This window comes from Aethalodelphis obliquidens, unplaced genomic scaffold (assembly GCF_003676395.1).
Source record: "Aethalodelphis obliquidens isolate GAN/ISIS:26980383/991018 unplaced genomic scaffold, ASM367639v1 scaffold52, whole genome shotgun sequence".
Classification (NCBI taxonomy): Eukaryota; Metazoa; Chordata; class Mammalia; order Artiodactyla; family Delphinidae; genus Aethalodelphis; species Aethalodelphis obliquidens.
In genome coordinates this window covers 12681832-12826010 of record NW_020837996.1, presented here as the reverse complement: position 1 = coordinate 12826010, position 144179 = coordinate 12681832, and the positions used below count along the sequence as shown (strand labels likewise).

General features: G+C 37.3%; 1 protein-coding gene across 2 annotated transcripts; it reads left to right on the top strand.

The window, feature by feature from the left end:
• Nucleotides 1-39193: 39193 nt before the first annotated feature.
• Nucleotides 39194-99767, top strand: GABRA1 (gamma-aminobutyric acid type A receptor subunit alpha1). Of its 2 annotated transcripts, XM_027084433.1 has the most exons (11): nucleotides 39194-39303; nucleotides 39709-39944; nucleotides 42263-42351; nucleotides 45704-45816; nucleotides 58378-58445; nucleotides 65748-65968; nucleotides 68981-69063; nucleotides 76512-76655; nucleotides 86591-86743; nucleotides 91705-91907; nucleotides 96902-99767. In XM_027084433.1, the coding sequence occupies exons 1-11, from the start codon at nucleotides 39273-39275 to the stop codon at nucleotides 97211-97213; spliced, it is 1653 nt and encodes a 550-aa protein (XP_026940234.1). In that variant the 5' UTR covers nucleotides 39194-39272; the 3' UTR covers nucleotides 97214-99767. The 2 variants fall into 2 exon arrangements, with proteins under 2 accessions (XP_026940234.1, XP_026940235.1); XM_027084434.1 differs by lacking the exons at nucleotides 39194-39303; nucleotides 39709-39944 and adding an exon at nucleotides 40036-40066 and having other exon boundaries at nucleotides 96902-99217.
• The last annotated feature ends 44412 nt before the right edge of the window (nucleotides 99768-144179 follow it).

Below are 144179 nucleotides of genomic sequence, written 5' to 3'. Positions count from 1 at the left end.
GGGCTTCCCTGGTGGCGCAGTGGTTGAGAGTCTGCCTGCTAATGTAGGGGACACGGGTTCGAGCCCTGGTCTGGGAGGATCCCATATGCCACGGAGTGACTAGGCCCGTGAGCCACAACTACTGAGCCTGTGCGTCTGGAGCCTGTGCTCCGCAAAAAGAGCGGCCGCGATAATGAGAGGCCCGCGCACCGCGATGAAGAGTGGCCTCCGCTTGCCACAACTAGAGAAAGCCCTCGCATAGAAACAAAGACACAGCACAACAAAAGTAAATTAATAAATTAATAAACTCCTACCCCCAACATCTTCTGTTAAAAAAAAAAAAAAAGATCTAGCCTCTTCTTGAGTCTGTTGGGCCCTGATTGTCTTCAGCTGGAAATAACTCACTTACCAAAGTGTTACATTCTGGGGCAGCCTCCCCTGAACCCCATCACATCATAATGGTAGGCTTTATTTTTCAAGCAGGGATACTGCCTTTGGGGAAGTTTCAGGAAAAAATATGGGATCAAATATGATTTCTGTGGCTGGTTTCTATGTGGGTTAATATAAAGACACATTATTTTACGCAGTATAGACGGAGGGAAGGAAGATTGAAGCAAAAAACTTGTTGGTCCTTGGTTTACAAGCTTTCTCTCAAACAGGTTCTGTGAGCTTTATCCTAGCTCTATTTCATTAGTGGTGATAATTAGAAAGTAACTGTTCTCTGTTCCTGTGGTATTCTGATATAAAATTTGGGGAGAGACATGTGCTTTGTTGATTTTGTATTAGTGTAATGTATGAGACTTTTAAGAGAAAGGTTTTTTCCTTATTTGTAAATAATCTTTAAAATTATTTTTAAAGTCACTTATTGCTCACAAGCCAGCCTAGCACCTTCAACCTGTGCGGCACTGTGCGTTAGAACTTGGCCCCTGCTGTTCCGTTTGTCCAGAATACGTCTTCAAACCAGCTCAGGTCTTTCTCCCTTTCTTCACAATGTTGTTCAGATATCATCTGCTCAGTGAGGTCTTCCATGGTCACTCTATTCAAAGTGTCACCTCCATATCGATATCTCCTGTTCCCCTTCCTTGCTTTACTTTTCTCTCCAGAACTTAACACCTTATAGGAAAGTATATAATTTTTACGTTGTTTACGTGATCTCCATCCACAAGGATGAAAGCTCCATGTGGGCAGAGGTTTTCAGCTGCTTTTTTACTAATACTAATCAGAACTTAGAACACTGTCTTACATCTAATATACACATATTTGTATATATACAAATATAGCATTAAGTAAAAGTTATTAATACAAGAAACTTTGAACAATATATAAATATAACTACATATATCTTAGATTCATTTTAGTAAACTACATGTAATCAGGGACTCTAATAGAAGCAATAATCAAGGATACTTGTCTAAATACTTATAATACTATGATTCCATATTTAGGGAATTATTTAAAAATTAAGAAGGCTGCATTAATTTTAAAAGGAATAATTTATCATGGATTTAGGCATCAGTTCCTGAAATCTTTCAAAATTTGTTTTGCAAGGTATATTTTAGCCTAAAGGATATTATTGCTTTCAAAATATTTTCCCAGTAACAAAAGAGGAACTTTTCTCCTTACATTTTAAAAGGGTCCATAAGAAATTATAATAGAGTTTTACCTAATTTCAATCATTAACTGAAAACTACTAAAACAAGAAAGACCAAAAGCAAAACAAAACAAAAGTTACATCCTAAGAAAATAACAACATTGCAATCTCACATACTATGGACTTTTTTTTCTCTTAGCACAGTCTCTCCCACCTGTGTTTATCTGCCTGCATTTACTGGCGGTGGGTCCAGCTTCATAAGATCTGTTTTCAAAGAGACATTAGCAATCAAACCTGATGTATGAGTTTGTTTTCCATGTTAAACCTGACTAGGAATTAATTGCCAAATAAAGGATTACATATTAATTCATCCTGTATTTATTCATTATGTATGTATGTGTGTGTGTATTTAGCAAAAGCCCACTATGTACAAAACATTAGGCTTTGTGCTACCTGCAAGAAGAACAAAACACAATCTTGGTCTTCAAGCAACTTACATGCTATGGGAGATAACAACTTGAAAATCCAAGCTGTGTGTGGCGATACCCTAACGACTCCCCTGGGAGCCTTCGTAGTATTGCTCCCTCCGTGGGGATCCCTAGGACTGTGAAGTGCACAAGTGGTCATAAGGTCTGAAAGTGTAGGATGTGATGGAAACAATTTTATCAAATAAGGCAGGAGAGCATAAGTGCTCTTCAGGAGGTGTAATCATTGTGTCATGGGAGTAGTTAATTCTGCCTCAAAGACTGGAGGGTGGGAAGGGGGTGGCAGGAGCTGCAAATGGTGTAATGTGATTTCTTCCAAAGTCAGGAAGATTACTTGACTTAAGTATACTGTTACGAGTAACTGGACATAAGAAATAGAAAACATTTTACAGATCACTTCTAGTTCAATATCTTTGTTTTATTGGTCAGGAAACTGAAGCTCAGAGAGAGGAAGTGACAGGCCCAAAGTTACAGAGCTAGTTAAATGCAGTATGGAATTCTAATCGCATTTATTAACTGTTACTTACTATTAGATATTATTTTCAATTTAGAATTTTCCTTTACTTTTTTTCAATGAAACTCATCTTTCTCTCAATCTCTTGATTATTGAAGTGGTCTTGGATCAAATATTAAGGGAATTGTAAGGTGATATAGCATGGAAGACTTTTTGGATAAGATCATGTGTTAAAAATCTACTTCAGGGAAGAAAACTATTAAAAAACAACTTTGTACAGTTTTCCTTAACTAAATGCACTTAAACTTAAGATTCTATATTCTTTAGTTTCTTCTCATGCTTCAAAAAAACTGTGACCATAGCAGAAATACTATGTCACAGCAATACTGAAGTGGATTTATATGTTATTTGTGAAAAACTCTTTCTAACAAAACTAGGAATTTCTTTAAATCCTTTAAGTCTACTGCGACTAAAAGAATTAGAGTCGGAAAAGTTTCCTCAGCAGAACATAAATTAGAAAGTGTATGGCCTCAGTGTGGGTTCCATTTCTGATTTCACTCCCACCTTCTTCCTGGCATGGTGGCTCTATTGGTAAAAACAATTTCATTTAAATACTCTTTACTTAAAATTGAAAAAATGCTTGTAAAATTAAACACAATTTAAATTATCTTTTAAATTTTTAAAAAAAGATCTGTTCTAAAGCCTTTACATAAATAGCCACTGAATCTTGAATTTACATTTACCTATATTTGTAAAAGTTGAGAGTGCTCATATTCTGTAAGCACAGGAATTTAAGGGTAATGGTACAGTACCCTTATATACCCTTTATATGTGTATATATATATATATATATATATAAATAAATAAAATATACACGTATATAAATATATATATGTGGCTAACATATAAATAATATATTTTAGCCACAATGTGATAAGCATACAAAAAAATGATGCTCTACAAAAAATCTCCCAATTTGTACGGAAACACAAAAGACCCCAAATAGCCAAAGCAATCTTGAGTACGAAAAATGGAGCTGGAGGAATCAGGCTCCCTGACTTCAGACTATACTACAAAGCTACAGTAATCAAGACAGTGTGGTACTGGCACAAAAACAGAAAGATAGATCAATGGAACAGGATAGAAAGCCCAGAGATAGACCCACGCACATATGGTCACCTTATCTTTGATAAAGGAGGCAGGAATGTACAGTGGAGAAAGGACAGCCTCTTCAATAAGTGGTGCTGGGAAAACTGGACAGGTACATGTAAAAGTATGAGATTAGATCACTCCCTACCACCATACACAAAAATAAGCTCAAAATGGATTAAAGGCCTAAATGTAAGGCCAGAAACTATCAAACTCTTAGAGGAAAACATAAGCAGAACACTCTATGACATAAATCACAGCAAGATACTTTTTGACCCACCTCCTAGAGAAATGGAAATAAAAACAAAAATAAACAAATGGGACCTAATGAAACTTCAAAGCTTTTGCACAGCAAAGGAAACCATAAACAAGACCAAAAGACAACCTTCAGAATGGGAGAAAATATTTGCAAATGAAGCAACTGACAAAGGATTAATCTCCAAACTCTATAAGCAGCTCATGCAGCTCAATAACAAAAGAAACAAACAACCCAATCCAAAAATGGGCAGAAGACCTAAATAGACATTTCTCCAAAGAAGATATACAGACTGCCAACAAACACACGAAAGAATGCTCAACATTATTAATTATTAGAGAAATGCAAATCAAAACTACAATGAGATATCATCTCACATCAGTCAGAATGGCCATCATCAAAAAATACTTAATGATTTGTATTTTCCTTGGCAATTAGTTAGAAATTAGTGATTAAACTGAATTGAAAACGCCATTTGAAAAGTATTAAATGGGACAGTTAACTAATCAAATAAATTTACATACTTGAAAAAATGTTATGAATTTGGAATATAAATGATAGTAACTAAATTTTTGGAAGACTCTAGTTCTGGTAAAATGTGCTTAAAATCTAGAGGCATTATGAAAATATTAATTAAATAAAATCTTTAAATTGCTGCCATCCTAAACATAAATCCATCCCGTTTATGGAATTTAGGAAGAGGAAAAGAGACTAATGTTTATGTGTGGGTATTTATTTTTCCATGGACAACAAAAGTTAAAGAGAATGAGAAGTAAAATATTAATGGTAGACATACTTGAACAATGAGATTATCGTCACATTTTTCTGTTTTAAATTTCTAAATTTTTCACTATTTTTGGTTTAGTATGTATTGTACCTATCATTTGGAAAAACAACCACGACTTAAAAACAGACAAAACAACAACAAAACTAAAGCAAGTGATTTCTCATAAGATTCCTTGGTGGGGAAAGTGGTGGGGGGTGGTGGTAGGATGAATTGGGAGACAGGGATTGACATATATACACTAATATGTATAAAATAGATAACTAATAAGAACCTGCTGTATATAAAATACAGTACAAAAAAAAAAAGATTCTTTGGTAGATTTTTTTTTACCTATAGGTAATATAGAACCAGATAGAAAAGGTCTGAGGATAACTTGTAAGAGAAAAACACCACAAAATAATTAAAAATCCATAAGTACTGAAACATTTGGTGAAGATGACTAATTTAGTGGCTTAACTGTACACTCAAAAAACGGCAGTGATCCCCCATGCCTTTGACTTTTATGGAATATGGATGTACCACATGATCTTACTCTAGAGTTCGCTGTCTCCACATTTTATTCTGGGCCAGCTAGAAAACATAGGCAAAAACTCAGCAGATGGCACTCCTATCCTTAGATCTAGACTAAAACCAAATCTAAACATGTTTGTTTCACACTTCAGGATAGAAATGGCACTTAAAAACATGTAAAGACTATTTATCATAATACTAACATGGATCAATGCAATCTGCATCAAAGGCTCAGCAAGTCATTTTGTGGATATCAACAACCTGATTCTAAACTTTATATGGAGTGGCAAACGACCCAGAATAGTCAACACAATACTGAAGGAGAAGAACAAAGTTGGAGGACTGATACTACGTGACCTCAAGTTTTACTATACACCTGTAGTAGGCAGTTCAGATCAGGATGGTGGAGCTAAAGGAGCATGGCGCTCACTTTCCCCCATGAACACAACAAAAATGCATCTACAGGTGGAACAATCCTCACTGAAATCTAACTGGAATCTGTCAGAAGGGCTTCTGTACAACCAAGGCTGTAAGAAAGATACACACCGAATTGAGTAGGAAGGGAAGAAAGGCAATCGGGTCAGGACCTGTGCCCTTGGGAAGGGACACAGAGGAAAAAGGAGATAACAAGGGCAGACTCCCACCCTGGGCAGTGTACAGTTTGAGCCACAGACTGGGCACCCGGATCCTGGGGTCCCATGAGAGGGAGACTATCCCCGTTGGCTGGTTGGAGGACCACTGGACATAACAGAAGGGCTGTGGGAAGCCTGGACGCCACTCATGAGGTGCCTACATGCTAGCTTGCCCCCGAGGCAGGGTGGAGAGAGGTCTATTCTGAAGGCTACTGTATTTCCAGCAACTACTTCTCTGTGTATCCCAGTCTGAGCTGAGCAAACACTTCGGCCCCACTTACTCCACATCACAGAGCAGCACTATATCTGGGGTGGCTATGACAGGGGAAAAGGCTGGACCATGGAACGCAGAGGTGACCCGGTCCTGAGATAGAGCCTGAGTGGGACAGTGGCCATGGTCGGTGCTTATTCAAGCAGTGTCTCAGAAGCAGCCCAGGTCTCTGACGGCGGCCGCACAACCACAGCTCCCCTCCTGAGACATGCTGAGAGTCCACGTGGGCCCTGTCCACACTGAAAAGCAGCTCTACAATGGGGCAGGAGCAGCAGAGGCTGGGGTGAGCGATCAGCTGTGCTGGACAAAGGGGACTTGCATCCAAGGATACATTTGAGAGAAAGCGCCGGTGCCTGCACACTGAACCTCTGTCTGTGTCTGACACAAGCCGAGGACCTGCAGGGGCCCCAGTTACTTCAGCACTACCCTCTCTGGGGCAAAGGTCCCGGTGCTGGGAGAGGGAAAAACACACAGTTCAAGGGAACAGAGCCTGCTTGGGCTTCAGACCGCACCCTGATAGGGTGGTGATTGTCACTGAGCAGAGAGGAAGTCCCACCTCACACCTGGCTCCAGCTCTAACCCCTCCACCTCCAACGTCACCTCCTACCAAGGTGATAGCTCTAGCACACCCTGAGGCAAGATACGACTTGCATCCACATCAAATCCAGCTCTCCCACCAAAGGCACTGGGCACACACGGTCTGTACAGGGACACTCCCACATAGGACACACATTCAAGACCACAGTAAGTAGCTGTTTCACTCAAATTGATAGATGCAGAGAAAGTTAAGCAAAATGAAAAGGCAGAGGAACTACTCTCAATTGAATAAGCATGAGAAAACTCCTGGAAAAAATAATGAAACAGAAATAAACAATTTACCAGATAAATAATTCAAAGCATTGGGAATTAAAATGTTAACTGAATTAGGGGAAATAAGTGATGTAATCAGTGAATACTTTAACAAGAAACTAGAAAATAAAAAAGACCCAATCAGAAATGAAGAATTCAATAGCTGAAATAAAAAACACACTAGAAGGAATGAATAGCAGACCAAATGATACACTCTGCTTGATTTCCAAAACAGCAATGTTGTACAATGGTCTCAGTGACTACACATTTTAATCTGGAAGCACTCCAGTATTGTTTCTGGATTGGTGCTTGCTGACATTCTGTCTGCCCCTAATTTTACTTTACACCTAGTGTAAAGAGAAACATGGCATTGCCACTTTGCTAAAATGCCATTTCTTAAGAAAGACAGAATTTTCTTGATCAAACTGTGGCAAACAGGCTCCACCCAAGTTATATCACTCCCGGAAATTGTAATATATATTTATAAGCTGTAACTCCCATCGTTAATAACGTGGAGGTATTGTCTGTCTCAGGCACTGCTTAAACCCCAGTGTTTAGAACAGTGCCTGAATGAATGAATGAACCTGTGCAAAACAGAATAAAGGAGGCGAAGAGAAACATATTTTTAAGGAATTTATCCAGAGACTCACAACTTCTAAGTTGTACAACCAGAATTTTAACTACAGATTTCAGCCCAAACCCTGTGCGCCTTCCACTGTGCCAACTGTTTCCATCTTGCTTCCAGCAGTTAATGTCACCATGTCCGTGGAGAGCAGCATAATGTAGTAGTAGTTTGAGCATATGGAATTTCCTTTCTGAGTTGAGTGCCATTTAATCTATAACATGAAGTATATAAAGGAGTCACTCTGCTAATAGGTAGGCGGCTAAGTTATGCAGAAGAATCAGTAAGTTCAAGGGCCCATATGTCAGGGAAGAGTACAGATTATTCTAGAAACTGACAAAAGGCCAACATACTTGGAATTTGAGTGCCTGACAAGGAAAGTGTTTGAAATGAGACTAAAGGGTAGGCAAAGTCTAGATCCTACATGGTCCTGTAGGTTATATAAAGGAATTCAGATTTTATTCTAAGCACAGCAGGAAGCCACTGGTTTTAAGTTAAAGAGTGACATGATCTAATGTGAGTTTTTGAACAGTCACTCTGGCTATTGCATGGAGAAAGAACTAAGAATGGGAAAAATCTACATACATACACTACACCTTCACACCCCACATGTCACCTGTGGAAGGGGGTAAAGGATGGGGAAAGACAGTGTTTTGCACAGCATTAGGTACATGGTGACAGTGGAGTTTATGATAGCATTCCACGTCTCTGAACACCAGATATAGGTGTGTCTCCCTCGCTGTCCAAGCTGCCTGCCCTCTGCAGCAGTATGAGAAACCTCACGGGGAATGGGACCCTACCCTACAGATGGCAACTCTGATATGAATGGAACACTAAACTAGACATAATTTCATATGCAAAACATTCAGCGTGTAACATCTTACATGTTTTCTATTGTTAAGGTGCATTTTATTCCTGAATTCTACCCAATTGTTAACAACGGTTTTCTTTAATTTTTTTCTATGGCCAGGTAATTCTTACCTCTAATTTTTTTTTTTTTTTTTTACCAGCTCTCTGTTTTCTTTTATTTTCTAGGATAAAATTCAGGCATTTAAAGTTGCTCATGGAAAAGGCAACCTTCCTACACGGTTGCTGGGAATGTAAATTGGTGCTGCCATTATGGAGAACAGTATGGAGGTTCCTTAAGAAACTAAAAATAGAGCTACCATATGACCCAGCAATCCCACCCCTGAGCATATATCCAGAGAAAACTATAATCCAAAAAGATACATGCATCCCAATGTTCATAGCAGCACTATTCACAACAGCCGAGACATGGAAGCAACCTAAATGTCCATCAACAGATGAATGGATAAAGAAGATGTGGTACATATATACAATGGAATAATATTCAGCCATAAAACATAATGAAATATGCCATCTGCAGCTACATGGATGGACCTAGAGATTATCATACTAAGTGAAGTAATTCAGAGAAAGACAAATACTATATGATATCACTTATATGTAGAATCTAGAATGTGACACTAATGAACTTATCTACAAAACAGAAACAGACTCATAGATGAAGAGAACAGACTTGTGTTTGCCAAGGGGTGGAGTGGGCGGGGAAGGGACAGACTGGGAATTTGGGATTAGCAGATGCAAACTATTATATTTAGAATTGAGAAACAACAAGGTCCTACTGTGTAGCACAGGAAACTATATTCAATATCCTGCCATAAATCATAATGGAAAAGAATATGAACAATAATATATATATGTATAACTAAATCACTTTGCTGTACAGCAGAAATTAACACATTAAAAATCAACTATACTTCGGTAAAATAAATTTTCAAAAAAAGTTCCTCATGATCTGGTCCCTGTATCTTTCTCTATTCTCACCTTTATAAGCAATTCCCGTTCATCCATCACACACATACAAACATGCATACACACACACTTTGTGCTGAAGCAGTAATGAATATAGTCATTGCATTCTATGATTTTCCCCAAGCTTTTGGGATGTTTGCTTTTTGATTCGACAAACTTGTATTCAATCTTAAAAGCTCAGTTGCTGTCATATTCCCAGAAAGCCATCCCTGGTACTCCTTTAACTGGAGGCAGTGATACTTTTCTCTAAATTTTCTCTACACCTTATTTATGGATATATTAATGAATTCACTTATAAAATTGGTATTTATTTATTACCAGAATGAATTTCCTGTTAAGGGATTACTTTTCATTTGTTTTATGCTTCTTGTGTCTAGTAGCATTGGGCTTGAGGCAGTTTGGCCATTCAAGCAATATGTTCTAGATTGAATTCTACTTTTCATCTATACAGATATTCTGAATAACTACTATGCATGTGCAAATAAAGTAAATTCAGATTATGAAGTAAAAGTGGAAACCAGGATAATTATTATTAGTCATTTGTCCAGTCCCCCTTGCAAAAAAGTATTGCAACTTGACAAAAGGAAAAACAACATAAATTCTTAGTGAGATTGCAAACATTCTTAGGCATTTTTTTTCTTTGTGGTGTTGGAAGTCTATATATATGAAAGAGATAATGAAGAATAATGGATAAATTAAAAGTCCAAAACAAGCTTTACTGTTTAAAAAAATTGAACTTGGAAGAAATATGTCAATATACTGTGGATACCACCTTTTTACGGTTTTGATTTAAAGCACTTTAAAAATAATGTTTCCACTGAAGGCCTCTACCACAATTTATAAAGGTTTCTGGTCTTTACTCTTTTGTTCAGAATGCTGCTGACCTTTGAAATTCAAGGAACTGGGAGGGAATCATTATTTATTATTTGAGGTGGCAGTGCATAACCAGGCTGATTTTCACTCTGACAAAAGAGATCAGAGCTTGTGAAGGTACAGGAAAAGTTAAAAAAACAACCAAACCAAACAAACAAACAAAAAACCTCATCCATCGATAATCCTGGTAATAATAATAGAATATAACATACTTTCTAGACTCAAGATCCCAGAAATTAAAAAAGAGAATACATTTGCCATAAAGAAGAGGTTTAGGTGGATATAGTTTTCTGTTGAATGTTATTTCTTCCTCAGATTTCCTCGCCTCCTTTCACAAGGCCACTGGAATGTCTAAAAATAATATAAATAAAAATAATGTTCTAATGAATTAATTACTTCAGAAAAAGAATCACAGACCTCACATGGTTATGTGAATTCCACTAGATTCTAGATATTTGTGGGTGGGATCTTTGTTTATATCTTGTTCCCCCTGCAGATCCTGTACCTAAAATAGTGGAACAAACACAGTGGAATCTCAGTATTTGTTGGACTAATGAATGATATATTGAATACCCAACTTAAATATAAATGGAGATAACTCTATTCTTTCCAATGGTCATGCAAATATATACATATATATGTATACATATATATTTTTTAAAGGTTTTTTTGTTTTGTTTTTTAAATTTATTTTATTGAAGTATAGCTAATTTACAATGTTGTCTTAATTTATACTGTACAGCAAAGTGATTCAGTTATATACATATTTATACATTATTTTTCATATTCTTTTCCATTAAGGTTTATCACAGGATATTGAATAGAACTCCCTGTGCTATACAGTATGACCTTGTTGTTTATCCATGCTATATATTTATAATAGTTTGCATCTGCTAATTCCAAACTCCCAGTCCATCCCCCCCATCAGTTGAATGGTTCTTATCTCATCCCTAACATCTACTTTGTCACCAAATCTTGACTGTGTCTTCCCATTTCCATTGCTACCTTCTTCTTAACTCATCATCTCTCCACTGTAGGTCCTCCAACTGAACATTTTCTTCCTACTGCTGAGAGAGTGTTTTTATTGAAAATAGCTCTGATATTTCTCTTACCCAATCCTCTGATTGTTAAGTTTTGCCACATTTGTTCTATCGCCCAATCTATATATAAATATATAGCCATCATCTTTCATCTTCTCCTAAACTTTTCAAGAGTAAGATGTACGCAGAATGTCCCCACTCCAAACAATGCAGTATTTATGTTCCCCAAACAAGGATACTTTCTCGAATAAAAATCATATAACCCTCCCTCAATTTAAGTTCCTCAATCAGGAACCTAAAATTGGTACAAAATTCAAGCCCACATTCCCATTCAAATTTTGTCAGCCGCCACAATTATGACTCCTTTCCCATTCTGGTTCTCATTCTTATCCAAGACACCATAGTGCACTAAATTGTCAGGTCTCTTCTGATACCTCCATCCTGAATCAGTTCCTCAGTATTTCCATGTCTTTTTGTCTTTCATGGGTTTAAAGGAGGCAGGTCTTAAACTCTATAGCATGACGCTCAACCTGGGTCCATCTGATGATTCTTCTTGTCCTGATGGAGTCATGCATTTTTGGTAGGAATTCCACAGAAATGATGTTACACACTTCTTGGAGCATCACTTGAGGGGACACTTGATGTGAACAATCCTTCCTTTGGTCACTTTAACTTTAACTACCTAGTAATACTGGCCTCTGCCAAGTTCTTCCCCTTTACAGTCATCATTTCCCCAGTTTAATTGATTAATATTATATTGTAGGAAAGTATTTAAAAATAATTCCATAAACCCATTCCTTATCAAACCACCACCAAATAATTTGGTATCCATTAACAGCATCTTCTTAATTAACCCTGATTTCTGATGTTTGCCAAATGGCAATTCTCTATTTCCATTATCCCTACAAAATTTGTTGGCAATCTATTGTAAGGAAGAATTTTATTTCTACATAGGTTTATTTATATAGCTATAACATAATATATAGGCGATCTATAATAGAACCCACAATTCTATTCATTCATTCATTTGTTCATATATTCTATCAGTATAATATCATGAGTTAACATCTTATTCATTGGGGTTGCAATCTATCATTGTTATTTATTTTGATACCAAAATCATCCCAAACTGTCTCCTATGTGCTTTAGGAGTCCCAAAATTCACTGAGCATTACATTAATTTCAGGTACAATATGATGTTCAAGGCTTATCTCTTCCTTTCCCTGCCTAGTCTAGGAATAGTTAGTTCTCCAGGAAGCCCTGGTTCCTTTTAGTGAAGACATCATTTAGATGTCTTGGCACTCACTGTACTCATTGTTCTAAGATTGCTGTTGCCCTATTAATTAATGGGCAGAGCTTGGAAATATATGTATATGACTCCATATACAACTACAATTACTTATATGTATAGTTGTATGTATATGTTACAAAATCATGAGTCCATATTGAAATCTCCAGTTTTAGTCTAACACTTCATGCTTCTTTTCATCCTTTACTTTTCTTTGTTAATATCTTCTTTTGCTTCCAGAGGCTTCATATTATTCTCAATGCATGTATTTATTTGCTCAATGTAACCACACTCTAGCCATGCAGGTCATCTCTTCTGTCATCTCCAACCTTCTCACATCACTCCCATTCTTGGTCATCAAGTCTTCCAGTCTGCTGAGCAATGTGCATCTCTAGCCCTTTTCCAGTGCCCTGCCTTCCTGGTCACCATCAATCCTACAATCCCACAGCTCCATGCAGTTATGCAACTCCCTGTCCCCTCACCACCTCACATGCTAGGTGACATATGTTGTCCTTTTCACAGGGAAGAGAAGGAAAAGAAAAACTACACATGAATTTTTAATAGCATTTTTGTCCACCGATGAGTACTTCACAAAAGATTCATCATAGTTCACACTAGAATGTGTACATTCCTAGAATACCAACAGAAAGAGAAAGGAAAGAAGAGGGAAAAATACATAGCTCTTTCTGTTTGCTTTTGGGATTATATATGTAAATTTGAGTCAACTAAAGAAATAATTCTACAATGGTACCTAAGACTTTGTCCCTTTGCAGCTCTATCCCCAGAGGAAAAAAATTAAATTAAATTAAATTAAAAGGTGTTTATTTTATAATTCAAGAACTCTATCACTTGTAAACCCTGAAATTAGAATAAAAAAGGTTGTGGTGCAACACTAATTATATAAACAATTCTAAGTTTCTTTATAGAGAATACTCACGTAAAATCTTACGATTTTAATTCAATAAAGGCAACTATATATATTATATGCAAAGTACAGCCCTTATATAAGACCATATGTAGGTAGGTCATATTTACTGTCACTATTCAACAATAGTTTTAGAAGTTCTCAGAAGTATCAAATTCTTCCACTTTCACTATACCACGCAACTGACTTTAAGACAACATAAAATTACACTTTGAGTATTCTGCTCCTCTCTTCCAAAAATACACAGTATTGTGATAATATCTTGATGGATGACTTGAGCTATAAACAATAAAATATCCCATGTCTAGAAAACATCCTGACTACAGACCTACAAAATTAGTAAGAATCATGAAATCTCACACATCCTGAGATGAATCAGTTTATGGAATGATGATTCTTAGAGAGCATTTAATCCAATGCCTGAACTTCACAATAAGGGGTAATCATTGGGGGATTATACTACTTCACACAACAGGAAACTTACTGTCAATAACTGTAAGGGTCTGAGATTTTACTCTACCTGTAAAAAAACTGGCCTGTAAGTTTCATGAATGCAAGTGAACACAAGACTCTGGGTCAGAAATAGAAGGCTTTATTAATCACAGCAATAACACGGGCCACAGTATCAGCTTTTGCACCACTCCCATGAGTCCCATTTCCACAGGGAAAATCAAAGGGCTGGGTGATGCCTGTTCATAAAGTTGGTTGCATTACAGGAGAGAAATTCTAAGCTTAGGAAACCAGAATCTTTTTTAACAGGCTGTAATCTTGCCTAAGCTTTATCTTACAGGTAAATATTATCTTCATCATACTGAAAAGTAAACAAACCAGCTCTTTGTTGCAGAAGGAGATGCAATTTCTATATTCCAAGCCTGTTCATTATACAAACATCCTTGAAAAATTAATAACAAAGGCTGTCAGTACCACTGCTTGCAAGATAGGCAGAAATGCAGAAGACCCATGGGAAATTGTCTCTCAAGGCTTAGCTTCAGGTTGATTCCAGGATGGCTTTAGCAAGTCAGCAATAGCATCATGGACCCAGTGGTCCAGAGAACTTTGGTTCTCTGTTATCCTCAGCAAGTTGATGTTTTTACTCATGGTTGTAAGATGTTTACAGCAGTTTCTTGGTATCATATTGATGTCTGGCCTGATCTAGTGAAAAAGAGATGTTTTTACTCTTGCTTCTCTTTTAATGGTGAGGCCACATTGACAGATTTACATGCCTGTTCTTTTGGTCAAGATTGGGTCGCTCATTCATGCCTAATTAATGACTGTCAAGGGGTAGAAGACCTATCAGAATTCTTCCCCTCTATTTTCTTTTCTGAGTCATATGAAGGGGAACATCCAATCAAATGGAGATTCTGCAGCAAAGAAATAGGCAGATGGGGCAACCAACTGAGACTGCCAGGCTCCTGGATTCCAGGAACATTTCTACTTCTCTGCTTTATAAATTTTAAACTTTTTTTTTTCATTGCAAAGGAGGAAAATGGTCTTTCTCTTCCATATCGAATAATAGGATATAAGCAATTGCAAAGTTTTTACATTTTGGGAAAATCATAATGGTGGAGCTAAGTAGAACACACACTTTCATCCTATTATCTGATAGTTTGTGATTCTTACTCAATTTATGAGATTGAAATTTAGAGATTTCCTTTTTTTTACCCTGAGGATTAGAGATAATGAATATCAATGTTACTACACCTTTAAGGAACCCTTCTCAAGCTTCTATTCTGAAGTGTTTCTTCTTATTTACAACTTGAAAAAAATATGAGTAGGATTGCTCTTAAAAATTGAATTTTCTTAAATTCCTTTGAGAGCTTATCATTATTATCTTCATCAAGAAGTCATCTCCTGAATTACCAGAGAGCCAATTAGCATGATTATGAGAGCAATTTATATTTGAATGGTACCTAAATAGGTATTTTATGGAAGGAAAGTGAAAAATATCTATTTGATTAATTTAATTACTAAAGGTGAAATTCAAGAAAAGAGAGTACTTTCCTTCCACTAGATTGGCTTTTCTTTTCCCCTAGGCTAAACTTTTACATCCAAGAGCTCTCAAACATGCACCCTGCTGTGATGTAATGGAATCTTATGAAACTGGATTACCAAGTACTTCTAGAAACCTAGGGAAGACTCTTTAACCTTTTAACTGGTGGAAGCTTAACTGAATATAATAAAGGCCTTTTTTTTGAAGGAATGTGTTCTCATGTCTCCCTTCTTTAAGGGAAGTAATTACATACAGTGTTCTACCTGGTTTTTAAAATCTGATTTGAAATATGTCACATTTAGTTTCTAAACAGAGGACACTTCAGTCTTTGATCTCTGACATTGGTTCAAATGTTGTTTCTTTAGTTGGTTTTTGTTAGTTTTTTTTTTTTTTTTCTTTTTTTAAACCAGGATTGTATCTTCTATCAAAATTTCAGGAAAATAAATGTATCCTAGTTCATACATACACCTGTCTACATGGTAGAAGGGGCAAAACTAGAGTCCTGGACCAGGGCTTTCCCCCTAGAATAAGTTGCCGGGAGCACTTCACATAGTAAGAAATTTGAAGTAAGGTTCAGGAAGCCCCAGTTAGCCTCTGTTACTGTGTGACATTGGAAAATTTGCTTAACTGCCCTGGGATCTTTGTTTCCTTATTGTGAAGTTCAGGCACTGGATTAAATGCTCTCTAAGAATCATCATTGCATAAGCTGATTCATCTCAAGACCTGTGGGATTTCATGATTTTTACTAATTTTATAAGACTGTAGTCAGGATGTTTTCCAGACACAGGGAAATGCTTTTAAGCCTTGAAAATTCTTGTTTTATAAATGTTTTAAAGGTTCAGTTCCATGATTTTTATCTCACTGTTTTCTTTTCCATTTGTGAAAAACAAACACTAAGCTTCCTGGCTCTTTATCTTCCTAATTTCCAAATTATCGAAATATTATTGCCTTTTTTTCTCATTGAATATATTTCTCTTATGGAAATAAACAGATGAATTTAACTGATATAAAAGAGAAGGTTCTACCGTGTGCAATAATGTCCTCTTCTTCTGAATTTGTGCTCTAGGACATCAGTAAAACTTTTAATAGAATAATGATAATAAAACAGAGGTAGTGAATGCCACAAGCCATGCCATATTCTCTTTGAGAACTAGGTGGAGTCCACATAAAAATAAACAAAACATAAGTAGACTATGTTCTTACATTATGTTCAGTAAGTAGGCTACTTTCTTGAAATATATGTCTCATCTACCTAATCATTATTTTGTAGTTAAACTATTTATTTATTTATTAAGTCCACTGGGTATGCAAGAGCATGATGCAATTTTCCACTCACTCAGCCTCTGCCATAATCTGATGGAGGTAGTGTTGCTTTCTGCCAAAAGCTTTGTGAGTAGTGCTTCTTGGATACATTCTCTTGCATAAGGGTATGTATTTCATGAACTCAAAAGGAAAAAGTTTCCTAAGGGAATAATGTCAGAGGTAGAACTCTTTTTAAAGGAAGATAGATGGTAGGCGAAAGCAGCATTGATGAACTGGAGTTCTACTTCTTCATATGCTGACTGATTTCTCCCAGAAATCTAGCTGGCAAGGTGGATGGAGGTGATGAGAGTTGTGGATGGGATATAAATAATTGCAACATCGTTGTTTTAATTTTAGAAAGGCTAAGGGATCCTAAAAATGTTATTGTCTCCCAAGGAAATAATCATTTTCTCTGAAATTGGGACTGTGCAGATTTTTGTTGATGCTGTGGTCACTGGTTCATTAGCTTAAATGGTACTACTTCAGTGAAAAGAACCCTGGCTTCAGTCACAATGCTCAAATGCCACAGTGGCCTGTTTCTCAGCATCTTCTCAATACCAGGAATGGTGAGTCCTGGAAAAATGGAAGTCTCCTTGACTACAGATATGAAGAGATGCGTAGATTCTGTGCTCCTATCCTGGGATCATGGGAGGTCTGCAAAGTGGCAGAGAAATCAAACCCATCTTCAGCATGGAGCAAGCTGAGTGTTAGTGGGAGAACCAGTTTAGATCAAATAAGCATCAGCATTTTGTGCTCTTAAAAAAGTGGTTCTTTAAAAAATTGGAGAATGGATTTTTTTTTTTTTTTTTGCGGTATGCGGGCCTCTCACTGTTGTGGCCTCTCCCGTTGCGGAGCACAGCCTCCTGATGCGCAGGCTCAGTGGCCATGGCTCACAGGCCTAGGCGCTCCATGGCATATGGGATCTTTCCGGACCGGGGCACGGACCCGCGTCCCCTGCATCGGCAGGTGGACTCTCAACCACTGTGCCACCAGGGAAGCCCTGGAAATTTTTTAAAAAAACTTTTATTTCACAGAATCAGTTTCCTCAAACATGGGATTTCTATTGGTAAAATGAGTCAGCATGCCTTTTTCTCCTATGACTGTTGGTTAGGTTCATGGAATTGGCATTGCTCCATGAATAAATACTAGTGGCCTGTTACTAGCCCGTCAAAGCAGTGACTACTGCAGCAGTTTGTCCCCTCTTGATATCTGCTCTGGACCATTCCAGTAGATTCCAACTTGGCTTTCTAATATCTAGTTTCGTGCCCCACCTCACTCACCTCCTCAAATCAGCCTCTCTTATGCATTCTTCACAGTGACGTCAGAGAGGTCTTTGAAGAACACAAATTTGATCATGTTTCTTTTTGCCTAAAATTGCTTAAGAGTGCCACATTGCCTAGAATATAAAGCCTAAGTTCCTTAGATTTGCATTAAAAGTCTTTCACAGCTTTGCCTCTGTCTACCTCTCTAAATGTGTACTTCTGTCCCAGGACCATGTATCTACTCAAAAGCCAACTCACTTTTATTCTCTAGCTATAGCAAAGATGCTGAAGTTCTTGGGAGACACCATACTGCTGTCTCTTTTCATTTACTACATTTTGTACCCATCTTGTATTTCCATTTCTTCTCTACTTGCAAAATGCCTATTCAACCCTCAAAACTTAAGTGAGCTTCTTTTGGAAAAACTTCCACGACATACTCAAACATTCTTTCTTTTCCCACATCCTCAACATTCGCACAGTAGCCAGTACATGGTAATTTCTTAATGGTTGTTTTATTTATGTACGTAATGTTAATGACAGTAATTTTCAGGATCTTTAATGAACAAATGTGCCTGCAATCCTATAAGAGGAGTGTGGAACGTACAGGGTGTATCAGGAATTGCATCCAATTGCTGGTAACAGACCTGGTTGGAATGGCTTAAACACAGTAGGGTTTTATATTCTCACTGAAATCAAGAGGTAGGGCTGATGTGGTAATGCCACAGAGTAAACTGAAGTTTCATTTACAGTGTTTTGTAGAAAAGAAAAAACTCTGACAGTTTTTCTTTTTGTAATGCAAGTGCGTGATTTAAAATCTGCCTAGGCATCCACTTCAATGATGGCTGTCTGGAATAAACACAGTGCCAACCACAGGGCCAGATAAAGAGCCAGGCCATGCCCCCCTACCCGCTTTGTTTTAGAGATCTTGGTTAATTTCAATAACCGACTATTTGGGACATTGTTTTTCTCTTCCTGTGCCTTAAATTTCCACACTTAGGTTTTAAATTCACCAATACAGAATGAGCCTTTGAAACCATAGGCCCTCACCCTAGACCCCAATCGAGCTGAACTCCAAGTGCTCTGGCTCTCTCTCTCTCTCTCTCTCTCTCTCTGAGACCTGCCATGGGGCCCTAAATGTGCCAAGTAATTTCTAGGACTTGTAAGTAACAAACCTTTTTTTTCCCCCTAAAGTTTCCTGATGGTTATTGCTGGGGGTGTCTTGGGTAGGGAAGCAAAATTTGAACCCCAATGTGTGTCTCTTTGACATGAGGATTATTTTAGGTTGACTATTTTTAAGAGAAAGAAGACTCAGGAAGTCTTTCTTTTTACTTCCCCCTAAGCTGCCTACAGAATTAGATAAAAGGGGCTGCAACAGGAATGGAACTATCACCAAAGGTATCTACCAAGAACTGGGCTACGTGGGGAGAAGGAACTTGGCAGGGCCTGGAGAGTCCTTGGTAAAGTCCTGTCTGTGTCCCATTGTCTCTGCGTGGCCCAGCAAACATTTGTTTATCAAACATTTGTTTTTCCATCTCCATGTGAATCGCCTTCCTTCCCTTTGAAGTCCCAATCCAATACCCGCAAAGTTCCCTTTTGTCTTTAGCTGTAAATAGATAGTGCTTAAGGTGAGGGTTTTGGCCATTTTAGTGAGTTACTTGTTTTTCCTGGGTCTCTTGCATGTGAGAGACCCAGGAAATTAAATTAAAATTATTAAATTTTTTGCTCATTTTTCTCCTGTTAATCTGTCTCATGTCAATTTAATTCTTAGAAGGGGCTTCCCTGGTGGCGCAGTGGTTGAGAGTCCTCCTGCTGATGCAGGGGACACGGGTTCGTGCCCCGGTCCGGGAAGATCCCACATGCCGCAGAGCGGCTGGGCCCGTGAGCCATGGCCGCTGAGCCTGTGCGTCTGGAGCCTGTGCTCCACAACGGGAGAGGCCACGACAATGAGAGGCCCGCGTACACCCCCCCAAAAAAAAAAAAATTAAATAAATTCTTAGACCAGCCAGAAGAACCTGGAAGGGCAGAGGAAAGTTTTTTCCTCCCGCACACTTGCAGTCATAATAAGAACCACAAGGGCTGGTCCAGCCACAACCCTGGTTATCAGTAGGCTGAGACTGGCTCAAAACAGTGGTATCATGCTAACTTCTTGGATTTTATCCTAAAAACAACCCAATGTCACAAGAGTGTGAACTACTGGAACTCCAGCCTTCACATATAACTACCAACCAGAAAAGTAAAACAAGAAAATGGCAAAATGGATCCCTTCCAATCTTACTTACAGCCCTCTCTAAAGAACTTTTCTCATAACACAATCCGAAATTAGATTTACATTTCATTGGCCTCCTCAATGAAACAGAGGCTGGGAAATATCGTCACCTGGTTATTTTTTATATATATATATATATATATATATATATATTACCCTAGTTCTACTCCTTCTCCAAATAAAACATAAAAAATGGTGTTCTGTTACTAAGAAGGAAGAGATGTGGATAAATAAATTCTGCTAGAGGTGTTTCAAACTATGAAACCCTAATTTCATAAAACATTAGCATTTCTAGAAACGTGCATTCTTTGCAACACAGTTTTGGAAACAATGGTCTAGATAATCTCTTTTAAACATTTTTCCCAGTGTAAAAACATGTCATTAATTACTAGTTACCCAAGGAGTGAATTTCAGATCCCCTCAGATTTGATATTCTACTCTTCTATTAGATCAAAACCTGCCTTTTTAGTTAAGATACATTTTTGTGTTCCCTTTGGCTCTGTGCATTTGTGAAGCATTTCTCTAGGATGATAATGATCTTTTCTCTTTAGAGATATTTTCCAGAAATGCATCATCTTTCTTCCAAAAGACCATAGTCTAGAAGCACCTGGAATAAAGCATGGGTCAGCTATTTTCTCATGCTAGATGATCAGTTTTGGCACTTCTGCCCATCTTATTATGTAGACAATCTGTTGTCTGCTATGGCATCCACTAGAAGAAAAACTGTTATGTGCTGTATTTCAGCTGCTGTATAGAGCCAGGCTTTTCAAACAATGCAGATAAAAACCACCAATCATCTTGTCCCATGACTGAACCTAACAATCGTTGGGATACTACAATTCTCTATCAACTGATGACAAAGCTGCCTGCTTTATAAGGGAAGAAACATCTGCAGCATAAAAGATGCTGCATGAAAATACAGGCTGCTTATTCTGCAAAGATCCTGGCTCTGGAGCCAAATTGTTCAAAGGTTCAAATCCTGGCTCAGGCATTGGGTAGATGGAAAAATCTCAGTCAAAGAGCTTTACCTCTATGAGCCTGAATTTCCATCTCTGAAAGGAGCATCAAAGCATTTTGCAGAGTAATTTCAAGGTTTCGAAAAAAGCCAGTAAAGTGTTGAGCATGGTTCTTGGCACACGTGTTCCTCCATAATTTGATGTTTTCCTTATCTTCTTATTCCTTCCCTACCCCTCGTCATCCTTTTCCTCATTTTTAGATTGCTATTTTTAGTAGCAGTAGAAGTATTAGTGTTTTAGTAGTAATAGAAAGTTAGTTGCAAATATACTTCATCCTGTTCTACAAACATTTTCAGGTAAAGGCATGTTTTTTCTCATTTTTTTCACAGTCCATACACCTGCATTCCACTGTGCAAATGTATTCCTTATTTTCAGAAAACTCATGGCATCAATAGACTTTGTGTCTTTTTAAAAGTAATGAGGGGGCTTCCCTGGTGGCGCAGTGGTTGAGAGTCTGCCTGCCAATGCAGGGGGCACGGGTTCGTGCCCCGGTCCAGGAAGATCCCACATGCCGCGGAGCGGCTGCGCCCGTGAGCCATGGCCGCTGAGCCTGCGCGTCCGGAGCCTGTGCTCCGCAACGGGAGAGGCCACGACAGTGAGGCCCGCGTACCGCAAAAAAATAATAATAATAATAATGAGGAACGTGAGCCAATTTAACTTCACAAAGGAACAGAGACAGCATCTATCCCACCTGACTGCCTACTGTACTCTATAATTTTCAACAAGATCTGGCTCCTGCACAAATGGCTAAATTCATCCTGTATCCCTTTTCTAATCACTCATTATATTCCAGCCACACTGCCTTTCTTTCTCTTTTTCAAGCTTCAGTGTTTACTCTTGCTGCTTCTCGCTCTCTCCCTCTATCTCTTTTTCCCACCTTCTCACTCTCTCTCCCCCTCCTTCTCCCTGTCCTCCTGGAATGTTCTTTCCCCAAAACTCTACATGGCAGATCTTATCCTAAATGCTATCACTTCAGAAAGGCCTTCCCTGACCTCCCTAATTAAAGAAGCTGTCCTAGTGACATTATCCTTTTCATTTAGCTTCATAACATTTATAACCATCTGGGATTTTAAAATCTATTTATTCACCTATTTATATTTGTCCCTGTTCACTAGTAGGCATGCAGCGAGAGGAGGGAAATTGTTAGTCATGGCTAGTGCTCTATTCCTGGTACCCAGAATAATACCTGTCACCTGCAATGCGCTTGATATACGCTTGAATCAATGAATTAATGCTAAGTAAACATTTATTAAGCATGAAGAAAGGGAATCACAGGGTATTGTTTGCTCTTTTATCCTTGCTCTTTTATCCAGTTCTTTTATATGCCCTATCTCTTTATTTTTCTATGTTCTGTCAAGAACCATGAAGTATCTAATACTTTATCGTACTTGTAAGCTAACACTTTATTCTGCTGCAGTTTCATGGATGCTGGCAGAAGACATAAGACTCCTAAATCAAAGATGAAGGACTTTATTATTCCAGGCACAGCAAGCAGCACGAGCATCACGTTTGCATCAGTGCTTCATGCCTCAATTTCCACAGGGTGACACGCACAGGGCCAGGTAACATCTGCAAATTGAATGGGGTGCATTATAGGAGAAGAACTTTCAACTTAGGGAACCCACATCTCTTACTATGAGAAGCGAGCATGCTTGCCCTCTGTTCCAGATGGGAACAATATCTCTACCTTCCAAGGCTATAAGAAAATATGCTTTTTGCTCTGAAGAGAGACACTCTCTTATAAGGATGTTTACTAAAGAAACATCCAGGAAAAAATAATTTGGAATAAAGCAACGATTGTCCTCTGCTCATAAGATGTGCAGAAATGCTAGAAAACAACAGAGGATTGTCTCCCAACAAGTCCCTCTAACTCTTACTCACATTTCACCCCAATGTCTATTTTGCTCTTCTAGCTTCTACCTTATATATGACTTGTTCAATCCATTTGTCTACTCTGAATGCTTCTGGTTCTCAGAAGCATCTTTGCAGAATAGTCTAATATTAGTGAGTAAGGAAACCCAGGTTTTCCAGCTCCAAAACCAGTATTACCTACCCCACCCCGTGAGTACAGCCCCCTAAATAGTTGAAGTGGCGGCCACTGTTTCTCAGGGCTATCTCCCTAGGTATACTAGACAAAAAGTAGTCATGTAATGCTTTTCAGTGAGAATAGAAGACTGGCTATCTTCTGAAGCACTTAGAAATATTAAACTCGGCAGGAGAAGTTTAAGAATGATTGCACTGAGGGAATTCCCTGGCAGTCCAGTGGTTGGGACTTTGCCTTCCAATGCAGGGGGTGTGGGTTCAATCCCTGGTTGGGGAGCTAAGACCCCACATGCCTTGTGGCCAAAAAACCAAAACAGAAGCAATATTGTAACAAATTAAATAAAGCCTTTAAGAATGGTCCACATCCAAAACAACAACAACGACAAAAAAGAACCGCTTCATTAAAAAAAATAAAAATGACTGCACTGAGAAAAATCCCCTCATGTGAATTGTTGATATTTGTAATAATCAGAATATCCCTAATCAGCATGGCTCCAATACTTTGGAGCTGGAAATATGCCTGTCATAGTTTGCAATGTAATCTGTCTATATTTGTAAGGACAGGATTAGGGGAGGGAAGTTTTTAGTCCAGTAGAAGCCTAGGCACCAATACTGGAGTGTCAAGTTTTTGAAAATGCTCAGTAAGGTCTTTTGCCTTATACATAAGGGATACATGGGCTGATATATAGGAAAACAATCTTCTTGCCTAATAATTGCAATGAGGGACATAGCCTTTAGAATTCAAAAAGTAGAGAAGGGGATGGGGGCATATATAATTTGAAAACTGCAACATTAACATACTTTTACTTACGCACAGATTCATGGAGCCAAGGAGAAGTAATTGTGCATTCTGACTGATCTAACCAGTGTTCGTATGATCTTGATCTTTCTAAATATTTATCACTAGAGTGTAGTCTTTAAAATAGGGTTATCTAAAGCCTATAATGACTGCCCATGCTGATATACATTAGCATCACTTCTTCTAGGAACCTTGAATTCATCAATTAAATCCTAAATTGTACAGTGCATTCAGAGACATGTGTTCATTGATGTGTAGCATTTGCATGCTTATTTTGTAAATTCTCAAGTGATGGTGACACAGCTGTGTTCCCTAAATAAAAATCTTACTAGTGTCACTGTCTCCAGTAATGGTACCTATGGTGAAATTTCCCTCAGATTATTGATTTCTAACCTCACTGTGAGGAACAAATATTAATCTCAGTCTATAGAGAAACTGAGTCTCAGAAAGGTTTCTTATAGTAGTGATAATAATAATATTAATAAGAATAGAAATAATATCAGTTACGTTTTTTAAAATGTTTATTGAGCGTTTATTATGTGCTAGGCACTGTGCTAAGCACTTTATCTATCCAATCTAGGCCTCATAGGAAAAAAATTGAAGTGGCTCTTATTCCTAATTATCAGGCAAATAATCAGAGACACAGAAATGTTAAGTGATTTAGCTCAGTAATTAGCTGAGCCAAGACATGACCCCTGTTTCCCTGAAACTGCTCTGATGTACCTCTACTTGGACATTTATTTCATGCAGTTTGTTTTGAACAAAACCTCTAAGCCACCTTTATGCCCTTCCAAGATTGGACATCTAGCCCCTACCTGAAAACTCTACTCTATCTTCATCTAAGAGCAGAAGGGAAGTCCTCTTTATAACCAGTCTGGAGATTGATGCATGCCTTACTTTCCTGGATCATGCTACGTTGACTATCAAGCTAAGCTTTACTCACTTAAACTCTTTTGAAATGCAAATTTATTTAAATTGGGTGGGAAATAAGAAATGCTAATCTCATCTACCACAATGCAATAGTAAAATGTAACAGAGTTTTGGGTTTTTTTGTTTTTAATTTATTTTTTTAACATTTTTTTAACATCTTTATTGGGGTATAATTGCTTTACAATGGTGTGTTAGTTTCTGCTTTATAACAAAGTGAATCAGTCATACATATACATATGTTCCCATATCTCTTCCCTCTTGCGTCTCCCTCCCTCCCACCCTCCCTATCCCATCCCTCCAGGCGGTCACAAAGCACCGAGCTGATCTCCCTGTGTTATGCGGCTGCTTCCCACTAGCTATCTACCTTACGTTTGGTAGTGTATATATGTCCATGCCTCTCTCTCGCTTTGTCACAGCTCACCCTTCCCGCTCCCCATATCCTCATTAACTTAGAAGTGTTTCAATAAAATCCTGCAGATATATTTATCAATGATTAAGCCTGATCCTTTCATCCTTTAGACAGAAAGCTATGCTTTCAATCCATAGAAAATAGATGCCCAAAATGTAATGTATATTCATTATGGAAGAATTGTTTTCTTTCCTTGTACAAAGATGCAAAGCAGAATTATACTTTTCTCTTGACCATGAGGTTAACTTTTTTTAAATTTCCATAAGAAATGAACTATGATGGTACATATTTTAGGAGTGAAAACAAAGAAACTTGACACATTTAAATTTACTCTCTGTTTTAAAGCTTACTCTCTTTGCTGAGGCTATATGAAAATAAAAACAACAAAAACAAAAATAAAACCTTCCATATGAGAGAAAAGAATATGCTTGATAGGGATTTGGAGTTGTTTACTTACATACCTGTTATGCAAAGCCACAGAACCAAACTTAAACATCTTTCAAAGTAAGGGATAAAAAGGGATTTATTTAACAATAAGCCTATGAGAATTACATACTAGTGAAGAGTTCCAAAGTCTGCAGACAGAGAACTAGGCAAAGAACTCTGGTTCCCATCAATGTGATGCTAACATATTTAAACATAATGCTCTCTAGGGTAGGAGGCAAGCACAAAATAAATTCTGCCTGAAACCCTGAAACAAAAAAAAAAAAAAAAGAAAGAAAGGCTGGGGGGCTGTAAGTCTCCATACTGGTGATACTGTAAACTGATCTGGTATTTATAGCGTGAACCCCAGCATCTTTCCTACTCAACCGTGTCTGTTCAGTTGTTTGACAGCCTCTATCTTTCCATCATTTGTTATGGAGTTTACAGTAAACCTATAAGCACATTATTTGGAGCAGTGCCTAAGATTCTGAACAGGTTATCTTATTTCTGAAGGGAAGTGTTACTCCTGGATAACTAGGTAATTAGGAAAAAGTGAGTTTGAGCTTCTAGCACTAGGCTGCCACTTCCTCCTCCACTTCTAAGAGAAGTGAATGAAACCTCAGCAATTCTGAGAATCCAACTCTTTCTAAGTGACAATTATAATAACAAACCTGTCTCTGTAAACACGTAAGAGTCAGACTTCTGGGGTTTTAAGTGAACTCAGGTGTTGTTGATTTATTTCTTCTGTATCCAGGCATTTGTCTTATCCTTTTTCTTTTGGTTATTGTTTTATTAAAAATTTTACAGAAGATGTACACACTTACTTAAAAATTGTACTATGTGGAAAGGAAAAAATAAAAAGGTGTGATCTCTGTTGATGGTTTTGTGTATCTGAAATGTGTGCCATTTCAGACCTATATTGTATCTTGTTTTTATATGTATTTTGCAAAACAGAAATCATACTATTTACATGTTTGCTTTTTGATTCAGCTATACATTGCAAGTATCTTTCTGTGTCAATGGGTAAAGATTTACTTAGGTCTTTTTAAACATTGCATATAATTTCATGATGCGAATACACCAAAATTTATTCTACCATTCCCCTATTTTTGAACTTTTAAGATGCTTCTAATTTCAGAGGTATTTACAGATGATTCTACATTAAACCTCCATCTACATACATCCTTTCCCACTTGCACTAAAATATCTAAAGAATGAATTCCTAGAAATAGTATTACTTATTTAAATTTTGTATATATGTATTTATCATTTGATATATACTAACAGAATGCTTCCAATTTTATTACCAGCAACTTTTCAGATGAACATTAAATAAGAACATCAAATTCTTTAAAACATTTTTATTAATCTGATAACCAAGACATTATCTTGCTTTAGTTTGTATTTTCTTGATCACAATTGCAGTTAAATATCTGCTGTCATGTTTCTATTAGCAGAATTTCCATACTGATGTATCATTTCATCCTCCGTACTCATTTTTCTGAGTTGTTTGTCTTTTATTATTGATTTAATTGATATAGAGGATTTGTAGATTCCTTCCTTCACCAGGAATCCATTTTTATTTACAGTTGGAGGTGTAAATCTAATTTAAAGGTTTTTGTTTGATTTTAATGAATGATTCATAATCCTGTTCATGTATTAAATAATAAATTATTTTACTGATTAGGAATACTACCTTTTCATATAAAATTTCTCATATGTGCATGAATCTGTTTCTGGGCCAGAAATTTTGAGTTTATTTACTATAGCTTTTCATGTATATTTTTCTATGTGGTAGAACAATCTCTATGCCTAGACTTTTTCTCCCCCAAAAAATTCTTGATGATTTTGTTCACATATACTCCTTCAGAAGAACTTGTGAATTGACTTCACCAGTTCTAAAAATAATCTAACTATTTAGTACATCTGTGAAGATTTTATATGAAATAAACTCTGGAACGTCCAAGGCAGTAATATATATAGATTGAATTCTGCAAATGGGCATGAGAGAGTGAAACTAGTAGTCCTAAGCAGGTGTGTCCTTAAACAGAGTATGCTGTTAAATAAAGAAATCTCAAATTTGAATTTGGAAGCTAAATAGAAATTATGATTTGTAAAAAGGGTGGTTACTGAGGCCTCTTCAAATAAAAATGACATGAACAAATCACTACTTAATATTGTCCAGGTGTCATTTTTTAAATTTTTATATAAAATTTTATTTTTCCATATATTTGATGTGCTGAGCTCTGAAGACGTTACCTATCTTTATGTCTTAATCAATGTTTCAAAAGAGAAGGGATTTTAGCAACTTTAGAGTAAGAATGATATTTGAAAGGGCTCCATTTTCAAATTTTATGAACACTTTCTCTACCTGTATCCCTGCATTATAGTAGAGGAGCTCCTATAAGGTTTAAACAAATTTAGTCCTAAAATGTTTGGTTTTTTTTCATCTTACATTTTCCTGGTACCTCACAAGCTCTTCTCAAGGAAGGTATTAGCCTGTCTCCTGTTTTTATTTTCCTTTGCTCTTATATATTGCTCAGGGCCAAGTTATACACTGATTTGGAGAAATGTGAGGCGAGGAGGCCACAGTTTGTAATGGAATTTTTTTCATAATTTATGGGGCCTCCCATGAGCATATATATGGGCAATAGATGCTGCTCTGTCTGAGAACAGGGCTTGTATTTGCATCCTCCTTAAGCCTTTGAGAAAGGCTTTCTGAACCCTGACTGACCTTCCCCGGCCCTGTTCTTCCAATGCCACAGGGCAGTTCTGAATTCGCTGACTTGCTTGCGAGCCTGACAAAAATTTCTCTAGGCAATGAAATCATGATTTAAACATATGGCTGTCAGACTAACTTAGGACAGTTCAATCCCTGAAATAGCTAGTTTTCCTAGAGGTATGGAGTCTCTCAAGGTCACCTAAAGTGTAACTACAGTATTTTAACCTGGTTCACCGCACTAATAATGAAGGATAAGAACAGAACTTCTGTCTAGTAAGTTGCTTTTCAGACACTGTTTCTAAGTTCTGGCTTTATAGCACTTGGCTCGTTTAGAAGAAATATAAGCACCCTTTTAATTCAGATGGATCTATTGAAAATTGTGAAACAAAACAAAATGTTTTGCATGATTTTCAATTCAATAATAGTTGATATTTGTGTTTAACTTGAATTTCAGAACATCAGTATGATTTGCTTGGTTCATCAAGGAATGAACTTCCCTGCTAAAAGATTCCCACACACATAAATAGAAGAAAAAGCATGGTATAAAAATAGATCTTCATAAGAGTTTTCCCTGATTCCTTATTTGTCTAGTAAAGGTTGCTTTTCAATTTCAGAATCTGCTGAATCCATAATAAATGGCTTGTCCTTCAATGTTTCCTTCTAGAATTTCTGAACTGCTTCCTACCTCAGCAGCATCTACTCCAGTTATCAGAAAAGAGTAAAGCATAGCAAGAATAGATAATTTTCCTCAACCTTTTATTCATTAATTTTCATCCCATTTATTTTGTATTCCGTTTCATCTAATTTCAATATTAAGCCATCTTATATTTTCACTAAACGTACATTGTCTTACTGGCAAAATAGTTGAGCAGAAGTTGGATGGGGAAGAATTTTTCATCTCCTGTTGTGGGGTTATGGCTGAGTCCTGCAGATGCTTCAGCCTTAAGCATTTTATGTCTCATGTCCTACCACCTGCTGAGTCTAATTTCTCTGAAGTAATGAATTCACTTTCCTTGCAAAGGCCAATGGTTTCTTACTACAGCCTCCAACTATATGAGGAAAAAGCCTGAATGATCAATCTGGTATTTGATACACTTTGGCTGTATTGGTTCAACTGCAAAGCTTCAACTTAATTGTTTGCCATGTGCAAAACCTTAATTTCAATATTTGAAAAACTAAGTTACTGGAAAAGTCATATGTTATCCCAGATTATTACACTGCAAAGACTGTGTTAACTACAACTACCAATTGTTGAAAATATTTTGTAGGTATTATATCATGGATGTTCCATGTAAAATAAAGTTATTAATCGTTAATACAATACAAATAAAGAAACTGAAGTTTAGAGAAGTTAGGTGACCAAACAGTAAGTCATTGACAGGGAACGAAAATGTCTGACTCCAAATTCTACTTTCTTAAATATATTATTCTGCTTCTCTGTATCAAACATTTAAACATTTTACTTCATAAGAACTACATTTCACTATCACAAACATTTGTGATCAGAAATATTTTCATCAGTCTCTCATGACAGTTCTACCCCCAGGCTACACAGAAGGGACCTACCTTCATTACCTTATAATTATGAATTTTTGGAAGCCACAAAATCTATGCCCCGGTTCAAATCCAGGCTCTGATTTATACCCCAGGTGTCTCTGGGAAAGTCCCTTATTCTTTTTGAACCTAGGTTCTCTATCTGTAAACAGCATTACTGTGAAAATGCAGTTGCAAAGATTATGTTGAGGGTGTCTTGTATATTATAGCTATTAAATAGGCGATAATCTCTATTGTGAGGGGAGAGAATAGTATTGTGGAGCTCATTCTCTCATCTCCTTAAATGAAATTTATGAAAGGTCTACTTTATGTCGAAATTCTAACACTGAATATGAGTAGTAACAAACAGTAAGCCCACTCAACTGCTTTCAGAATCGCACTTTACCTCTTTCAAAGGCAATTAGGAGCTGTCATCTTTATAAGCAGTTGAAGTGTAGGACAGATAAATATTTCTTCATTTGTCATCTTGAGTCTTTAAGCTGGTATTGGACTTTATGATTTCTGATGTATCTTTTTACTCATCAAGAGTAATGCTCACTGGGCCAAGTATCTAGTTCTCATGGTGAACAGCCTACACTTCCAAGATTTGCATGGGTTTTTTGTTTCATAAATACAATTACTCAAAAGTGTTTATCATTCTCCTTTAAAACTCTTTAGTTCCTCCCTACCCCTGCCCAAGCTCATATGTATACATGTGTATATACATACATATAATTGAATATATATATAAGAATATATGTATAACACAATATATATAACTGAATATATATTATATTACAAGAATACATATAATTAAAGGAGGTTTTGAAATATTCTCTTAGAAAAAGCTTGGTGAATGTTATTATAAGCAAAACGGAAATGGGTTAGGTTGAGATTCTTTAGTTGTAAACGATAGAAAAAAAAGTCTAATTAGTTCTATTTTCTACATTTAATACAAGGACATAAGTTACATTTGGATACATTTATTAACAACCTAATAAAAATGCGTTCATATCTACAGACTCGTTTTCATTTCATTGTACAGAACACAATTATTATAAACATCAAGAATTGGGAGCTATTGAACAGATGGGGCATTAGTGTCTTAATTCTTGATCTTTGGTCTAGTAAATCCTTCCATTTCATATCCTTTGCACAAATCCTATGGTCATTCAGGGCATGATGAATGATTTTTTAAACGCTGCTTTAATGTTCATGTCACTTTTTGTGTTTTACTATTTCAAACAAATATGTAAACACAGGTGATCAAACAGGATAATGAGGACACATTAAAAATCTTTGAATATTCCAAACTAGGCATATCCTAATCCTGTCAGAAGATTCTGCATAAACTAAATGCAGTTTCTTGGCACCAACATATCTAATGTTTTTTATTATTTCTGATAACTAATATCTGAAAATTGATCCCTGACTCAGAACTTTATTTTTCCATGCTGCACTTAATAAATGATACTGATTATCTATTATGTTTATCTTAAACAAAAATAGGAATATATGAACATACTAATGGTTTATAGGACATTACACAGAGACCATATGCACACATGCACACGCTCAAAGCTTACTGAAGGAAACACACAGACATCGCAAATGCCTTAATTTTGCCATAAAAATAGAGAATGCATGTTTCCTCACGCAAGTCACATAGGATATAACATTTAAAAATATCGAATCTAGGGTTGTGACATTAATTTATTTTAACAAAGTATTTTAAACAAAATACTTTATTTTGTTTAAATTTTGTTTAAATACAAATATTTGTTTAAATACTTTTTTGTTTAAATTTTGTTTAAATACTTTGTTTTTGTTAAATACTTTTGTTAAATTTTGTTTAAATACTTTGTTTAAAAACAAAGTATTTTAAACAAAATACTTTAAAGTATTTTAACAAACTATGTTTGTTTCCTTACCTCCCTCCTGGCTTACACTGCAATCTTCAAGTTGCAAATGGAATCTACAGAGTCCAAAACCCTTGTTCAAAGTTTTAGAAATTATCGATATTTATATGGTATTTGAAAATCATTTCTTTCAACGATCAGCATATACTATAATCCCTCTTAACGTTGAATAAAACTGCAGCTTCCTGCTTGGATTGATGGGATTGACATCTATGCAAAGAAAAGACTCAAAGAAAATGGGTGAACCTAAGTTACACATGAGTTGCTGATAACTGAAAACTGCCACAGAAGAGAACTGGATACTGTCCTACTTATATGACTATTAAATAGAATCTGACTCTCACATGTGTATTTTATTCCTGATGGTTATTGGTTGGGTCCTTCTTCAATCTTGTGGAAAAATAATGTTGTTAACTGTACCTTTGGGCAAAACTACGGCTGACTGTAGTAGCCCGTGCTTGCACAGTGTGTGTGGTCGGTTCTATCTTGGACCATATTCTCCTCAAATCTTTCTGGTTTGGGGGAGAGCAGCCAGGATGATGGGGAAAGACTCTGAGCTCACCTCCTCTCACAGGCACACCAAAATCACAACTATCTGCAGAACAACCATCAATGAAAAAGACTGGAACCTACCAGAAAAGACCTTCTCCAACATAAAGAAGGAACCACAATGAGAAGGTAGGAGGAGCAGACGCGCAAAGTAATCAAATCCCATCCCCCGCCCCTCAGGCGGGCGACACACGCGCTGGAGAATAATTATTTTGCAGAAGTTCTCCCACAGCAGTGAGAGTTCTGAGCCCCATGTTATGCTCCCCAGCCCGGGGGTCCTGCACCGGGAAGGCGAGCTCCCAGAGCATTTGGCTTTGAAGGCCAGCGGGGCTTCATTGCAGGAGCCCACAGGACTGAGGGAAACACACTTCACTCTTAAAGGCACACATAAAATCCCAGGGCAAAAGCAGTAATTTCATAGGAGCCTGGGCCAGGCCTACCTGCTGGTCTTGGAGAGGTCCCTGGAGAGGCGGGGTGGCTGTCCCTCACCTTGGGGCCGTTCATCCACGTGAACATGGCGGCTGCGTGTTTGCCTCGTTAGCACCGATTCGGCACCTGGTCCCACCCAACAGCCTACGCGTGCTGGAGCTGGGAAGCCTCGGGGCCAAACAAGTAACGCGGGAACAGAGCCCTCCCCGTGAGCAGGCAGGCTGCTTAAAGACTGAAGAGCCCTCCGCTGTCTCTACAGTCGCCCCTAGACACGGCCCAGCCCACGTGACGCCAGGGCCCGGCTCCACCCACCAGGGGGCAGACTCCGGCCCCTCCCACCCGGAAGCCCACACAAACCTCTAAAGCAGCCTCACCCACCGGGCGGCAGACACCAGAAGCAAGAAAACTAGGATCAGCAACCCAGGTCAGACCCTACCCTGGGACCACCTGGGCCCTGGCTCTGTCCACGATCAGACCAACGCAACCTTCGGGACACCCCCTACCCCTTACCCAACTGTGCGAGAACCATCTCCCACCACCAATTATCTGAATCGAGCTCTGGGATCCCTGAGCCCGCAGCCAGACTCCAGGAACCAGCTCTGCCTGCCAGTAGACTGGCAGTAACCCCGGACCTGGCTTCACCTGCTACTAGGTGTGCAACAGCCTGAGTCTTCAGGACCTTAACTCTGCCCACCAGTGAGCCAGCACTAGCCCTGGGACTCCTAGGGTTCCTCAACCGGCCCCCTTGTGACCAGGCCCCACTAAACAGCAGCCACACAAGGCAGGGCCTAGCAGCGAACCAGACTAGGGGCCAACCAAGCCTATCAGACAGCCCACATAGTTAGCCACCACAATAGAAGGACTCGTGCAGCCCTCTTAGGGGGAACCCCCAGAGCATATAGCTTGGGTGACTGCTGGGACTCATAGAACGCCTCCTATAGAGGGCCACTTTTCCAAGGCCGAGAAACATATCTAACCTACCACAGACATAAAAATACAAATAGCAACTTAGAAAACATGAGGTGGCAGAGGAACATGTTCCAGATGAAGGAATAAGATAAAACCCCAGAAGAAGAACTAAGTGAGAGACTTCCCTGTTGGTGCAGTGATTAAGAGTCCGCCTGCCAATGAAGGGGACACAGGTTCGAGCCCTAGTCTGGGAAGATCCCACATGCCGCGGAGCAACTAAGCCCGTGCGCCACAACTACTGAGCCTGCGCTCTGAAACCCACGAGCCACAACTACTGAGCCCATGCTCTAGAGCCCATGCTCCGTAACAAGAGAAGCCACCACAATGAGAAGCCAGCACCACAATGAAGAGTAGCCCCGGCCTACGCACAGCAACGAAGACCCAATGCAGCTAAAAATAAATAAATTAATTAATTTTAAAAAATGAACTAAGTGATGGGGAGACAGGCAATCTACGGAGAAAGAGTTCAGAGTAATGATAGCAAAAATGATCAAAGAACATGAGAGGAGAATGGATGCATAGAGCGGGAAGTCAGAAGTTTTTAACAGAGAGTTAGAAAATAAGAAGAACTGAGATGTATGGTTTGGATTGTGTATAAAATACTCTATGCCTAGGGCAGGAGTAGTGAGAAGCATTCTTTTTCTCGGGATACCTTAGAATTAAGAATATGCGCCTAGGATTTAAGGTGGCATGTGAGCTACTTGCCATAGTAGCTTGTCTGATAACTGAGAATTTTATGGTTCAGTTAAAGCTTATGGAAAATGTGGATAAAATAATCAGTATTGCGAGTTATATGAACATGCTGTAGATAATCCGCTAAAATGTTTGATAAATAATGAATTTGTGTTGAGATAAAAAAGAGAGAAGGAAACTGGCATTCACTGGATACCTACTAGGTGCTATGCAAGAGGACTATATGATTTGCATTTCTTTTCCCATATTATCCCACACCAGCTAATAATAGTACCTCATTTTAAAACTTCAGAAAATGAGATTCAGAAAAGTTGAGTAACATACCAATGGTCACACATCTATTAGGGGTCAGTGACTTCAGATCTATATCCATGTATGAGGACTCACGGTGCCATCCTAACCTGGGTTCTTCTTCTGCAAAAATCTTGGGGGAAGTTACATAATCTTTTGGATTTGTCAAAGAGGTTGGAACAAACAATCTCTACATTCCTTTAGAATGTCAAACATTTATGATTTAAGTATGAGAAAAGTTTGGTTTTCTTTTTACTGTACTCACTAAGTCTCTCACTATGCTGAGATGTCAAACTAGCCTTCCAGCCTGGGAAAAAGAATTTGTCTAACTAACCTGATGACAAAGAAGTCTCGCTTCAGGAACAAAAATTACTCTATTACTTATCACAGTTCTTCTCTTTTTATGAACTGAACTAGTAGTTCAATATCAATTATAAGAGAAGGGCTAGCCCTCTGGACACGTGTATAGTTCATTAACAAGATGGTCTGTATTATATACAGGGAAATTAGAAAAAGGGGAGCTAGTTTAGTGGGTGAAAATATTCCATGTAAATATCCAAATATATATATATATATATACATAAATGGGGGTGAAATCATATTTAACTGCCACGTGTACATTTCTTGTTACAGATTGATAACCATTAAAATGTTAGCATTAAAATATATTTTCAGTGTATATATCTGAGCCATGCAAACACATTTAAAAAGACCACTTTATCCTAGATTTCAGATGAAGCTTATTTGGTATTTTATCATTTTACTTATCTCTTCTCCCTCATCTCAAATTATTTTGTAAATGTTAAAAAGCCACACTGAATTAATGAGAACATGCTTGCTATTTTTTTCTCATTTGGTTCACATTTAGTTGGATGAAGTAAAAACATTTCTGCTGAAAAGAATCAGTACACTTCTTCAATTAGGTCAGGGCTTCCTGCCATTCAAAATCGACAGAAAAAGCAAAATGTACCAGTCTGCAACACTGGAAATAGAGCTGTTAGGCCTCCCCAGGATCCCTGGTCCTAGGTTTGACCTCAAATCCCTTCTGCCCAAAACTAGTGACTGTTCAAAGGGCCTTCAAAACTGGCCTCATGAGACTGAAGGAGAACAGCAGGAAACTCCAAAATACTAAAGTCAGCCTGACACCCTGTTGCAGTTGGATGCACTAGATCATCAAATGGAAGAATCTCATCATGAATAAATACCTTTTTTAAATACTCGGAGGTAGGTTTTATGTGACTGCTATTAAGATAGTCGAACATAGATATAAGACGAATAAAACAGATCTTAACATGAGCTCACAACCACATAGTAAGGAAATAAAGTAATGTAGAAACATGGTTAAGAGAATAAGCTTTGAAGTTGGAAGATCCGACTTTGCATTCTAGCATAAACACTCACTTGCTGTGTAACCTTGACCAAATCTCTCGCTCTCTCTAATCCACAAATTATTGAGTGATTTGTAAAAGAGGGATATAAGACTATCACAGACTGGTTTTGAGAATTAAATGGAATGATTTATGCAAATTGTTAGCACATTACTTGGCACTCAGTAAATATTTTAAGAATATTAAACATCATGGTTATTGTGATTTCAAGAACTTAATTCAATCAGATGCATACTTACTTTGAAGAGATTTATCAAGAATTTCAACACTTATATAAAAGAGTCAATTTAATAAGACAATATAAAAAAGTGATTTCCTTGCCATTAATTTCTTATGGTTTACTCCCTAGTGTTATGTGCATATGTTAATGATACCTTAGATGGAAAATAATAAGCATACTCATAATTTAGATTTGCAATTGCTCTTTTTGGAATAGTCAAATTACCATATTTTAAACACCCACAATTTATTTATTAAATTTATTTATTAAAAACATACATGTCCCAAAACAAATTATAGGTACATCATCTAGCAAAAACTACCTTGTGAATATTGTATCTTAAACAGAGAATCAGAATATGGAATTTCCATTTCCATATTTGTACCATAGCTTTAAGATAAACCCATAGCTATTTATAAATATTCATTTGTTTTAAAATGTATGGAAATGCTGTGCAATTGTACCCTGTTGGATAGTCACATAACACTTTTAGTCTCAAGTAAAATGTGACTGGCATTGTTTTCAGAGATTATTGTTCAAATGATAACGTTTCAGCAATTGTGCTCGAAAAAACAATCAGTAGAGTGATTTGGTTGTATGTCATTAGGTATAGGATATAAAGTCATTCTCAATTTGTAAAGGGAAGTAAAATGAGCTGTGACAATTTAGTCAGGAGGAAAAAAAAAGTCTTAAAGGTCACTTTTAGGACTATTAGTCTTTGTTGAATCAAAACAAAACTATGGAATTGCATTTTATATTGCCAGGTAAGAAAATAATGTTTTCTAATTAACTCGGGGTTTCAAAACCTTACCAATGTGAGCTTTATTCTCAGAACTGCTCAATAAATAAGCAAATGAATGGATAAGCACATAAATAAATAAAAATTGGGTAATGTCACATAAGGAAGCTCTGATGTTCCTTCAACGGTTATTGTTAAGAGTACATTACATGGGCTTCCCTGGTGGCGCAGCGGTTGGGAATCTGCCTGCCAGTGCAGGGGACATGGGTTCAAGCCCTGGTCCGGGAAGATTCCACATGCCCCGGAGCAACTAAGCCCGGGTGCCAAAACTACTGAGCCTGCGCTCTAGAGCTTGCGAGCCACAACTACTGAGTCCACGAGCCACAACTACTGCAGCCCGCGCGCCTAGAACCATGCTCCACAACAAGAGAAGCCATAGCAATGAGAAGCCCACGCACCGCAACGAAGAGTAGCCCCCGCTCGCCAACGAAGAGAAAGCCCGCACACAGCAATAAAGACCCAACACAGCCAAATATAAAAACAAATAAATAAATTTATTTTAAAAAATACATTACATTTGTTGTGTCTGAATAGAGTAGGCAACGAAACAAGGATATTATAAAATGATCTTCAAATCTCCCTTCCTTGAAGATTTATTTCTAAAATAACTTCCCAATGACACTTCCCTTTCAAAACTCAGAAGAAACAAGTCCAATTCTAAATGTGGTCTTCAATTATATATTCCTTATTATTTCATTCACCTGTCTTAAGTTTTATTCATGTTAGCTGACTGCATTGCAGCACAAAGTCAATGAACACTTGCAGAATCAAAAACGCATGAGTGGTATGGACTGGCCATTTTGGATTTTTTTCTTCCCTTAGCCAAGATCTGACCCTATCTGAAATGTCTCCTCTGGTAGAAATCCACGGAAAATGACTAGGGAGCTCACCAAAGTTCAGCCCTTATTCACCAGAAGCACTGCACGGAGGCACCCACCTTTTCTTTTCAGCACCTGCTACCTAGTCCAGGGGGAAGTGCTAAAGGGACAATTCCCAGAGCCTCAGGTCATTTCAGTAAGCGCTCCCAGGAACACAACACCCATCTCCTCTCTGCTACAAACACCCATTCACAAAATCTGAGGAGAGAACTACAGTCGTCCCTGATTCCTTGGAAATTTAGTTAGACTGATGTAGAAACACACCCTCCTTCCCTCAGTGTATAATTATTCGTGGGTGAAGAGCCACCAGGGAGGGTAACAGAAGAGGAAAGAGGGAAAAAAAAAGTAGAAGCGGGTTTTGACCTGACTTCTAAAAGGCTTTCTGTTAATCTCTCGTCCCCCTCTCTCATTTTCCTAATCCCGAGAATGATGGAGTTATAGGCAAGGGAATGATTCCGGAAATGCAGATATGACTCTCAAACCTAGAAATGATCTGGGCGATTTATTTAAAGTTAAATACTCCTCGTGCTAGGAACCCAGCACAATTCATATTTAAAGGAGGCCGTGTTTTCTCCATCATGACATAAACAAACAGTTGCCTCCAAAGATGAAAAACCCGGTTCCGGAGCGTGTTCTTGCTGTCCTCTAAGCTGCAGACTGAGGGCCGGTGGAGAGCGCTCACAACCTGTGAAAGTGCGGAGGACTCTCTCAACCCGGTGGCCAATTCCCCACCGGCCAGAACTCTTCCCCACCAGCCCTCATCATTCGTGACTCTGCAAGACACAGGGACTCAGACGTGTGTGGGAGTGCGTGTGAGGGAGACAGGCGACAGGAGAGTGCGCTTTCCACATGTGGAACCCTGCATCTCCCTGTCTCATAGCTTGCGTCCGTTCATATGCATGCAGTGGTTAAATATTTGATCAAAGGTGGAATAGTTATACTCATCAGTTGTATTTTTAATAGGCACGCCTTAAAATAGAGGGTTCATAAACTGAAAGTGTGAAAAGATTCTGAGTTTCGTCCCTATTTCTCTAACCCTTTCTACTCTTCCCTCCCCCATGTCTACTCCCCCCAAAAAAGGAAAGCTTGCAGCAGATTGTAGAAGGATTTGAGTCTGCAGCTAGAGAGAAGGGGATTAGGGCCAGAGCGGTGCAAGTTAAATTGTGCTGCCTATAAAAAATGGGCGGATTGGTCTCCAGATCCAGAGGCTGGTACCACCTTCCTTTCTAAAATAAAATCTCTCTGGCATGAAGTCACCGCCTATTTCACATCCGGTTTGCCCTGGGACGTATTACTACTGTCTTGGTAAAGAAAAATCTTTTGTTGTATAGCTGCAGATTGGATACTGGGAAGCAAATTTGGGTGTGAAATCTTCAGCAAAGGAGCACGCAGAGTCCATGATGGCTCTGACCGCTCAGAGCGAGTGAGTGAGCGGCAGAGCGAGGACGCCCCTGCGCTGCCGGCGCGCCGGGACTCGCGGACTCGCGCTGGCTCCCAGCTCTCCACGATTTTCTCTCGCAGACTTTTCTCGGGTCTTGAGCGATCCTCTGCCCAGAGGGGGCCCGAGGTAAGTGCGGCATCGGACCGCTACACACAAGCTTTGAACGTGCCTTTTCCTTGCTAGAGTGACAGGAATGCAATAGAAAACAGAGAAGGAGGGAACAGGACAAGAGCCTGATCCCGCAGCAGGTAGAAAGAACGAATGTTTTTCTTTCAGGGTGAAAATCGCAGCGATCTAGGAGCATTATTATTATTATTATTTTCTCCGTCTCTCTTCTTTTCTTTCCCTCTTTCTTAGGCAGAGTTGAATGTATTCCGCGGGGTGGGTGGTGACATGTTGTTTTGGTCTTTTTTGGGTTTTTTTGTTTTTTTTGCAAGACGGAGCTGGGGTGAGGTGGGGAGGGGCGTTGGGTGCATCGTCTAAAGTTAAGACGCTGGGATAGAAAACCTATCTCAATGTTCCATCGTAGGGAAGGCACTCTCTCTTTCTGGCTGCAAAAATGCTTCTTTTCTCCTTTCCAGTGGACGCTGCCGTAATGCCGTCTGGTGTAGGGGTCTCTCTCATTCCGAACACGAAAAACTCAAGTTATCATTTGCTGTGGGTGGCATAGATATGGGTGTTCAGAGTGTGTGTTTGATGGGGCGAGGTTGAAGGTGGAAAGGGGTAAGGAGACAGCTTAGCGTTTCTTTTAAACTATTAGGTTTGCATTTGCAAGAAACTTTCTTACTCAACAACTCAAGTGCCATGATAGGTTTGTTTTTCTCTTTTCAAAATGTCAGAGGAGGACAAAAAGCTATGCTATCTTGCTTTGGGGTTTTGTTTTGTTTCACTTACCCCTTTGGGAATTACCCTTTTTTATAAAGACCAACAAATATTAAAAGGGTACGAGAAGTTGTTTTTCCTTCATAACGGATGTTGAAGGTTAATAAAAGGGTGAATTATAATTATGCAATTTAGGTGCAATATTTTAACATAAGGATATTTACCCAATATTTCTTGTCGTATTCAACTCATCTATGTCAAAAGCAGTCACTCAATTAGGGAAAAACTATGAAGCTCACAGTTCTTACCTCTAGGTCTAGACCATTTCACTCTAAACACTTTAATTATGTTTCATTGCTTACATGCCTGTTTGGAATGTTTTTTACTGATATAAATGATCCTGGAGAGTGCGGAAAGCATTTGTGTAGATGTATTTAAAGGCATACCACATTAAACTATAGAGTGCCTAATGGAAAATATGCTTTAAAAGACTTGCAATCCATTAATCACTGATCCTGCTAAGGAGTACAGATTCAGGGAAGTGCTAACAAATTTTACCTTGAACATTTCTCATATTATGACTGGAATCAGTTATAGCACATTCAAATAGTGTTACCATGTCTGCTCATTCACCAGGTAGTGCTCTGATTTTTAAGAATTACACAAATAGATTATAATTTTAAAAATCCTCTAAGCTTTCCATGCTCCTCCATTCCTCCAACATCCCACTACCAAGTCTAAATTCAACAGAGGGTGATTGATTGCACTTTACCTAAGAGGGAAAAAAGATTCCCTTTTTCATGCAAAGCAAAGCACTCCAGCTTCCATCTGTTTTAGATGAAACATTTTCTAGCAGCAACCTGGCAGAATCTGAGAGGGCTTAAAAGACATGTGAGGGCATGCTTGTGTGCATTTATGTGAGTGTGGTTTGTATGTGAGAGATCAGCACATGGCTTGACTATAAAGTATGTCCTTTAGCCTCACAGAAGCATTAGCGAGCATATTTAACGAGGCAATCACAGGCAGAGAATTACAAGCATGATTTCGGCATTCAACTGAGTGTTTCCTACGATTTTATTTTTTAAAAAAAAAAGATAAATAGCAGTTGCTTCTGAAATCAAGGTGCACCCAGAATCCAAAGATGAATTCAGTCATCAAAGCATATGAACCTACCCCATCACAGCCTCCAAACATGCTCTCCCTGTTGTAGACACCAGCTGAAAATTGTCAGTGCACAGTTCAGTTGTGGGAACTCAAATAAGAAAGGTCAAATTTTTCAGATGATAACAAGAAGAGAGTAATGCAAACTACATTGTAAATATAAAACCTAGAGGAAAAACAACTCACAGTTTTTATGTTAAGCAATATTGTCACCTGAGAGAATTTCAACTTGTATTCTTTTACAGGAGAAATTTAGACACTGGTATTTCTGAATGGAGAAATGGAAGTGAAAGTGGAGAATGGATGGTCCAGGTTTCCATTGCTTCCAGTGAGGTGTCATAGCCCAGTGAGGTCATTTCCTGACTTCAAAGCATTTATCTGAACTGCCTCAGTCAGCCCTAGTGGTTATAACCTGATGTTTCTTGCAAGAGACATTGATCTCTACTTGTTCTACTTTTCAGCTGCACAAGCCCGCAATGAAGAAAAGTCCGGGTCTCTCTGACTACATTTGGGGCTGGACCCTCCTTCTGAGCACATTGACTGGAAGAAGGTGGGGACCCTTTATTTTAAATCTGCATGAGAATTTCTGTAACTTTTCATTTATTCTTTCAGGGGGAAGACAATTGTCCTTGGATGAATTCATGACTAAGGGAATTCAAAAAACTTAACTGCAATAAAATTCCAGCTAATAAAGAAGAACAATATGAAAAAATAATCAACTTATTTGCATGTTGGTTAGAATACGCTTAACACGCTTCTGTTAAGGAACGTATTAATTCAACATTTAATTCTTAAATTGAACTTTTCACTGCTCAGTTGTAACTGAACAAAACATGTGGTTTCCTAATTCACAGAAAAAGTTACCCCAATTAATGTCAGCATACTATGTGAGTTGATTTTCCAACAAGAAAATTTCTAACCAGTTGCAAAGATCATAGAGTAACTTCTAACTATGTGGAAGTGGAAAGGTTAGAATAACATTTGTAATTTGAAAGTCATAAGTTTTTATAAATGCATGTGCATTATGTTTTGAAACTGTTATTTATGTAACCAATAGAAGTAGAATATACTACACACATATTTAAGAACGTTAGACAAAACTGAACTTCTCTATTTAAGTTTAACTACTGTGGAGACAAGTTATGAGAAAAAAATGTAATCATATGATTAACCATATTCAAAATATTTGCTAATGATCCCATCAAATGCATAGACATATTATACCAGCAAAGATACAAATGACCAAATATTTCAGATTCTCCTTTATCTGTTTTTATATTTTTTTGTGTAGTCCACTCCTGTGGCCCCAAAGAAAGTCTTAGACATATTACAAAAATCTAAGATTCTCCATAATGTAATGAAAAGTGAACCCTTATGAGTTAAGGCAGAGAGATGGAATAGACTGGAAAGAGAAGGACTAAGGAGGATTTTTTAAATTAAGAAGTTGTCTATTTTTATTGTTTGTTATTGTGTATGATAAATAATGACCGCCAGATGAACAGAAAGTGCATTATTGCCAGATACTCTTAATCTGAGGAGTTAAATGTTCTTCACCGCTCTCGAAAAATTGTATGAAGTGTTGCTATTGTAATGACCTGTAGATGGAGTTAGTGCACAATGTTTTATTATATAGTGGTTCATATGGAATCAAAATCACGTACTGTAACTGATATTTCTCTACAAATTATATATTCAGTTTAGGAAACATTACATTGGCATGAGTATTTAATAGCAAATAAATAATCTTGATCTTTATCCTAGGGTCATTGTCTGACAATTACATAGTAAATTAGAATTAAAAATGAAGCATAACCTGATTAAGAAAAGCACATAAAAGAAAGATTATCATTCCAATTGGCAGAGCAGAACTGGTTCTCTGGGAGGGAGGGAAAAGTCTCTTTTGGCATTTGTACTCCAATGCAAACAATTGGTGAGTACAACATTTATAAAATAAAACCAGGGGGTAAAAAAGCATTTCCTGAATTTGACATAAGCCATGAAAACAAAGAGAATGCAGGTATAGGTAGTAGATCACCCCATATTTTGGGAATCATATTAACAATCTAATTTGCTCTGTCATATCACACCATCTCATCTTTTTCTCCCTTCTTATTTTAGTGATTCTTCCTTAGACTACTTGGTCAGGCTCTCGTCACAACTCAAAGTGTGTTAGCATTTCTTTTCCACCTTTATCGAGATGACCTTCCAGTATCCTTGAAAGATGCATGCATGGCAGTAGGTTTTGTGACAATGAGTTTTTATAAATAATTGTATTCAGAAAACTATTTTTGCTTTACTGCTGTCATCTGCTAGCAAGACATCCTGGAAGACACAGCGCTCGTTGAAAATTTGATTTCAAAAACTAGTAAGATCTTTAATTCTGCCAAAGGAGAGTAAACCCTCAATCTGCACAGTATTAATGTTGAATTTAGGAGAATGGAGAACTGTTTCATAGAGGTACATTTCATATATTTCATATCATGAATAACTTTTAGTTGTAATAGCTTATTAAATTAAAATTTTATCAGAAAAGTTTTGCATTTTGCCAGTATAACATTATTACCCAAATAATAGTGTTTGTTTTTGAATTGACACTTTGATTATATTTCTTGCTTCTGTCAAATCAGTGAACCCTGGTTTCAAATGTTATTATTTTTCTTAGATTGATCAGTAATATAAACACACAAGAGAGATGCCAAAAGCATATTAAATTGAAAGTGATATGTTTGTGTCCGTTTTTTAGTTCACACTCTATATTCTTTTTTTTTGTTTTTCTTTTTGCTCAAGGTCAGAGCTATCATTGAAATATATCAGTAAGTGTGATGCCTCCTAACATAGAATACTCTTCTCTCAAAGGATTTTGGAGGTGTCATTCTAATCATTACATAAAATATGATTCAAGGAGCATAGATAGTAATGTGATTGATGTAATAAATAAATAATATGTGAACTGTAGTCATTATGTGGTCAAAATTCAAAGACTAGTAACGACTGGTAAGGGATAAAAACTAGACCTTCACATAGAAAGACTTAAATAGGAACAATTACTCTGATATAGAAGAATGAAAATAAAGTTTTAGACTAAAAGTTAAAGAAAGCTGGATTCTAGTTCAAACTCTACAAATGGCTGTGTTTTCCTAAAACGCTAATCCTGCATTAGTTCAGTAAAACCATAAATTAAGAATACTGGACCATATCTTTTCCAAGCTATCTTTTACTTCTAAGACCAGAAATGACAAAATTCAATTAATTAGAGGTTTGAATAGACAAATTATAAAAATTGGTTCATAAACCTTAAGAAGAATGGAAATTACACACTGATGTGAACATGTAATTATCCTAAGAAACAAGTTTTATCTATTTTTCTCATCTAAATACCAGAAAGAACAACAAAAACACAAAACATAGATATATATGAAGTGGATAAAGGGACGGTTGTTGGTAGGTGAAATCTTAGGATTATGCTACATGTTAAATTAAATGAAAACAAAGCTATTACGTATTTTGGTAGCTCAGAAATACATTTTTTTTTTTAATTTGGGAAGAAGTTTCCCAGATCTAGGTTTTTTACTAAAGTGCATTAGTGTTCTTGCTTGCCCAGAGAAAACATTCATTACAACATTGTATACATGCTGAGAATTATAAATGTAAAGACACAACTCATTTCCTGTAATTTTCCTTCCATAGTTAGAAATATTAGAATAAAGAGCATATCATCTATGAGAACAAATACGAGAAAATGGTAAGAATTAAACTATGACATCTTTTTACTTTACCAGAAGAAATTTTCAAATTAAGATTCAATAGAAAGGAAGTTGGAAAATTGCGGAAGGTTTTATTTGGAAAAAGGTTTTAGTAGAAATGTATAATTTAGATATTGCCTCCCTTTACATTTTTTTCAGCTATGGACAACCCTCATTACAAGATGAACTTAAAGACAACACCACTGTCTTCACTAGGATTTTGGACCGACTCCTAGATGGTTATGACAATCGCCTGAGACCAGGATTGGGAGGTGGGTAGCATTATCGTGTTTTTATTTTACAGAACAATATTAAACATTTACTATTAAATTATTGCTCCCCTCTACATGTTAAAGTAATAAGAATGGAAGCACGTAGTGTAATGACATCCTATTTTTAGTATATTGCTCAATATTAATTCAATTTTCCACGGTCATCCCATGCACATACCCGTACGTAGTAGAAGGCAGATTCAAACTTCTCATAATGTCATGAAATAAATGTTACATTTACTTGACAATCAATCTTTTCCATGTATGATTTGATTTTACAAGGGAAAAAGGGGGGTAATATCATCTCTTCCAGCTCAAATACTGCATCTCTGTTTCATTAGGCATAGCTATGTTTGCATTGAATTCAAGTAGAGTATCTCTGAATCTATTGCTCTAAACATTTATTTGGGAATATTACATATTGATCCACTATTTTGTGTTAGATTACCCCCACCTCTAGGATAAAAGGTGAATGAGATAGATGATAGTGTGTGTTTTGTTTTGACTGTGAATTTAAACTTAAACCCTAATTTTCTATAGTTAAAATGTTTTTCTTTTTTTTTTTTTTTTTTTTTGTATACCAGTTCATTGGTTTTACTAATGAATTTCTACTCAGGAAGAAGTTAGCACTTAATAATACAGTATTTATAACAATAAGAGTAAATAGTGCAAGGCATTACACACTTATTTAAATAGTCCTTGAGTAAGATAATCAACCTATCTTATTTAGTTAAACAAAGACTAATGAAGCCAAAACAAAATATTGATCTCAGAGTAAAACAAGTGAAGCAAGGAAATAAATTATTGTTCAAAGTCACATAGGAAACCAAGGATAGAATCTATGACTCCCAACTATAACTTATGATGCACTCTCTCCAGAGCATTTGTTGAAACTATTTAATAGCAATATTTAAATTACAATGAAATGACAATATTAAGAAATTCATCTCCTCTTCATCTACACAGCAAAGTTATGCAAAGAATAAGAAGGTTAAGAATTCAATTTTTGATTTTAAAACAGAATGGTAACATGGATTTAGTCTTCCTGTTAATACTCTGGGCAGTGTAATGACACAGATATGGATCATAGGTCTGTTTTGAGGCTGCCAAATGTCATTAGTGTCTCAGAGGTTTAAGGAAAACTCCTTTATCGAAGACATGACTCGGATATATGTCAAAGGTCTTACCAGGTGTCCTTTCCTATCAATCTCAAGCATTCGTTCTAGGACACACTATACAAATTCCTCCAGGTTTGTACTCCACTTGGTTTCCTTTTACTAAGTTCTTTGCAAAAATATTAAGGAACAAAATGCATTGGTCACAAAATGGAGTGCATAAATGTGTATGTGATGTATTAATATAAGGTCTGTGTATATCTAAACCTCTGGAGTGGTTTCAGGAAAATTGTTCTTGGTTCATAAAATTTGAAATAAATTACAAAGACTGCAGGTGGGGGAGGAATGTACAAAAAGAAGAAATTCAGGACAGTGATAATAACTTTTAAAAAGAAGACTTTTAAAGTACTAATGGGCATGCATCTGATTTCTTTACTTCTTATTCTTCCTTCTCCATGATATCTCCTTAGAAAATCAGCAGAATTTTACAACACATCTAGAAAATCTTATCTTCATTCTAGTTTAGGAAATCCCATTTAATACTTTACCTTGTGAATGTGAGTATCCTCTATAAGTTCTGTGCATAGTTTTCAGTTTGTTAAAGAATTTTACACATACACACACACACACACCCCTTCTTTAATAATCAGCTGTTTGGTCGTATTGTTATTTGGAGTACAAATAACAAGCCCATGACTGCTCATTTACATTTAATTATGTGTAATAATTCTTTAATCAAATATAGTATAAGCAGGAAGCATTTCACCTACTCCTCATATGCATACCTAAGTCCTGGAGAGCCACAGACCTTGAGAATGTACAATATAGACTAAGAATGGGTCAAAAAGCTAATTTTCAAGACTCAAGATAATGGATTTATTAACAGAAACAACTACATTAATTCAGGCTGCAGTTTTGGTGGAATCTACTTTACTACCTACTTAATCCCCTCAAAATAACAATAATAGATATTTAAAGAAAAGAAATAGTAGTTGGCTAAATATAGACAAGATATATTCTTTTTAATTGAAATGGATATAATATGTTACAGTAATAGAGAATTCAAGGGCTCAGGAAAATCAAAAAGAATGGATATGCTTTAATTTTTGCTAAAGATGATTTTTCTGATATTTATGATTTCTGGAAACAGTGATTTTGAGATTATGATAGACATGAAAACAAATTAAAAAGTAGCCCAAATGGTTTCCTCTATTTCTATTTTATCTATCATCCTGGAGCATACTGCAATTAAATCTGATGGATTTGAGATTTATGAAAAAACTTTAATACTAACTAAATTTTTGTCATGCTTTTTCAGTCTTAAGGGATATAATGGCATGTGTTTATTACATATATAGCATGTGTTTACTACATATATCTGCAGAATCATTAACACGTTTAAATACATTTTGAGAATGTTTATCTGTCTTTAGAAAACATCTTAACATGTTTAAGTACATTTTGAGAATGTTTATCTGTCTTCAGAAAACATCTTAAATATTAAACACAGATTTTAGATATTTTATAAAACATAATCAGCTACAGAATAGAGAAAAATGTTAACACCATGATTTTTGGATGCTATAAATTGAAATTATCTAATATATATATTTCTGCAAAATTATTTAATTTTATTTCTTTATCATAGATTTCTGGTAAGCTAAGTATGACATGCATTCCAGTAGCTCTCCATTATAAAAATGGATTTTTTTACATGATCCATTTGCTTTCAGATGTAAAAACTATGTAGAGGCAATACTTGAAAGATTATCATTAGCTTATAAGGCGGTAAAAATTTCCTCTTAGTAGGTTCATGATCACAGCCGGGATAATCTTCTCTCGCAAGAGATAGGAGCCCACCCTCTTCTTTATTATGATAAAAGTCTGGTTTTATAAAAATAACAACATTGTGCAGAAGGCAGGGATATTTTGTTCTGAATGTCTTGAGAAAATATAGAAATGTGATAAGCTAAGACTTGAGACTAATGTAAGAAACTCTTGTACATGCAGATTCATCATGACCTGTTTTTCAGAAACACACACAGAATCCAAAAGTGTAACATTATTCTTTGGAGATGTACACCCTGGATCCAATAACTAAGAAAACAGATATATAACACGGTTCATCCAGATGATAGGAATCAGTTGCAGATTTTGTAACACTATTTCAAAAGGCTATCTTTTCAGGGTCAAGAGCAATCCTGAGAAAGTAGAAAGAAAAGGGCAAACCAGAGATATCCTGGAAGACACGTATCTTTTTAAATAAAATAAAAGAACTAAAAAGGATAGACTGTGTGGAATTCTAATAATATACTCTATTCAAGGATGTAAAGAGAAAAATATGTTGGCAAGTTCATATTTTAAGTATAAAATTAATGAAGAAAGCTTTAAATAGACTTGAATTGAAATAGTCAGTAGTCAGAAAATACAAATCGAAACTGTCAGTGATTGTTGGATTCATTCTCATTTAATATCTCTTTCTTTGAGGACAAGACGTGGAGGGCTGGTTCTTCCTTGCAATCAGGGCCTGAAGAATGTTTTTGAAAAGCTCTTGCCTAAAGCATCGTCACTAGAGAAGAATAAAATGGTTGAGGGAGGGGAGGAGGTAAAATCCAGGAAAAAAAAATGGCAAGAGAAGAAAGAAAAGGTTACAGAAGAAAGGAGAGCAAAAGAGGGTACTGAAAACAAGGAGAAAGAACAGAGAAAAGTGAGAGGGTGGGAGAAGGCGAAGGAGAGCAACTTAGAGAAAATGGAAAAGGCATGTGTGGTAGGAGGATGGGTAGGCTCAGGTGTTCCTTGGTTAATCAAGATTCCTCTTTTTGCCTTAAATCAAGACCAAACCAATCACCTTCTGAGAAAATTCATTTCCTCAAGGTTTCTCCTTATTGACTCTGAATCTAATAAACGAAAGAAGCCTGAATTTTCTCCAACTTCCGAAAAAATTAAATGATGCTCCCCCTGAATTACAGCTATCTGGGTAAAATTTCAGCCACCATCATTTTGGCTTTCCCTGCACTCTGGGAGAGGGAGTAAGAACAATCCAGAAACATAGATCCAAAACTACATTCTGAAGAAAGTTTTCAGATTTTTAAGAAGGAATGCCCTTCCAGTGACAGCTTTCCCTTCCTTTCTGCCACACCATATATACAGGCTACATCTCTCTTTCTTTTGAAAGAGTACACGTGTGTACTCATCATGTGACAAACCCAGATGGATGGGGGGAGAAGTAAATAAGTAAATAGGTAGGTAGGAATGGAGGTAGAGAATGGGCTTTATTCCTACTATATGCTTAACACATTTAGTTAAGATTTTCTTCTTTTTCCTATAAGTGTTATAGAATTTGGGGGAATTTTTTTGTTTGTTTTAGATTTTACTTAATTGAAGCTATCAGTTAGGTGAGTATCTGTGACTGGAATGTAGCTGGGATTTTTCCCTCAAGGTATTTTAGCACGACATACTATTTAACAAACAATCTATGCTTCAAAGCAGACTTACTCCTTATCTTCTTAATTTTCCCAATTTTTGATTTTTTACGCCTGTATGAGACCTTTTAGACTTCATTTAGCCAGAGATCTTAGCTTTAAGATATAAGCATCTCCAACAAGGCAAGGAGACTGGGTTCGATATGAGTGCTACTGGCAAGGTGGTACGGGCTCCTTGGGGAATTAGCTTGGGATATTGGGTTATGTTTCTTTAGGTCAAAATAAGTAAAGGCGGGAAACTAAGAGTGTTCTGGAGAAAAAAAATCAGATTAACTTGTGAAATTTTGTGCAACTCTAAACTTCAGGTGACTAGACTTTGTTCTATCTCAAGATGATATCTGATATTCATGTGATCTTTTATTATGTTTTTGTATCCTGTGTGATGTTGAGATCAGAGGCAACCATTTTATTCATGTTCACCTAACTTAAAACACACATTTTGTATTTATATTAAAAAGCCAGAATTTCTAAAATTTAGAGGGCAAGATATCCGTGTCACATGTGTTCACCTTCAATAAAATAAAAAGATTCTAAATTACTGACAATACCCCCCCCCAAATTTAAAAAGGTTAGATTTATCCAATATTTTTTTATTGCTGTTGTTACATTTTCTTTACCAGATAATGGCTTTTCGTATCAGCTTTTGAAATTCTACTCTGGAATTCTTTTTGAATTTTCTATAGGTGTATCTGGTGCTTTTAATGCAAGGTGTGGAACAGATGCTCAGACTTTGGCATAATGCAATCTATTTACACTGAAATACTATATCTAGACATTCTATAATTCAGTTGAATTTTAGAGAAAAAGCAGTTACCAAAAACCCAAGAGGAATTGTTAAAATGAACAGAGAACACCTTTTAACTTTTACTGGCTGAGAAATTCAGTCAGCTCATGAAGCCAGCTCATCTAGTGAATCCAACTGAGATGCCCAGAGGAATGTTCTAGCATATTTAGAAACTTTCTGCTTCCATCTTTTCCTATTGTATATAAATCATCTTGCCAAGCATTTCCTAAGATAAAATGTAGCCACTTGGATTTTGCTAAAGTTATAACGGCCAAATTATTAGTAAACAGCTGCAGTTTATATTTTGTGCAGTTACTTTTGGACTTTTTATATAGTTTCCATTTCCTATCTTGATTCTAGAACCAATGTGAAATATTAAAAAATATACATTTTTTTTTCTGTATATGATTTTTTTTTGCAGCCTGAACTTGAGTTCTTTATTTGAAAAATAGTGTTTGTAGTGTTTCTGAGGTAAGAATCCCATATTTGAAAAATAGTGTTTGTAGTGTTTTTGAAGTAAGAATCTTATTGTTAATAGTCATGGACTCTGCCATTTTGAAGAACTTAAAACCAAGTCCTAAGTGGACGCCATATCCCTCCATAATATATATAATATATAATGATATTATATTATTATTCTCATATAATTAAAATTCAATAATAGGAACAGAAAGTAGGATACCTCAAAGCTACTGCAGGTTAGGCAATTTTGATCAAGACTTCTACAAACCAAAAGAAACCTATTCCTCCAACACAACAATCACATTCTTCTCTACAGCTTTGCTCTCTCCCAATAGAAAATGCCATGATGTAAGGAGGGAAGGAGGCAAATTCTCAGTCGAGAAGAAATAAATGTCTCCTGTAATAAACTTTACCTTTTTTTCCCTGGGAGATTCTTGTATCATCTGAGTTCTTGGAATCTGAAAACGCAAAGGACCAGGTATTGGTTAGACACCTCGAAATGTGATTTTCTACCCCATATCCAGGTTTAGTAGCTGAATATCACCAACATTAAGTTGCTCTACGTTATCAGGGAGGGGAAAATTGCCAACTATTCTAAAGAATTAAGGGAATGGAAGTGAAGGACAAGGAGCAAAAATGTTGCCCCAGGCAGATTGGCAGGGAGCTGAAACATTGTCCAATCCAGGAGTATAAATTGATGGTTATGTAGGGAGCTCAGGATACTTTCAATTTCCAAACAGGACCATTTCAAAGTGGGGTTTTAAGACATACTTTATTATGATGACTAATGTTAGCCAATTCATTCTCCACATAGTGACTGCCTCTGTGAATTAATAGAAGCAAAGTAGCTTGAAGGAGGCAATAAACCTCCTTCATTAAGTTATGAGTACACAGAACTGGGCCCAGTGAATATTATTCTGAGTTCCTCAATAGACAGCATTTCCAGTGAAAATAGGGCCAATGCCATATTAAATAAATTGTTGTAATAGGGATTCCTAAGGAAACACCACCTACAATTCTTCACTATTGATTCCCTCTTCCATTATTTTTAAAATTACAGTCACTCTTAAAATCCACTCTTCACACATCAGCTGTCTTCTTAAACTGCAAGTAACATTCCTTCACTTCATTACCCAAAGATATTGCATTAGAACAAAGGTCAGCTGCTTCTATAAGAAGCTCTTTAGGTGTGGCCCTCTTTCCTCTAGAGTGTCATCTTGTACCGTGATCATCAGCTTCACCAAGCTCCAGATGTACTGGACTTTCTGTTTCTTAAGTCAAGCGCATCTATTCTCACCTCAGTTCTTTGCCTTATTCTTTCCTTTCCCTGAAATGTCTTTCCCTGTCTCTGTTCATCCTTGAATTTTTCTCACCTTTTAGGTTGCAGTTCAAATGTCATCTCTTCAAAGACACTCTTTCAGAACATTTATAATGATCTGACATTAACTAGTATAATTTGTGCATATGTGTTCATACACAACTATGTATGTAATTCTTCCTATCTATCTACCTACCTATGTTTCTAACCTATTTACCTAAAATATGTTTTACCTAAGATTGTGAGATATGCTACAGAAGAAAAGGAGCAATTGCACTTTTGCTCATCAATGTATCGATATTACTATTACCTAGAACAGTGCCTTCCTGGCACATAGAAAATGCTCAGTAAACATTCGTTGACTAAATTAATGTACCCAGTAAATACATCTCAAAGTGTTTTCGGCATTAAAATCTTATTTGACCCTCACTCTAATGCAATGGAGTTGACTGTGCGGGTATTATTTCTTCATTAAAGAAGTGATAAAACAGTCTCAGGGACATTAAAGGATTGTACCTGAAGTCACACAGCTTGTTCTCTAGGAAAATCAGAGTTAAAATCCAAGTGTTTTGACTCTTAATCCAATGTGCTTATTACTCACTATACTGCACTGCTTTTCTCATTTCTGCCTCAAGCACTAATCATCTTTTTGAATTATCACTTCAAAACATCTGTTACTTCAAAACTTATCAGCAGGATATCAACATTGTAGGAAATCCCCAGTAAAAAACAGATTTACTGCTGTCTAGCTGTTATAGAGGGATATAATATAGTGTGTATATATATGTGTATACATATATGTGTGTGTTTGTGTACATATATGTGTGCTCATATATGTTTATAAATTATATATATATGTTGTATGTAAAACATATCTTTGAAGAGTGTGCTTGTTTAAAGACTGATTTTAATTAATTTATCATCATAAACTTCATTTACATTGATGTACTATATTAAGATATTCTTAGTCACTGCAATAACAACCATCATCATCATAATCTCATTTTATATAATTCCATTCTATCTTTATCCTTTGAAAACTTGAACATGTGTATTCAGTTATACTAATTTGAAAGAATCTGTTGATTTTTTTACATTGGACAGAGAAGGATTATTGTGATGAAAATATTTGATTGAAAAAAATTCTTTGCTGAATTATCTACTCTCTGAACATTTCTTCCAACTGAGTTATTTTAATTGATTTCCACTTGCATACAATTTCCTCATTACCTAAGAGGTTCATTCATGTTTAACTTTGGCTAGGTGTATAATCTTCCTAGCTGAACTTCATCAGAAGTTCCTGACTCATGCTGTATGCTCTTAAATAGAATATATCAAAGCAAAAAAATATTTTGACTTTTCCTCATGTGACCCGTAGAAAGGCTTTGAGTACTTTATAGGTATTTCTAATAACACTTTAGAGTCTAACGCTAAGTCAATAAAGTCTAGTATTAGAGCACGTGATTTAAATTCTGTTTCAATGTTCCTTAAATAATAAATTATATATGTATATATTTATATATATCTCCCTACAACAGGGATTTCATGTTGAGGGGGGGATGACAAAGTTTTTCTTGAATTGGGAAAAAATAAGGTTCCTCAGCAGTTGCCCTAGCTCTCAGCCAAAGCACATAGGTATGAGCTCATCTTCCATTTAAGCCTGGTACACCTGAAGAGCACTTGATTACAAACCACCATTTCTTTGTCAAAAAAGCAAGTTAACGATGCCTCTATTTACAGTTTGGCTGAAGTTGATTCACAACAACCTTCTGTCTTGAACCTTTGCACTCCAGATTATAAACTTTCTATCTTAAAGCAGAATGACTTCACATGCCACTCATGGACTCCCTGGTGAGCTGGAGTGAAAGATACACTTTGGTCAAAGGATCCTATTCCTTGTCTCTGAGATGGTACTCAACTGAGTGAGAATGTGGTTTGAGGATAATCATTAAGTGTATATTTGAATAGAAAAAAATATGTAAGGGAATACATCAAGATATTAACAGTGGATTTATGTGGAAGGTGGTATTCCAGGGAATTTAAATTTTTAAAAATATTTTTCTGAAGTTTTTAAACTTATACTATGAACTTTAAAAAATTTTTATAAACAACATAATATGTTATATGGGCCTCATGCTTACCCTAAAGCTTTTGTAATGTTTTAGAGTAGCATTCCCAAGTAAGTTTGGGAAACACAGAGGTAGATGATGTTGACCACGTTTTTATTTAAAACATGGTTTCTTAGAGACATTAGCATGCTAATGTGCAAGACAAATCTTTCGGAGGCATACGTAATAAGCAGAGTTTTACAGCAATGGAAACTTCTTGCTCCACTGCATACTTACTACCAGCTGATGACAAATCAAAGAAAACTGTTTGGATGTGTGACAAGGGAAATATATTAGAAGGGAAAATATAGAAAGTGAGTGTTCTCTTCTGATTATCTTACACCCCCCAAGTTGAAGATGGAATCATCTGCTAACAATCTAAAATCAGCAGAGGGAAATAGTCCATATATTTGGCAAGTGGATAGCTCACTTCTTCAGACCATTTTATCATGCTAGATAAAACAGATTTGTGGTGTGTATGTGTCAATCACAATCTCCCAATTTATCCCTCCCCCACCTTACCCCCTGGTAACCATAAGTTTGTTTTCTACATCTGTAACTCTATTTCTGTTTTGTAAATAAGTTTGTTTGAATCCTATTTTTTAGATTCTACATATGAGTGATATATGGTATTTGTCTTTTTCTGTCTGACTTACTTCACTCAGTATGACAATCTGTAGGTCCATCCATGTTGCTACAAATGGCATTATTTCATTCTTTTCATGGCTGAGTAATATTCCATTGTATATATGTACCACATCTTCTTTATCCATTCCTCTACTAATGGACATTTATGTTGCTTCCATGTCCTGGCTATTGTAAATAGTGCTGCTATGAACATTGGGGTGCATGTATATTTTTGAATTATGGATTTCTCTGCTGGATCATATGGTAGCTCTATTTTTAGTTTTTTTAAGGAACCTCCATACTGTTCTCCATAGTGGCTGTACCAATTTACATTCCCACCGACAGTGTAGGAGGGTTCCCTTTTCTTCACACCCTCTCCAGCATTTAAAAAAAAAAAAAGAAAAGATTGGTTGCCCCTAAAATATCTGGTAAGCCAAGTTGTGTAAAGCTAGCTACCTTGGGGAGTTACCTTAAAGTGTAGAAATTATACCCTCCTCACACCCCCGAAATGGATAATAGTGATAAAGGAGTCCAAGAGAACCATCCCACACCACCAAGCACTTGCAAGTGTGCAAACTGAGATTCGTATATATTTCCCAAATGATTATGCATTTAATGACAGATCTCTGCTGTAAAAATAAAAATGAAAGAAAGGACATAATTTTAATTCCATAAGTGTCACTCAAATCTGTAAGATATTCACCATAAATCTTATAGTTTATAATCTGGAGAGAACCAAAACTCAAACTTGGGAACAAAATGAGGTTTTTTGCTTGATCTAGAAGGGGAAATCTTGAAAGAGAAAGATGAAAGTGAGCTCAATTAATAAGATAGATTCTAGCTTTTGTGACTAGATAGCATATATTTTCTTTTCATTATGGTTTTTAATTGAAGGTCATTCCTGACATTCTAATAAAGTATGAGCTCTTGATGGAGTCATAAGAAATAGCAGATATTTAAACTAAGAAAAGAATCAGGGCTTCCTTGGCGGCGCAGTGGTTGAGAGTCCGCCTGCCAATGCAGGGGACACGGGTTCGTGCCCCGGTCCGGGAAGATCCCACATGCCACGGAGCGGCTAGGCCCGTGAGCCATGGCTGCGGAGCCTGCGCGTCCGGAGCCTGTGCTCCGCAATGGGAGAGGCCGCAACAGTGAGAGGCCCGCGTACCGCAAAAAAAAACCAAAAACAACAAAAAAAGAAAAGAATCAGTCTAGTAAAAAAAAAAAAATATATATATATATATATATATATGGAAAGAGAGTGTGCAATAGAGAGACGTATACATTGCAGAAGTGACTGCTGGAAGGGGTGAGAAGGGGGACTGGTATGAGAGGCAAGTGGTTAATACAGCTGAGACTTATTGCTGACAGCTGCTCTTCTTAAGCAACACAGTTGCGGCAGGATGTTGGATGTTAAAGCTGAGGTTGGAAATGAGTTCTAAAAACACATCTCTATTCTCTTTGTCTCAAACTACCTCCTCTATTTTGAAGCGTTAAACAGTAAACCCCACATAACTATTATGTCAGGGGGCTCATTTAAGCATTTTGGAGCCAGTCAAATTGTTGGGGGGGAAATGGCCTAAAAATATTAGATTGGTTATTGAGGCGACTCTCTCCACCTCAAAATTATTATATCATTTGTTGAGCCAAATTTATACTGCAAGTATTACCTGTTTACAAGTGAATTGCTAAGGGATAAAATTTTTGATTTTCAAAAGAATTCTTATTGCATGTATTGGATCACCTTTTTAATGTCCTACACCAAAGATACAAATGTCCTGATAAATGAAATGAATTGCTTAAAATACTGGACTGTTATTTCTCAGAGCTAAAGTTGAAAATTACAGAGTCATCTTTTTTCATTTTCACCTCTTAACAAACTGTTTCCTTTTATACAGGCAACATTTCTCTCTCTCTCTCTTTTTTTTTTTTTAGTGAGTGACTGTATTTCCTTGAAAATATCTGTGTTGAGTTGTCACCAAACTATAATACATATGTTTTATTGGTTGAAATATATGCCTCAGAGACCAATAACATAAAATCACATTGAGCTTGAAATGGAATCTATTAAATGAACTTTTGCTGTACCGTCATATGTTCTTCTTATCCTCAAAACTGAAGAAACTTATATAGGTTGTCAGATTTTTTTTACCAGGGGGTAATTTGGATAATTAACTTATGATTTAGTGCCAGAAAGCAATCATTTATAAAACATACCCTTGAGTCCTTAGACAGTTAATAAAGCTCACTACAGTACACTATATACTTCCCAAGAGTAGCCTAAGTACCTGGAGCATCTGACGAGCTGTATAAGACTGTTTAAGCTCAAACCATATCCATATGCTAACATATTTTTATTATAATATGAAATGGCTTGGTATCACTCAGGAAAGTGTGTCCATTCTTAAAGAATTCATTAAGCATCATCTGACATCTCCATAAAATCTATCTCCCAAAGTGGCATATTTAGGCTCCGTTTTTCCACTGAAAGATATTCACTGTGAAATTTCATGTGTAAGCAGTAAATTATCAGGACTACACAGTGGACCAATTTTAGAAATTGCTAATCAAAGCCTATAAATTTCCCATTTGGGTGTGAGTTTGTGGTGGTGAGATCTAATAAGGGCTGTTGATAGACATTCACTGTCCCAATTTCTTGCTTCATCAGAGCGTGTAACTGAAGTGAAGACTGACATTTTCGTCACCAGTTTCGGACCCGTTTCAGACCATGATATGGTAAGTGACTGCATTTTTGGTTTTCCTGGGGTATTTTCTAAATTTAACTTTTGAAAGAAAAAATATAGATTAGGTATTTAGGAAGCAGCTCGTGATGCCTTGGCTATATCTTCGTGTCTCTCTGTATGCATAATATGTAATACATATAATATTTATGTAGTAGAAAATACCCATTTACTTTCCAGACCTGGCCTATTTATGGTTATCAACCACTGCAGTCTTCTTTTGTTCCATCCCTGAAATTATTCCTTTGCCTTGGTTTATGTTCTGCGAGACAAGTACTGTGAATTACCTTATATTTTAGTTAGGAGGAGATACTGATTGAAGAATGCTAGGTTTCTGGATAGCCAGTGCTATTATAAAACAGCCATAAACACTGCAATTGCTGAATTATTTTTGGTTAAAAAGGAGAAATGTGTTTAAAAGCTGAGTGAATACTTGACCAGAATTAAACAGAGAATGAAATAACACCTGTGGGAAAGGTTCAGCTTCATTGCAAAAGGCAATCGTTAAATTATTACCAAGAGTGAGAATAAAATGAATACATACCTGTTCTCTCTTTTCCCAACCCAAATGAACTAACATGAGTTTCTCTTCTATCTGATGGGAGCTGGTAAATCCGTAGAGCTCTGCAGATATTGTATAATATTTCTGAACTCGTAACAGCCAAGCTCCTGTATAAGCAAAAAATCATAAAGAGGCCATGAAGATTCATCGTTATGGATATTTTGAAGATATATTAATTAAATACTATTTTTGAAATGCCTTTTTGTTGATACCACCTTAACATTAAAGTCTTCTGGTTTCATAGTAACTCAGAAGATTCAGAATAAAAGTTACAGAAAATATCCATTTAGACCAGCATTTCCCAAAGTGTGGAAATTCACAGGGCATCCAGCTTGGCAGGGTTAAAGCTCTGACCAGTCCTGAGGTAAGGTAAACTGTTTAACTGCATTTAATCTAGTGTGTTCCAATCATATTTGTCCAAAACCCTTTTCTTCAAGTGATACTTGTTGACATTCTGTGAGTCATACATTGGGAAATGCTGGCTTAGGATAATTAGATACTTTATGCCTAAGAGAGGTTATGAAATGCACCAACTGTACAAATTAGAGTCAGTGGAGCATATGAGAGACAGCAGAGTGCTAGGTAAGAATACAGATCTCTGAACCAGAATGCCTGGGTCTATAATCCCAGCTCCTCCATTTATAAGAGTGTATCCTTGGGGAAGTTGCTTAATATGTCTCTGCCTCAGTTTCTTCATGTGTAAAATGGGAGTAATAATAATAATACTTCATAGGGTTATCACAAGTATTAAACAAATTAATACATGAAAAGCACTTAAAAATCATTGGCGTATCATGAGCACTCAACAAATGTCAGCCATTATTACTATGTAAGAAATAGAAATATAAAAGTTAGCCATAATTGTGGATTTATTCCTCTGGCAATTCATTTTGTCATTGTGGTCAGTCCGTAGACCACTTTATTGAAATACTGTGTGATACAATTATTTTTGCTAAATTGATTGCGGTCTGAGGACCTACTGTGATTCTCCCATATTGGAACTCAGTCTTCCCACCACCCTATTCTCTCATGCTACTTTTCTAATCAGGAACATTTAATAGATCCTAGTCAAGTTTAAGGTCAAATTTAAACTCCTCTGCCTGTATCCCATACAATCCATACACGATTTACCACTAGACCTCACTTGTTCCCAATATTTACTATTTAGTCATTCACGTTAGTACTACTTTCTGTGAGGCATAACACTGGGGGTTAGCAGGACTGGCTCTAGGATTCAGGCTGGCTGAATTCAAATTCCTCACTAACAGCAGCATGACCTTGGGCAAATCAGTTAAGGCTGTAAGGCTCAAAGTCTCTAAAGTGAGTATATTATTATAATTACCTATCCTTGTAAGACTGTTAGGAATTTTAAATGAGATATGTAAATAATGGTCTATTGATGGTGCTCAATAAATGGTAGCTATTATTATTTTGCCTCTGAACCCTTTATCAAGCCATGCACTCTTTGTGGAAATTTCCTCTACTCTCCACCCATCTAAATTCTGTATTTCCACAAAAGCCCTAATCAGGACCCAAATGCTTGATGAAAACTTTTTTTTTTAATTAATCCAATAACAAGTTAACTTTTCCTTTCTGCATTATAATCACATTTATTGACTGTAAGGTACAATTTAGCTTTTGCACACTGCTTTGTAAAGTTATTTATCTTACATAAATATCTTATTTTCCTAAAGTGACGCCAAAAAAACATAAAGGCACTCTTGTTTTGCATCCCTCACAGTAACAGTGCATTGCTGTTTTACAGTAACTGTTGAATTTCTACTTATTTGGTGAAAGGCTGAGGAGTCTATATTATCTTTTAAAAATTAAGGTCTTCTGAAACTCAGTAAATAACACCCTCTTTCTTACCTGAATCTTGAGCCTTTTGAGAAATAAGGCTGCAGTGTAAGGGATATGGAAAATGAGAATATCATCTTTATTACTAATAATGATGGTATTGCAAAAGGTGGCTTATATCTGCAGACAAGTGAGTTTCCAGAGAGTAAACAACCAGTCAGATTAACCCACCCCATCAGCAGGCAGAGTTGGTTTCCCTCTGCGAGGGTGTAGACTGTCCGTGTAAAACTTCTAGCATAGAGGAACACAGCTGCATTTGTGAGTCTAATGGACAGCCAGCATCCAAAATGCAGAAGACAAGAGGAAGAGGCTGAGATAGGCAAGATTGATTTCTCCTTGCAAATTCTCCTGTCAAATTAAATTATTCCTCCTCTCTCCCCTCCCCAAATAGAAGAGTGTGAGATAAAGGAGAACTTTCAGAAGTTTTACACTGGTGAAGCTCTCTTCTCATAGATGGAAACACTAAGAGAGGGGATGAAGCATTACAAAGAGCACATACTGATAATGATATTACTCCTAATAATAATAATAAATAACTTTTCTCTCTCTATCTCTGGCACCTAGCATGATGTCTCACAAAGAGTAGATGCTCGATAGAAGTTGTTAGGGACAGTGCCCAAATAAAGCCATATGCAATCAAAAAGTTTTCTCTTAAAAATATTTGGTATACCTTTGAGTTATTGGTTCAGATTAAGTATGATCTTAGGAACCAATGATGTCTTTTGTCTTAGACAAAAGATGCACTCTAGGATTTTGGATACACCATTAACCCTAAGATTATCATGAATCACTTTTTATTTATGGCCTTTGATCAAATATCAGGTAGGAAGAAGGGAACGGAGTCTAAACCAGTGATACCGTTTTGCCTAAAACTCTTGAACAAGACAATATCTGAATTGTTCTATCAAGGGATCAAATTAGCCATAGGCCTGCAACTGGTTTCCTAAGTGACAAGCAGAAACTGTACCTTACCACTTTGAGATTAATCATTTAAACTACATTACTGGGGAATTATCCGTAAGAAAGAGCAGTATGATTTAGAGGCTATCAAAATTAAAAGGCAGAATGACAAAGCTATTTTTCAAGACATGAAATGTAGTTTTTAAACTGAGCGCTGATAAAATATCTAATTAATAATAATAAATAATAATAACCATAACAACATTCAACACTATTGAATGCTACAATATGTTAGGCACTGTGCTAAGGGTTTTATAGATCATATTTCTTCTAATCCTCCTGCCAACATTTTAGCTAAGTGTTATTATTACCCACATTTTCCAGAGGAGAAAAGTGACCCAGCTAGGTAGCAACTTGAACTCAGCCTGTCCGTCCTTAGAGACTCCATAGCTCCCAAGGCATTTGACTTCATCTGGAATAGAAAACAAAATTAGGACAACTCCTTAACTTTATTTTAAAAGCCATTAATTGGCAATCAAACCTCACATTCCCAGGGCACTAGGTTCTGACAGAAATATCCAGGCAGCACAATCATACAGCCCTGTTTTCCATAGCGCTTAAAACGTATTAAATCAAAGCACACACAGACAGTAATAAACGGTGCAAGCGGGAACGCTACAGTACAATATTTATTTAGGAATATAATGGATGTTTTGTCCCAGTCTTCAGAAAAAGGCTCATATTCTCTAGGGTCCTACTCTATTCAACAGGGTAACTTGGAGAGAATTTTCACTCAAGTGGTGTGGGCTAGAACACTGAACCCTGAACAAAGTGTTCACCAGAGCTTCTTATTTGTTCAGGCACTTTTCTGTGGAGTCTTCTGTTTTGCCTCCTTTTTTTGTTTTGCTTAGTTATGACCACTTTCTCACTTTCTTCAGGTTTTCTGTCCTACCACCCTTCCAAAGAAATTGCACTTTTTCCATTCCCAGCTACCTAGAAATCTAATATAAATTTGTGTTGATTAAAAAAAAAGAGAGAGAGAGACAATAACTTTTAATGTTTACTGAGAACTTCTGTGTTCTAGACTAGGGGTCCCCAACCCCCGGGCCATGGACCACAACCAGTCCGTGGCCTGTTAGAAACCAAGCGGCATAGGTGAGCAGCGGGCAAGCGAGTGGAGCTTCATCTGCCGCTCCGCATCGCTCCCATTCCCGCCTGAACCATCACTCGCATTACCTCCTGAACCAACCCCTCTGCCCACCGCCCCGGTCCATGGAAACATTGTCTTCCACGAAACCGGCCCCTGGGTGCCAAAAAGGTTGGAGACCGCTGCTCTAGACATTCTTGTAAGCTGTTCACTTGTGTTGACACTTCTCACAACAGCAAAGTGAAATAAGTATTTCCATGATCCCCACTTTATAAATTGGCAACTAGGGCATTAGAGAAAATAAGAAAATGACCTAAGGCCATTCATCTGGCAGAGGGACGATTCAGTTCTAGTTAGCAGACTTAGAATTTACATGTGTAATCATTATGCTCTGGCTCTACCCTCTCCTTCTTGTTCCAACTTCCTAGAGAAGGGGCTCTGGCCCAGCTTGGTCTAATGAATTTCGACCATGGGGAGAGGTCACACTATACAAGTAGCTGCTGGGAGCTGCATGCTGCTACCATGGCAATATTGCAGGGGCCATTCTCAGGATATGGGAGACCAAATACACTCTTTTTTAGGCAAGAGGTGATCATGATCAACTGCTTTATATCAGTTTTCATTTCCACTTCTAACAGAGGAAATCATGGAAATGAAAGCTAATCCAGTTAATTTTGCCCCTTGTACTTGTGTGTGTGTGTGTGTGTCTGTGTGTGTGTGTGTGCACACGCATGCTTGTGTAACTAGGTATTCGAAAAGAGAGTATCTTAAATGAATTTGGGGATGTCATTGTCCACCATTATCACAGGTAAATAAAGCTAGCTGTAAATATGATAAACTTGTAAACCTTAGGACCTTGGCAAGTTTTGACATAATTTTTTGGAATCTTTGCCTTTGGGATATATCTTGTCAAACACTTGATGATAAATATAGTTTAAGTTTATTTTATATGTAACATTTATTTTAGATTCAAAAATCTCCTTGGAGCAAGCAACAAGTGAACAAATGTTTCAGATTCATGGGGATATGGTCAGTTTAGACATCCCTGGAACCTTGGTTTACGAGAGACTGTTGCCTCCACTGCTGACCAGGCTAAAGTTGTTCAGTTGCATAAACTATAGAGCACTGATTCCTGAGTAATAGAAATAGCATCATTATCATAGCCCTATCTCAGAAGCTTGTCTATTGTCCAGAGAAGAGAACATGCACAGCCCAGAGTAAACCCATACGCTCTGCTTCCCTAGCAAGCACTGCTACTCTGGATCTTTTCCTGATATAATCCACAGGCACCCCCCTCATTTCTCTCCCCAAGAAAAATACTATTCTAAACCCAGTTTACTCCTCCACAAGTTTTTCCTATAGCTTCCAAGTCCAAACAGTTTCTCCCTCTGTCAAATTTAACAGATGCTTAATAAATGTGTCTAAGTAAATTCCTATGCCAGGTATCCCAGTGCCTCTCATCTGACACTTCCAGACAGAGAAAACAAACAAAGTAACTTCTCCTGCCTGCAAAGACACACTGGTGTCCTGTTACACTTTTTTTTTTTTTCTATCTCAATCGCACTTACCACTATGCCTCGTACATTATAGACTAACCAATAATAATTCTTAGTTACCTGATCAGTAAGGGCTCAGCAATGTCAAACGTGTGCTTTGAAAATCTTCATTCAGTCTTTACCCAAACTTGCATTAACCCCGGGAAAGAGACAGGTAGTAAAATTCATGCACAAAAAGCCTGAACACAGACACTATTGTGCATGTGCTAAAGACGATATGTATAAAAGATTTTAAAAAACAGCTTTCTGATGCATCAGGGTTTAGGGGATTAAGAAAACAGAGCATGATGTTTTCAAGTTAGTCTTCCTTCCAGTTTGGAGCATTCTAAGATTAATGGAGAATGTGGTAATCTTTATTTCAAACCATTGACTTCCAATTTTAGTGTCAGTGTAGCAAGTCCTGCAAAGAAGATGGATATTATTACCCCTTTCAATTTTAGGAGCTGGTAAATCACATTGCTTGTTTTCAGATTAGCAGATGTTTGTCTCTGGGTATTGCCATGAGGAATGCTGTGCTTGTTCAAATAAATAGATTCCCTGGCTGTGAATGATGATGAGCTTCACACATTTCTCCTGTGTCTCATACACACACACATATATACTCACAAGCACACACTCACACACACCCGCATATTCTGCATTCTTTTCTTTTTTTCTTGGAAAGTATGCAAATTACCTGAAACAATTTCTTATTTTCAAAATCTTCTTCACTGTGTAGAACTGAAAATCTATATACATTATTTGTGGAAAAAAAATGTTCACTTAGCCAAAAAGAAGATGGGATTATCACATTCACATTAGCACCAAGGATGTCTTGGGACTGGGTGTGGGGTTTTCAGAAACCATAAGAGGGCCCCCCAAATGCTTTATTTTTATAACTAGGATTGCCTAACTTAAACATTTTCCTGTATGTAATAATCTGTAACATGAGTTTTGTTTTCACTTGCAATATATTCTATCTCTTCGAGTACTGATGTGGTGCAGGTGGTGGTGGGAATAGGGTGCTAGTTTCCTTTCACATGTCTGAGGAGATATTCAGCAGAAGTTTTCTCACCAAAAAGTAATTCAGGCATTTAGATATTTTTCAAGTGATTATGTCAACCAACGATTCACCTGATACCAATATGTACAGGCCACCACAAGTTTACTTCTAGGAATATCATCTAGGTCATATTTTGCTTCTAAAGTTGCAAAAATTATGCATCGTCTGTGTAAGCCATTTGCATTGCAAAATACAGCACAGTGAACTCTTTGCCATTTTCCAAAATTACCTAGGAATATACAATAGATGTATTCTTCCGTCAAAGCTGGAAGGATGAAAGGTTAAAATTTAAAGGACCCATGACGGTACTCCGGTTAAATAACCTAATGGCAAGTAAAATCTGGACTCCGGATACCTTTTTCCACAATGGAAAGAAATCAGTGGCACACAACATGACCATGCCCAACAAGCTCCTACGGATCACAGAGGATGGGACCTTGTTGTACACCATGAGGTAAGGATGACTGTGTTCCGTTCGTGAGTTTTTCTAGACCTTCTCTTCCATGTGTAGGCAGTCAACAAGCTGATGGGCCATTGTAGAGCATCTGGTTTCCTGTTTTCCCTGTTTTTCAACTTTAATAATTATTCTACTATGAAAACTAAACTGGCTGAAATACTATGCAAGTATTAAAGCGTTAAGTAAAATGATTAGACAAAATGAAAAAAAATGTTTACAATGTATAAGTAATGCCATATATATATATATATATATATATATATATATATATATATATCCCCAATATGTTCTAATTCAATAGAGGAACTTCTCCCTACTATTAACCTTGTGGATTCCTGCATTCCAGTAAGGTCTAGATTAAATTTCTAGAAGCTATCTCATGGTATATATCTGAAAATGTTTCTATTTAAAAAGGAGAAAAAAACCAGAAAATAGAAAAAGTTCAAAATTTTTATATATAAATTCATGTGGAAGTATACATTTTGAAGAAGTATATTAATTCACAATGATGTTAATTAGACTGAGAATATAAATATTCTTAATTTTGCTTAAATTGAAGACTACATATATATTTTTGCTCCATAAACATTTCCCCCATTTTGAGATTACTGTAAGCCCAGAATCTGGATACCAATCATTCATTTATGGATGAATGAAAGAAACATGAATTGAATAAAGGTTTGAATATTTTTAGAAAAAAAGTTGTTTAAAAACATTCCTATTTTATGAGAAATTAAGAATTATCCAGGACTTGCGACTTCCCTGGTGGTCCAGTGGTAGAGAATCCACCTTCCAATGCAGGGGACATGGGTTCAATCCCTGGTTGGAGAACTAACATCGCACATGCTGCGGGACCACTAAACCAGTGCGCCACAACTACTGAGCTCGCACACCTCAGCTAGAGAGCCTGTGTGTCGCAAACTACAAAGCCCGCACACCACAACTAGAGAGAAGCCCACGAACTGCAGCGAAAGATCCCACATACCGCAATGAAGATGCTGTGTACCACAACTAAGACCTGACACAGCCAAAATATAAAATAAATACATAAATAAATAAAATATTAAAAAAATTATCTAGGACTCATTCTGAAGAGATGCAGTTTTTTCATATCCAGATGACTTGTTGGAATGTTGTTTTTATAGATCTGGCCAGCACTTGGTAATTTAGAGCATCCAATTATTCCTTTGGTATGAAAAGGTAATAAAGGCAACCCCTAGACTTGGCAGATTGTGTTTCGAGTGGGAGTAGAGTGATATTTTGACTTTGGAGAAAGCTGCCAGAATTCCTAGCTTTTCATACCCAAATGAAAGAAAAACTGCTTTAAGAGCCACTTTAGATAGATGTTGGACTCAACTAGTAAAAGTGTAATAGGACTGAAAGAATGAAAATTCCAGAAAAGAGAGAAAGTAGAGGATCAGTGGACAGATGTGTTGAGAACTTTCCAGATCATCTAAGCAGGATCTATTTATATTTGAAATTTGAAATATTCTCCCCTTGTAAAATACCCTACACTTGTTTTTGAGCCTAAATCTAGTATCCTTTCCTGCCAGCTGCTAATTATCTAGGAGGGATTTGTGTATACTGAACAGTTTATCAGTTAATAGTTCCTGATATGTGTAATATTCTTCATCAGTAACTAACCTATATCCCCCTTCTCCTAAATTTCTCATCACCTTTGCTAATGTGTTACCACTTCCCTGAATAGTTTGACTTAAGTATAAGAGTGTAATCATTAATTTACACATTTCATATTTACTTTAATTAATATTGTAATCACTTCATGATTTTACTTGTTATAAAGCCATCTTGCCACATTAGAGTTACTTAATAATATGGGTAAATATATCTCCTGAAAATTATGTGAGGAATTTGGGTGTAAATTTTCCATAGTTCCACCAAATGACATCAAACATATTTCGGTGAATTCCTTTCTTGACTACCCTTTTTAAAACATAAATAGAATTCACATTCACATTCCCATAACATAGGGACTAAAAAGAAGCTCAGCAGAGTACTGGCTTCAATTAGGCAGTAGATTTGTAGGTAAAACTAAATGGTTGGAATATAGTGAAATCACTTATAAAGGAGACTTTAAGTGAATGTCAGCTTCACAGAACCTGAGGACAGTTCCTCCCTCACCTATTCCTTTGTTGTCTTATGCATTTGGTGCTATATTAGGGAAGGGGGTGGGGAGAGATGCACTTAGGAATGGAGAAATTTGCCTCTCTTCCTTGTTATCCATGTCTTCTCAACCAAGGATGAATTAGTATTATTACAAGTATTTATTTGCTTACATCCCATTTTATTCTCAAAGGATTTGCTCTGGCAGGTGGATTAGTTGATGATGCCTATTTTGGAAAACTTTGGTAATGCTTGCCCATCATACAAAATCAGGTGTCACCTATTTTCTCAAAACAGACAAAAAAATGGATAGAATCCAGTCATTGTTGTAAATAATTCTTTATATTTTTTATTTTATTTTTTAAAATTTATTTATTTATTTTTGGCTGCATTGGGTCTTCGTTGCTGCGCACAGCCTTTCTCTAGTCGCGGTGAGCAGGGGCTACTCTTCGTTGTGGTGCTCAGGCTTCTCATTGTGGTGGCTTGTCTTTGTTGTGGAGCATGGGCTCTAGACGCGTGGGCTTCAGTAGTTGTGGCTCATGGGCTCCATAGTTGTGGCTCGTGGGCTCTAGAGCGCAGGCTCAGTAGTTGTGGTGCACAGGCTTAGTTGCTCCGCGGCATGTGGGATCTTCCCGGACCAGGGCTCGAACCTACGTCCCCTGCATTGGCAGGTGGATTCTTAACGACTGCGCCACCAGGGAAGTTCAATAATTCTTTTTAAATCGTTTGATTATTAACAGCTCGGTATAGCATTGCCATTTGTGTTTGTCTCTCCTGCTTTCTTAATATATTTGCTATAGTTAATAACATCCCACTTGTATTTATCAGAAAGTATCTAATCTATAGGACTTTTGTTTGTATCCCATATTTCCCTTAATCGATAAGGCTGACGGTGAGAGCTGAATGTCCAATGCATTTGGAGGATTTCCCTATGGATGCCCATGCCTGCCCACTAAAATTTGGGAGCTGTGAGTAAATTTATTTTATTTTTACGAGAGGCATGTCTTTAAGCAAGAAACCTCCAGTTAGTTATGAATGTTCAAGAGACAGATAAAGAACATCAAGAATATTTAAAGTGATTTACTGCAAGTGCTTTCTATAAGTAATAATCTTTGACTTCACTTTTTAATATTTTTTCAGGAAGGGGTTATTCCCTATCTGTTGAACTAGAAGGAAGGGATTTAACTATTTAGTGGAAAAATTCTATTTTTGTTCAAGTAGTATTCATAAAACACCAAATGGAGTTTGGATGCTTATACCTCATAGATAATATCTTCTTTCCAATAAATGGAGATCACTGTGTTTATTTTATATCATTACTGACATTGGTTTGTTCTTAAGAATAATTTGACTTGTTTATCAAATGGAAATATTGGTAGGTGGCAAAGGACAATAATTAGGTCCTCTTAATAATGAAGCCTACACCCAAAGATGATGCTAGAAAAGAATTTACTCTAATTATAGTCTTAAAACAGTTCCAGATATGTTTGGATATCTCATGAAGTTCATGTATATATGAATGCTTTGGAAGCTATCTTAGATAAATCACCTTTATGATAACTTTCAGGGTTTCTGCTACTTGAAAATATGCAGGCGCACACGTTAGAGGAGCCCAGAGAACGGTGGTCAGCAGAGTTAGGTTCTTTTGTCTTCCTCTACTTTTCTGCTTTTGATTATAGTGTGCATGCATAAAGTGAGGAGGAATAATGTATTCCTGGTTTCCTGCAGGGGAGTTACATATAAGGACTGAGTCAACCTCTTGACTAACCTAACCAGCTTTCTGTTCTCACTAGACAGGCAATCTGAGCAACTATTTTGGTGAAGGTATGATTCACAGAAGAAAAATAGTGGTAGTGTAGGAAGACAGCAAGCAAAGAAAATAGCAAAGGGCCTTCGGGTTCCTAGCAGCGCTAGTCATGGAAAGACAACTTTGTCTATTTATAAATCTCATTCTATACTGAAACCCAAGGGTAGACTACTTCAAAAACTGTCAGCTAAACAGGCCTTTGATGATAACTCCCTCCTATCCATTTTCTTCCCCAATTTAATGTATGTTCTATACCATGAACTATTATTTTTTTTCTGATTACCGGTTCCATTTTTAACGATAATATTATGTATTATGTGTTACTTGTATGCCAGGCAGTGTACTAAATATTTGTATATGCATCAGCTCATCTAATCCACAAAATAATCTTATAGTTAGGGATATCATACATCATAGTTTGCCTGAAACAGTACTGATTCAGGACTAAATCCTGGTATAATTAATAGTACCTCCTTTTGGCTTCAAAAATATATTGTTTTAGACAATTAATTTTATGTTTAGTATATTAGTTAGCTCACTCACTTTTAAGCAGTGAGTATAGCTTAAAAAAGAGGAGTTTATATTTTTATACAAGATATATGAAGGTAAGTGACTGTTGGTTAATTGCTGGTTAGTTCAGCATCTTAACAAGGATGCTGTCTTAAGACGTCCTTAGAAATTCTTCCTGATGACAGAATGGTTGTTGCAACTCCAGCCATTGCCTCTGCTTTCAAGATGAAGAGGAATAGTGGGAAAAGAAGAAAAGAGTAGTGCCTGTGTCAAAAAAGTAAAATCTTTCCCTAAAGACCTAACAGGTATCTTCTCACATCTTATTAATTAAAGCTGTGTCACATGACCAATGCTAACTGCAAAGGAGGCTGGGGAAAAATATTTTTAACTAGGCACATTGTCATCCTGAAGAAAATCAACAGTGAGGAGAAAACAAATAATGTCTCATATAAGAAAACTGAAATTTAAAGAAAAACAAGTAAGCTGTTTTCCACCTCAGAGCCTTTGCACATGCTCTTTTTTCTGCCTGGGTTACTCTCCCCTTGGTTTTTAGCATAGCTGGTTTTATTTTTTAAATATAGGATTTTTATTTATTTATTTTTTTGGCCATGCCTCACAGCTTGTGGGATCTTAGTTCCCCAACCAGGGATCGAACCCTGGCCCTCGGCACTGAAAGTGCCGAGTCCTAACCACTGGACCGCCAGGGAATTCCCCGTGGCTGGTTTTATTTATCCCCTACATCTCAGCATAAATATCGGTTCCTAGGGCCTTTCTTGAAGCCCTTATCAAAACTTGTAGGTGCTCCCATCAGTCTTCTTGATCACAATACACATTTATTTTATACTATTTATCACAGAAATAATTATTAGTCCTGTTAACATTGTTATTGTCTAGAGACTGCAAACTCCATGACAGCAGAATCTATTTTGTTCTACATTTCCTAGCACAGAGCCTAATACAATGTAGGCACTCAATAAATATTTATTGAATGGATAAAGATGATAATAATCAGGTTTTAAATGCCCCTTCAGTGTTTAAGCCTCAGAAATGATGGCCTCAGAAAAGAGGGTTTAAGGACTGTGGGGAATGAAACCTCAACATCAAAGACTTAATATTGAAGAATAGGCTCAGAAGGCACATGCTCAGTGGAAGGGAACACCATGGAGAATTACTGTTGCCTGCCAGTAGCATGGGGAGATGCAGCAGTGGTCCATTTATTGTATAGTCATTTCTCCAACGTGGCCTAACTAGCGTATTTCAGAGATAAAGAAACTGAGGCAAAAGTGAGATAAAAATGCTTTGACCCAACTTTTAAAGCAAACACCTTGCCAAAGTATCAGAGAAAATAAGGAAAACATAAGCAAGATGATTTCGCAATAATTTAGTAAAGCACTATGTAATAAATGTTCATGAGGTGCAGAAGCAACTGCATCCATATGTTGATAAGAACCAAACCTGGAAAAGCAGATGTTTTCCTTACCACTCGCCATTAGATTCTGATTGTCAGTGCTACATTATACTTTCTGCTTGTTAGGGATAACACCCTCTGTATAAGGCCAGATAACTCAAACACAGTATATATACATAAGGCAGCTGACATCTTTTAACTGCTTTCTGAGGAATTTACAAAATAAGGCTTTGATTCTAGAAGAAGAGATTCAGATTATATTCTGACAATAAGGTCTAGGCAAGTGCTAGACGTAGTCAGGACATAATAAATGATCATTTCCTGACTGATTATCAAGCAGTGTCTTATAAATAAGGAGAAAGGGATAAATAGAAATTCAAAAGAATTCTGAACAATAAATAATTTTAGAAATTATTTAGTGTACCTGCCTCATACAAATGGAAAAACAAAGGCCCATAAAACCGAAGTGACAGATGCTCTTCTGATACTGTCTATGCCATCTTTTTAAAAATTTTTTTCTTAAGTAATCTACTGATTTATTTGAAATCTGAGCTTAACGTTTTTGACTACATAGCTGAAGACTCTTTCTAACCTTCTTTTCTTTATGCTAAATACTGTCAAATCAAAAAAGTTTTCATAGGACCTACTTTCCAGATATGGAAACAAAGAAATAATAAGATATATCACCTATTGTGGAGCTTTAGGTTGAGCTTTTAGGTGTATCTGTCTTCTATATTTAAAACAGCAAATTTCATCATGTGAATTTACTCTTCATTTTGGAAGATTTCTATTGAGAGATGTAAACAATGAGTAATCTCTACCTTCACAACAATAGCATATTTATAGTAGATTTCATACACAATGGAGTTTCTAAAAATTGCAAGAAATGAGACACTGAATTATATGAAATGAGAAGTCGATGGTAACACATTTTTCTTTTCCCTCTACAAGTAAATTAGCAGCCCATTGGCAACACATAACAAGGTATAAAAAGATAGGGTACAGGGCTTCCCCGGTGGCGCAGTGGTTGAGAGTCCGCCTGCCGATGCAGGGGACGTGGGTTTGTGCCCCGGTCTGGGAAGATCCCACATGCCGCAGAGCGGCTAGGCCCGTGAGCCATGGCTGCTGAGCCTGCGCTTCCGGAGCCTGTGCTCCGCAGCGGGAGAGGCCACAATAGTGAGAGGCCCGCATACCGCAAAAAAAAAAAAAAGATAGGGTCCAGCCACTGTTGCTAATGACAGTGTGATAAAGTAGCAAGAACTCTAATTTTTACGAAATGACACAAGGTTTAGAATTGATTTCATCAATAGTTACATGACCACCAGTTACCTTTGCTTGGCTTTTGAGCATATATTAGAGAGTCTTTGCCTAGAAAATTCTTACTAACAGCAGTGGAGTAGAATGAATGCCATTCTATGTTCTTATCTTGGTTTTCCCACTAAGTGACTATGCACGCTTAAACAAGTCATTTAACGTACCTGTGCCCCAGCTTGCCATTTGTAAAATGAAATAAACTATGTGACTCTAAAAGTTCTTCTCCATTAACATTCAGTGATTCTAGGTCACCATAAACCCAGTATGTCCTCTTTGGTAAGACCCTTCCACTTGACAAACAAGAGTTTATCATGACCAGAAAAACATTTTACTGAATATAGGTACCTACAAATTTTAAGTGATATGGTTCTTTTCAAATGTGTGCTCTGGCCTCTCCAAAGGGATTTTTTTTTTTAATAAAATAAGTTTTAGACCCTCCTAACAAATGCAATCATGCCACTATATACAATTCTGAAATGCTTAATTTTTTTTTTTTTAAGTCAATGAGATGTGTTAAGTCAATGGGAGAAATCCTTTCACAATGTATATGTATAATAAATCCTCACGTTGTACACTTCAAATATCTTACAGTTTTATTTGTTAATTATACCTCAATAAAGCTAAAAATAAATTAATAAATAAAAGACTACTGCAGTTAAAAAAAATTCACTGAGGACCACCACAATTAATAAAATAAAAAAGGCAATGACGATAAACTCCAAAATTATCTACTGTCACTCTTACATGTTTCTGAAAGAAGCCATAACCACTAAATTAACTCCTAGTATATTCTCTCAAACTTCTGAAAAAATCTGTTTAAAAAGCTATCTGATTGCAAGTTGGTTCAGGAATGATGCTGGAGCAGATAGGATACCCACATAAAATCTGGGGAATACTAGCTACATTTTTCTGCATCAATCACCCAGAAACAAGTGGTCACTCTAAAGAGAACGTGGTTCAGAGAATGAGGGGCACGGGCTCACATCTGGTTTTAGGCAGCCTCATGTTTGTGTGAAAAGGCCACCATTATTTTACATCTCACAGTATTGTAGTTTGGACAAATACAAATTTGGACAAAGTATCCAAGCCAGGTTACCATGGGGTGAGGGTTGTGTCGAGCAGGGACTCATTAAGACTTCTGAGCCGAAGGCATGTTTGCCTTTGAGGGCCATTCCTCCAAACATATATATTAAAAATGTATTTTCATTTTTATTTTCTCTTTTAAATTTTTATATTTTATACGATGTTAATAAAAAGTTTGATTATATTCATTTTTTTCTTCTGATTTTAAAAGAAAGTGAAACATGTCTGTGCCTCCTAGGTATGGAGCCTACTGTCCCTAATGGAGAAGTTGGCCAAGGGGTAAAGCTTTCACCATAAGGCTAACTTTTGCTATCATATCTCACACTCAGAAGCCCTGGAAACTGTTTTTGCTACTGCGATATCTCTTCAATGTTTATCTCTCTACATCTAAACAGAGGAGAATAGGTACCACCATTACAACCTAAATGACGTGGGTGTTCTGTGACTAGAAATCAGAAAAGCTATGGAATTCCTTCTCTTTCTCCTTCTCTGTCTCTCTCACTCTGTACATCTCCCGTCTAACCTTCCTGAATTAAAGATAAGGATTATGACCTAACTTCTCCTATAGGAGGATGACTAGGTTAAAGTGTTACATGACAAATAAGAATGACTGAGAAGTAGAAAGAGCTGTACGGTCCTCCTCCTCCTCTTCCTCAGCATCATGAGAGTAAATATCTATGAGAAGGATAATTAATTAAAAAGAAAGTAAAATCACACACTTTAAAAATGGAGATATCACCTCACACCAGTCAGCATGGCCATCATCAAAAAATCTACAAACAATAAATGCTGGAGAGGGTGTGGAGGAAAGGGAACCCTCTTGCACTGTTGGTGGGAATGTAAATTGATACAGCCACTATGGAGAACAGTATGGAGGTTCCTTAAAAAACTACAAATAGAACTACCATATGACCCAGCAATCCCACTACTGGGCATATACCCTGAGAAAACCATAATTCAAAAAGAGTCATGTACCAAAACGTTCATTGCAGCTCTATTTACAATAGCCCGGAGATGGAAACAACCTAAGTGTCCATCAACAGATGAATGGATAAAAATGATGTGGCACATATATACAATGGAATATTACTCCGCCATAAAAAGACATGAAATTGAGTTATTTGTAGTGAGGTGGATAGACATGGAGTCTGTCATACAGAGTGAAGTAAGTCAGAAAGAGAACCAACAAATACCATATGCTAACACATATATATGGAATCAAAAATAAAAAAAAGTTCTGAAGAACCTAGGGGCAGGACAGGAATAAAGACACAGATGTAGAGAGTGGACTTGAGGACATGGGGAGGGGGAAGGGTAAGCTGTGACAAAGCGAGAGAGTGGCATGGACATATATACACTACCAAATGTAAAATCGAGAGCTAGTGGGAAGCAGCCGCATAGCACAGGGAGATCAGCTCGGTGCTTTGTGACCACCTAGGGGGGTGGGATAGGGAGGGTAGGAGGGAGATGCAAGAGGGAGGGGATATGGGGATATATATATATGTATATGTATATCTGATTTACTTTGTTATAAAGCAGAAACTAACACACCATTGTAAAGCAATTATATTCCAATAAGGATGTCAAAATAAAAAAAGGATGCTTAGTAAAATTTCCAATGTTATCACATTTATCATGACCTTCCCCTGGCCTGATATAATCTGGACCCAGGCTATTGCCTCTAACCTCATTTCAACTCTTCATTCTGGCCACATTAGTCTTCTTGTTCTTCGTTAAATATGTCAAGCTTTTACCTGCCCTGGAGGAAGAAACTTGTTAGCTCATCTATCCAGAGTACCCTTCCCCAAGACATTGCTCCCTCTCACATTTCTGTCATGTATTTGTATAAATGTCATTTCCTCAGTGAACCTCTTTGAGTCCCTTACCTAGAATAGGCCCCATCCCCTCCATTCTCTATCCTCATATCTGTTGTATATGGCTTTACTGCATTTAACACTACTTGAATTATGTATTCATTAGCTTCTCTGCTTTTGTCCCCACTACTGCAATGCATGTTCCACAAGATTAGGTGTTTGTTATGTTCACTGCTGTATCCTCAGCAAGGTACTCAGTCCTTTGTAGATGCTTAAATACCATTTGTTATGAGTGAACTGATAACTGAATGAATCAGGAAAATGTGTCAGTTTTCCTAAACTAAGGGATATGGGCTCTCCTTTCCTAGGCTGACCTCTGGAACCATGTGTTAGAAAATATGAAACTGATAGAACACACCAACTAACTAGGAGAAGCAAAGCGGCAAAACACATGGACCATCTTCCATTCTTTCCTTTTAGATGCTTACACGAGAGCGGAAGTTGTTTATGAGTGGACCAGAGAGCCGGCACGCTCAGTGGTTGTAGCAGAAGATGGGTCACGCCTAAACCAATACGATCTTCTTGGACAAACAGTAGACTCTGGAATTGTTCAGTCTAGCACAGGTGAGTGCCATTTAGTTACTTTAGATAGGGGAGAAGGACCAGAAAAAGTTTTTGTAAGAATGTGCAAATTCAGTTAAGTCCCTCAATGACACAAGTAGAGAGAGTGAAAATTGCACTAAACTGGGGAACAGTTGGACTGGGAACTAGTGTAAACTCTATAGACCTGTAACCTTGAATTTGACATTTAATGCCTTTTGGTCTCTGGGAGGTTTTGTTGTTGTCTGTTTGTTTACAAAATGAAGAAGTAGTTCCATGTGATCAGGGTAGCATTGTATTTAGACATGTGAACTTTTGGAGATGAATATACGGGTTAAATCCTTATTCCTCCAGCTTACCAGTTAATTGTGGTCACCTCACAGGGTTGTTGGAAGGAATGAATTAAATCCATGAAGAGTAATCATCACACTTCCTGGCACAAAAAAACTCTTAATAAATGTTAGCTATTAATATCATCTAGGCCCCATTTATTGTCATGATTCAATAAATCTTGGTAAATTTCTAGCGGCAATCATTACGCATAGGATACCAAAAAGCCTTTTTTTCCCCACAAATCCATTTGTAACTCTAGCCAGGGATCTTCTACAGCTAAAATCTACACTGATCACTCCATTCTGGAATTAAAAGTAGATGCACCACCATCCTTCTTGGTACTGTAACTGTTTTACCAATGAAATACTCAGAATTAGATCAGATACTATGAAGCAGCTGTATCTAAAATTTTAAACTTTTGAAGTTGCTTCAAGAAATAAGATGAGTTTAGTTATGCATGTATCCCTTTTGTGACTAAGGGATATGTGATCATAGGGTCAGATAATTATAAATAAAATTTGGATTCTAACAATTAGGAAAATGTACTCCCTTAATACCAATATTTTTAATTATGTTCAATTACTGAAAGCTTAGCAAGGATCAACAATTTTATGACTGTATCTAAAATTTGAAATTAGTTCATTCACTTTGATTTGTAATTCCTAAAAAAAAGACAATTAAGTGATATGTAAAGGCAGAATTGCTCTTTTTCTCAGGAAAATTTCTTCCTTACATTTCAGACTTTATATTAGGACCATGATCATTATAATCTGACCATTCTAAATTCAAGTAATAGGTCAATATATCTTACTTTGATTATTGGATAATTGCTGCTTAACAGGATCTGTCTTTTGCTTACTTTATAGCATTCATGGCTACTATAGAAGTTGAAATATTTATGTTTCTTGCTTTGAAAAATGGAGAAGATTTTCCCTCAGCTTTGCCTACCTTAGAAATGCACATGGCATAGTGGGAATGTCTTAGGCTTTGCAGTGAGAAAGATGTGGGCTCAAGTCCTAGTCCTGCCTCTTAGAAGCCTGGTGACTTTGGGAAGGTCATTTATCCAATTAGAAACTCTGTTCTCTTCTAATATTGGCGAGTCTGTAATTTTGCATTGAAGATGAGATAGTATAAAACGCTAAACAGAGTGTTATATAGTAGATGCTCAAAATGGTGTGCAACAGCTGTTGTTATTGTCCTGAAAATATCCCCAAACGTGAAAAATACCGAAAATTTTTCTTCCTCACCAAGTTATGTTGGAAAAGATACTAAAATGAGCAGTGCTTACTTTTTAAAACTTGAATGCTATTATAAACTGGATATTGTGGCAGGTGCTACAGTCAATGATAGCAAGACATATCTCGCTCTCATGAAATCTGAAGTCTAAAGGAAGACAGACAAACACAAACTATAGTTATCAAAATGGGTGGTAAGTGTTGTGATTAACATTTTTGTGAGGGCAAGTACGTGTCCGTCTTCTGTATCCCTATGATTTACTACAGTAGATGAAACAGGAGGCACTAAATAAATATTTTGAATTAATGAATAAAAAATAAATGAATCCAGCCTGGGTAGTCAAGGAAGGATTGCTGCAGGGGTTGACTTTCATTTTGTCAATCTGTATTTGTTGGGATCCAAGTAATCACTATTCTAGGCCCAGGACATTCAGAATAATAGACAAAGAACTTCCCCTCAAGAAATTCTCTCCCTACTATCATTAGAATGGAGGTTAGAGGATGTCAGGGAAATAGTAATTCAAGTGCAATAGCATGCATGCAATAGGACAAATATATACTACGGTTGCTGGGAGGAAGGAGTGCTTCCATTCTCTTCTAACGCTAGTGAACTTGGTGTGTCACTGTATCCCTCTTTATATTCTAGTTCCCATGTCTGCAAAATGAGTGGCTTAGTCTTACGAACTTGGAGACCTGTTTCACTTTTGGTTTCCTAAATCAGCCTACCTATATTCTTGTTACTCAGAAAAGATATACAGTCCCAAAAGGGCAATAGGAGAGAAAGAGTGGTCCAACCCACCACCACCAAGCTGGCTAGACCTCATAAGTTAGGCTCATTAAAAGTCATCATTTCGTGTTAGAGCTGCAAGTTTATCTGTACAAAATAAGAGCTTTTCCTTGTCATTCCAATAATGGATATGGGGGGAGGTGGGGAGGAGAATAAAGAGCAAATTCTCAAATGTGGGAGCTCAGTTTGACGTATGTTTTCCCCTCCACACTAAAACCCTGAACTACCCTTCCTCTGGGTCTCCTTTAGCTCATCAAAAATCCACCTTGTTACATTTCTATGAGAAGAAACAAAGATCTTTTGTAAGGTCTTCAATCCCATATTTCACAACTCCTACAGAGCCTTGCAAACATTAAGATAAATGACATTGAGTGCTATTATCTCCCTGTTTCTGCCAGAAGACTAGGAATGGTGGCAGAAAAGTACACACACATTGAGAATGATTAGATAAAAAGCATCTTCTCTTACCTTAAAATTCTCTGTGGGGAGAGAAGCAATTCAGGTCACCTTCTAGAAGGTTAGAAGGTGTTTCCCCGCTTGCGTGCAACCAGCACATGTGTGAATACTCACTCACACACACTACCAGTGACCTCTTTCAGGTCAAATACCTCTAGATCACTTCAGTGCCATAGGAGGGAAGATATGAGGCTCAATCCAATACTTGGATTTTTCTCAGTGCAAACATATTAGAGGGACAGTCCCTTCATTGGAATCTGCCATCAGTTTGGGGGAAAAAATGAGTTGGAGACTTAGTTTGAAGTGCACTTATTCACCTGGCAGAGCAAACTTGTTACAAGGACACAGAAGGATGAGTCTAGTCAGTTTTCACATCCGATGCAATTCTCTGTTATCCATTCATTTATTCACTTATTCCTTCAACCATTTGCTCATTTACTCTGTTTGACACTGTGATCGGGCCTGGAAAAGAAAGGTGAAGGACCCGTAGTTCCTGCACTCAAGAAGCTCATGGTTGAGTGATGTAAGTAGCTAATATGCATTGCGTTGTTCTAATCCTTACAACAGGCCGAGGTTGTAAGTATTATCATTATCTCCATTTCACAGATGGGACATAATTGAGGCCCAGAGAGGTTTAATAATTATTCCAAGGTCACACAGCTAGGCAGTGGCAGAGCTGGGATTTGAACTTGGGAAGTCTAGCTATAGAGTGTGTGCTCTCAACCACATGAGACACTAGTAATAGGCAAGATAGACATGTGAAAATGCAACAATGTGGTATAGCATGGAGCTTAAGGGGTGGATTCTGGAGTTATACTGTGAGGTTTTGAATGTTGGTTTTACCACTTATTAACTGTGTGACCTTTCTCTGTTCATCTTTTCTCTTGTACTACTTGGAGATGATCAGAGGATCTACTTCATGAGTTACTGTGAAATTGAAATGAGAAAAATGCATGTAAACTGCTTACCAGAGTATCTGACATGTAAAAATTATATAATAAATATTAGATATTACTATTAATAGTAATGATGAAGTTAGTACAAGAAAGCTACATGATGACACCTAAGAAGACGTCATTTCTTCTTGAAGTATAAGGGAAGGCAGTTTGAAACTAGACCCCAGCCATGGCCCCCTGACTCATTCTAATATACCACAATATGCTTCCTAAGGAATTCTTTAAGGAAAGCCCACACAAAAATTATAATTGTAATTAAGGGACATGACAATGTGACTTATACAGAAATGCAAAGTTGTTAAATTTGGCATTAGGTATAAGAATAATATCACGGCTATAAAATAAGAAGAATGTAATATAAAATGCTTTTTTTAAAACACAATGATGACTGGAAAGTTGTCATATTTGCCTAAGTCAATAGACAGGTGTGATCAAAGGAAACGTAGGTGAGTTTTGTCTAATAAGAATGTCTCTTCTTGGGCTTCCCTGGTGGCACAGTGGTTGAGAGTATGCCTGCCGATGCAGGGGACACAGGTTCGTGCCCCGGTCCGGGAAGATCCCACATGCCGCAGAGCGGCTGGGCCCGTGAGCCATGGCCATTGAGCCTGCGCGTCCGAAGCCTGTGCTCCGCAATGGGAGAGGCCACAGCAGTGAGAGGCCTGCGTACTGAAAAAAAAAAAAAAAAAAAAAAGAATGTCTCTTCTTTGTGAATGACTTTTGTTTATCCTTAGAACAGATGACCAGGGAAAATTACAGGATCCTCTTTCCTAGAAACAGTCTTCTCTGGATGAGTTAAGGATGACTCTGCAGGGTTGAAATGAATGAGGAAAGCAACAGTTTTCACTGACCAGGGAGCAATAGTGGTGATCGACATTCACCAAAGGAGCCTCAGGACTTCTATTTTTGCAGCCTAATACATGATCTCCAGAGAAATAATATAACTGTAAGACGTGAAAACAGGTTTGTAGGAGGGAAGATGGAGAGGGAAACTTACATAGTCATCTGGTCAACCTAATCATATTTCAGATGAGGAGATAGGTCCAGAGGGGTTAAGTGGCCTAGAACTATAACCATTGTTTCCTTATTTCTATTTCAGTATTCTCTGAAGCAGATATTAAAATACCAGCCCCTCCCTCAATGACATTTTTTATTCCTCATTCCTTTGAAAAAGGTAGCATCTTAGAAAACATAAAATTTAGAATACTTGAAAGGAAAGTGATAGCTTTACATGGAATAAGTATCCACTACAATTTTGTTAAAGAAGTGAATGGAGCTAGAGAATCCATTTCTATCCTTTCTACCTTTACACTGTAAATCTGCATGTGACTCAGACTTTTTTAGAAGAACTTTCACATCTGTTATTTCATATTATCCTCACAGCATCCCAGGAAACAGTTAAGTAGCACATTATCATTTTTACTGAATAAATGAGAAAACTGAAGTCAAATAAAGTTAAGCAAGGAACTTACTCTAAGTAACCAACATTTAAGAAAGTAAAGGATGGAAGCCAGATCTAAAGAAACCCTCAATGCTGCTTTACAAAATTATATTCCTGCTTCTTTTCTTCTCTCTCTTTAATTTTGTATTGTGATGTATAAGAAATATTGTCACATCTAATTTACAAGCTTCCCTCAGGGTTACATGATGTGAAAGGATATTTGAATTACAATTCTTCTAGACTGTTAAATCAGAGGGAAATAATTTGACATGCTTAGTACATAAGCACTTGATGTCTAGAGATACTCTTTCAATCCAATTTACATGACTTTTTTTTTCTTTCATTTTTAAATGATTACAATGTGATTCTGATGCCTTTTGCTCTCCTTATTTAAATGTTATTGATGGAAATAATCAATAAATAATATATAGTAAGAATAGATAAAAGTTTTATTTGCGCCAATCTGTGGATTATAGCCTGGCAGACACAGATTCCAGAAGTGCTCAAATTGTGCTCCACCAGACTACAACAACGGGGGAGGCTTACAAAGGCAAAAACTGCAAAATTACATAAGCTGTTTGTCAGAAATTATAGATGGAGCTGGCAAGAAGTAAGGATGTTTATTAAGCAAGGGTTGGTTGGGGTCCGAAATGGATGCATAGTTACATGGGGAGAAATTGAGACCATAAGGTTGCAGCTGGCAGCTGCTAGCAGATATTATTTTGAGAATGGCTGGTGGTGTCCTTGAGTCTGGTAGAGTTCGGAAAATTGAAATTCTCAGTGATACAGGAATATATCTGAAACCACATCCACAGTGGCCACCCAGATCCATTCTGGATGCCTGAACCTCAGTTATTCCATTTAGATTTTTAAGTGAATTCTTTTCTTTAATGGTTAAAGTCGATGTACAATACATGCTTGACAGGCCACAAGACAGGCTGTTCCACTTAGCAAAAAGTATCAACCAATTCATGTATAAGCCAGAATGACTTCCCCATGCCTCAACATATGAAAATTTCTTCCATCAACATTTTGTACCAAAACTTCTTAGATTTTGTTTAATTGAGGAAGGTGACGTCAAAAGATTTGAAGTTTTCCTCTACTTTTTCTAATTTGTTAGTGAGGAAGTGGTTTATAAAACAAATATAATGTCACATGATAGCTCCTCCAAAAAAATAATCTTTGCAGAATCTTCCCAAAATGTCACATTGTGAACAACAAAAGATGATAATGGAATATATATAGACATTCACCTTTCTGGCAGTATATGACAGATGGAATTTTTTCTTTGAGCTGATGACATTTTGCAGGCTACAATTGAATGAATGGTTAGGAATGATAATGCGTACTCCTGGGAGGTGAGATGTAACCTGATTATATCTACCCAAGGCTACATTTTAGCAGAGTCCCAGGAAAAAAATGTGTTTTTTTGCATTTTTCTCAAATTTGAATCACTTGTTTATTTCAGATGACCTTGGAGACATTATCCAAGTTATCTACAGAAAATAGAAAAAAATTAGATAACATTTTATTTACCTTTCAAAAAAGAGATGCTAGTGGATGTTAATTGCAATGAGTATTCTTAAGCCTCATTCATCCCTTTTCGCCATAGGTAGGTGCTGAATATTGAGGATATGTAAAGCCATGCTATACTCAAAGAACTCTCTCTCTTCTTAATTAGCTTTCGGTTTGGTGGAGGTGTATAAATACATAAATAACTAAAATTAAAAGTATATAATATATTGATAAGTGTAAACAGAAGCTGTAAATAAATTTGAAGTTACTTAATATTGATCAGTAAATGGCAGGTGTTACCATTAATAACAATCATGAAAACATAACTGAATGTATCGATGATTTCCTACTATAGAGAGTACAGGGAGCATTTCTTCTACCAATAATTCAACCAATTCTGACTGGAGAAACAAGAAAAGAAATGGAGAAAGCAACTAAAATTTATTTTAAAACTCTTATATAGAATGATCTTCACTAGAGCCCTTATTCTGTATCCTCCCCACAATATACTTATCACTATTTTATAATGAGGAAACTGAGGATCAGAGAGTTTAAGGCTACACAGCAAGAAAATAGCATATCTGGGTTTTGAACCCAAATTCATTTGCTTCTAAAGCTAATAAAGTGTCCCCATACAGTACATTCCTTCCTCTTCTACTATGGACTGAGCCCAACCCATAGATGAACAAAATATTCGGCTATAGAAGAGGTCAAGTAGGGAATTTTGTTGATCAGATTACTGAGATATGAAAATGTGTGGTGAGACATGAGATGTGATACTGAAACACGTGTCAGAGCTAGGATGTGGAGAGTGTTGGGGATTGGTTAGGGAGTTTGCTTGTTAGTATGTAACACTGGAGACACTGTTGATTATCACATTGTGGGAAGGGAGAGTGGCTACAAGTGGCATCTAGCGGGCAAGAGGCAAGGTATGTGGCTAAATATCCTACATTACACAAGACAGCTCCCACAATAAACAATTCTCTGTTCTGAAATGTCAGTAGTACTGAGGTTGACAAACCCTGATGTGGATAATGGGAATCCATCAAGGTGTTTTAAGGTATGTACGTATGCTTTAAGACAATCACTCTGACCTCAAATTTAGGGAAAAGTGTAGTTTAGGACATGACTGGAGACCAACAAGACAGTTCATAGATTATGGTAGATTTACATTGTAAATCTGCAAAGGAGATAAGAGCAATGACCATGAGATAAGAGATAGACTGAAAGATACTGCTCAGGTGAAATTAAAATTGTGATGATCAACTGATTCCTTTCTCTCTCTTTTGGAAGTCCTACTAACAACCAAGGATTAATTCCAGGTTTTTATCAATAGCCTGAGTGAACAGACATATGAGAGTGCCATGAATTTAGAAACGGATGCTAAATGGAAAAGAAGCCCTGCTATATGCTAGTCATTATTTTTTATGGAAAAGTTTAAGTAATATCACTTTTGAACATATTTAGTTGGTGATATCAATGAAAAATCAGTATCTATGAGATGTCTAGTAGATATTTGGAAATACAGTGGTTTTTGAGAGCAATGTCACTTAGAGATGTAGATTCCCACAGCCATCTGGATAAAAATGACATTAAGAGCAGGGGTGAGAAGGAAAATTCCTTATTAGAGTCAAGAAAAAAAAATAGAGATGATGACAGCTAAAGACAGAACTATAACAGGAACCTCTGCATTTGCTTTGCAGAAAGATGAAGATTAGTGCCCAAGAGACAGGAAGAACTCATAACTCTCTGACTGAAATATCCAGTGAGTTAGCAAAAGAAACTGAAAATGAGAGCTAAAAGGAGAATGTGAGTCTAGAGAGTGCTATCAAGATGGTAGGGGCAGTCAGCATTGCTTAATTTTTAGTGCTACAAAGAAGATGGTCAGTGGGTTTGAAGATTGAGATCTTTAAGACTGAGATGTTCAGTTATGGATATTAAGAGATCGTGAGCAGTTTTAACCACATTATAGGGGCTGAAGCTGGATGGCCATGAGCTGAGACATAAATCACAGGTTGAGGAGGGAAAAGTTTGAAGTTGAAGGGAAGGAGGAAGTTAGAGAAATGTGAATACCGAAGACAGCAATATTTTCTTAGTAAGAATACACCTATTTTTCTCCTACCCACACACAGATAACTAAGTATATATTCAGAGTGAGTAAAGCTAAAAACTTCTAAGACTTGCAATTAAGAAATAACATCAACTAAAAACAGAAAACACCTCCTACAATTTGGGCTGTGTGTTTATTTCTTTGGGCCTCTAATCAAATCAGACTTTGACATATATAAAGACCATGGAGAGTGCCTAGCTACTCCATTATTTCCCAGACTGGTCTAGGAATTGAGACAAGTTCAAAAGCTAGTGACAAATAGGATTTTTCTGCCCTCACCTTAAAGAATGGTTTGTGTGAATAGGTGGGACCTGAAGAGTTGCATGTTTTGAAACCTTCCCAGGTGATGGTGATGAAGGTGTTCCTCAAAACAAATTTTGAGAGTTCTATCACACTCTTCTCACCTTGATAATCAGGGTAAGCCAAATCCAAGGTCAGACAGCTACTGAAAGAAAGTGCAAGAGCTGGAATTCAGCTCCCCTGACTTGGACACCAAAGCTCCTCCATTAGACAGCCTGACTCTTTTCTGCAGAGGACAAACGGGTGTCTTCTAATCCACTGGTGTACATCATCAGGATCTAGCACATTGCCTTCAGGGTTATTAAAGCCAATCTGTAAACATATGCTCAGATTTGTCTCTTAAATGTATCAGGTACCGGGATTAGGACATAAGAAAATCGATGAGATCTCTGGCACATCAGTCTCAACCTCAGTGCCATTTTGGTGTTTGTTTGTTTTTTTTAATTTTTATTGGAGTATAGTTGATTTACAATGTTGTGTTAGTTTCAGGTGTACAGCAAAGTGAATCAGTTATACATATACATATATCCACTCTTTTTTTTTTTTAGATTCTTTTCCCATACAGGCCATTACAGAGTATTGAGTAGAGTTCCCTGTGCTGTACAGCAGGTTCTTATTAGTTATCTATTTTATATACAGTAATGTGTTATGGTGTGTTTTTTAAATGTCTCTTTTCTTTCCTGGATAAAAGCTTTTCTCTCCAGGAACCAGATGTCACATGGATAAAGGCTATGTCTAACCTCCTGGTTCTTGCTGCTGATGGAAAAACTCACAGATAATTTATTTTCAAGGTCAAATTGCTCACCTTACTGTCTGTTTTACCCTCCAGGAGAATATGTTGTTATGACCACTCATTTCCACCTGAAAAGAAAGATTGGCTATTTTGTTATTCAAACATACCTGCCATGCATAATGACGGTTATTCTCTCCCAAGTCTCGTTCTGGCTCAACAGAGAGTCTGTACCAGCAAGGACTGTCTTTGGTAAGTGCCAATCAAGATGCACATGCAAGGGTCTGGAGGGCAAGTTGTATCATATCTGTGACATTGCAGATAGAATGAAAAAAGTAATAATACGTTAAAATCTGAAGTTAATACAATAGGAGTATTCAAGGAATTACCATTCTCGTTATGACATGATTGTAAAAAAATTCTTTTTTTAAAATAGCAAGCTGTTTTAGTGCATGTTAATTGATGGGATTAATGAACACGTGATTTGCTATTTTAAGAGAAAAATGGAATGAAGCAGGTATGAAATGCCTGTGATAGATTAAAATACACACATAGAAACATTAATACTTAAATCATACATTTAGAATCATTTAGAATCTAATGATTCTAAAACATTAATACTTAAATCATACATTTAGAATCATGTGTCAGTGTATTTTTTGAGAATCTGAGAAAATATAGTATCAGCAGAACTACTTCCTTACATATATAAGAGCAAGGGGTCCTTATGTAGAAAGAACTCATTGATGACCATGACACCAGTACAGGAATATCTCATTTTACCCAATGTGTGCACTTCTGAAGAGGTACAAATATTTTTTTCTATGAAAATATTTTAAATGCCTTAGATGCTTTAAGTCAGTCTAATGGAAAAATGTTTAAAGGGTAATAACATTTTACTAATAGGAAAACTCACTCCCTAATTTATAATTTTAGAAGTTTGTATTTCATATAAAGAGGCATTTCCTGCCTGTGTCATAGTACACTGTCTTAAGTGTACTTTTCAGGCTGATGAAAACAAGATTTTATCACCAAAAACTTACTGATTCATTCATTCATTCACTCATTCAATAACTGACTTTTTCTTTGAAATCTACTATGAGGTCCTACTATGTTCTATGCATGGAATGTAGCTGTTACCTTAACATAAACCATTTTTTTCATGAATGTTAAATTCTGGAGCTTAAAATTTGAATAACAATAAAATCATGCAGAATACTTATTGAATGCTTTTATATCAGGCTTTGTTCTATGAAACAACCCTATATTATCTTATTTAACACTAAAAGAATCCTCTGTAATATTATCCCTGTGGTATAGACAAGAAAGCTAAGGAGCGAGATATTAAGTAACTTGCCCAAGTTCAGAAGCTATGAGGTGAAGAAGTCTGGAGTAAGACCCAGACTCTTAGCTCTAGAGTCTGTGCACTTAATGATGATGAGGTACAACTACCCATGTACTTCCTGCTGCAATGACAAGGCATGGAACGGGGTTGTCGTGGGCAACATAATTTATCTGGAAATTATAACCACATATTTAATTGGTGAAAGGTACAATTATCAAGGCTCATTCCAAAAATATCAACTAGGCACATGCTATGTTTAAAACCCTTTACTACAAAACAGAAGCCTTCAGCTGCTTACATTCTAAACTGAGGATTATTCTTGTGCAGAGACCCCTGTGGCATCAGTCATCTCAGGAAAAAAAGCAAGACTCTGTTACAAGGGCACAGAAAAACATCTTTTCTTCTGAACTTAGCAAGGTGCTTCTGGGGTGGAAACCACGAAATCTTTGCTGTGACATTAGCCTGAGAACAGCTAAGTTAAGACCCAGAATGATTTCACCTGCAGAGCAAAAGAGTAGTTCATTTAAAACTCTTTTTTTCCCTTAACACAACTTGTAAATATTAACTAGTGTTTACACCACTTATTAGAACTGAAGATTGAACTCTTGTCAGATGCTCACTTCTATATGTGTATGTAGTTTGAGCCCTTTATTCAGTTGAATTTTTTTTAAATGAGAACAAAAGACATGTACTTTATGTTTATTTTTGTAGAATGAGCCCAGCACTGTAGTGAAAATGATTTTTTAAAATGCTCACTTCCCCCGCCTTGGTCCCCAACAAATCCTACCCTTCCTTTTTGGAAATCCTCTAAAGCACTTTGGAATGTTTTATAAGTCAAAAACCTTGTTCTTAACATTTTCAACAGTCTGCTATCTCAGCTGACTCATGCCCTTTTGGTAAACATAACTGCATATCTGTAAACTCAACCCTGGCAAGTGTTTCTGTGTATCAAGTTATATATTTCTAATGTTTTAAGTTCAATAAAATCACAAATATAATTTTCTGAGACCTTCAGCCTTCTAACATTTATTTAGTACACATCTCTATTCTTTCTAGTCTGTGCTCAGCACATTCCTCTGAGCTGTGGGGAATGCCTGAGAGGGTCATGGGTATTTAAAGAAAAAATACCAGAGGGAAAAAGTAAAGCAAAAGTTGTACCTTATAACAGTTTAGTAAATGGCATCCAAAAGGCAACAAAGCTGGAGCCATTTCATGTCTTAAAACATTATCTTCTTAACCTTCCATGCTCTTTCTCATTTGGAGGCTGTGGTCATGTAAATTTGCTGCCAGACAGACCCAAGTTTTAGGTTCAATCTTCAGTCTTCTAAGTGTCAGTTGCCTATAAAATGAGAGTACAATTAAAATAAAATAGTGCCATTTAAAAGATTAAGTGAGAAAAATAAAATAAAATTTGTAAATTGTCGGGCTCAATACTTGAAACTTAATAGATACTCAGCATATTTTTGTTTTTTTCCCTTTCCCTATAGCAGGAATTGTAAGACAACACACACACACACACACACACACACACACACACACACACACACACACACCTCTCTTTATGTTATTGTTAACTGTTTTTAATTTATGGATACATTTTTTTTAAGAACACCCATTCCCCAATTACTTTTAACAGTTGGTGGCCCACATATGCCAAAATTCAAATAAAAAATGGAATTTACTTTAGCGGGGATTTATCCAAAAGGACTGAAGTTGATCATAATAAGTTATTAACTTTGGGGCTTCCCTGGTGGCACAGTGGTTAAGAATCCGCCTGCCAATGCAGGGGACACGCGTTTGAGCCCTGGTCCGGGAAGATCCCACATGCCACGGAGCAACTAAGCCCGTGTGCCACAACTACTGAGCCTGCGCTCTAGAGCCCGTAATCTGCAACAAGAGAAGCCACCGCAATGAGAAGCCCATGCACCGTAACGAAGAGTAGCCCCTGCTCACCGCAACTAGAGAAAGCCTGCACGCAGCAATGAAGACCCAACACAGCCAAACAATAAAAAAATGTTATTAACTTTGTCCTTAGTAAGTATCAGGCTAAGTGCTAAACACTTTATTACATTATTTTATTTAATACTCACAATAGCCCTCTGAGTTAGACTTAGTAAAATTAATTTATAAGGAAATAATTACAAAACATCCAGAAGCTCAGAACCGTGAGGCAATTTTCCCAATGTCACTCAGCAGTTACAGAGCTGGGATTTGAAACTGGGTTGCTCTGTTTTCCAAATACTGACATTTAATTACCTTGCTCTTTGCTCAAGTTAATATTGATATGTAAATCTGGGGGCTATTTTCCCACCAATATTCCTGAAACCATTTGTTGGTTACATAATATGGTTAATGCCCCAGAACTTTCTGCAACACCTCCAATGTTCATAGTAAGTCTATTTCCTACAACTGTGACCATGTATCAAAAATATGAGTTAATAAAAATCTCAGTGTTTCTTCTTAGTCCTATCACTTTCTAATAGAGTTAAAGATCATCTATCTTGAAAATCATGGAAACTAGGGAATATTGTATGGTTTAAAGCAGCTTAGAAAAATTAGCCACCGACCAGCTGTGTAACCCTGCTGATTCTCTAAAATTAATCAAAAGGGTGAATCATAGGTATGAGTTTTAGACACATGGGATGACAATATCTTCTGTGGCAATAATTTACTTATCTTTAAAATGCTTTCACATATTATTATATTTAATCCTCAAATAATCTTGTAAATGTGCAGAACTTTTCCTCTCTTAGAATTTCAACAATGATGTAAACAATCAAGAGAATGAAGTTTAAATCATCACTTTTAAAGTTATGGAGACTGAGGGCCCTAGAAGTTAACTCGCTTACTCAAGGCTATAGAGCTAAGTAGTGAGGAACTAGTTACTGGAAGAGGTTAAGATTTTTTCAACATCATGCAACCTAAGCCACCCTCACTGGGTTCCTGTGATTTTTTTCATACATTTTCAAATGGCTTAAAAGGGAACTTACAGTATTCTAACTAGTTTAGTGCATTACATATAGTAGGTTGATAATATTAATTTGTTAAATGAACATTAATGGATGTCATCATTCACATACCAACACTTATAATAATCTAAGTAAACTAAAAGCAACTGATGTGAAAATTGCTTTGAATGTAGGTGATTTTAATCAGTAGGGATAGATTCACAGAATAGGGAAGATAGGGCAGCATTAGCAGAGAGAGTAAGACTGTGGACATTTGAATCTGATGAATGGGTTCAAATTTGGTTTTGCTACTTCTGAGCTATGTGACCTCAAGCAAGTTACATGCAACTTATTTCAGGAACATCTTCAAAAGAGTATCTATTTGAAGAATCAGGAAAATATAGTATAAAAGCCAAAGAGTTAATAATGTAACAAGATATTATCCTAAAATAATTTAATTATCTATCAATGATGAATTATCAAAAAGTTATTGGTCTCTTGGATTGTATATTCAAAGTACACAGGTAGAATATTAAACAGAGCTGAGGATCCAGGACTACTTATGGATCAAGGACAGTGAAGATACCTCCTTTCTTTTTCCTACAGTTGGGGACAGTGAAGGAATATTATTTCCTTTCCTACCCAGGACACCATGTTCAAGACACCTATTTACGGGAGTTCACTATCTTATTAACAGCTTCTCAATAGCAGAGGAGTTTATCCCTCCAAGAGCTCTCCATCAATACTGCCATACCATGAACTGCAAACTACACTGGGGTTAAATTAAAACTCATCCATCCTAAACCAAAATGGGATGAACTTGAAAGCACTCTGTCTGTGTTTCCCTTTACATAAGTAGGCTGACGTCAGTGATGAAAGTTTGTAGTATGAACCTACAAATTCTCTTTCTTTCTTTACAGGAGTAACAACTGTGCTCACCATGACAACCTTGAGTATCAGTGCCAGAAATTCCCTCCCTAAGGTGGCTTATGCAACTGCTATGGATTGGTTTATTGCAGTGTGCTATGCCTTTGTATTCTCAGCTCTAATTGAGTTTGCCACAGTAAACTATTTCACCAAAAGAGGTTATGCATGGGATGGCAAAAGTGTGGTTCCAGAAAAGGTAAATGCTTTAATATTTCCTGTGATATAGCACTATTATGTCTTTTTAAACATATAGGATGGGATGTTTGGACTTGGGGAAATGGATGAAGAATGCAGAGCAAGGGTAAAGAGGATTCTTTGTTTCTTATGTCACAAATGATTAAGTGCTATGAGAATTTTGTTATTGCTAAGCAAAGGTTGTTTCAGTGGATAGATGTTCAGAGTAGAATGAATGAGATAAAGGAGAAACACAAAGGTAAACATCTCTCCTCAAATATGCTTTCCTATGGTCCCCATTGACGTGAGAACTGTTTTAACAAACCTTACATTAGGAGCAATTATGCCATTATAATTTTTGTAACTTGAAAATTATAGTCTTCTGGTTGTTTTCCAAGCCTAATAACTTTGGTCAGAAATGTTATTACTTTAATGGCTCAATTGAATTGAGCTTGCAAAATGCATTATCTCTAATTTTCACTAAAGGGTAGGAAACACATTTTCTTTTTCCAAAATAGAGGTTTGCTTTAAGAATCATAACACACAGAATTCACAGAAAAATTCTTCACTGTAGAAAATTATCAAGTCAAGAATATCACTGTTCTTCTCAATTAGAACCTACTTTAGAGTGAATTTTAAAGCATAGTTGGGAGGGACTTCCCCCATGGTCCAGTGGTTAAGACTCTTCCTTCCAATTCATGTGGTGAGGGTTCCATCCCTGGTCAGGGAACTAAGGTCTTGCATGCTGCAGGATGCAGCCAAAATAAATAAGTAAATAAATAAAGCACAGTTGGGGAGGATATTTCTACTTCTGGGGTTTGAAAGAAAAATATGTCAAAATGCAAGGGAGCGTTGGGATGGTGGAAAGAAGGGCAAAGTCACAGACACAGAGATTCTAAGACATCTAGAAGTAATCTAGGAGGAATCACTCTACAGCAAATATAGAATTCTAGTGTCTTGAGTCAGTCCCTAAAAATACAGTTCTGTGGTCAAATACACTTGAATAATTCTGCATACTGTCACCAAGTCACAGTATAGTAAAGAGTCTGAGAGGGTGTATAGTAAAGAAATCCATTTAATGATGTTTTTCCCATAGCTCCACAAATATACTTGAAAAGAGGATCCTTTGTGTTGGAAACATCTACCACATTTAATAGAATCTAAAGCGTTACTGCTTATACGATGTACCACTAATACACGTATACATAAGAAAGAAAATATGCTGCCAAGCAAAAGCTCTTTGAGCTTTACCTTTCAGCCACAGGTGAATCAGTTGAACACCTCAATGATCTTGTACACAAGCAACAGCATAGAAGGTTCTGCATCAGATGCACTATCACAACCAAAATGGGCCAGAACCAGTCCTCAAAATTCACCTTGCCTTGAAACATCCTTGCCCAGTATAAAAAAATCTCTGAATTTTCAAATCAAGGACCTAGGCTCAGGTTCAGTAAAGAGGAGACAAGACAAAAGGGACTGCATTTACCAGTTGGAGAAAGGGGTGAGAGAGTGGAGACAGAGTTTGTGTCCAATACTTACCTTAGCCATTGATGGCCTCCATTTGTCCTAGAACAAAAGGGCAGTCCCAAAGGAAAGAGCACCAAAACTGAAGATGAGTGATCATAAGACACTACCAATTGTAAGACATAGCCCAAAGTCATAGATGTGGACATTTTAAAAATGCACATCTTAGAATCACTGGCATATTCTATTAAAGTTCTTCAAAATTAATTATATGCAAACATCGGTGATATGCAACTGAAAAATGAAATGCAAGCACTGGGAAAAGTTGCTTTTCTATCTTAATCCTTTCTTTGCATGCTGCAGGAGGCCAATGTCTTTCTGATTGTGGCTCATCAGTATCAGTGGTTAATGACTTGTTAGATGAATTGAACTTCATCTGGAAAGCATAGAATTTGGGTTGAGGCATTGGTGAGCTCATAGTTGAGTTTATATTTCTCTCTTTCTGACCGTATGTTAGTCTTTCAAGTGCTGTGTCTCAAATAAAATATTTCAATCTCTATCAATCTACAGTCCATGTTATTCAGTGTACACATATAGCTATAGGTATGGTCATATCTATATATTTTATGTATATATATAGATAGATAGATACATATACATAATGCCTATATCTGTCATCCTAATGAGAAAGAGAATATTTTTTATAATTTATCTATGTCTCTGTAAAAATCTTCCCCAGGGCTTTGCCAGTTTGATTAGCTTATAATAAGGAGCATGATCACAGTGTGATCCAGGTCTCATTTTGACATTCAGAGAGAATAAATAACATATTTTTCCTGTGACCAGGTGAGTGTTTTCAGGAGAGGTAAAATTTCAATCTCTGACATGGTATAACTTCAAAAAAAAAAGAAAATCCACATAGGGCATCATTTTTTCAAGCAAGCATATAGTAGCCCTCTCAAGATCCATCCTCATATGTTTAATTGTTGAAAGAAATACCAACTTCTTTTTTTTTTTTTTTTTGTGGTACGCGGGCCTCTCACTGTTGTGGCCTCTCCCGTTGCGGAGCACAGGCTCCGGACGTGCAGGCTCAGTGGCCATGGCTCATGGGCCCAGCCGCTCCATGGCATGCGGGATCCTCCCGGACCGGGGCACGAACCCGTGTCCCCTGCATCAGCAGGCGGACTCCCAACCACTGCGCCACCAGGGAAGCCCCCAACTTCTTAATGAATATGGGGGAGCTCAATATTTTCAGAAATGAAAAAAACTATATTATTTCCTGAGAAACCAACCAGATATTTCTAAATATCCTTTTCAACATGATGCTGCAAAAAGAAAGCAAGAAATAAAACACTTAAGTTGAGAAAATTTAGTATTAGGGTATTACGATAAATTGGCAGTAGGAGAGACGAAATCTACCAATAATACAAACTCTTCTCCAAGAATTCTTCCTGTGGCAGATTATTCATTTCAGTTTATCTAATAAGGTGTCTGTCACTCAACAAATTTTGTTTAGATTAGAACCCATTGCCTCTCTTCAACATCAGAGTGCATATACATTTTATCTAAAGGACATACATGCTTTTCAAGGTATCCTTTAATATTAGATCTGCTATTTTCTAAGCAGTGGACTCAATACAAGTTCAGTCTGGCTGTTTGTGTTGAAATAATTCATACCACTTTTTGACTTGTAGTCATTTGGACCACATTCAGAGAGAATCAATTTTACTCATTTTATTTTTGTACAAATAATTATAGAAATTTCTGTCACTCCTCCTAAAGCTTAAGCAAATCTGCCTTCACTATGAAATGGGTGTATACTTGGACTAAGTGGCCTTACTTTTAATGGTGTAATACTAGGAGAAAAAAAAATCTGGGCGTTTTTTTGGTTTTAAGTCCCAGTGAATGTATGCTTAAGGACTTGGAGAGGAGAAAAGGTAGCAGATAGGTCATGGAGTTGGATAATAAAGAAATTAACCTGTTAAAATTGCACCTTGTGAGTGAGAAATATCAGCTCTTCTAGAAGTAATAGTTTATTCTGATTTGATATTAAAAATACAGATTGTCCAGAGTATATCGAGTCTGGTTGGTCAAGTTTAGCTGCTCATGAACATTCTCTGTGTAGTTTATTCACAATGTCAATAATCAGGCTTCACTCCCTAGGAGTTCTGATTCAAAATGCAAGATTGTGCCCAAGACATTTACACTTAAAAAAATTTAACTGGTGATTTATTGTGCACAAAAAACAAGGCTCACTCTTCTAGACTAGTGCTATCCAGCAGGAATATAAGTGAGCCATAACTGTGAGCCATATATATAATTAACATATTTCTGGTAGCCTTATTTAAAAAGTACAAACCAGTGAAATTAAGTTTAATAATATACTTTAGCCAATATGTCAAAAATATCCTCTTTACGTATAAATAATTCTAAACATTATTTAGGAGAAATATTGTACTTTTTTTTTTTTTTTTTTTTTTTTGCGGTACAGGGGCCTCTCACCGCTGCAGCCTCTCCCGCTGCGGAGCACAGGCTCCAGACGCGCAGGCCCAGCGGCCATGGCTCATGGGCCCAGCCGCTCTGCGGCATGTGGGATCCTCCCAGACCAGGGCACGAACCCATGTCCCCTGCATCGGCAGGCGGACTCCCAACCACTGCGCCACCAGGGAAGCCCTGTACTTTTTTTATTTTTCATACTAAGCCTTCGAAATCCTATGTGTACTTTATACTTCCAGAACATCTCAAATTAGACTAGCCACATTACAAGTGCTCAATAGTCACAAGTTACTGATGGCAACTCTATCAGAGCACATAGCTCTAAACAATGATACACTTTATTTTTGAGAAACAGAAACTCTAAGAAATACCGCACTTGTCAATTACTGCACAGATAACGTTGATAAGCAGCCAACACTGAGCAAGAATTGAATTCAGGATATCCTGACTACCCCTGCTTTGCCATTTGCCCATTGGAAACATGGGGAGAAGGAACAAATAATAATTAGCTCAGCAGTTTTTCACTGCAAAACAAACTACCCCAAAACTTAGTGACCTAAAACAACGACCAAGCATTTTGGGCTGGGAAAAACCTGATGGTATTTCTATTGGTCTGACCTAGGCTCATGCCAAAAAGTCCCTGATACGTGGTCATAGTTGGTCCTGCCCAAAACATCCATAACATGTTTGGTCTACACCAAAGGACTTTGTTATTTGATGCTGTCCAAAACCATTTGGCATGGACCTGATATGCTCATGGACATTTTGGATAGGACCACATTTCAAGGACTTGGCGTAAACCAAATGTCTTACGGACCAACTGTCTTATGGACATTTTGGACAGGAACAAATGTCCTGCAAGGTCACTTGTCAATCTTATAACTAGACGTTTGTATCTGCGTTTTTCATTTCTCCCCAAAATGCAGTTGTAAATTACGTTCCTTAGATTTTAAATAAAGCACATGTTTGAGTTCTAAAGGTCCCTTTGCTCAGCAACTTATAAACGTGCTTCCCACAGTTTACTAAACAAAATACTTTTACTCTTTCCTTCTACAGCCAAAGAAAATGAAGGATCCTCTCATTAAGAAAAACAACACTTATGCTCCAACAGCAACAAGCTACACACCTAATTTGGCCAGGGGTGACCCCGGCTTAGCCACCATTGCTAAAAGTGCAACCATAGAACCAAAAGAAGTCAAGACGGAAACAAAACCACCAGAACCGAAGAAAACCTTTAACAGTGTAAGCAAAATTGACCGACTGTCAAGAATAGCCTTCCCGCTGTTATTCGGGATCTTTAACTTGGTCTATTGGGCTACATATTTAAACAGAGAGCCTCAGTTAAAAGCCCCTACCCCACATCAATAGGTCCTGTCATTCACATTCTGTTGTTCAGTCCTCTGCGCTGAGAATTGCTTTCTGTTCTCAACGCAGTAATTCCCATCTGCTTTATTGCCTCTATCTTAAAGAATTTGAAGATTTCCTTATTTCCATAATTCATATAAGAACAACAGACCCCTGTCTGGCAGTCCAGAGCAGAGCATACAGCTGAGACAGGATTCTGAAAGAGAGAGCAAGACAGAAAAATCACGACAGAAGGAGACAGAAGGGAAGAGAGAGGAAAGGTGGGGGAAGTAGGTCCAAAGACATGAGGAAAAGTAGAAGAAAAATCAAACTTAACTCTATAACTCTGGGTCATTTGTAGATATATATTTCCAAATATTCTAGAGAAAAAGATACTGTATATGTCAAAAATATTTTTATGTGAAGGTGTTTAAAAGAATAAATTATAAATGTTTAAAGAAGAAGCATTTTAAAAAATCTATGTCTTTATTGCACAAACTACAATGTGCTTCTTACATTTCTGTTTTGTTTTTTAAACCGATGTATAGCTTTAACATTCTGTTTCCAAAGCTAAAGATCCCCACTCTTTCTCCTTTTAAGAAATGCCTAATGCATTATTTTGTTGTTAAATGCTATTTTAAAATTTATGGAAATTGCATTGGCAAATGTGCAGTTCCTCACTGTAGAGCACATTTAATCCAATGGAGACAAATGCTTTAAATAGGCTGCTTTACTATCATCTGAGCTTTTACCACTAGACTCAATGAGGAGTCATTTTAACAGATACACACTCAATAAAACTAAAAAAAGAAATAATAAATTTAAATAGAACAATTTTAAAAGATTTATTTTCCATCCTGTCTATATCCAGATAGCACATGCATCCAATAATCACTGGATTTTCATTCTGAAGATGTTTTTAGAGGGGCAAAAATATTTTGCAAGCTCTAGAATTGTTGAATGTATTATTTTATATAACAGTACATTAAAAGCTTTAGATTGAAATTTATGACTAGTAAACAAATATAGAATATATAAATTATATATGTAAATATACGGCATGAGATTGTAAATTTTTTTACTTTTTTAAAGGTTGTGTTCTTAAAATACTGTGTAGGACTCACCGCTCTTAGCTGTTAGAATGTTGTTAAATGCTATGGAAATACTTTTAGAGCCTGCATTTAAGACCAGAACAGCCTGAAGGAATCAGATGGAAGTTCTAATATATGGGTATAAAATCTACTTATGGAGAGAAAGCTTGTAATTGTCCAGTGTACAGCAGTAAATCAGTTGCTATCTGCTCAAGTCATCCCACATTTCCCTATTTTAAGCTCTTGTAATATAGAAAGAAAATGGAAAAGCACTAGTGGGAGCTAGAAAATCAACTGTATATTATTGCTATCTTTGCTGATACCAACTATTTCAATAAGTGTTGTACCATATGTAGCATTAAATATAAAAATACATGAAAGAATGTACAGGAAATAGCTTTTATTGAGTAATATTACATTTCATTTATACTGTAGCAATATATTTGTAGGCATACTACGTAAGGGCTTTAATGACAAGAGGTCCATTAATACTCCCTATGAAAATTCTAGTCTGTTTCATTACTTCCCAGATGTTTTAGAAATAAATATTTATGCAGAAGGTATTTTTGAAGCCTCCTTTTGTCTGACAGAATTTCAGAGATATTTAAAATTAGTGTCCAGAATCCACAGGTTATGGTCTAACCACATTTAGAATACTATGACATAAACCTGTCATCGTAATTACCAAATAAGACAGTTGGGATCCATACCCAAGTTTTGAGCAATGTTTGTCTCAAAAAGCTGCTATCCAATGATGCAGGAAAATACAGTTTGTGTTTTCCTAAACAAACTCTGGTTTTGTTTTAAATGTGCTTTATTGTTTGATATGGTCCTGCCTAAATTCAATGAGCTAGCCCAATAAAGTGTGAACCAGGATATTTCATCCTTCGGTATCATGTGTAGATATCATGTATAGAAATAAAGTAAAATATGGCTCTAACTTCTGTGTTGCTGTTAATCTTGTTATTTTGGGGCGTTAATCTAATGTGTTTATTAAGAGCATTTTATCTTCCAGACTCCTCATAGCTAACATTTGGTCTGTATTTTGCTCATTAGATGTGAATATTTCTTATTAGTCTGCCTTCTGCTATGCAATGACTGCATTTCTATCATTTCTTAGTTTGTTAGTATATGTGGACAGTATTCTATTGTATAAATTGATTGCACAACTTATCAAAGACAAATGATTCTATGTAGCTTTTCTACAGTGCTTTGCTAAACCATGTAATACTAGTTAAGTCTTCCTTGAAAATAAAGATACACTCTTATAGAGGACAGTTCCTGTAAACTCCCAGGAAAATTTTTTTAAAGATGACACTGAATGTTTATTGCACCTTAGTGCAGTGAAGTGGCAATAAAACCTAACATGAATTGAGGTTGTTTATGGCAGATGCATGTATTGCTTTACAGAGTTTAGCAAAAGCTCTTAACTTTATGTCATACTGTATTCTATTATAATAATAAAGCTAACATTATTCAGTAAAAAATGGAATGCTTGACTTTCTTTTCATGTTATCAATATGACCTACCATTGCCTTGTTTTAAAATATTTTCAAGTAGGAGCACCAAAAAGTGCCGAGTGCTAATAAGAATCTAGGCTACTCAGAAGATTTTTGAAGATGTATCAATAGTATGATCCTAAACTATGATTTTAAATGAATCACTTTCAAAAAGAGGAATTGTTAAACACCTGGTATCTGGTGCTGCCAGTAGCACCTCAACGCAAAATTTGTAAAGCATAAATAGAAAAGAGTCAACATACTGAAACAATAGTAGTTTGTTCATATCTATTGTTAATACAGTAGATTTGTTTTCTGATCTACTCCCGGGAGACTGGTTTAATTGTTTTAGAGGAAGAGTCTCAGCAATATAGTTTTTAAACCTCCCACAGATCTATTACATTCCTTAATGTTTCTATAAGCACAAAGTTAAAGTACAAACCACTGAGAGGTACCTTTAAGATGGTGGAAGAGTAAGACATGGAGATCACCTTTCTCCCCACAAATACATCAAAAATACATCTACATGTGGAACAACTCCTACAGAACACCTACTGAACGCTGGCAGAAGACCTCAGCCTTCCTAAAAGGCAAGAAACTTCCACATATCTGGATAGGGCAAAAGAGAAAAGGAAAAACAGAGAAAAAAGAATAGGGATGGAACCTGCACCTCTGGGAGGGAGCTGTGAAGGAGGAAAGGTTTCCACACACTAGGAAGCCCCTTCACTGGTGGAGACAGTGGGTGGCAGGGGGGGAAGCTTTGGAGCCACGGAGGAGAGCACAGCAACAGCGGTGCAGAGGGCAAAGCAGAGAGATTCCGGCACAGAAGATCGCTGCCGACCAGCACTCACCAGCCCAAGAGGCTTCTCTGCTCACCCGCCGGGGTGGGTGGGGGATGGGAGCTGAGGCTCAGGATTGGGAGGTCAGATGCCAGGGAGAAGACTGGGGTTGGCTGCGTGAACACAGCACAACAGCTAGCTGGGAGGGAGTCCAGGAAAAAGTCTGGAACTCCCTAAGAGGCAACAGACCATCGTTTTGGGGTGCGCGAGGAGAGGGGATTCAGAGCACCACCTAAACGAGCTCCAGAGACGGGCATGAGCCGCGGCTATCAGCGTGGATGCCAGAGACGGGCATGAAACACTAAGGCTGCAGCTGCAGCCACCAAGAAGCCTGTGTGCGAGCACAGGTCACTATCCACACCCCCCTTCTGCGGAGCCTGTGCAGTCCGCCACTGCCAGGGTCCCAGGATCCAGGGACAACTTCCCCGGGAGAACGCACGACGCGCCTCAGGCTGGTGCAACGTCATGCCAGCCTCTGCCGCTGCAGGCTCGCCCCACATTCCATACCCCTCCCTCTCCCCGGCCTGAGTGAGCCGGAGCCCCTTAATCAGCTGCTCCTTTAACCCCGTCGTGTCTAAGTGAAGAACAGATGCCCTCAGGCATCCTAAACGCAGAGGTGGGGCCAAATCCAAAGCTGAACCGCAGGAGCTGTGCGAACAAAGAAGAGAGAGGGAAATCTCTCCCAGCAGTCTCAGGAGCAGCGGATTAAATCTCCACTATCAACTTGATGTACCCTGCACCTGTAGAATACCTGAATAGACTACGAATCATCCCAAATCTGAGGTGGTGGACTTTGGGAGCAACTGTAGACTTGGGGTTTGCTTTCTGCATCTAATTTGCTTCTGGTTTTATGTTTATCTGAGTTGAGACTTTAGAGCTTATTATCATTGGTAGATTTGTTTATTGATTTGGTTGTTCTCTTCCTTTTTAAAATGATTATATATATATATATATATATTTTTTTTTTCCTTTTTCTCTTTCTGTGAGTATGCACATGTAGGCTTCTTTGCTTGATTTTGTCTGTATGGCTTTGCTTTTACCATTTGTCCTAGGGTTCTATCTGTCCATTTCTGTTTTTCGGGGTTTTTTTTAAAATAGTTTTTAGCACTTGTTATCATTGGTGGATTTGGTTTTTGGTGTGGTTGCTCTCTTCCTTCATTCTTTGCTTCTTTTCTTTTTATTACTTTTCTATTTTTAACAATTTTTTTATTTTAATAACTTTATTTTATTTATTTATTTTCTTTCTTTTTTTCCTCCCTTTTGTTCTGAGCCATGAGGCTGACAGGGTCTTGGTGCTCTGGCCAGGTGTCAGGCCTGAGCCTCTGAGGTGGGAGAGCCGAGTTCAGGACATTGGTCCACCAGAGAACTCCCAGCGACATGTAATAACAAATGGCGAAAGCTCTCCCAGAGATCTCCGTATCAATGCTAAAACCCAGTTCCACTCAACAACCAGCAAGCTACAGTGCTGGACACCCTATGCCAAAAAAACTAGCAAGACAGGAATACAACCTCACCCATTAGCAGAGAGTTTGCCTAAAATCAAAATAAGTCCACAGTCACCCCACAACACACTACCAGATGCGATCCTGCCAAAAAAAGACGAGATTCGCCTTATTCACCAGAACACAGGCCCCAGTCCCCTCCACCATGAAGCCTACACAACCCACTAAACCAAACTTAGCCACTGGGGGCAGAGAGCAAAAACAACAGGAATTATGAACCTGCAGCCTGTGAAAATGAGACCCTAAAACACAGTAAGTTAAGGAAAATGAGAAGACAGAAATACACAGCAGATGAAGGAGCAAGGGAAAAACCCACAAGGCCAAACAAATGAAGAGGAAATAGGCAGTCTACCTGAAAAAGAATTCAGAGTAATGATAGTAAAGGTGATCCAAAATCTTGAAAATACAATGGAGAAAATACAAGAAAAGTTTAACAAGGACCTAGAAGAATTAAAGAGCAAACAAACAATGATGAGCAACACAATAAATAAAATTAAAAGTCCTCTAGAAGGAATCAATAGCAGAAAACTGAGGCAAAAGAACGGATAAATGGCCTTGAAGATAAAATAGTGGAAATAACTACTGCAAGCAGAATAAAGCAAAAAGGATGAAAAAAATTGAGGACAGCCTCAGAGACCTCTAGGGCAACATTAAACACACCAACATTCGAATCCGCAGGCTCAGCGGCCATGGCTCACGGGCCCAGCCGCTCTGCGGCATGTGGGATCTTCCCAGACTGGGGCATGAACCCGTGTACCCTGCATCGGCAGGTGGACTCTCAACCACTGCGCCACCAGGGAAGCCCCAGCATCATTCTCAATGGTGAAAAACTGAAACCATTTCCACTAAGATCAGGAACAAGACAATGTTGCCCACTCCCACCACTATTATTCAACATAGTTTTGGAAGTTTTAGCCACAACAATCAGAGAAGAAAAAGAAATAAAAGGAATCCAAATCGGCAAAGAAAAAGTAAAACCGTCCCTGTTTGCAGATGAAATGACACTATACGTAGAGAATCCTAAAGATGCTACCAGAAAGCTACTAGAGCAAATCAATGAATTTGGTAAAGTAGCAGGATACAAAATTATTGCACAGAAATCTCTTGCATTCTTAAACATTAATGATGAAAAATCTGAAAGAGAAATTAAGGAAATACTCCCATTTACCATTGCAACAAAATAATAAAATACCTAGGAATAGATCTACCTAAGGAGACAAAAGACCTGTATGCAGACAAATATAAGACACTGATGAAAGAAATTAAAGATTATACAAACAGATGGAGAGACATACCATGTTCTTGGATCGGAAGAATCAACATTGTAAAAATGACTATACTACCCAAGGCAATCTACAGATTCAATACAATCCGTATCAAACTACCAATGGCATTTTTCACAGAGCTAGAACAAAACATTTCACAATTTGTATGGAAACACAAAAGACCCCGAATAGCCAAAGCAATCTTGAGAAAGAAAAACGGAGCTGGAGGTATCAGGCCTGGCTTTAGACTATACTACAAAGCTACAGCAATCAAGACAGTATGGTAGTGGCACAAAAACAGAAATATAGCTCAATGGAACAGGATAGAAAGCCCAGAGATAAACTCACACACATATGGTCATCTTATCTTTGATAAAGGATGCAAGAATATACAATGGAGAGAAGACAGTCACTTCAATATGTGGCGCTGAGAAAACTGGACAGCTACATGTAAAAGAATGAAATTAGAACACTTTCTAACAGCATACACAAAAATACACTCAAAATGGATTAGAAACCTAAGGCCAGACACTATAATACTGTTAGAGGAAAACATAGGCAGAACACTCTATGACATAAATCACAGCAAGATCCTTTTTGACCCACCTCCTAGAGAAATGGAAATGAAAACAAAAATAAACAAATGGGACCTAATGAGACTTAAAAGCATTTGCATAGCAAAGGAGACCATAAACAAGAAGAAAAGAAAACCCTCAGAATGGGAGAAAATATTTGCAAACGAAGCAACAGACAAAGGATTAATCTCCAAAATATACAAGTAGCTCATGCAGCTCAATATCGAAGAAACAAACATCCCAATCCAAAAACGGGCAGAAGACCTAAATAGACATTTCTCCAAAGAAGACATACAGATTACCAACAAGCACATGAAAGGATGCTCAACATCACTAATCATTAGAGAAATGAAAATCAAAACTACAATGAGGTATCACGTCACACAAGTCACAATGGTCATCATCAAAAAATCTACAAACAATAAACGCTGGAGAGGGTGTGGAGAAATGGGAACCCTCTTACACTGTTGGTGGGAATGTAAATTGATATAGCCACATGGAGAACAATATGGAGGTTCCTTAAAAAACTAAAAATAGTACTACCATAAAACCCATCCATCCCACTACTGGGCATATACCCTGAGAAAACCATAACTCAAAAAGAGTCATGTACCACAATGTTCATTGCAGCTCTATTTATAACAGCCAGGACATGGAAGCAACCTAAGTGTCCATCGACAGATGAATGGATAAAGAAGATGTCGCACATATATACAATGGAATATTACTCAGTCATAAGAAGAAACGAGTTTGAGTTATTTGTAGTGAGGTGGATGGACCTAGGCACTGTCATACCAAGTAAGTCAGAAAGAGAAAAACAAATACTGTATGCTAACACATATATATGGAATGTAAAAAAAAAAAAACAAACGAATGATTCTGAAGAACCTAGGGGCAGGAAAGGAATAAAGACGCAGATGTAGAGAATGGTCTTCAGCACACAGGGACGGGGAAGGGGAAGCTGAGATGAAGTGAGAGAGTGGCATGGACATATATACACTACCAAACGTAAGGTAGATAGCTATTGGAAAGCAGCCGCATAGCACATGGAGATCAGCTCGGCGCTTTGTGTTCACCTAGAGGGGTGGGATAGTGAGGGTGGGAGGGAGATGCAAGAGGGAGGAAATATGGGGATATATGTATCTGTATAGCTGATTCACTTTGTTATAAAGCAGAAACTAACACACCACTCTAAAGCAATTATACTCCAAAAAAGATGTTAAAAAAATAAAAATTACCTTTGTAAAAAATAAAAGTTCAAAATACTTGTAATTGCTTGAAAGACAACGGAGAAATTTCAACAATAGGCACAAAACTGTACCTGCTTCCTACAGACAAGACCATGTGAGGCCAAATCTTTCTATGTCAGATGGTTGCCAGGTGAAAACAAAGTAAATTATATTTCTACAATACAACATGCATCTTCTTAAAAAAATGATTCAGGACTTAGGAAAATTAATACTTTTAAAATCCTCCAGTGAAATGACTTATTCAAGCCAAATAAAACTACCCATGAAAACTAGGTGAACCATAACATTCATTGATTTGTTGGCTTTCATAAAAATGAACGTAGTGAATGATGATTATTTTGGCTATCAAACTATATCCATGTCAAGGCTAACCATAACAATTATCAAAGGAATCAGAATAAGAATGGACTTGGCATTATAACCGACCATCTGTTTGAATTTAATTATACCTGTTCGTTAATCTCTTCTGTTGGAGTTTTCTAACATCCATCTAGCTCTTGTGACCAACAAGAGCAGTCTGAGTTGATTATGTTATAGCCATGATGTAGTCAAATAAATTAACTCCAAATGTTAATTTAATTAAACTAAATTCTACTAACATTTGCTGAGTCTCTACCCTGTGTTAAGTACTGTGCTAGTCAATAGGGATGTAGAGATAAATACTTCATGGCCTTTTTCCATTTGGAAATCAATGCTATCATTGGGGAGGAAAACAAAGAATTAGGCAAAAATAATGATAAAAATATTGTAAGAAAAGTAGAGGATGCTATGAAACACATAACAGGGGTTCCTTGCCACTCTTCATAAGGTTAGGTTATTGAATCTGTAGGAACTAATAATGTCTAAGATGAAACTTGAAATATAAGAGGAAATGAAGTAGTCCTGCACCACGGGACAGTGGCCTTGGGATTTAAGGCCAACCTATGAGGTGTTAGCCATTTAACCACTGACTAAACAGTTGGGACATCTTAGAACCCTTCCGGTATTATAGTAGTTACTGAGATTACAGAGATGAAGATAACAGTATGCTCTTGGAAAGATCATAATTTCATAGACAATCCAAGTGAACCTAAAGTTATAACAGTAAAAAAGATGTAAAGGGACAAAGTACAGGGCATTTATACTTGGGAAGTGGTATGAGGGAGGTCTTCAGATGAAAGTGTTGGCTGAGCTACATTTTGAAAGATGATTCAACATTTATCAGGCACTTTAGTGTTGGGGAGGCTGCTGATGATAAGGGACATATTTTTTATTCAAAGATAATAACACGTTAAAACTTAACTCAGTCACAAAGTCTACTGCCAGGGAACTAACATGTATATGTAAAGCAGACAATATCACATCAAGTGAAGCTTTGGGGACTGTGAAAAACAGTACATGCCCCCAGTCTCTTTAGCCTCAGCTCCAGCTATTTGGTGCCATGTGGGGAAAGGGTCCTCATATTGCTATGTATTACAGTGTTAGGATAAAAAAAAAAAACACTTGATTCTGAATTTCTTTTTAACTCCAATTTTGAAACTATTGTTTGTCACATGCAATGTATCAGCCAGTTGAATTTGGCTAATTCAGCTGATTAGTGATCTCTGTTTTTCAGAATATCTATACAAATCCACACATTCATTGGGTAATCATTAATTGAATAGCTATACTATGTTTGGCGTTAAGATTATTTCACAGAGAAAGGGAAGGTTGTCCTCTGTATTAGTTAGCAAACATCAAAACTCTATTTGAAAGAATGCTGATTTACTACATTTTCAAAAGCCACACTATTTTTCAATAAAACATTTATAGTCTAAAAAGAGATCAAAGCTTCCATAGGATTGTAAAATAATAAGATTCTTTTTGGTTTTGGTTGATAATTCATCTGTCTTTCTCTGTAACATGTTATTATAGAAAAGATCATGTCCTAATTAATAGTCCATCAAAGTATAATTTATGCATATTACCTTCTCTGATCTTACCATAGAGTAGTTATAAAAGAAGAAATTCATATAGGTCTATTGATTCGTTTACAACACTGTGTAAGTGATTTTGCCAGATTAAAAAAATAATTTGTACTTAATTATAAAGATACTTTCAAAACTCATCTTTAAAAATCTTACACTGGATCTCCTTGGTCTATGTTTTATTTGAAAACGTAATCATCATATAAAGTATGAGAACATGAAAAAAATTGGCATTTCAGGTCAAAAGGAAAAGTCATCCTAAACAAACTAGAGATGATGGGGATGGCCAGCACAAACACTCTGGTATCCATTGAAGCAGAAAGAGCATGGCCACTGGAGTCAGAGACCCCACTTTAAATATTGACTTGACCCATTGCACAGTTCCTTCTGAGCCTCATTTACGCAGAAAACAAGAATAATAGTAGTTAGTGTAGACATTTCTAGAGTGGCGCAGTGAGGACCTGAACAATTCCTCTCCCCAAAAGCAATAATAAAACTTGACAGGTTTTCTAAAAGCAAAACTTTCCAGATTCTAGAAATCAACAACAATGTAAGGGGTATTTATTAAAAAAAAAACAAACACTACTGAAACTTTTGTAAGAATGTTCATATGTAACATTTTAATTTGCAATTGCACTCATGGCCCCTTCAGCTCCATTTTTGCAATAATGCTACCAGTGAAGCACAAGCTGTATAAATATGCATCTTCACCACTGGGGGGATGGGGGCTCTTACTTAAATTGGACCAAAGTATGCAAAAATTCTGTACCCATGGAAATAGTAGTAATCTTGTAGGCAAATGAATAGGAAAGCCAATACTTCAGGTAACCAGAAGTTACAATCCTTATTAAAGCAAACAAAAGACTGGCAAAAGAGGCAGAAATGGAAATTTAACAGGAGGATAAGGAAAAAAAGTCATCTGTAGTGGGCTCATTTCAAATCAGTATAATATGCATGTTCAAAGGATGAAAAAAGTTATGTTCAAATAATAAAGAAAAGTATTATAGCAATGATATACATTAAATACAGAATCTCAATAAAGAGAAGAAATCATTAAAAAAGTAAATCTAAAGGGAGAACCTGGACTTGGAAATAAGGATAATTTAAGTGATTAAGTTACTAGAGGAGCTCAGAAGCAGATTTGAGATTTTATTTTATTATTTGCATATTGTATCAACATTACCCACAGCCTACGTTTACAGATTCATTGGTTTTATTTCGGAAACTAAAGTAACACTACTTGGGGGGTGAGGAAGGAGGGATGACTGGGGATTTAAGCAATAAAGTGTGGCATTACTAAGGCTATACAGTTTGCTGTCAATGACAAGGAATTCAAAGTTTCATTAAAATAAATCTTGGAGATTTTGTCTCATTCAGTATAAAACCAGTAACTATAATAAATTCCCTCCATAAATGGAAGAGTGAGTATAAATTCAATGGAAAAATAAAATTCGACGGAACTGTTAAATCAGAGGGTTTTTTCTTTCATAATGAAACACAAATATTTTTTGAAAATTAAATTGTTTTGTCCTTTAAAGAGGAAATTCAATTTCAGACATCATAAATAAGACTATACTCTCCCCTCTACATTATAGCACAGCTATTTGTAGGTCAAGCAGAAACATTCGTTCCTGCTGTTTGTAGCTATCTTTATTTTGCCCACTAGCTCTAATTTTCAACTAATATAAGAGCAGGGAGAAGTCTGTGGATATTATTACAAATTTTTATAATCCTGAAAGATGAAGTATAGTTTATGCTCAGAATGATCTAGTTTTAGAGCTTGGCATGAAGTAATGAAACACTGCCTAGATGTTTATAACACTCATGGTTACAAAACGACATTGTTGAATATAATTTGGATTTCTGGCATCACAATTATCTCAAGGTGAAGGGTGCAATAAGGTCTCTTCAAAATGTTGTTGAGTATTTTTCTTTAACAAAGTTATTCAACTATTAAAAGGTAAACATTTAAAATTGTTTTTATTAATATTGGTGAGTCTCTGTTCCTCAGCAGCCCTATTTCTGCACAGACCACCACTGGGAGTTGGTGAATTAACATGTGGAAACTGAATACACACATAGGTAGGTCAGTTGTCCACAGAAATTCAGCTTTTTTCCTTCATGGCCACCGCAAAAAATAGAAAGAAACAGAAATATCAAAACTGTTTTTAAATTCAAGCCTTAGGTAGTATTCTCAGGAACATTTGTGATTCAAAAACTTTTTTTGAGCAAAGGATTATTCAAAGGTAAGATTAAAGTGCTATGTGGCCCAAAGCAATGGGACTTTTTCTCCCCAACAAAGTTTGGCCAGGGCACCCTTGAAAAGTGTCTGTGTATTCTACGGATCCTAAACAAAACTTTCCATAGGAAAATAAACCACTGTATGATATAACAGGGATAATCATCACTAATCTATAGCTCCCAATAATGTACTGCTTTCTTAGTGACAGGGATTACACTGTATCATTTTCATATATTATTTAATTCTCATATCCCTGTGATGTTGTGATGACAATCCCATTTCACAGATGAGAAAACTGAAGTTTAAAAAGATAAATGAACTAACCCACTGCTGTGTAGCTATAAAATGCCAAACCACAATTTGAAACAGGATTGGAATGAGGTCACTTTTTATGAGTTTAAATGGGCTTAAATTTTCTCTAAATTAATTCCTTTACTTTATAAATAAAAAATAATGAAAGCCATCATGAATAAACTCCCTGTTAAAGGTAGATTCAAGATTATAGTGCACATTTTTTGAATGCCAATAAAAAAATATAAGGAAAAAAACTATTTTTCCAAGTGGAAAAATAGTTGAAAAAACCCAACAATGAGATTATTGGGTCTACCAACGAAATCTAATTTTCCTGGAACAATAATTTAAACAGTGTGTCTTCTGCTTAGGTATGTTTTAACATGTGAATTTTATTCATTTCCTATTGATTGTCTAATGCCAGGGGGTGGTATAAGTGGTGGGGAGGGGAATGGAAATATGGAAAATTGTAAGTACAGATTGGAATTTGTTATAAGCTTTGTCTTTTTTAGTAAAGAAGACTGCCACCAGTAAATTAGGAAGGGCCAGTTGTGGAGGTGAGATCAAGATATTGGACTAGAAAGATGCTGCGCTCACCTCGCCCCACAAACACATCAAAATTATTAGAAATACTGCCATCAAACAAAGGTAATTCCTAACATTTTCCTATCTACTTTTCATTGTTGTAAGGAGCAAATAAAGCTCATTTCCCCCTAAAAAAAACCCAAAAAACAACTACCACCATGTATGGAGCCACTTTCTCTGAGAACTACGACAACTCTTCTATAACCAAGGTTATAAAGAAACAACCACAGAGAGTCTGGTAGGAGGGAAGGAGACACAGTCTAGTCTAGACCCACACCCCTGGTGGGTGACCCAAAAGAGGAGGCGGGATATCACAGGCTAAAGAATCCTGCCTAAGGGGTGAGGAGTGGCTGGTTTGAAAACCAGTGGGGCTTCTCAGAGGGTTGTAGGAAATTGAGACTCAGCTTCATTCATTAACATTATCTTTTTTCAGTTTTGTAGGCATTTGGAGGCCCCTACCGAGTCTACAACACTGCACATCTCAGTGGAAACAGAGCTGTTAGACTTTTTGATGCAGTGCCTTCTCCATATATTTTAGTTTATAACTTTCTCTTTCTTATATTTGGGAAAATAATAACTATGTATGTGTACATATATGTGTCATGCAGTATGTGTCTATTTATATCTTTCCCTCTCTTTCTCTCTCTCTTTCCATACGTAGAGAGAAAAATACAGAAGTAGACAGATAAAAACATAGGCACACACAGATACATACACACACATACATATGTAGTTATTATCTCCCCACATATTTCCTCCTATTTGCAGAATTTGGTGAAGAGAGGATAAAAAGTGTAACAAAGATGGTAACCAAATGTGGGGATTTTTTTTGGTCTAGAAATATAACAAGCACATAGGTGATCTAGATTCTAAATGAAATTTCTGAAGAGCTAATGCCTTCTCGTGGGGTCAATGACACCTGCACTTTTTAAAATAAAGAAAGGGCAAATTCTCTGTATTGGCATCCTTGGCTTTCAGGTACCTGTTTGCTTTTGTTTTGCCAAAGGTTATTGGGACCAAGCAGAAATGACAGATTGTCTGGAGACCATAAGGCTGCTACCAGCCCACAGCAGTCCAGGCAGTGCCAGGTAGCAGCCTTCACAGACTGCCAGGCCCTGTTCTCTTTAATGAGGACTGCTAAACAAGGCAGGTGGCATGGAGATTGGGGCATCCTAGTATGACGTGGGAGAAATAAGTGAATACTCCCTTTCCACCTGTTCCATTTGGCTTCTCTTCATTCAATACAAATGTCCTTGGGAGCAAAAGGGACCTGCTTTTAAGGACAGGTCCGATATCATTTTTTTTATTTGTAAGAATAAAAAAATAAATAAAAACCTAAGGGGAAAAATTTAAAAAAAAAAAGATCCTGTTTGTCAGAAGCGGACAAGGGCAGAGAGCCACAAAGCCAAAGATTTCTACAGATATTACAGATAGAATGTGTGGTTTTCACCTCTACCTCCCCTGGAGAGGATTGCCTCCTGCATGGGCTTGGTTAAGTCCCTGGGCTAAACCTAACTTCCCTGTAAATATGTGCATTATGGGTTACACCTCCACCACCCCAAAGTCTTCTCTAACCTCTATGGCAGGAATTTTGTTTCAGATCAATTTCTAATTCTTATTTCCTCCCATTTAATTGCAGGTCTGCCTTTTGTTATTCTCCTTATTCTCTTCACCAGCAATGCAACCTTCATTTGCCTTGCCAGGCATCCACAGCCTCACTAGTCGCTCACTCCTCCACTTGTCCCTGGATCCTGAGACTCTTACTGGCCCAGAGACCGACCATGGAGGGATCCGACATGTAAAATCAGTATTAACCCAACGGCAAAGCTAGTCTGCCTTGAGTCACCTACAAACTCAGCTTCGATTGACTGCAAAGACTCTCCTCTTAACCTCAACAGAATTTCACTAAAACCACAAGAAAAAGAGTAAATAGAAGAGACAAAATGCACTATGAGTTCAGAGGTGAGTATACCCATGCGAGCTCAAAACATCAGGGAAGAATGCTCCTTCTTCCCAAGTGGCTAGATTAGGTGTGAATGAGCAGACCAGAAGTTGTGAGCATCACGAAGAGGACTGCACAAGGACAAAGGTGCCAAGTTAGAAACAGCCTGGGCATACTGTGAGAACGATGAGAAAAATGGGAAAGCAAGAGTGGAAGCCTACATTGTAAGACCATGTTCTAAAGTCATGTGTCTTGATGCTTGCGTTATTTCCATTCATGAAGGGATCTAATAAAGTGCAGTGCTTATGAGTATGGATTCTACTTTAGAGAAAACAAAATCCAAATTTCCTCTGTCTGTGTGAACAAAGGTAAACCCCATATCCTACCTAGGCTTACGTTTTCTGATTTAGGGTGGAAATATTATTTAGCTTCCAGATTGACTGAAAAAATTGAATGAGTTAATGCATGCAAGAACTTAGTACATTGCTTAGCACATAGAATTATTCAGGAATTATATGATTATTATTAATTTTTCAATCATGCGATACTTTTTTTTGAGAATCTATTAGGTTCTCTTTGTTGTGTTGGGCACTAGGGATAGAATGAAAAGACAACCTACAGAATGGAAAAAAAAAATGTTTGCAAATGATGTGACTGACAAGGGATTAATCTCCAAAATATACAAACAGTTCATGCAGCTCAATATCAAAAAAACAAACAACCCAATCAAAAAATAGGCAGAAGATCTAAATAGATATTTCTCTAAAGAAGACATACAAATGCCCAAAAGGCACATGAAAAGATGCTCAACATCATTAATTATTAGAAAAATGCAAATCAAAACTACAATGAGGTATCACCTCACACCAGTCAGAATGGCCATCATCAAAATGTCTACTAATAATAAATGCTGGAGAGGGTGTGGAGAAAAAGGAACCCTCCTGCACTGTTGGTGGGAATGTAAATTGGTGCAGCCACTCTGGAGAATAGTATTGAGGTTCCTTAAAAACCTAAAAGTAGGATTACCATATGATTCTGCAATCCCACTCCTGAACATATAGCTGAAGAAAACCATAATTCGGAAAGATACATGCACCCCAGTGTTCATTGCAGCACTATTTACAATAGCCAAGACATGGAAGCAAACTAAATGTCCATCAAAAGATGAATGAAAAAAGAAGATGTGGTATCTACCTATCTATCTATCTACCTATCTACACACCACCATACTATATATATATATAATATATATATTTATATATAATATACGTAATGGAATATTACTCAGCCATAAAAAATGAAATAATGCCATTTGCAGGGACATGGGAGGACCCAGAGATTATCATACTAAGTGAAGTAAGTCAGATAGAGAAAGACAAATATATTCTATTGCTTATATGTGGAATCTAAAAAACTGATACAAATGAACTTACATACAAAACAGAAATAGACCCACAGACATAGAAAACAAACTTATGGTTACCAAAGGGGAAAAGGTGGGGGGAGGGATAAATTAGGAGTTTGGAATTAACATATACACACTACTATATATGAAATAGATAACCAACAAGGACCTACTGTATAGCACAGACAACTCTACTCAATATTTTATAATAACCTATAAGGGAAAAGAATGAAAATATAAATAAATAACTGAATTAGTTTGCTGTACACCTGAAACTACCACAACATTGTAAATCAACCATATTTCAATTTAAAAAAGGTATAATAAAATTGAGTTCCTGTTCTAATTTCACTATCTATGGAAGAAAGTGGGAAGTTAGCTAACAAGTTCAGTACCATATCATACATAGTGTGATTAAAGTAAGTACAAAGGCCCTGGATCTGCTGAGGTGGAGTAAGCAGCCCCTGGGGCTGAGGGGTTGAAGAGTTTACCTGATTCATACCTGGGAGGTCAGGTAAGATTTCCAAGATACAGAAATAACAAGCTGTTAAGATGGAGGAGGGATCTTCCCGGCAGAAGGAACAGCAGGTGCCAAGGCTTCACATGGTTCATAACGGCCCAGCCAAATGACGCACCTGGAGCACACCCAGGCAGGACAGGAGCTGGGACTGGAGGGTTTCCCAAGGATCTGCCTTTTGTTCCACCCTGATTGCTGTGGGGACGGTGCAGGCTCAGATGTTACCTTCTGTGTACAAATCACAAGGAACGAGCAGGGAGGTAATGTGAGGAGGGAGGTAATGTGCTTCATACAATCTGCTGTGAGGGTTCAAAGCATGGACTTTGGAGACACGGCGGTTCTGTATCTTTATACTTGGCTGTCACCTTTGTGACTCTGGGCAAGTTAACTGCTGCAAATCTCATTTTCCTTATCCGTAAAATGGAGACAGTATTTCTCATAGAGTTACTATGGTGATTAACAATGATAATGTAAATAAGCAATTAGTTCAGTGCCTGGCCTATAACCAGGACTCCGTATTGGCTAGCTTTGCTTATCACTGACTATTTTATTAATGATAATAACTTTGGCTTCAGAATGTTAGACAGAGTTCCAAAGCCATGCCTGCTGCTGTCACCACCTCTGCTTGTACAAATAAAAGTATAATAATCCATAAAATTTATAGTGAGAAAAGGAAAACTTAAGCTTGAAGGTGGAACTCCAGGTTACAAAAGAGATGGAATTAGAGAAAACCTGGCTTAAAATATCATAACTCTGGTTTCTCTTTCACATTTCCTCTTTCTCCAGACTTGCTATCCTCCAGTTGTCTTCACCACTTGCTTTCGTGACCCAAGTCCTAGCTACACTTTCCTAGACTGTCTTCATTTCTGTGCTCTAAGAAGTAGGGGAAAAGGTTTCATAACGAAGTCATAGTGGAATGGGTAGCCCTACTCCCTTAAACATATATAACATGGGGCCCTACTCCCTTAAACACAGCTGATTTTACCAAGACTTGAAAATTGATACCAAGTTCTTTCAAGAAATTTGGAAGTTGAGTCACTTAAATATTATGTTTGAACTGAAATATCATAATGAAAGTATCAGCTAGCACTTAATTTCTTACTCTGTGCCAGGTACGGGCTAATAACTTTACATGTGATATGGTGTGATCCAACTGTTGACAAATTGTTACTTACTTAAACATGGAGGAGTGAAAATAAATTGGGCAGGTCATCACAACTAATAAGTGAACTTTGTTAATTCAGAGTCTTTGAATTTAAAAGAAAACTTAAATTTGATTATGTAACCTGAAAACTCCAAACCAAGAAATAGAAAAAATAATTTCTTGCTGATCAACGGAAGGGCATTCTTGGGCAAGCCCTCTTATCCTCTCCAAATCTTGACTTCCAAATTTGTAAAATGAATAGATAGGTTTGAGACATCTTAACAATTCTATGTTTCTATGATTTTATATGAGCCCTCAATACATTTCTCAGATGAGCATTTTCTACATCTCCATGGGAAATTTATGGGAAATTTTAATTCAAAAAGGTAACTAGAGGATAATGGATTATACCAGCACATGAATGGAAAACACCTGTCACTCCTGTTCAAACTCCCTCATTCCTCTTCCAAGAGAGCTATTGCTATTCAATCACCATACTCATTCATGCCAACACTGGCCACATTATCCCACTGAAAATCAGAATTGACATGTGAAATAAAACTTATTTGTCAATACATCTACACAGTGATGAAAGGCTACCCTAGAAAAGTGCTGCAGGTTTCACAAACACCATTTTGAAGTACCAAGTCTGCAATGCTGGGGACAAACTGTTCTCATTTTTTTCAATTCCTTGGATGCTATCTGTCTTCATGGACCATATCAAGCCCCATGTTGTTCCTGCATCCTTCCTTAGTAACCTCACCAGCACTAATTCATTCCTTCCTCGCCTTCCTTCCTTCCTTGCTTCCATCTGTTACCTTTTCCTTCTTTCTTTCTTTTTCTTTCTTTTCTTACTTGCTTTCTTTTCTTACTTTCTTTCTCTTTCTTTCTTTTCTTTCTTTTTTTGAATTTTATTTTATTTTTTATTTTATACAGCAGGTTCTTATTAGTTATCTATTTTATACATATTAGTGTATATATGTCAATCCCAATCTCCCAATTCATCCCACTACCCGCCCCCCTTGCTTTACCCACTTGGTGTCCATAAGTTGGTTCTCTACATCTGTGTATTCCTCCCATTGCCAGACCCCCAGGTTGGGAGGCCTGGCGTGGGCCTCAGAACCTTCACTTCAGTGGGTGGACTTCTATGGTATAACTGTTCTCCATTTTGTGAGTCACCCACCCAGTGGTTATGGGATTTGATTTTATTGTGATTGTACCCCTCCTACCATCTCACTGCAGCTTCTCCTTTGTCTTTGGATGTGGGGTATCTTTTTTGGTGAGTTCCAGTGTCTTCCTTAGATGATTGTTCAGCAGTTAGTTGTGATTCCTGTGCTCTTGCAAGAGGGAATGAGCACACGTCCTTCTATTCCACCATTTTAAACCAATCTCCCTTCTTTCTTTCTCTTTCTTTCTTTCTTTCTTTCTTTCTTTCTTTCTTTCTTTCTTTCTTTCTTTCCTTCCTTCTTTCCTTCCTACCGTCCTTCCTTCCTCCTTCCCTCCTTTCCTTCCTTCCTTTCTTGCTTTCTATCTTGCCAGAAGCCTTACTGCCTCAACTTGGATTATATTTAATTTGGAGCATGATTATACAATGTTTTATAAAATTAAATAAGTTTTTCTTAGGTTCATTCATTTACTCATTATTCAACAAATATTTGCAAATTTGTTTTTATATACTAGGTGCTGAGCTAGGTACTATGAATAAAATATAAATAAGATAGACATAGACTACACTTATGAAACTTCCTATTTCACAGCAGATAAGCAACAACTGAAAAGGATGTTAAACAAGATATAGGCACACATAGTAGCAGTAGCAGCATCTGGGACATGAAGGAAGTTTTCATACAGAAAATAATGTTGAGTTCTAGAGGGTATGTAGAAATTAGAGAAGTATAGATATGAGGAAGGAGGTTTCCATGGAAAGGGGGCATAAGGGGCAAATATCTAGAACCAGATGAGAAACAACCATGGTATATTGTGAGAATAAGACAAAAAGGCTGGTAAATTAATGAAGAACACTGAATTCAGTAAGTCCCAGATGCAAGGTGGGGCATTTTAAGAGATAAGGTTGAAGGTCTATGAAGGGGTCTACTAATAAATGTCCTTGAAAGCAATCAAAATCAACTATGGATAACTTTTTAGAAAATGAAAGAACTTATTGAAATGGTTAAATCACAAAACTGATGGAAAAGCTATATAGCCAGTACACAAGAAATATAAGAACTATAATATTCCCAGGGAACTCAGTAGCAGGAATTTATGGTATTTTCTTTAAGGCACAGTCATTGCATTGGTTCAACTACAACCACCTTAGTTCTTTTTTGGCACTCTACTCTGGGCTCAATTCTTAGAAGATTTTGTTCGGTCTAGTTTGGGTCAGGTACTTACTCCTTGGAGAGACACAGTTGGTGGTGGTTCTAATAGAACACTATGAAATGGGAGGGGCAGTGTACGCCAAAACACATATGCACAGGAGGGTGCTATGTTGGCCAAAGGAGCTGTAAGCAATAAAGTACAACAAACTCAAGAAATGCCTCCTATGTCATGATAAAACATTTGAATGCTAAACTGAGGGCAATGGATTGGCACTGAATGGAAGAATGCTCTGAGCAGGTCTGTATTTAAGGAAAAGTACAAGGAAGGATGGCTAAGGGGTGGACCTTCCTGGAGGCCTGCAGACATACAGGTGTGAGATGATGGATGGAAATTTGTACAAAGGAGGTCGTAGAAGGGACAGAGAAAAGAAAATTGGTTTAAGAGATATGAGTCCTGTAGAATGAAAAGGGCAAGGGGATACTATATGTATCACAGCAGCCAGTATATTTCCATGAACAAAGCAGGAGCTCAGCAAATATCTATTGACAAGACTTAAATGCAGAAATCTGGCTTAGAAGGTGCTTAGTACATTTTGACATTTGTATATATTCTGTGCATCACAATATCTGAATTTTTTCAACTTGTTCTTCCTTTTTCACATCATTTATTGTATGACTCAATTCCACAATTTTATAGTTTCGCTGCCTAATTGTAAGTAGTACACAGTGGTTCATAGGGAGAATGAAATTATTTCATTTCAAAGAGAATCTCCATCTGAGAAGAAAAGGGAACATGTAGAAAAAAAAAAAAAAAGGTTTCCAAACTTGCAGGTGTTGCTTAAAATTTAAGAAGGTATAAAACCTTGGTAAGGGCTTCCCTGGTGGCGCAGTGGTTGGAGAGTCCACCTGCCAATGCAGGGAACGTGGGTTCGTGCCCCGGTCTGGGAAGATCCCACATGCCACAGAGCGGCTGGGCCCGTGAGCCATGGCCACTGGGCCTACGCGTCCAGAGCCTGTGCTCCGCAACGGGAGAGGCCACGACAGTGACAGGCCCGAGTACCGAAAAAAAAAAAAAAACAAACAAACCTTGGTAAGTGGACATGTAAGAGTAATTGTCATAAATGTCCTAAAAATTTAGGTTTGGTACCGATAGCAGTTTTACAAAGCTTAGATTTCAGCTTCTCTCTCTTCCCCAACTATAACAAACACATCAGTGCTCTTTACCCATTTCTGAGAACATAGAAATAATTTCCTCTGCACATGGAATTTGACAGCAATTAACTGGAAGACATGGATGTTAACAGATTTTGATATAATCTGATTTAAATTAATTCAATAAATTTATATGTTAAGTTAGTATAACGGCAGCCCAAATTTCAGATAATTTTGTGTTTTGGGAACAGAGAGGGATGAACAAGGTAAAAAGAAAATCACCAAATTTCCAAAACAGAAGAAAAAGAAACATTCTAGAGAGAAGGTTGCTGTAGCATACCAATGAGAGGAGGGATTTGGGAGCTACTCATGGAAATCTATAGTTATCACACTATGCACCACTGTCACAAAAAAGGAAAATGAGAAAGCAGATCCCAGGCTCAAGAGACATAGAATTGAAATGTAAATTAAATGTAATCATGCCATGTATTACCACCTCTGCTCCTGCACAGCTCAAAAACCCATTTCAGCATAAACATTGTGCTGTGCTGTTCCATCTTTAACAAGCTGACCTCAAAGGGGGAACAAATGAGCTATTTTTACAACTGAAGCTTACTCTTGATTGAGGAAATCTGATTGTAAGGGCAGTTTTGACATACTGTTGCAATTTAAATGAACTCTTCAAATTTGAAAGAATATCATCTATCAATCTTCCAGTAAACCTCTCCTTTTCTTCCTCTCTTTGTCTCTCCTCCCCTCTCTCTGTTTTCTTATTATTGAGATATAGTTAACATGTAACATAGTATAAGTTTAAAGCACACAATGGCTGATTTGATACATTTATATATTGTAATATGATTACCGCCATAGTGTTAATTAATATCTCTATAAAGTCCCTTAGCATTTCTTTTGTGTGGTGAGAACACTTAAGATCTAGTCTCTTAGCAACTTTGAAGTATATAATTCAATGTTATTGACTATAATCACTATGCTGTACACTAGATCACTATAACTTAACTCATTTTCTAGTTGCAAGTTTGTACCCTTTGGCCAACATCTCCCCAATTTCCCCACCTCTTGGCCCCTGGTAACCAACATTCTATTCTGCTCTCTGTTCACAGTCAATCTACTGAATATTAAGGTTAACAACATGATCTTAAAACCCAAGAAAAAGATAAGACAGATAAGAAGGTATCATCAGAAAAAATACAAGAAGGTAGAGAACTATTATCTTCAAAATACTAAAAAAAAAAAAAATGCTGATAAACTAAAATTTAATGTGCACATAAATTATCATTCAAAAGTGAGATGAAAACTAAAGACATTTTCAGACTTATAAAGAATGTGAGAGTTTATCACCAAATTAAGTTTACAAAAGTAAGTCCTAATTAAGTAATGTAGAATCCAGAAATATGGAATATAAATAATGAAAAAAACAGAAACTTCTAAACTCTTTATAATTAAACCAAATTTCACTAGCAATACTAAGTTCAATTAACTACTAATTGTAGTTAATACTAAATATTAGTATTTATTTTGAAAAGGAACAATAAAGAGTCTTCAGCTTCTGGTCATAATGGAGTAACTGGGATCTAATTTCCCTTCTCATAGTAAACGGCTAGAAAACTGGAAAAGCACAAAAGTCTGCAGCTTTTAGACACCGTAGGAAAGACAGCAAGGACTGGGATCACCAAGAAAAGGGAAACAAATAAGATGAGCCCTGTGATCACCCCAGATTTCTGTCTAGATTCAACTTCCTAACAGTCCAGAGAGGGTGATCCTACATGGAGCATTGTAATCTCCCTGAGAAGAATCATTAATCAGGGAAATGCATATTACAACTGCAATGAATGGCTCTAATCACCCATTGAAGTGGCTAAAATGAAAAGTATTGAAGGATGTGGACTCATCATATGATCTAGCAATTGCCCTCTTAGGTATTTGCCCAAGGGAAATGAAAACATATGTCCACGTGAAGACTTGTACCTGATGCTCATAGAAGCTTTATTCATAATAGCAAAAAACATAACAAAAACAAACAAAAAAAAAAGTGAGAAGCAATCCAAATGTCCTTCAACAAGTGAATGGATAAACAGTTTGTAATATATTTATTTAATAGAACACTATTTATAAATAAATGGAAGAAAGTACTAATACACATAACATCATACATGAAAGTCAAAAATATGTTGAGTGAAAGAAGCCAAACCAAATAGACTAGCTACTGTATGATTTTTATTTACATGAGATTCTAGAAAAGAAAAATCTGATAGCGACAGAAAGCAAGTCAAGGTTTGTCTGGATCCAAGCATGTGCGGTAATGATAGAAAATGAGCTTCACTGAGGTTGAACAGTTGAATAATTTGTCATAATTTGTTGAATTTATAGACTTTTGTTATTTTTAAATTACACCTTAATGTAGTTAATTAAAATGTAATAAGGAAAAATCTAGAAAAACATTATATAGCTAATAAGCATATGAAAAGATACTCAACTTTACTCAGATTTAGGGAAATGCAATGTACACCATAATCAAATTGACAAAAATTAAAATGTCTGAGAATACCAACTATGGACAAGAATGTGGAAAATCATAACCTCTCAAACCTGACTTTTGGGGGTGTTAATTAATACAACAATTTTGGACAACATCTGGTAGATTTTGAATGTGCTTGCCCCAATAAGCTATGTGTACAATGTCACATGCAGTTAGCTAGCTGGGGTTCAAATCCTTCTCCTCTAACTATCATAAAGTCTTGATTTGATTCCCTTATTTGTAAAAAGGACAATGATTAAAGCTACTTTATAAACATGTTATGAGCATTTGGTCAGTTAATATATGTAGTATATGTAAAGTCTTAGAACAATGCCTGGTTTGATTTGGGATGGTTACCCAGGGAATTTCAATTCTTTCAACATTTATTTATTTTTTCTTTGAAAATTATTTAAAGCAAATTGACCATGTTAAATTTTGTAAAGCATGTGCTGAGTCACGTGTAGTTATTTAAATGGTTTACTATATTGGAGTTTTGTTTGTTTGTCTGTTTGTTTTGTGGTACGCGGGCCTCTCACTGTTGTGGCCTCTCCTGTTGCGGAGCACAGGCTCCGGACGCGCAGGCTCAGCAGCCAATGCTCACGGGCCCAGCCGCAGAGCGTGTGGGATCCTCCCGGACCGGGGCACGAACCCGTGTCCCCTGCATCGGCAGGCGGACTCTCAACCACTGCACTACCAGGGAAGACCTACATTGGAGTTTTATCTTCAAATAAAACTTTCTAGTTTTTCTTACACAACAACTAATCCTCATCTTATCTGCTGGCCCCAGTAGCAGTTATGTTTATAGTCCCTCCTCTAAATTAATGAGACATTTTCAGCATAGATTTCAAGAACATTTCACACTTACAGACTCACTTTACATACGTGTATAGCATATCCTTGTAGTTTTATCAGATATGAATACTAAAACTGAATTTGCATTACTTAAATATTAATATAAAATATTTAGTTCTTTAATCGTATTTAACATCAATTTCTTTTACTAAAATTTTGCCTTCTTTTCTTGTAAACTTACTTGTTTTGCTTAATTCCTTTCTATTTTAGTCAGGTTTAATAATGGAGCGCCTACACTCAAGCATCTGGAGATCAATTACTTCTTTTATATGAATTTAAATGTTGATTTTGCCAATTATTCATTGTATCATCAACTAACCACTTCTTTTCATTCCTATCCTAGTGCCCCAGATTCCATCATTGGTTATGTTTTGAAAACGCATTTTATCATTATATCGTAAATCATTTCTGAAGCATTTTCCAAAAATCAATGCACAGAATCATGTAACTTCAACATTTTCCTTAAAGGTAAATTGAGTAGTCAGACTGAATGACCTGGGAATTAATAGAACAAAATTGAAAATTGTTCTTTGAGAAAGGGGGAGGGGGGATGGAGAGGGAGGGGGAGGCAGAGACAGAATAGAATGAAACTAATAAAATATTAGTTTTAAAAAAAAGTTTTTCCTAGTGCAGCCTCTTCTAGTGCTGACTCTTTCATAAAACTGAGGTTTAGAGAGTTTAAAGGCATCACTAAAATGGAAGCAGCAAAAAAAACTGGAACAAATATTTGTTGACAGATTTAAAATAAAAGTATGTTTGTTACTATTTGCTAAAATATGAACTCAGATTAAATGCTTTTTAGCTACTAGGAATTTATTTGTTTTTAAGTATTTTTTCATGCACAATTACAGAATATTTTTTATATGTGGGGGCATTAGTGGTATTGTATTTATCATTTTTGAGGTTTATATTCTAACAAAATATATTACTTTGGGAAATTTTATTGTTAAAAATTTATCTGGACATTTCAGAAAAGCACAAAGATTAGAATAAGAATTAGAATTTATTGTCATATCATACTCAACACCTAGGATCATTTCAGTCCCGTCCCTGAAACTAACTGTTAGAGTGAATAAAATGGTATATTACATTGAAAAAAAGCAAAAACCTAATGAGAAAGATATAGATATAATTTATTTCACTGAGTAGCTACAACATACAATCCATCACAATTGTACAGCACCGTGGTTAAGAACATGTTTTGTAATTTGCATTTTTTGGTATAAGCTTTTCTAGCTATGTGATCTAGGGTGAATTACTATACTTCTCTGTGTCTTAATTTCCTCAGCTTCTAAAGGGGGATATTAAAAGTTCTTAGTCCCATAGTTTTGGTAAGAGAATTAACAAATTAATACATGTAGAACACATAATGTTATGGACCCAATGTATGTGTCCTCCCAACATTTTTATGTTGAAGCCCCAACCCCCAATGTGATAGTATTTGGTGGTGGGGCTTTTGGGTGGTAGCTAGGTTTAGATGACTTCATGACGGCGAAGCCACCTGAATGTGATTAGCATTCTTACAAAGAGACAAAGAGAGCAGAGCTTGCCCTCTCCCCACCATGTGAGGACACAAGGAGAAGGCACCCACCTGCAAGCCAGAAAGAAGGCCTTCATCAAGAACCCCACCATGCTGGCACCCTGATCTTGGACTATCCAAGACTCCAGAACTCTGAGAAACAAATGTCTGTTGTCTAAACCATCTGTTGTCTATGGTATTTTATTATTGCAGCCCAAGCAGACTAAGACACACAGAAAATCAGTACATAATAAGTAGGCACTAAATGTTACTTTATATTATTTCGCCTTTTGTTTATTAATGAGCATGTAATTTGCACTCAAACTTTTGATTTAGGCATGTTTACTAAAATGTTAAAAGGGAAGGAAACACAGAAATTTAAAACTAAATGTCAGCCCAAAGCCAGTCTATTATAACCACATTCCCACCTTCATTTTACAATTTACAGCACAGCTATGGTTCAACATTTCACAGCTACACAAGTAGTCAGTGAATAGCACCAGGATAGAATCAGGGGTTTCTTATTCCAGGGTCAGCACTCTTTCCACAAAATTTCTCCTATTTATCTTAAATACTTTTTTTTAATGCATCATAAGTCATAACACTCATCTCAGAATGTAAGTTTAGAGTGATAAATAAGAAATAACAATTCATCTGACCACCATTTCTATAGATATAAAGTACTTAAAATGATTGCTAAGATTTGTTATTAATTAATGATTCTTTGTAGAAGAATTTGATACCTTCAGTTCTGGCTAGTTAACCACTTGGTAATGACACTTGAGGACTGCCGGCAAAATATGGCCAATTCAACACTGGGCTATAAACACCGCTTCCTCTGTACACCCCCATTAAAATGTCCATAAGCCAATAACACAGGCACATATCTAAAATGATGAAATGCATGGAGGAAAAACAACTATTGCATAGAGTTGTCAACAGAATATTGCGAGACAGAAATCAGATGGTCAAGTGGTAATTGACATGACAAAGCAGAGAAAGCTGAACATGTATGCCCATGACTTTTCTCATCAAGAAGCAATGCCACGCACACAAGGCCATATGGTTACTGGACAGCTACATGTAAATGAATGAGATTAGAACATTTCCTCATACCATATACAAAAATAAACTCAAGATGGCTAAAGACCTAAATACAAGACCTGAAACCATAAAACTCCTAGAAGAGAACATAGGCAGAACAGTCTTTGACCTAAATCGTAGCAGTATTTGTTTGGATCTGTCTCTTAAGGCAAAGGAAATAAAAGCAAAAATAAACAAATAGGACCTAATTAAACTAAAAAGCTTTTGCACAGCAAAGAAAACCATCGACAAAAGGAAAAGACAACCTGCTGAATGGGAGAAAATATTTGCAAATAATATGACCAATAAGAGGTTAATATCCAAAATATACAAATACAAAGAAGTCATATGGCTCAGTATCAAAAGAAAAAAAAACAACCTGATCAAAAAATGGGCTGAGCACCTGAATAGGCATTTCCCCCAAAATGACATACAGGCACAATAAAAGACGCTCAACATCACTAACTATCAGGGAAACGCAAATCAAAACCGCAGTATTGGGGCCTCCCTGGTGGCACAGTTGTTGAGAGTCCGCCTGCCGATGCAACGGACACGGGTTCGTGCCCCGGTCTGGGAGGATCCCACATGCCGCAGAGCAGCTAGGCCTGTGAGCCATGGCCGCTGAGCCTGCGCGCCCGGAGCCTGTGCTCCACAACGGGAGAGGCCACAACAGTGAGAGGCCCGCGTACCGCAAAAAAACAAACAAAAAAACAAACAAACAAAAAAACCCGCAGTATCACCTCACACCTGTCAGAACGGCTGTCTTCAAAAAGTCTACAAATAACAAAAGTTGGCAAGGATGTGGATGGCTGGTTGTGGAACCCTAGGGGGGCTCCGGGGCCAGTGCTGGCTCACTGGTGGTGGTGGGCAGAGTCAGGGTTCTGAATTCTCTGGGGCTGTTGTACACCCACTGGCAGGTGAAGCCAGACCCTGGGGTTAGCACCGGACCACTGGCAGGCAGAACCAGGTTCTGGGTCTGCCGTCTGGCGGCAAGGCCCCAGAAGCCCAGAGCTCTTTTCAGATTGTTCCTCAGGCCGGAGTAGGGGTGTGGTTGGGCTGGGGGTGGGGAGACGGCTCCTGACACAGTTGCGTATGGGGTGTGGGCTGTCCCGAAGGCTGGCTTGGCCTGCTAGTGGGCAGGACAAACGCCCAGCCAGACCGTCCCAGGGTAGGGTCTGACCTGGGCTGCCGATCCTAGTTTTCTTCCTTCTGGTGTCTGCCGCCCGGTGGGTGAGGCTGCTTTAGAGGTTTGTGTGGGCTTCCGGGTGGGAGGGGCCGGAGTCTGCCCTCTGGTGGGTGGAGCCGGGCCCTGGCGTCACGTGGGCTGGGCCGTGTCTAGGGGCGACTGTAGAGACAGCGGAGGGCTCTTCAGTCTTTAAGCCGCCTGCCTGCTCACGGGGAGGGCGCTGTTCCCGCGTTACTTGTTTGGCCCCGAGGTTTCCCAGCTCCGGCACCTGTAGGCTGTTGGGTGGGACCAGGTGCCGAATCGGTGCTAACGAGGCAAACACGCAGCCGCCATGTTCACGTGGATGAACGGCCCCAAGGTGAGGGACAGCCACCCCGCCTCTCCAGGGACCTCTCCAAGACCAGCAGGTAGGCCTGGCCCAGGCTCCTATCAAATGACTGCTTTTGCCCTGGGATTTTATGTGTGCCTTTAAGAGTGAAGTGTGTTTCCCTCAGCCCTGTGGGCTCCTGCAATGAAGCCCCGCTGGCCTTCAAAGCCAAATGCTCTGGGAGCTCGCCTTCCCGGTGCAGGACCCCCGGGCTGGGGAGCATGACATGGGGCTCAGAACTCTCACTGCTGTGGGAGAACTTCTGCAAAATAATTATTCTCCAGCGCGTGTGTCGCCCGCCTGAGGGGCGGGGGATGGGATTTGATTACTTTGCGCGTCTGCTCCTCCTACCTTCTCATTGTGGTTCCTTCTTTATGTTGGAGAAGGTCTTTTCTGGTAGGTTTCAGTCTTTTTCATAGATGGTGTTCTGCAGATGTTATTTTGATGTGTTTGTGAGAGGAGGTGAGCTCAGTGTCTTTCTCTGCCATCTTGGCTGCTCTCGAGGATGTGGAGAAAAGGGAACTCTTTTACCCGGTTGGTGGGAACCTAAATTGGTGCAGCCACTATGGAAAATAATACGGAGTTCCCTCAAAAAACTAAAAATAGAACTACCATATGATCCAGCAATTCCACTGCTGGATATATATCCAAAGGAAATGAAAACAGTAATTTAAAAAGATACATGCACCCCAAGTTTCATAGACACATTATTTACAATAGTCAAGATATAGAAGCAACCTAAGTGCCCTTCAATACATGAATGGATAAAGAAGATGTGGCGCACACACACACACACACACACACACACACACACACACACACACACAGGAATATTACTCAGCCAAGAAAACAATGAAATCCTTCCATTTGCAACAATGTGGATGGAGCTAGAGAGTATAATACTAAGTTAAATGTCACATAGAGAAAGACTCTATGTTATCACCTATATGTGGAATCTAAAAAATAAAACAAATGTATGTAACAAAACAGAAAGACTCACGGGTATAGAGAACAAACCAGTAGTTAATAATAGGGAGAGGGAAGCGGGGAGGGGAGAGATAGAGGTATGGGATTAAGACACACAAACTACTGTGTATAAAATAAATAAGCAACAAGGATATATTGTACAGCACAGGGAAGTATAGCCATTCTTTTGTAACTTTAAATGGACTATAATCTATAAAAGTATTGAGTCACTATATTGTACACCTGAAACAAATATGGTAAATCAACTATACTTCAATTAAAAAAAAAGGTTCACCATTGGAAATACCAGATAGTTATGACCGTAGGACTTGAGGAAGGGACCTGAAAACTTGAACGACTTGGAAAGCTATTTAAGAAGTTTTAGACCTCCCCTCCACCCCAGATCTCCTTACTCACATCCTGCCTCTCCCCCACTCACTTACATCTGCATGCAGCTACAAGACACCTCTCCAACCTGATGGCAGACAGCAGATTCATTCTCTGGATGAATTGAATCTGGTGAGCTCCACACGAGGGCACCAAGAAGCAGGTGTGACAACATCCCAACAACAGCGGGTTGGGGATTTGAGAAGTCCTAATAAGTAACAACCTTCTTTCATGTCTGAGTTTAGAATCATCTGAGATATAGACATATTTTTGATAGGTGGAAATCAAAATATAAGATTTATGATGAGCAGAGACCACTTGGTAGTCTATGCCTTTAGATCTGAAACAAAATTAGACTTCCTAATTTTTCTCTGAAGAATTATATTGACTTACATACTCTATCAAAATCAGAACTCTGAAGCTTTAGGTTTTCCCTGTAGACATCTCCACCATAACGTTTAGAGCACAGAGAACGTGAGGTTGCTTGTGGTTGCATGCTGGCTCCCAAAATGACAGAGAAGAAGGGGTGGTGCTGAGCATAGTCAGTTTCCTCTGATATGCTCCCGAATCAGATAATGGAATTAGTGAGAGTTGGGGAGAGAAGACGGAAAACTCACCCTCTTTCTAGGGAAACCTATGAACCAACATAGTAAATTACATAAAGTAAAAGTACTGTACCGTGGGACATCCCCAACCTCTTTCTTCTGCTCATTTCCCAGAAGGCTGGCAGCCAGGCATGGGGTGGCAGCCTCAACCCTCACTTCCAGCCAACTCCAGGTGGATGGGATAACTTTTCTCTAGAGAAATCCATGTTTTTGAATGAAAATATCCAGAAACACTAAGAATATTTTTCTATAGGATTCTTAACACATAACCATATATTTCTTCTTCTTCTTGTGTGTGTGTGTGTGTGTGTGTGTGTATGTTTTATTTCTTGACATTGAGAGCCAATTGAGAGCCTCAGGCTGAAACCCATTCCCTTTGGACATTTATTATTTCTTATTTCTACTGGGTGATATCTTTCTCCTGCCATAGCTCTTTGTTATCTGCTAACTTTGCACCATCCCTATGCCCTGTTCAGTTCAAGGAGCCATCATTCCTCACCCGCAATGCAATGACAGCCTCCTTAACTGGGCTCCCAGCCTCCAGAATGGTCCATTTTTGGGGACTTTGCACACATAGCTACTACCTTTTTCAAAACCTGAATCTGCCTCTGCAATTGTGATGTATTGACTGCCATTTACAAAACACCCAGAAGGCCTTTCTATGTCTGTATATCATTTGTCTCTGCTTGTTTGCTTGCTTTCTTGCTTCATTTCTTTTCCTTATTTCAAAAGTAATACATGTTTATTACAGAAAATATAGAAAGACAGATTATCAAAAAGAAGAAAATAAAATTACCCATACTAGCACCACTCAGATCAAGGTGAATCACTTTGAGCACTTTGGCATGCACTTTTCCAGTAAAGCCAAGTCTTGAATTTGCCTATCTACATTAATTTGGTCATAAGAACCTGTTTACTAAGAAAGCATTTTGATCTTATCACTCATTTGCTTTTTGTTTTGAAAATAGCATGGATGTTTCAAGTACAGATTTAAACTGCTGAGAAATATACAGAAAAACTATTACAATGATAATATCTATCCATCTTCAATCATAGTTCACTATTGAAATATATGAGATAATCTGCTGTAAATTTTTATAAATTAGCTGAGTAATAAAATACAAATCATAAATCTTTTATTCAGTTCATAGGCCATATCACTGCATAAGAACATCAACCTAAAATAAAATAGAGAGTAGCTAGCACTGCAGGCAGTGAGCTTTGACAGAAATTTAAAAATTAATGTAAATACCATTTAAAAGTTACACTGATTGACCCAGTAAAAAATGACTTTGTAGACACAATCAACAGGGAGTAAAACTTACAGTTTCTAAAACTGCTTGGTAAATTTTTTATTGCCTAAAATTGTCACGAGAATCAATTCTTACTGACAAAACTTATGTCTGAAAAAAATTGTTTTTCTGTGGTTTGTTTCCTTATGAGACTGCTGCCTTATCAATTTCATTTTTGGAAAATATAATACAATGAAATGAAAAGAAACAAAACCACAGAAACTATAATCAACAAGATTCAAAATAAACAAAAATTCAGTAAATTAAGCAAATCTTCATTGTAAAATGTGTCAGAAAATAACTGTTCTTCTTTACAATCATGTTTAAACTGTCCTGTTCATAATATTAAATCAAAGAATTATATTTGCTTCTCTGGGATAGTATCAGAAAAAACCTTTTGATAAAAATCCATCAATGTTGGTATAATTGGGTTAAAATATTCCCTAATAAACTGAGAGTTAAAAGGTCTGGCTCAAAAGAGCAGGAACAAAATGGTGGGGTCATAATTCCATGTGCTATTTGTTTCCCACTCACACTGGATTAAAAACATCATGCTATACATTTCCTTTGGTTGCCAATGTTCATTAAAAATTATAAATAGTTTAAAATAAATACAATTATACAGCTAATATATTTCACCTCTAATCTTACTATTCTAGCCTGGGAGATTTTTATTTAAAATACTGTTATAGGTTTTATCTTAAAAAAATAAGGACCCTTTATGGCTTAAGAAAGAAATGTTATTGAACTTCTATGTGTCCTTTATCCTCTCACATTCTCATCACTTGTTACAAACAAAAGCTCCATCATACTCCTGATACATTTCTTCCATTTATAACCATTCAAATCTCCAGACACACCTGAGCTCAAGCCTAGCTCTGCCATTTATTAGTGGCAGGGTCTTTTTAATTTTTATTTATTTATTTATTTATTTTTAACATCTTTATTGGAGTATAATTGCTTTACAATGGTGTGTTAGTTTCTGCTTTATAACAAAGTGAATTAGTTATACATATACATATGTCCCCATATCTCTTCCCTCTTGCGTCTCCCTCCCTCCCACCCTCCCTGTCCCACCCCTCTAGGTGGTCACAAAGCACTGAGCTGATCTCCCTGTGCTATGTGGCTGCTTCCCACTAGCTAGGCAGGATCTTTTTTAAATTCCTAAATCCTTATAGTTCAAACTTTCCTCAATTTAAATTGGGGGAATAATCTAACCATGTCCTTTCTGCTGCTGTATGAACCAAGGAGATTATTCATAAAACTACTTAGCGCTATACTTGGTATATGGTACATAATGTAATAAATGTAGCATTATTACTATTGTTGTTGTCCTTAATAAAATTAAGATTAGTTACTAAATCCATACAATGCCCTCCCTTTGAAATGGCTTTCAACTAGAAACTTAAGAGTAAAGCAGCTGAGGGGTTAGGATAAAATATAAAACTTAAAGTCACATTTTATAAAAGGCACTAAAATGGCCATGCAAATAATGAGTTATTTGTATAAAGCTACAATAATATTTGTAATATAATTTGTAGCTTTTTCAAAATGTATTAATAAAAAGTTAGCTCCATTTGGGGCTTCCCTGGTGGCGCAGTGGTTGAGAGCCCGCCTGCCGATTCCGGGGGCACGGATTCGTGCCCTGGTCCGGGAGGATCCCACCTGCCGCAGAGCAGCTGGGCCCTTGAGCCATGGCCACTGAGCCTGCGCGTCCAGAGCCTGTGCTCCGCAATGGGAGAGGCCACAACAGTGAGAGGCCCGCGTACCACCAAAAAAAAAAAAAAAAAAGTTAGCTCCATTTAAGACAGTACAGAAAAATGTCTTCTAAAAGATGATAGTGATAATGGAATAAAATACAACCTCCAATATGCTGATATATCATTCTCTATACCACTGTAAGACAATTGATGGGAAAAGATTTATGCATGTGAGTACTGTGACCCGTATGTATGAAGAATAAGCGATATACTATCAAGGTGTATGCTCAGAATACCCATCCTATATTTGGACTGCTAAGGATATTCCTGTTTATTTACTTGTTTGATGTTATACATTCTCCATGGTAACTAAATCTAATTAAATTTAATCATGCTTATGTTTACTCAGATTCACACTAAAGAATAACTTTAATCAAAAAAGAATGACACATATTTTCAAGTGTAGATTAGGAACATTGAAAAATAACATTTTAAAGATTTCCAAATGCAGAATAGGTAAATTATTCAGGAATTATTATTACATAATCTAAAATAAACTATGATTAAAATCAAGTGGAAAAAAGGTGGCAGAATACAAAATTTTAAACGAATATACCAAGAAAATCTTATTTTCTGTGGTATTTGGACTTCGCATGCAAAGACATAATGTTAAAATGTATTTTATCAGCAATTTATGATAAATCACATGTATTTATCATGAAAATTTTATGAACTAGAAATTGGTATTTAACTTCTAATTGGTTTGTCTTTAGGATTGTTTGAAGGAAAAAGTAGCAGAGAATCATCTAAAAAATGATATTCAATTTTCAGGGTTATCTTCAAATGCAACCTCTAAAATTGGGTAGCTATAAGATATATCAATCATATATACAGATCTAATAAAAAATATCTCTCATTTAAAGGTACAGCTCTAATCAGTGCTACTGATCAATGCTTATCTCTTACTGGGTAGAATGTCAATGAAACGGGGAAAAAAAGTAACAGAAAGTAAAATACTTTTTTTCTAGCTAATGTCTTTTCAAATAGCTGGTAGATATAGTACATTTAAGCCTAAATATATTTAATATTGAAATATTGTTATCTTTAAGTTGATTTTCATGGAATGACATTGCATATATTGGCTGACATAAATGTTTATATACCATTTGCAACCTCTTCATTTTGCATGTTTATTGATTCCAAAAGTCTCAATCTAGAAATCACTTAAAGTTTCAAAGTATTAAATATAGTTATAAAAGTAATATAGTTGTTTCGATATTTGCAGTTGAAGCATAATTCCAAAGAAGTTCTCAGGCTCTAAATTATCTCCCTGGCTCCAGACACATTTCAAAGAATATTTCCTAATTATCTCTGGTGCCTGTACATATGCCTTTGCCCAAGGGATCTCTCTCTATGTATGGATATCATATTTGGCATAATATTTAATGACATACTCTCATTCCTTCAAGTCAAGTTAGTCATAATATCAGAACATATTCCCTTTTATAAAACCATGTAGACTTTTGAATATCTCAAAGGTCACAATGGGATCAAACTCATCACTTTGGCTATTTTTTTGTACTTTGAAGAAATTTTGAGAAATACATGTAAATCAATTAGTGTTTTCTAAGCATCTGGTCAGGAAAAAGTAACATGTGTTAGCCTTGTAGGGAATACAATGTGTACAAGTACATTCCCCATACTGATTGAGTTCTTAACCAAGATGTGTGTTTGTGTGTGAGTGTACTGTGTGTATGTGTATGTACATTTGTATGTTATGGGGAGCATTGAGGGTAATGGTAAAATATGGGCATGAGAAAAATTAAGCTGCAGCAATCCAAGGTAGACTAGAAGGAAATGCCCAAAATGTGTGTTATCTTGGCCATATGTGCTCTGGGAATTCAACTAAGAAGGTGGGTAAGGAGGACCTTAAAGATGGCAGAGGAGTAGGATGTGGAGATCACCTTCCTCCCTACAAATACATCAAAAATATATCTACATGTGGAACAACTCCTACAGAACACCTACTGAACACTGGCAGAAGACCTCAGACTTCCCAAAAGGCCAGAAACTCTCCCACATACCTGGGTAGGGCAAAAGAAAAAAGAAAAAACAGAGACAAAAGAATAGGGATGGGAACTGCACCTCTGGGAGGGAGCTGTGATGGAGGAAAAGTTTCAACACACTAGGAATTCCCTTCACTGGTGGAGACAGGGTGTGGGTGGGGTAGAAGCTTCAGAGCCACTGAGGAGAGCACAGCAACAGGGGTGCAGAGGGCAAAGCAGAGAGATTCCGCACAGAGGATCAGTGCTGACCAGCACTCACCAGCCTGAAAGGCTTGTCTGCTCACCCACTGGGGCAGGAAGGGGCTGGGAGCTAAGGCTCAGGCTTAGGAGGGCAGAGCCCAGGGAGAGGACTGGGGTTGGCTGCGTGAACACAGCCTGAAGGGGGCTAGTGCACCACAGCTAGCCGGGAGGGAGTCCAGGAAAAAGTCTGGAACTCCCTAAGAGGCAACAGACCATTGTTTCGGGGTGCGCGAGGAGAGGTGATTCAGAGCACCGCCTAAACGAGCTCCAGAGATGGGCGTGAGCCACGGCTATCAGTGTGGGCACAAGAGATGGGCATGAGACGCTAAGGCTGCTGCTGCATCCACCAAAAAGCCTGTGTGCAAGCACAGGTCACTATCCACACCTCCCCTCCTGGGAGCCTGTGCAGCCCGCCGCTGCCAGGGTTCCATGATCCAGGGACAACTTCCCCCTGAGAATACATGGCACGCCTCAGGCTGTTGCAACGTCACGCTGGCCTCTGCCACCACAGGCTTGCCCCGCGTCCGTACCCCTCCCTCCCCCTGGCCTGAGTGAGCCGGAGTCCCCTAATCAACTGCTACTTTAATCTCGTCCTGTCTGGGTGGGGAACAGATGCCCTCAGGTGACCTACATGAGGAGGCGGGGCCAAATCCAAAGCTGAACCCCAGGGGCTGTGCGGAAAAAGAAGAGAAAGGGAAATTTCTGCCAGCAGCCTCAGGAGCAGCGGATTAAATCTCCACAATCACCTTGATGTATCCTGCATCTGTGGAATACCTGTATAGACAATGAATCATCCCAAAACTGAGCCAGTGGACTTTGGGAGCAGCTGTAGACTTCGGGTTTCTTTGTGCATCTAATTTGTTTCTGGTTTTATGTTTATCTGAGTTTAGTATTTAGAGCTTATTATCATTTGGTAGATTTGTTTATTGATTTGGTTGCTCTCTTCCCTTTTATTTTTATGTATCTATTATTTTCCTTTTTCTCTTTTTGTGAGTGTGTATGTGTATGCTTCTTTGTGTGATTTTGTCTGTATAGCTTTGCTTTTACCATTTATCCTAGGGTTCAGTCTCTCTTTTTTCTTTTTTTACTAGTATAGTTTTCAGTACTTGTTATCATTGGTGGATTTGTTTATTGGTTTGGTTGCTCTCTTCTTTCTTTTTTTTAATACCTTTTTATTTTTTTCTTATTTTTTATATTAATAACTTTAATATATTTTATTTTATTCTTTCTTTCTTTCTTTCTTTTCTTTCTACCTTTTCTTCTGAGCCATATGGCTGACAGTCTTGGTGCTCTGGCCAGCTGACAGTCCTGAGCCTCTTAGGTGGGAGAGCTGAGTTCAGGACATTGGTCCAGCAGACACCTCCCGGACCTACATAATATCATACAGCGAAAGATCTCCCAGAGATCGCCATCTGAAGGCTAAGACCCAGCTACACTCAATGACCAGCAAGCTACAGTGCTGGACACGCCATGCCAAACAACTAGCAGGACAGGAACACAACCCCACCTGTTAGCAGAGAGGCTGCCTAAAATCATAATAAGATCACAGACACCCCAGAACACACCACCGGACGTGGTCCTGCCCAACAGAAAGACAAGATCCAGCCTCATCCACCACAACACAGGCACTAGTCCCCTCCACCAGGAAGCCTACACAACCCATTGAACCAACCTTACCCTCTGGGGGCAGACAGCAAAAACAACGGGAACTATGAACCTGAAGCCTGTGCAAAGGAGACCCCAAATACAGTAAGTTAAGCAAAACAAGAAGACAGAAAAATACACAGCAGATGAAGGAGCAAGGTAAAAATCCACCAGACCAAACAAGTGAAGAGGAAATAGGCAGTCCACCTGAAAAAGAATGCAGAGTAATGATAGTAAAGATGATCCAAAATATTGGAAATAGAATGGAGAAAATACAAGAAACGTTTATCAAGGACCTAGAAGAACTAAAGAGCAAACAAACAGTGATAACACAATAAATGAAATTAAAAATACTCTAGAAGGGACCAATAGCAGAATAACTGAGGCAGAAGAACAGATAAGTGACCTGGAAGATAAAATAGTGGAAATAACTACTGCAGAGCAGAATAAAGAAAAAAGAATGAAAAGAATTGAGCACAGTCTCAGAGACCTTTGGGACAACATTAAATGCACCAACATTCGAATTATAGGGTTCCCAGAAAAAGAAGAGGCAAAGAAAGGGACTGAGAAAATATTTCAAGAGATTATAGTTTAAAACTTCCCTAATATGGGAAAGGAAATAGTCAATCAAGTCTGGGAAGCATAGAGGTTCCCATACAGGATAAATCCAAGGTGAAACATGCCAAGACACATATAAATCAAACTATGAAAAATTAAATACAAGGAAGAATATTAAACGCAGGAAGGGAAAAGCAACAAATAACATACAAGGGAATATCCCCGAGGTTAACAGCTGATCTTTCAGCAGAAACTCTGCAAACCAAAAGGGAGTGGCAGGACATATTTAAAGTGATGAAAGGGAAAAAACTACAACCAAGATTACTCTACCCAGCAAGGATCTCATTCAGATTCGATGGAGAAATTAAAACCTTTACAGACAAGCAAAAGCTAAGAGAAACACAAGAGAAGGAAAAGATGTACAATAACAAACCCAAAACACTTAAGAAAATGGTAACAGGAACATATATATTGGTAATTACCTTAACTGTAAATAGACTAAATGCTCCAACCAAAAGACAGACTGGTTGAATGGATACAAAAATAAGACCTGTATATATGCTGTCTACAAGAGGCCTACTTCAGACCTAGGGTCACATACAGACTGAAAGTGAGGGGATGGAGAAAAAGATATTCCATGCCAATGGAAATCAAAAGAAAGCTGGAGTAGACATTCTCATATCAGACAAAATAGAATTTAAAATAAAGACTATTACAGAGACAAAGAAGGACATTACATAATGATCAAGGGATCAATCCAAGAAGGAGATATAACAATTGTAAATATTTATGCACCCAATATAGTAGCACCTCAGTACATAAGGCAAATGCTAACAGCCATAAGAGGGGAAATTGACAGTAACACAATCATAGTAGGGGACTTTAACACCCCACTGTCACCAATGGACAGATCATCCAAAATGAAAATAAATAAGGAAACACAAGCTTTAAGTGATACATTAAAAAAGATGGACTTAATTGATATTTCTAGGACAATCCATCCAAAAACAACAGAATACACTTTTTTCTCAAATGCTTATGGAGCATTCTCCAGGATAGATCATATCTTGAGTCACAAATCAAGTGTTGGTAAATTTAAGAAAATTGAAATTGTATCAACTATCTTTTCCAACCAGAATACTATGAGACTAGATATCAATTACAGGAAAAAAATCTGTAAAAAATACAAAAACAAGGAGGATAAAGAATACAGTATTAAATAACCAAGATATCACTGAAGAAGTCAAAGAGGAAATCAAAAAATACCTAGAAACAAATGACAATGAAAACATGATGACCCAAAACCTATGGGATGTAGCAAAATCAATTCTAAGAGGGAAGTTTATAGCAATACAATCCAACCTCAGGAAACAAGAAACATCCCAAATAAACAACTGAACCTTACACCTAAAGCAATTAGAGAAAGATGAACAAAAAATCCCAAAGTTAGCAGAAGGAAAGAAATTATAAAGATCAGATCAGAAATAAATGAAAAAGAAATGAAGGAAACTATAGCAAAGATCAATAAAACTAAAAGCTGGTTCTTTGAGAAGGTAAACAAAATTGATAAACCATTAGCCAGACTAATCAAGAAAAAAAGGGAGAAAACTCAATAGAATTAGAAATGAAAAAGAAGTAATAACTGACACTGCAGAAATACAAAGGATCATGTGAGATTACTACAAGAAACTCTATGCCAATAAAATGGACAAGCTGGAAGAAATGGACAAATTCTTAGAAAGGTATAATCTTCCAAGACTGAACAAGGAAGAAATAGAAAATATGAACAGATCAATCACAAGTAATGAAATTGAAACTGTGATTAAAAATCTTCCACAAACAATAGTCCAGGACCAAATGGCTTCACAGGTGGATTCTGTCAAACATCTCAAAAAGAGCTAACACCTGTCCTTCTCAAACTCTTCCAAAAAACTGCAGAGGAAGGAACACCCCCAAACTCATTCTACAAGGCCACCATCACCCTGATACCAAAACCAAAGATACTACCAAAAAAAAGAAAATTAGAGACCAGTATCACTGATGAATACAGATGCAAAACTCCTCAACAAAATACTTGCAAACAGAATCCAACAACACATTAAACACATTAATCCAACAACTCACTTGATCATACACCATGATCAAGTGGGATTTATCCCCAGAATTCAATATATGCAAATCAATCAATGTGATACACCATACTAACAAATTGAAGAATAAAAGCCATATGATCATCTCAATAGATGCAGAAAAAGCTTTTGACAGAATTCAACACTATTTATGATAAAAACCCTCCAGAATGTAGACGTAGAGGGAACTTACCTCAACATAATAAAGGCCATATATGACAAACCCACAGCCAACATCATTCTGCATGGTGAAAAACAGAAACCATTTCCAGTAAGACACAGAATAAGACAAGGTTGCCCACTCTCACCACTATTATTTAACATAGTTTTGTAAGTTTCAGCCACAGCAATCAGAGAAGAAAAATAAATAAAAGGTATCCAAAATGGAAAAGAAGAAGTAAAACTGTCATTGTTTGCAGATGTCATGATACTATACATGGAGAATCCTAAAGATGCTACCAGGAATCTACTAGAGCTAATCAGTGAATTTGGTAAAGTAGAAGGATACAAAATTAATGCACAGAAATCTCTTGCATTCCTAATACTAATGATGAAAAATCTGAAAGAGAAATCAAGGAAACACTGCCATTTACCAATGCAACAAAAAGAAGAAAAAACCTAGGAAAAAATCTACCTAAGGGGGCAAAAAGACCTGTATGCAGAAAACTATAAGACACTGATGAAAGAAAGATGATACAAACAGATGGAGAGGTATACCATATTCTTGGATTGGAAGAATCAACATTGTGAAAATGATTATACTACCCAAAGCAATCTACAGATTCAATGCAGTCCCTATCAAAGTATCAATGGCATTTTTCACAGAACTAGAACAAAAAATTTCACAATTTGTATGGAAACACAAAAGAGCCCGAATAGCCAAAGCAATCTTGAGAAAGAAAAATGGTGCTGGAGGAATCAGGCTCCCTGACTTCAGACTATACTACAAAGTTACAGTCATCAAGACAGTATGGTACTAGCACAAAAACAGAAATATAGATCAATGGACCAGGATAGATAGTCCAGAGATAAACCCATGCACATATGGTTACCTAATCTTTGATAAACGAGGCAAGAATACACAATGGAGAAAAGACAGCCTCTTCAATAAGTGGTGCTGGGAAAACTGGACAGCTACATGTGAAAGAATGAAATTAGAACATTCCCTAACACCATACACAAAAATAAACTCAAAATGGATTAGAGACCTAAATGTAAGGTCAGATGCTATAAAACTCTTGGAGGAAAATATAGGCAGAACACTCTACTATATAATTCATAGCAAGATCCTTTTTGACCCACCTCCTAGAGAAATTCAAATAAAAACAAAAAGAAGCCAATGGGACCTTATGAAACTTAAAAGCTTTTGCACAGCAAAGGAAACCGTAAACAAGACGAAAAGAAAACCTTCATAATGGGAGAAAATATTTGCAAACGAAGTAACAGACAAAGAATTAATCTCTAAAATATGCAAGTAGGTCATGCAGCTCAATATCTAAAAAACAAACATCCCAATCCAAAAACGGGCAGAAGACCCAAATAGACCTTTCTCCAAAGAAGACATAAAGATTGCCAAAAAACACATGAAAGGATGCTCAACATCACTAATCATTAGAGAAATGCAAATCAAAGCTACAATGTGGTGACACTTCACACTGGTCAGAATGGCCATCATCAAAAAGTCTACAAGCAATGAATCCTGGAGAGGGTGTGGAGAAAAGGGAACCCCCTTGCACTGTTGGTGGGAATGTAAGTTGATACAGCCACTATGGAGAACAGTATGGAGGTTCCTTGAAGAACTAAAAATAGAACTACCATACAACCCAGCAATCCCACTACTGGGCATATACCCTGAGAAAACCATAATTCAAAAAGAGTCATGTACCACAATGTTCATTACAGCTCTCTTTACGGTAGCCTGGACATGGAAGCAACCTAAGTGTCCATCAACAGATGAATCGATAAAGAAGATATGGCACATATATAGAATGGAATATTACTCAGCCATAAAAAGGAATGAAATTGAGTTATTTGTAGTGAGGTGGATGGACCTAGAGACTGTCATACAGAGTGAAGTAAGTCAGAACGAGAAAAACAAATACCTTATGCTAACACAGTATGGAATCTAAAAAGCAAAAATGGTTCTGAAGAACCAAGGACAGGACAGGAATAAAGGCACAGATGTAGAGAATGGACTTGAGGACTCGGGGAGGGAGGAGGGTAAGCTGGGCTGAATTGAGAGAGTAGCACTGACATATATACACTACCAAATGTAAAATAGCTAGCTAGTGGGAAGTAGCAGCACAGCACAGTAAGATCAGCTTGGTGCTTTGTGACCACCTAGAGTGGTGGAATAGGGAGGGTGGGAGGGAGATGCAAGAGGGAGCGGATATGGGGATATACATATGCATATAGCTGATTCACTTTGTTATATAGCAGAAACTAACACAACATTGTAAAGCAATTATACTCCAATAAAGATGTTAAAAAAAGAAAAAGCTGGGCTTCCCTGGTGGCGCAGTGGTTGGGAGTCTGCCTGCCGATGCAGGGGACATGGGTTCGTGCCCTGGTCCGGGAGGGTCCCGCATGCCGCGGAGCGGCTGGGCCCGTGGGCCGTGGCCGCTGGGCCTGCGCGTCCGGAGCCTGTGCTCCGCGGCGGGAGGGGCCGCAACAGTGAGAGGCCCGCGTACCGCAAAAAAAAAAAAAAAAACATGCTGACACATGGCAGAAAAGAGAGAGATATTCCCTTTTTGCAGAGAAGGGATCTTCTCTTTTTTGTTTTTTTTAGTTTTATTTATTTATATTTGGCTGTGTTGGTCTTCATTGCTACACATGGGCTCTCGTTGCGGCGAGTGGGGGCTGCTCTTTGTGGTGCGAGGGCTTCTCATTGCGGTGGCTTCTCTTGTGGCGGAGCACAGGCTCTAGGTGTGTGGGCTGGGTAGTTGTGGCTCACAGGCTCTAGAGTGCAGGCTCAGTAGTTGTGGCGCATGGGCTTGCTTGTTCCGTGGCATGTGGGATCTTCCTAGACCAGGGCCTAAACCCGTGTCCCCTGCATTGGCAGGTGGATTCTCAACCACTGCGCCACCAGGGAAGTCCGGGATCTTCTCTTTTTTAATGTTTGGACTTAAAACATCACCAAGAGTATCTTCCCTACCTTTGCAAACGTTAAAGACATTAATTTTTAACTTAAAGCAGCTTTTTAAAATTCTGTAATGTCCTATACTTGCAAATCAGTTTACAAATGTTTCCCATTACTACTTCCATGCCACAAAAATCAATATGTTTTTACAGAATTTGGGGGGGGGGTGAAGGAGCTATACATTAATGTTAATATATTCTACAAGATGCAAGAAGGAGGAGATATGGGGATATATTTATATGTAAAGGTGATTCACTTTGTTATAAAGCAGAAACTACTAACACAGCATTGTAAAGCAATTATATTCCAAAAAAGATGTTAAAAAAATTTTTTAAAGAGGTTGGGTAAAGAGAGTTGTTCAAATCTGAACTAGACATTGAGAAAGAAAAAGAAAAGATTTAGGAAAGCAGAGAAGATGGTTAGCTTAAGCAAATAAAAAGGAGAAGGATTTATTATTCACATATTGAATTCAGGTACTCAGACATGTTGGCTTTGTTCTCTGCCTCCCCATGAAAGTGAGATAGTTGCCTGCCGGACAGTATCTACATTTAGAAGTTTAAGACTGTAGGAAAAAGAATGTCTCTCTCTTGAAAAACCCTTGTACATATAGACAAGAATAAGTTTTGATTGGGCCATGTGTCTATCTTGAGAGTAATAACTATGGACAGAGAACGTGATGCTTTGATTGCCCTGGACTGAATTATATGATACCTTGAAGACAAAGGTGGGCTCAGACCCACCTAAACACCCCCTGCCAAAAGAAGGGAGAATGAATGTGCATGACAAAAACAATAAATACCCAGTATACAAAGGCTCATATGTAATCATCTAACACTTACATTTGTTTTCAGAAACTTACAGGATATATTGGCATAATTAAATTACCAGCCTTTTACAGACTGTACCACAGAGTTTGTAATTACATAAGTTCTTACCTTTAGTGTTATATCTAGGGTTAATGATCAGTACCATTTAATGAGGGCCATTTATCATGTGTTGTGCTTGGTGCTTTTTGTATGTCATCTATAATCTGTTGTAAACCCATTTCATTGAAAGCATTTATTTTTTATTCTGTCAAGCTTTGAAAATCAGAAGGGTTTTTCTTCTTGTTGCCCCCCATCCTGCTTTATTGAGATATAATAGATATACAACATGGTGTAAGCTTAAGGTGTACAGTATATTGATTTGATACCTTTGTATGTTGCAATATGATTACCACTGTAGTGTTAGCTAGTACTTTCATCATGTCATATAACTACCTTTTCTTTTCTGTGGAGAGAACATTTACGATTTACTCTTAGGAGGTTTCAAGTATATCATACAGTATTGTTAACTGTAATCACAATGCTGTGCACTAGATCCCCAGAATTTATTCATCTTCTAACTGGAAGTTTTTATTCTTTAACCAACATCTCCCCGTTTCTCCCACTCCCCAACCCACAGTAATCACCACTCTACTCTATATTTCTACAAATTGGGTTTTTTAGATTGCACATATAAGTGATGTCATACAGTACTGTGCATCACTGCCTTGCAACTAAATCCAACTCTAAGTTTTAGGCTTTCTATAAGTTTCTAACATCTCTCACATTATTCTCTTTTCTTCTTTGGAAATTATCAATGTTTCCCTTTTACAGTTTATTTAGTTTAGTTAGAATTTCTGAAGAAGAATGGCACATTGTCTTATCAAAGATTTCTCTTTCTACTGTTATCATAAATATGCGAGATGATGGATATGTTAATTAACTCAGTGGGGGGAATCCTTTCACAATGTGTACATACATCAAATTATCACAGTATATACTTTAAACATTTTATACTTTTATTTGTCAATTATACCTTAATGAAGAAAAATAATTTTTCAGTATTTTAAAGAAAAATATACAATGTACAGATAGAAAAACATTCCATAGTCTCGATAAAGAAACTAGCTATTGAGATGAATTTAGTAAATCAACAATATTAGTTACAAAATACTACAGTATTGTTACTATCTTTTTAATAACTTTGATTATTCATATTGAAAGGTTACCATATGCAATACATTCATTATACATGAGGCAAGCGAAGATGCAGCCGAAAGATCCAATATGCTCCTATGGCCGAATTTACTCAAGGTGACTCAACCAATTTGTGTTATAATCAGAAATGAACTACAGCTCATAATGGAATCCCCATTTCACTAGACTATTGTCTCATAGACTTGGGTGGCATTCATCATGATGACACATTACCCGTAGGCTGGACCAATGAAGTGTGACACCCATAGTAAAAAAAAAGTAGTGAAGAAGAGAGAAAGTCCGTTTATTCAAGTTACAGAGTATTCCTCTACTACAGTAACTCCAAATTTGCCAGCATGCTTATTTCACCCCACAGGCCTATTAGAGTAAGTGGGAACAAGATGGAAGTGCAATATTTGGGGAAAGAAACCACCTAGAGTGACGTATTTGACTCCATTCCTTCTTCTTCAGTACCCAGACAGAATATTTGGTCCACACTAACAAACATATTTTATAAAGCCATTTTCTCAGCTTTCTATTATTTGTTCTCTTTAGTTATCATGAATAAAATGCATTTTCAGAGGAAGAAATGTATAAAAGATATTTAAATCTGACTTATCGTCCTCTTAACACGGCTTACACCTTCACTTATGACCTTATCTTCAAAAATCAAATGCAAGATTATTACAGTAGATCTATATTTTACAGCTCACAATATTTAAATAAGTTTGAACAGTAATTGCATTTCTCAACAGTTGCTTGGGAGGATGTAAAATACTATTATTTTTTACCTTTACCTGCAGGAGAATGATTTCATTATTACTTCCTCTATAATAGACAGTCTCTACAATCATTTACTTTGACATGACATAATCTGAAATATTTTTATAAATAAATGAAAAAACATTTTTCTTCATGGATACCTTTCTATAATCTGTAAGTTTGGACAACATATAAACACACAGACATACACTCACACTTACATTATACACACATACCCCAGAATGAAAAAGTTAACTCAAATAAATATTTGAAGATACAGACAAAATTTTTCTAAATCTTCTCTTCTTTCAGGTCAATCCTTTTCAACATTTGGTAGCTGTATCAAACCATCTTGCAATGTGGTATCTATCCACTACTCAAAAGCAAAGAATTTTC

Bases quoted from the DNA above. Each gene is read 5' to 3' on its own strand.
- GABRA1 (XM_027084433.1), top strand. From the start codon at position 39,273: ATGCATGCAGTGGTTAAATATTTGATCAAAG. The intron at 39,945-42,262 runs GTAAGTGCGGCA...TCTACTTTTCAG, and splicing joins CTGCCCAGAGGGGGCCCGAG to CTGCACAAGCCCGCAATGAA. The intron at 69,064-76,511 runs GTGAGTAAATTT...CTTTCCTTTTAG, and splicing joins CCCACTAAAATTTGGGAGCT to ATGCTTACACGAGAGCGGAA.